At 42.0% G+C, this 121,896-nt stretch overlaps 2 protein-coding genes across 4 annotated transcripts; one reads left to right on the top strand and one right to left on the bottom strand.

Annotated features, from left to right (window-relative positions):
* Window positions 1–2,970: 2,970 nt before the first annotated feature.
* Window positions 2,971–49,036, bottom strand: LOC115192454 (importin-13). Of its 3 annotated transcripts, none has more exons than XM_029750963.1 (23): window positions 48,465–49,033; window positions 27,775–27,900; window positions 27,557–27,700; window positions 24,627–24,839; window positions 24,242–24,495; window positions 14,874–15,014; window positions 14,316–14,457; window positions 14,014–14,180; window positions 13,513–13,633; window positions 13,247–13,394; window positions 12,846–13,027; window positions 12,701–12,727; window positions 12,038–12,172; window positions 10,559–10,711; window positions 10,336–10,416; window positions 10,037–10,174; window positions 9,817–9,913; window positions 8,352–8,404; window positions 6,950–7,016; window positions 6,668–6,726; window positions 5,679–5,768; window positions 5,387–5,568; window positions 2,971–5,268 (listed from the first exon to the last, which is right to left on the bottom strand). In XM_029750963.1, exons 1-23 carry the CDS (start codon window positions 48,531–48,533, stop codon window positions 5,166–5,168), a joined length of 2,892 nt encoding a protein of 963 aa, XP_029606823.1. In that variant the 5' UTR covers window positions 48,534–49,033; the 3' UTR covers window positions 2,971–5,165. The 3 variants fall into 3 exon arrangements, 2 of the variants coding, with proteins under 2 accessions (XP_029606823.1, XP_029606824.1); XM_029750964.1 differs by lacking the exon at window positions 48,465–49,033 and adding an exon at window positions 45,430–45,560; XR_003877934.1 differs by lacking the exons at window positions 2,971–5,268; window positions 5,387–5,568; window positions 8,352–8,404 and having other exon boundaries at window positions 5,688–5,768; window positions 48,465–49,036.
* Window positions 49,037–88,546: 39,510 nt separating this feature from the next.
* On the top strand, window positions 88,547–96,846 carry rpf1 (ribosome production factor 1 homolog). Its single transcript, XM_029750962.1, has 9 exons — window positions 88,547–88,879; window positions 92,027–92,083; window positions 92,266–92,346; window positions 92,442–92,537; window positions 93,717–93,870; window positions 94,163–94,245; window positions 94,751–94,932; window positions 95,898–96,024; window positions 96,487–96,846. The coding sequence occupies exons 1-9, from the start codon at window positions 88,637–88,639 to the stop codon at window positions 96,526–96,528; spliced, it is 1,065 nt and encodes a 354-aa protein (XP_029606822.1). The 5' UTR covers window positions 88,547–88,636; the 3' UTR covers window positions 96,529–96,846.
* The last annotated feature ends 25,050 nt before the right edge of the window (window positions 96,847–121,896 follow it).

Raw genomic sequence — 121,896 nt, 5'->3', positions numbered from 1 at the left:
ATTTTCCCTGACACCCAAAATTGTCCAATTCACAGACTTATCACAAGAACATCCCTGGTCATCCCTACTGCCTCTGATCTGGCAGGCTAACTTAACACAAATGCTTCGTTTGTAAATGATGTCCGAGTGTTGGAGTGTGCCCCTTGCAATCCATCAATGTAAAAAAAAAAAAAAAAAAAAAAAAAAATTGTGCTGTCTGGTTTGTTTAATATAAGGAATTTGAAATGGTTTATACTTTGACTTTTGATACTTAATATATTTTAGCAATTCCGTTTACTTTTGATACTAAAGTATACTCAAGTAGTATTTTACTAGGTGACTTACACTTTTGAGTTATTTTCTATTAAGCCATCTTTACTTTTACTCAAGTATGACAATTGAGTACTTTTTCCACCACTGCACTGGATGTTCATAATGTCAAGCTAGGACTGATGGTTTGGTTTACCACTGCAAGTATTGTAGATATCTAGTAAACTTGTTAGCGTCTAAAGTGAATGTTAAATTATAGCCATGGTATAAAAAGGATAATCAACTCGGGGCTCTATATGTTCTCTGGAAAATGATGCAACTCCGTGGAAGGTCAGAACACCTTTCAAGTAGCTTGTTATTTTCCATAGAACACCCTCACGTTGATTATCCCTTACTTAACATTGTGAATACTTGTAAAACACATATAATTCTATAAATGTTGTATTTATTGTTCTGAAAGTTTGTTCCTTGTCCTTGAGTGTCAATTATTGCATCTCCACATGTTGAAATTTATTTATTTAGTTCTCAATTTGAACATAATCATAAACCATTTGTCAATAAATTACACAATAACTAATCTTCCAATATAATTGAACAGTACCATTGACAGACAGCAGACCAATCAAACTCTGTGTTAGTAGTAGCGTGAACATTGGAACGTTAAAGGCAGCTCAAGTGATCTCCCGGGATACGCATGTTTACTAACGCTACTGCCTGGTGTAGTCATCAACAGTGAGAGAGTTAGCTAGACAATACAGCTCTCTCACACTGGAGTCCAACTTCGGTTTGGATGTCTTTTTCACTTCTGAAATGGTAAGAAACATTCATATTACTACCCTGCCCCACACTACATGTTACACTACTGTAGAATAATAGTGAAGACATCAAAACGATGAAACAACAGATATGGAACAAATCAAAATATATTTTTGATTTTTCAAAGCAGCCACCCTTTGCCTTGATAACAGCTTTGCACACTCTTGGCATTCTCTCAACCAGCTTCACCTGGAATGCTTTTCCAAAAGTCTTAAGAGTCCCCACATATGCTGAGCATTTGTTGGCTGCCTTTTCCTTCACTCTGCGGTCCAACTCATCCCAAACCATCTTAATTGGGTTGAGGTCATCTGATGCAGCACTCCATCACTCTCCTTCTTGGTCAAATAGCCCTTACACAGCCTGGAGGTGTGTTGGGTCATTGTCCTGTTGAAAAACAAATGATATTGCCACTAAGCGCAAACCAGAAGGGATGGCGTATCGATGCAGAATGCTGTGGTAGCCATGCTGGTTAATTGTGCCTTGAATTCAAAATAAATCACTGACAGTGTCGACAGCAAAGCACCCCCACACCATCACATCTCCTCATCCATGCTTCACGGTGGGAAATCACAAGTCGAGATCATCCGTTCACCTACTCTGTGTCTCACAGAGACACGGCAGTTGGAGCCAAACATTTCAAATTTGGACTCATAAGACCAAAGGACAGATTTCCACTGATCTAATGTCCATTGCTCCTGTTTCTTGGCCCAAGCAAGTCTCTTCTTATTGGTGTCCTCTAGTAGTGGTTTCTTTGCAGGAATTCAACCATGAAGGCCTGATTCACGCAGTCTCCTCTGAACAGTTGATGTTGAGATGTGTCTGTTAATTGAACTCTGAAGCATTTATTTGGGCTGCAATCTGAGGTGCAGTTAACTCTAAGGAACTTATCCTCTGCAGCAGAGGTAACTCTGGGTCTTCCTTTCCTGTGGCGGTCCTCAGAGCCAGTTTCATCATAGCTCGTGATCGTTTTTGCGACTGCACTTCAAGAAACTTTCAAAGTTCTTGACATTTTCCGCATTGACTGACCATGTCTTAAAGTAATGATGGAACTGTCGTTTCTCTCTGCTTATTTTAGCTGTTCTTGCCATAATATGGATTCAGTCTTTTACCAAATAGGGCTATCTTCTGTATACCACCCCTACCTTGTCACAACACAGCTGACTGGCTCATACACATTGAGGAAAGAAATTCCACAAATTAACTTTGAACAATGCACACCTGTTAATTGAAATGCATTCCAGGTGACTACCTCATGAAGCTGGTTGAGAGAATGCCAAGCGTGTGCAAAGCTGACATCAAGGCAAAGGGTGGCTACCTTGAAGAATCTCAAATCTCAAATTGTTTTGTTTAACGCTTTTTTGGTTACTACACGATTCCATATGTTTTATTTCATAATTTTGATGTCCAATATTATTCTACAATGTAGAAATCAGTAAAATAAAGAAACACCCTGGAATGAGTAGGTATATACAAACGTTTGACTGGTACTGAATCTTAAAATATATAAAGTTCCACCATGGGCTCCATGGCATTAGAAGTATCCCAAAAACCCACAACCAATACATTTTCACCTGCGGCATTGTTTAAGCAGCCAAAATATTCTGGGAAACTGGGGACATGGCAACTCTGCACGTGAGGACGCTGGCACAAAACTCGCCATCAAACTGACACTAGGAAGACTGCGCATGCATTACTTGTACTGTAACCATTGCTGGTATGACATTTTTTTTTTTTTGACAAATTGTGTACGATTATTCAGTGATGTAAATAAGATGACATAGCTCACAAACCCATCCATTTCAAGGTTTTCTAAACGCCCGAATCAGAACCTTTAATTGTGATCTTGAAAATGTTATTCTCTTCTTCGCTTTGGAAAATGAGAAAGATGACCATGAACATGTTGAATTAATACAGATTGGTGCCCTATAACTGTAACAAATGTTTAATTTAACATTTTTTATTTACATTACATTAAACACAGACCTAACATAGTGGCCAGTAGGAAGTGCCTGAAAGTGTTTAATGGACACATTCGCACACCAGACGTGACGTCTTAAGATATATTTAATAAATTAAAACAAAGTACAAAAAAGAAACAATGTACATTTTATCCCCCCCTTCCCTCACCCTCCTCTCTCAGTGACAAACATATTCCCAGACTGTACCCTTCGGTGCTGGATGAAGTCAACCCTAGACACTGATCTAAAGTCAGTCTTGCATCTTCAGTCAGTAATGGTTAAGAGGATCCACTGAGGTTAAGCTGATCCAAGATCTGTGTGTCTAAGGCCAACTTCTACCCAGAGAATTTTCAGTGTCACTCACAGTATTTCATAATCTCCCACCCCCTTACCACAAAAACACACACATGCTACATGTCTGCAGGCACCTAGAGTGACAGAAAGAGGGAATGGACCCAGTTGATGTAATAAGGAACCAGGAAATACACATGGGAGCCGGCTGCACCAATCGTTTCATCCGTCCTAAATGGTACCCTATTCTCTGATCTCCATCTATTCTCATAAAGTAGTGCACGTTGGTTTCATTTTAGACAGTCTCAATTCCATTCACTGAGAGGAGTTCCATTTCATCTGACGCCCAGTGCAAATATACTTCCTGAATAATCTTTCTGACATCAGTGACTACCCCCCTCTCCCCTGGTTTCAGTCTAGGCAGGCAACCGGTTGGTTGATAAGACACTGGTTGACAGGCACCGGTTAAGAGCAGTATGGTGTGCAGTTTGTTCTACTGGTTTATAGATCATATGGATGAGTTCATCTAGTCGTTGGTTAGGACTGGTCAGTCAATCCAGGCCATGTGGAGGTTAGTGGACTATTATTATTTTGTTCTGTGTGGCAAGCGGAGAACATTGAAGTGGAGTACTCAGGACATGTGCTGTATGTATGGGAGGACTAAGAGTGTCAAATGGGAGGGTGGGGTCCGTTTCTAAAGGGGGCGGGGCCATGGGGGGGTGTTTGGTAAGTGAAAGTGATGTAGGTCCGATAAGTGCACTCAATAAGTGGGGAGGCAGACATTTGCACCCTCGCGCAAAAACATGCGCCCATAAACACGCGCGCGCACGCACGGAAATGTTCAGTAATATGACTGTTAATACGCACAACATGATTAATAGATTTGCACGATTACAGTGACTGTAGTCCACAGCTAGGACAACGTACCCTTCTCCTACACACCCCCATCTATCCCCTCCCAACATTCATCATCTCTCCTACCTCTATCACTCTCTCCTGAACAAAATACATTCTAGATTCATGAGGAGACTACAGTTTTGTGACCGTGTGTGGGTGACTAGGTGTGTGTGTGTGTGTGTATGGCAGGTGCCGGAGAGCAGAGTGTATAATCTTCTACTTTTAGTCTCCTTCGTCAGTGGTTCAATCTTCAAACAATCACCTCATAATTTCCCATCAAGGCAACGATCAAATACACAAAATGAAAGACTAGTTCACATGACGTTCCACGATTATTTTGGCAAACATAAGAGCATGGGGGTGCGGGAGTCAGTGTTGTACGATATACATTATGCTGAAAATATGTGTCTATCCACAGAATGCTGTCCTGTCATTGGTCCCTCTTTCTTCCTGTTTAGCAGCAGCAGGACTGGCTGTGTTTCGTTACATAGGTGTTTGTGTGTGTGTGTGTATATATATTTATATATATGTTTAGATATATTTATTTTGGTTCTCTTTCCAAAGATACAAAGGACAACTAGCTAGCTACGTACGGTAGGTACAGTACCACTATCGTCTCAGATGCTAAACAACCAGGAAACAGCAGAGAAACAGCCTTGGAGCCATGGAAGATCGTAACCAAAAGTCAAAGCGAGACAAACAGAGGGCATGCTTGTAGTTGAAGTCACAGAAATAGAAATGTGGGGGGGGGGGGGGGGGGGGGTTGAGCAACCTTCCTCAGACCGCTGTGGGGTGTGACATAGCTCCATCAATGGCAGACCTTTATGGGGAGCTGTTTTCTGTTCTAGGGGGAGGGTCTTGTTTCTATCATCCAATGGAAACTCCAGTTTTGAGGGGTTTATGGGTACTGTAGTAATGTGGCGTCCGGCCTGGGGGCCGTGGCAAGGTCAGGGGTCAGAGGCAGTATTCAGCAGCATACTCGGTCCCGTGAAGACCTCTACAGACTAGTGTAAACTCCTTCACTATGTCCTTCACCCTCCGCTTATTCACTCGCTCTCTAGAGTAGGGAGAAAGGGAGGAGAGAGAGAAAGACAGAGGGTCAGACAGAGAGACAGAAAACCAATGTGTGAGTGCATGTCTGTCGGTCTATACTTGTGTGTGCGTGCGTGTAGTACCTGAGTATCTGTTGGGTGAAGGTGTCTTTCTGTTCTGTGGTGACTCTAGTAGAGGGGAAGCCTTGTGCCTGCAGTGCCTCTTTCAGCCACACGGTGAGCAAAGGGAAACAGTGCTTATTGAGACTGAACAGCACCTCAGCAAACTGTTCCATCAGACTACGAGATGAACCTCCACCAATTGCCTGGGGGGGGGGGGGGGGGGGGGGCAAAGACCAGTCAGTAAGGTGACGTGTTTGAATATACAGTAGGACAGGTAAAAGACATTAGCGAGGATGTGAGTATGTAGGTTTACCTCTAGTACGGCTTGCAGCAGTAGTTTTCCGTTCTCCTGCACCACTCTGGCCACTGGGGGCATATCTGAGCAGCGGGGCAACAACTCCGTCTATGGCACACACAGGGACTATCAGAACAAACCACAACACTAATATCACATCTCAACAACAAGACTCACCTCTAAACCAAAAATGTGTGTGTGTGTACTAGGGATGTGACGTTTAAACGATTACATTTATTTTATTTTTAAATTAAAAAAAAAACAGTGCAGTTATCACAAAACTACCATTAACAGGTCCCGATCATTATCATCATCATAAAGGCAAAAATAAAAATGAAACAAATACCTAATGCAACAACGCTGTAAGTAGGAGATATAAACAAAAATATAAAACAAGATTTAAAGTGTTGGTCCCATGTTTCATGAGCTGAAATAAAAGATCCCAGAAATATTCCATTCACACAAAAAGTGGGACATGAAGTACGTACTAACAACTAAGGACATGGAGGAGAGGCACACAACAGGGAACCTAAAATGGCATTAATACCATCGTTGCTGAGTGGGTGGGGGACAGCAGTAAGGTGAGCGCCGTCTGGTGGGTTTCCACTAGTTACCACAGCCACAAAGTCAAAATTGGATATATTGTAAAAATGTATGAAAACAAAAATGATCTTTTGGTCTTAATTTAAGGTTAGGCATAAGGTTAGCAGTGTGGTTAGGGTTTAGGTTAGGATTAAAAATCACATTTTAAGAAGATAAATTGTAGAAATAGGCAGGCTTTAGGACTTTGTGGGTGTGGTAACTAGTGACGACCAGTAGGTAGTTAGCCAGGTTTGTGGTAGATTTAACTCCACTGCCCCCTAGCGGTCAAACGCAGAACCATATCTGGATTCTAATTTCAGGTCATTTTATGAAGAAAAAAATATATATTTAAACGCTAAAGAAAATAGCATTTTAAACGTTAAGAATATTTGTACATTTTTCACATCCCTAGTGTGTACACTCACAAAGAACAAGCAGGTAGACTTGACTGTTGGAGCCTCTGGGAATTTCAGTGACAGTAGTCCTACAGAGGAGAGAGAGAGAGGGGAGGGTATTAGAAACATCCAAATACACATTTCTATTTAACCTCTTTTAAACACTAACACTTCTGCTCTTCAGATGTTTCCAGCACAATCTCTGTGGATCTCAGAGGCATGACGATTGACAAAGTATGTGTGTGTTAAGAGAAACGCGGCAACACATACAATGAGCAGTGTGTGTGCGGGAGCAAAGCAACACACACTTACCACAATGGAACACAGCTTTCACGTCAAGACTCTCAGACAAGAAGAGATCTGGCTTCCGTTTGAGGGCCTACAGTAGGAGGCAGACAGAGGCATGACACAGGGCAGGAGTCGATTCCCCTACTCCAGGGGTACACCCCAACTCCTACCTCCCACCCCGGAAAATACTGAACCCCCCACTCTCCTAGCCTCATAGACAGAACTGTGTCTGCATTAGATAACTCCTTTGTCATTGTCATGTACAACTGTTTGCCCACAAGGTCAGGAAAAAAATTCTGGACATAGATATGACAACAAAAGCCAAATTCTGATTGTCCCCCTTCTCCCTGATGTGTGATCTCGTTCACTCCCCCTTTGGGATTTAACAGTATTGGATTGGTATAGACAAAGTGTTTCTTACACCAATCCCAATGCTTTTAAATTCTTGAGGAGTGAATGAGAACTGGGCTAAAGGAGTCATCTCCAGCAGATAAACAGTGGAGGCTACCAGGCTAGTCTAACTCACTCCCTCTCTCTACGATAAACTATCACTCATACAGTACAGAACTCTGCTCCAATGAAAACTCAGCAAGCAAACTGGAGGAAATCAAACAAATATTATTTAAAACTTAAGTCAAACTAAAGGCAATGATGGATCTGTAGCTGCTGTTTGTATCAATTTCATTCTGATACACAATGTTTTCTCCCTTTTTTTGGCCTGGTTGGATTGAATATGCAACATAAGTAAGTAAGTAAGGTACATGAACGGATAAATACAACTGATACTGTAATGAACTCATTCAGGACGGAGGAAAAGAGAGGGAGCGAGGGAAGAGGAGGAGAGATGGAGATCAGCTCTATCCAAAGATAGAAATTAAAGGAAGAATGTAGAAGACAAAAAAACAAAAAACAGAGGGCACCCAATTCGCCTGAATTTATTAATTAATGGAATATTAATTAATTGTGGCTTTGATTGGCTATGGGTTGGAATGACATCAGAAAAGGGGCGTGGCTAGGGGATTCTAACCAGTGAGGTCACAGGGAACTACATCCCAGGGTCATGTTCAGAAGACAACCAAACATGAACATGTTTATTATTGGACACATTCTGGTAGTCCCTCCTCGTTACAAAGCATTTTGTCATGTTTTGTGCCTACTGGACAAGACCTTGGTGAACGCTGACCCTTACTCCCTCATCAGAATGGATAGAGCCCTGAGTATTGAAGGAGACAGAGTCCATCCTTCAATACCACCACCTACTGTCTATTCTCTGCCATGCCATTATGATGGGTCGCCCTCAGACCCTTTAACAAAGAACAGAAAGAGAAAGAGAGAGCTTGAGAGAGTGTGTGTGAGCGAGAGAGAGAGAGAGAGAGAGAACGAGAGAGAAACCCAAAGTGAATGAAATAAGAAACCAAAAACACACCTGAGCTTGGAGTTGCATAAATGAATCAACAATATCAGGATGATCCCTGGGTCCTAAAATATAATAAAGATGAAACTTAACAAATCATAAAGAATAAAGAGAATAATAATATACAAACAGCAACTCAACCGATTCAACAGTCATGTGGAAAGAAAAGAGAACAGAAAATATCTCATTGAAATAATTGTCACACGTGAGTAAAGAACAAACAAAGGGGGAGAGAGAGGGAGGAGGGGCATGTGAAGCTTTGGAAGAGTCTTGGGGAAAACAGTGAGCGGTTGAACGAACAGAAAACAGGCAGAGAAAGAGGAGACATGGGTTCCATTTGGAGATTAAAAAAAAGGAAAGAATAACGAGAGAAAAATAAACCTAAAAATAACAAAAGTTGTTTTGGAGTGGGGAACCCAGGAGGCAACTGTTACTGTAACGCTTCAGAGAAAAGGGGCGTCAAGTCTCAAATCAATCCCTCGCCCCTTGGACTAGCCACCCAAAGCCCTAGGCATCTCCCCTAGACCCTACACCCTAGGGGCTTGCTAATAGCTCCACCATGTAATACGATAGGCAAGATCATTTTTCTCTGTGTGGCTTACAACCACCATGTGCCTAGGGGATAGTACCCCTGACCATTAACCACCCCCAAAAAAGGTGAACACTTAGGAGGCAACCCTTCCCTTCGCTGTTCCTAGACTCCAAACAAGACCCCATCCCCCAACTCCCCATACACGCCCCCACCTTACAGGCTTATTCAGTGGGGCGCAACCCTGACAAAAATGCAACGAATAGAGTCCACACAATTCCCCGTTCTGTAAAAGACGGATGTCTGTTCTACACAATACATTTCTATATGAATGTTGTTCTGCAACCACATTCTCTTATGTTTTGTAACATTGCACCATATTGTATAAGATACTGGCCACAGAGCAACATTGAAGGACACCTGCTCAGAAAGAAAGTAAAAAAAGAAAGAAAAAAAGAGAGGCAGCCATTATCAATCAAACACAGACAAAGCAGAAGAAGAGGGAGAAGGGTATGAGAGGAGAACTGAAAGGGGAGAAGAGAGGCAGACAGTATTCAGGTAAGACCCACTGGATATTATCAGCTTCAAAAACTTGTGTAATTCTCCATAGCAGCACAGGAGGACAGAGGATGCATTTCAACAGTCTAACGTGGCTTCCTCCCCTTCATCTGCCCTCATCCAAAAACACAAGGCAGGTGAAAGCAATATGAGAAGACGAGGACTTTAGACTATTGAGATGCAGCCATCCTGGTTTCCCCTTGTACTATGCAGGTATTAGTTGACACACACACACACAAAGCATTTCTCATGGAAGCCATGTTCATTCTCCATGTTCCTTGTTCTCCTGTGAAAGCAGGAGTGTGTGCAGGTTTGTCTGTCAATCAAAATCACCCAAAACAAAAACAGGCAGAGATTACCCCCCTCCCCCTCCCCTGCAGGACCCCCTACCTTGCTGGAAGATGGAGAGTGTTACTGAGGTGACCAGCTCAAATAGAGCCTTGATGGGAGGGAAGTGGTCCGTCTCTCTGGCAAATATATGGACCATCTGTCAAACACAACCACAGACGGTTTCACATCGGTGCGCCTCAATGTATGCATGTGAGTGTGTATCGTGTATGCATGTGAATCATGTATGCGAGTGTTCTCAAGCGCGTGTGTGTGTATGTACCTGTCGTGTGAGGTCCAGTGCTGAGGCCTGTGGTATGGTACTGTACATCTGTCCTAGCATCTCACTGAGCTGAGACACCATGGGGGCAAAGTCATGGAGGAGAGTCTTCACCGACTTCTCAAAGATAGCACACACAGCCTGGGAGGAAGGCGGGAGAGAGATGGGAGGGGGGAGTGAAATGAGAGTTTCATTTCAGCTGGTTCAGGTTGGATTTTTTTATGTTTCATGAACGTGCAGATCATTTTATTGAAACTGTTGCGTCAACGCATCACTTTTCTTGTTGTGTGTTCGTGTCTCACCTCCACCACCTGAGAGTCGTTGAGCCACTTGCTAAGGACCGTCTGAATGAGAGCAAAGACCTGCTGTAGGACCACCACCACCTAGAAGATACAGGTTCATTTGACAACACTAGCTAAATGAGGAACGAATTATGAAAACTGGATGAACGTTCCCGTTAAAAGAGCTTGCGTGTGGCTGAGCACTGCTGATGATAATAATGATGATGATGAAGATGCATCTCACCGGGTTAGGTCCTGGTGGGGGCGGGGCAGTTTTGACAGGGGGAGCGGTGCTCTCCCCTGATTCGTCCTCCTGTTTGCTAATGTCCAGCGTAGTGAAGAGATTGGACAGCAGACCTAGAATGTGGATTATCGCTAGTTTATTGGACGGGTTGGGCTGGAGAGAGGGAAAGAGGGAGCGAGAGAGTAAGTCAATAGCTTTACGAAGAAAGGCTGAAACAAGATTTGCCATCACTCATTTTCTATCTGTTGGTTTTTGTGAACGAGTTAACGAGTGAAGCAAAAAGAAAGACAGTGAAAGACCATGAAGAGAGGGATGAAGTGAAAAGGACAGAAGGGAAAGAGAGATCAGTGAAAGACAGGTTTGGGTGCATCAGTCAGTTAATGGCTTCATTTTTCTGCAGATTTCACACACACTCTCTCTCTAGGGTGACAACACTAATTAAAGCTTCATTAGCAACCATTTAATCACCGCTCGGTATCCATGACAACAGAGCTGTGGAGTACAAGGGAGGAGTCATGTGGCTGGGCTGACGACCCTTCTCTTAACGAGCAACGGGTCATGTTGCAACTGAACACACACGCTCATTTGAGATGGGTATGTTCAACTTGGATTTATGCCTTAAACATTCAGACATCAATGGGTGAACATTTTAGTTAAGAGCACAGTATTTAAGTCAGAATACCACCCTAAACGCATTAAAACAGACATTGCTTGTAGCTAATTATATAGTGGCGGTGCAGTTTCCTCTCTTGCCTTAGGGTGCCAGTGTTTGTTAGGCTGACAGACAACCTGATTCCATAGTCTGATGTTATGGCTATACATCAGACAGAGTGAGCGAGACGTAGAGACAAGGAGAAAGTGAGCACAAGAGAGAAAAAGAGATGAAACTCTTCATTTGAACTGACATCTCTGTTGACCCAGGTCTCTGCTGACTCCAGAACAGTAGATCAGGGGAGAAAGACTAATTCAACACTGATAATGTCACATCCCTATTTGTAGTTAATGTCAGCTTCTTTTTTTGAGAAAATGTCAAATCCTTATTTTTAGCTCCGATAAGGCTTGGATTTATTAGACCTGACATTTAATAAAGAATGTGGTGTGTGTGTGTGTGTGATGGCCCTGTGATTCAGTAACCAATGGCGTAGTGATGAAGCCAATCTGGTCCCACAGAGAAATGTTCAACTGCAGTGGAGTCACACAGACACAACGCCTGTTCATATGGACACATTCCAACAGTGAGAGGGGGAAGAAACAAAAGAAAGAAAGAAGAGAAGAGTGTGTGTGTGTGTGTGTGTGTGTGTGTCTGTGTGTGTGTGCAAGCGTGTGTGTTAGTGTGTGGTGCATCCATGCAGACACAGTCTGTTCATATGGCCGCAGTCCAACAGAGAGAGGAAAATATGTCACTGTAATAACACGGTTACCACAGTGTGTGTGTGTGTGTGTGTGTGTGTGTGTGTGTGTGTGTGTGTGTGTGTGTACCGTCTCATCAGCTAGTTTCTCAAGTTGTTGGATGTAGGGAGTGATGAGAGAGTGCAGGTTCCTCAGTATCTCCTCCACATGCAGAGCAGACAGCAGGAAGCCCAAGGCCTGCATCAGCCACATACACTGACTGGTCTGGAGAGGGAGATGAAGGGAAGAGGAGGGAGATGAAGGGAAGAGGAGGGAGGGAGGGAGGGAGGGAGGGAGGGAGGGAGGGAGGAGGAAGAACAGCGAGAGGAAAAGGAGAGAACATTGTTACACATTTCCAGGATTTTTGAAAGGTTGACTCCTTGTGTTGACTCCTCACAAGCATTCCGCTACACTCCCAATAACATCTGCTAACCATGTGTATGTGACCAATAAAATGTGACTTGATAAGTGGTCTTTGCTAGCTACCATCCAGTCTTGTCACCTTGTTTTCATGACTGAATAGAGTGACAGATTCTATGGTCTGATGTACTCCCTGTGGTTCATTTGAATGTATTGAATGTGCTCATTGCTGCATGTACCAAATGCACAGGCAATAAAGTCTTTGAAAGTTTGACTCTGTCCCTGAATTTGACTATAAATGATTCTCCAGGATGTTGTATACAGTAGTGGGTCCAGTGAGTCGGGACATTGGGGTTTTGGCTTGCATCATCTCCAGACAGGACTGGGACTGACCTTGTGAATCTGTTTGCTCAGCACCTCCTGTGGAGAAGAGAGAGGATAGCAAAAGGAGAAGAATATTATTGACTAAATGTAATCATTTTATTAAAAAAAACACTAATTTAGACATAAAACATATACGGTACAAACACACACGTACACGTGATACAGCCACTATATTGGAGGCATAGGGTGGCAGGTCATATTTGCACTCTCGGCAGATCTTCTTGAGTGTGGAGACCGAGGAGACGGAGAGGTCTGGGTTCCCCAAGGCCTGGAGTACCAGAGGTAAAACACTACTCAACATCACCGGGTGGTCGGCTAACCACTCTGCTAGAGCTCCTACAGGGAGGAGGGAGGAGAAGAACACACTGGATGAAAAGACTGAACACTTTATGCTACAGCAGACAAAGGAGACGGGTGCATTTCCTGTTCTCCTGTCCAATTTGTTTTTCTTCTTTTCCCACTTGTTATTTCCCTGGATGAACACCGCACAACAAAATGACAGCCATCACTGTATTAATACCTATCGTGAACACGTATGAGCGTATCAGTGCCTACCGATAGTGAACATGACGGTGTCGGCCAGTTGGACGTTGTTGATGTTGATTCTGAGGAGGAGTCCGATCAGGCCTGGGATGACGTCAGAGTAGTTGACATCTATCGTCTCCGCTATCGACTGGAACCCATACAGCAACGCTTCTGTATGCTGGAGGAGACAATAAAAGGCTTCAGACAGTGTGTTCAGTGTGTGTGTGTGTGTGTGTGTGTGTGTGTGTGTGTGTGTGTGTGTGTGTGTGTGTGTGTGGAATCTGTGTGTACCGTACCTGCCATGACGAGGCTTGTTCTGTGTTGGTCAGTATTCGTCCTAGTTTCTCATACAGGTTACTGAGCAGCTCAGCTCCTAGCATCTCATACACATACATCAGAGTGTCTGAGATATCCACCCTGGAACACACAAATGTGTTAAGTCTTAGAATATAGAAGTGCAATGCATACCGCCAACAGAAGGCAAGGTTTTGTTATAGAGGTGGAACAATCAATGGTGTGTCACAAGGCTCAGTTTTGGGTCCACTGCTGTTGTCTACTGCCGTAAATGTAGTACCAAAAAATCTTGTGTTTACACCTCAAATCAAGTGAAATTGTGGCGCCATTTAACTGTGCAGGGACTAACAGCAGGGCATCACTTTATAATGTGCTGTTAGTAATGTGCTTCTGAGCATCTGATGATCTGTGACTCAAACATTATCATCCAAAATTTGTGCCCATACTGCGTTTCCCTCCCTCGCTCGCTCACCCACACAACCCCAACCACACTCCTCTTGTACCTGTAGATCCTGAACTGTTCCTTCTCATCCGAGGACCATGATGCATACTCCTGGTCAGAGGGGAACTGGGCTTTATGCAGCAGAACATCCACCAGCTGGAAATACACTGGTCTATAAACCTGCAGATACACCGCCTGTCTCTCAGAGTCAAACGACATGATGTCATCCTGGAGAGAGAGCGAGAGTGTACTGTTAAGTGCTGTTATTCTAAAACAGGGTAGTTGGGTTTAGGGTGTAACGTTAAGTGTCCTGAGTTACAGTGTAGGGGTCTGGGTTACAGTGTTAGGGTGTAGAGTGCATACCTGTAGTGTGTACCAGAAGGTGAGTGTGAGGGAGCTGGTCGTCTCATTGACTGGGTAGTGTCCTGGTATCCCAGTGCAGAACATGATCATGTTGACCAATGCGAGAAAGCCCTGCCAGTGCTCTACCTGCTCCAACAGAGCCCTGGGGGGGTTGAGATCAAGAGATGGAAAAGGAGAGAAGAGAAAAGAGAGAGAGTAAGTGAGAGAAACGGACACAGAGCCAGGAAAACTAGGTCAGTGCGCAGGAAGAGTGAAGCGAGGTGGGACAGGCAGGGCTGGTTCTCTAGATAGAGTGTGACAGGTGAAGGGTTCAGACTGGAGCCATCGACATACACAGTGAGACATGACGCCTCCGGAGACAGAAACACACAATAACAAACAGCTTGTTTACCAGGGTGGGCCTGAGCATGAAACAGAACACGTCATCTGATTATTTGTTGATTGGTTTGTGAGAATGAACCCAGAAGCATCAATGTTGTCACCAAGCAGTGTGAGGAGGGGAAGTGAAAGGATTGATTGATTGATGTGGGGACATCACGCACACACACACACACGCACCTGGAGTGGTTTTCGCCCAGCGCGACAGCGATGCGACAGATTCCGTGTGACGTCTCCATGTCTCCGTTCTGGACGGCCTCTCTTAGCTGTTCCTGCAGGGACAAGACCTGGGGCACCAGCTTCAGTAGCGTGTTCACATATCTACACACACACACACACACACACACACGGAGACATAAATGAGATGGGTTAGTTCACATACCAGGGGGAAAATCTCTACTCAAACCCCCCTGCACGAACACACAGAAATCTTTCACTTTTCACCAGCTTCATCGCTCGGTTTCTTTGTTTCATTTCTCCAGTTCTCTTAAAGGTTTAAATTACTCTGGTCTGTTCTTCCTGCCGTCTCAGTCCTTTCTAATAAATCTATTGGCTTTTTCTCCGGAAGCACCAACACACCATCTCTCGTTTAGACACACAGACCCATTTAATATCGCCCCACATCTATCCGTCTATCTGCATTATGCATGTTCACACACGCTGTGGGTTTATCACTCTCTCCACCTCCATCTCTCCATCCCTCTGAGGTATTTTAGGGTCGTTCATTGTGAAACTGGAACAGTAATGTCCATAAAATTTTTATTTTTATTTTACCCACTAAGAGGGAAATAGAGATTGGCTGGAGGTCAGACACAATGTGAACAGAGTACAGAAGCAACACCCCTACGCATGTACACACACCCCTGTCCTCCTGTTCTGATTAAGCTCAAACTGCCTTTCTGTCATCTTACCCTACAATTGACACTGTGTATGATGCAGGTGTGTGTGTGTGTGTGTGTGTGTGTGTGTGTGTGTTCACAGATCCGGACAACCTTCCAGTATCGTTGGTTCTGGCTTCTGAATATTTACAGTGCCTTCATAAAGTATTCACACCCCTTGACTTTTTCCACAGATTTTGTGTCACTGATCTACACACAATACCCCATAATGTCAAAGTGGAATTTTGTTGGTAAAACATTTAAATTAAACATTAAAAGGTGAAATGTCGTGAGTCAATGAGGATTCAACCCTTTTGTTATGGAAAGCCTAAATAAGTTCAGGAGTAAAAATATGCATAGTAAGTTGCATGGACTCATTCAGTGTTCAATAGTGGTTAACATGATTTTTGAATGACTACCCAATCTCTGTACCCCACACATTCAATTATCTGTACGGTCCCTCAGTCGAGCAATGAATTTCAAGCACAGATCTAACCACAAAGACCAGAGAGGTTTTCCAATGCCTCGCAAAGAAGGGCACCGATTGGTAGATGAGTAACAATAAAAAAGGACACTTAACATCCCTTTGAGCGTGGTGAAGTTATTCATTACACTTTGGATGTTGTATCAATACACCCAGTCACTACAAAGATACAGGCGTTCTTCCTAACTCAGTTGCTGGAGACAAACAAACCTGCTCAGGGATTCCACCTTGTCACGATACCAAAATTCTAAAAACGATACCAGGCCAAGTATCACGATACCGAGTAGTATCGAGATACCACAGTGGGAAAAAAAATGTATCATTGGCCTAGCATCCTGTTCGCCCCATCCCCCGGACGCTTGTTCACGTTTTCTAAATGTTCTCCAAAAACCTGTCATTGAAATTCACACTTCTACTCAATAAAACACATTGAATTTAACTTCACACTGTTCAGTGTTTGATAGAATACTGCACAGAACGGATGATTAGCCCATATTTGCAAAGGCCTACCTGTGATTTGACTGGAGGAAGGGGAGGAAGTAATACACATCAAAAGGAGAGTGCTGAAGGGAGGACGGCTCATAATAATGGCTGGAACGGCGCAAATGGAATGGCATCAAACACAGAACCCAAGCGTTTGATACCATTCCAATCTTCTGCTCCAGACATTACCATGTGCATGTCCTCCCCAAATAGGGTGGAACCAACCTCATGTGATATACATACATAATGACCTGCATGTCAGTGTGTCAGGACTACAGGAAAAGGAGGACCGAGCATGCCCCCATTCTCATCAACGGGGCTGTAGTGGAGCAGGTTGATAGCTTCAAGTTCCTTGGTGTCCACATTACTAACAAACTATCATGGTCCAAACACACCAACACAGTCGTGAAGAGGGCACGACAAATTCTATTCCCCTCAGGAGACCAAAAAGATATTGCATGGGTCCTCAGATCCTGGTGGCATCACCACCTCGTATGGCAACTGCTTGGCCTCCGACCTGAAGGCTCTACAGAGGGTAGTGCGTACGGCCAAGCTTCCTGCCACCCGGGACCTCTGTACCAGGCGGTGTCAGAGGAAGGCCCAAAAAACTGCCAAGAACTCCAGCCACCCTAGTCATAAACTGTTCCCTCTGCTACCGCACGGCAAGTGGTAACGGAGCGCCAAGTCTAGGTCAAAGAGGCTTCTAAACAGCTTCTACCACCAAGCCATAAGACTCCTGAACATCTAATCAAATGGCTACCCCCCCCCCCCCGTATATAGTCTCGCTATTGTTATTTTACTGATGCTCTTTAATTACTTGTTACTTAGATTTCTTATTTTTTTTAACCGCATTGTTGGTTAGGGGCTCGTAAGTTAGTAATTCACTGTAAGGTCTACACCTGTTGTATTCGGCGCATGTGACTAATAAAATTTGATTTGAAATACAGCAGTTATGTAATTTTGTGCCACCAGGCTGCTGATGTCATGCAGCCTGTCGTTTTTGAGTATATGCTCTTTCATAATGACAAGTTTGACGTCGGACGACAATAGAATGTTCATGAAGTCACTGTGCCAACTATCGACAGACATGTCGATAGACAAAGTATAAACCAGCCTTAACTCATGGGTACACTCACAATGGCTGCCTGGCATTGTGACAAAAATCACATCCATGGTAATGTAGAATGTTCATTCAAATTATGTTAACTGATGTGGCGAATGCAACGGGATGTATTTTTTGTAATGTCAGTTGAGTTGAATCATCAAATCATAGCACATATTTAAAAAAAGGTACATTTCCTGCTTTTACTTCCAGCTTTGCTCCTATGGGTACACTAGCAATGGACGCCAGTCCAACCATTATGCCATCATTTACTTGAACGGGGACGCTCATTCTATTTCTATGGCAGCACATGCAGTCATGAGCCGAGGAAAGGAGAAAATAAATAAAAATGTATTGCTATTCAAACAGTTATTACAGAGACCGTGGTCATTTGGCTGGCCAATTACTGTTATCTAAAATTCCATGACCACCACAGCCCTGTGAGTGTGTGTACGCATGTTATTCAGAGGGTAATGGGTTGGGTATTTGAGTGCCTGTGCATTTAGGAGTGCGAGTGTCTATCAATGTTCCCTATAATGTTATGGGGTACTAAGCAAATTTTAGGTCTTGTGAGTGGAAATTGAACATGGTGAGAATTTTGGGCGAGCGTTTACAGTGAACACAGACTGTACCTTTACAGTTTTAGACAGTAGCCAATAGGCTATTGTGGCTATTTGAGCATAATGTAGACCTACCAACAAAACCACTGGAGCAAATTCCATAACATTTTCACATAGAAATCAAAAAGCCATTTCCATGATATATCCTAAAGTAGCCTATACAGTGTATTTGGAAAGTATTCAAACCCCTTCCCCTGTTCTACATTTTGTTACATTACAGCCTCTTTCTAAAATGGATTAAATACATTTTCCCCCTTATCTACTTAGATAAGATAAAGGTTAAGAATGTTTGCAAATTTGATAAAAATAAATAAGAGAAATACCTTATTACATACAGTTGAAGTCGGAAGTTTACATGCACTTAGGTTGGAGTCATTAAATCTCGTTTTTCAACCACTCCACAAATTTCTTGTTAACAAACTATAGTTTTGGCAAGTCGGTTAGGACATCTACTTTGTGCATGACACAAGTCATTTTTCCAACAATTGTTTACAGACCGATTATTTCACTGTATCACAATTCCAGTGGGTCAGAAGTTTACATGCATTAAGTTGACTGTGCCTTTAAACAGCTTGGAAAATTCCAGAAAATGATGTCATGACTTTAGAAGCTTCTGATAGGCTAATTGACATCATTTGAGTCAATTGGAGGTGTACCTGTGGATGTATTTCAAGGCCCACCATCAAACTCAGTGCCTCTTTGCTTGACATCATGGGAAAATCAAAAGAAATAAGCCAAGACCTCAGAAACAAAAGAAAATGGTGGACCTCCACAAGTCTGGTTCAAACGCCTGAAGGTACCACGTTCATCTGTACAAACAATAGTACGCCAGTATAAACACCATGGGACCGTGCAGCCTTCACACCGCTCAGGAAGGAGACGCGTTCTGTCTCTTAGAGATGAACGTACTTTGGTGCGAAAAGTGCAAATCAATCCCAGAACAGCAGCAAAGGACCCTGTGAAGATGCTGGAGGAAACAGGTACAAAAGTATCTATATCCACAGTAAAACGAGTCCTATATCAACATAACCTGAAAGGCCACTCAGCAAGGAAGAAGCCACTACTCAAAAACTGCCATAAAAAAAGCCAGACTACGATTTGCAACTGCACATGGGGACAAAGATCGTACTTTTTGGAGAATTGTCCTTTGGTCCGATGAAACAAAAATAGAACTGTTTGGCCATAATGATCATCGTTATGTTTGGAGGAAAAAGGGGGATGCTTGCAAGCTGAAGAACACCATCCAATCTGTGAAGCACGGGGGTGGCAGCATCATGTTGTGGGGGTGCTTTGCTGCAAGAGGGACTGGTGCACTTCACAAAATAGATGGCATCATGAGGGAGGAAAATTATGTGGATATATTGAAGCAATATCTCAAGACATCAGTCAGAAAGTTAAAGCTTGGTCGCAAATGGGTCTTCCAACTGGACAATGACCCTCAAGCATACAAGGACAACAAAGTCAAGTTATTGGAGTGACCATCACAAAGCCCTGACCTCAATCCTATAGAAAACTTGTGGGAAGAACTGAAAAAGCATGTGCGAGCAAGGAGACCTACAAACCTCACTCAGTTACTCTGTCAGGAGGAATGGGCCAAAATTCACCCAACTTATTGTGGGAAGCTTGTGGAAGGCTACCCAAAACGTTTGACCCAAGTTAAACAACTTAAAGGCAATGCTGCCAAATACTAATTCAGTGTATGTAAACTTCTGACCCACAGGGAATGTGATGAAAGAAAAGGTTGAAATAAATAATTATTCTGACACTTCACATTCTTAAAATAAAGTGGGGATCCTAACTGACCTAAAACAGGGAATTTTTACTAGAATTAAATGTCAGGAATTGTGAAAAACTGAGTTTAAATGTATTTGGCTAAGGTGTATGTAAACTTCAGACTTCAACTGTAAGTATTCAGGCCCCTTGCTATGAGCTCAGGTGCAACCTGTTTCCATTGATCATCCTTCAGATGTTTCTACAACTTGATTGGAGTCCACCTGTGGTAAACTCAATTGATTGGACATTATTTAGAAAAGGCACACACGTCTATGTAAGGTCCCATCGTTGACCGTGCATGTCAGAGCAAAAACCAAGCCATGAGGTCAAAGGAATTGTCCGTAGAGCTCCGAGACAGGATTGTGTTAAGGCACAGATCTGGGGAAGGGTACCAAAACATTTCTTCAGCATTGAAGGTCCCCAAAAACACAGTAGCCGCCTTCATTCCTAAATGGGAGAAGTTTGGAACCACCAAAACTCTTACTAAAGCTGACCACATGGCCAAAATGAGCAATCGGGGGAGAAGGGCCTTGGTCAGGGAGGTGACCAAGATCCCGATGGTCATTGACAGAGCTCCAGAGTTCCTCTGTAGAGATGGGAGAACCTTCCAGAATGACAACCATCTCTGCAGCACTCTACCAAATCAGGCCTTTATGGTAGAGTCACCAGACGGAAGCCACTCCTCAGTAAAAGGCACATGACAGCCCACTTTGAGTTTGCCAAAAGGCACCTAAAGGACTCAGACCATGAGAAACAACATTCTCTGGTCTGATGAAACCAACATTGAACTCTTTAGCCTGAATGCCAAGCGTCACGTCTGGTTGAAGCCTGGGACTATCCTTATGGTGAAGCCTGGTGGTGGCAACATCATGCTGTGGGGATGTTTTCAGCGGCAGGGACTGGGAGACTAGTCAGGATCGAGGGAAAGATGAATGGAGCAAAGTACAGAGAGATCCTTAATGAAAACCTGCTCCAGAGTGCTCAGGACCTCAGACTGGGGGCGAAGGTTCACCTTCCAACATAATGACCCTAAGCACACAGCCCAGACAATGCAGGAGTGGCTTCGGGACAAGTCTCTGAATGTCCTTGAGTGGGACAGCCAGAGTCCGGACTTGAACCCGATCGAACATCTCTGGAGAGACCTGAAAATAGCTGTGCAGCGATGCTCCCCATCCAACCTGACAGAGCTTGAGAGAATCTGCAGAGAAGAATGGGAGAAATTCCCCAAATCCAGGTGTGCTAAGCTTGTAGCGTCATACCCAAGAAGGCTCAAGGCTGTAATCGCAGTGTAGATTGATGAGGGGAAAAACAATTTAATCCATTTTAGAATAAGGCTGTAACATAACAAAATGTGGTAAAAGTCAAGGTCTGAATTTTTTCTGAATGCACTTTGTCAAGAAATGTGCCTATTTTCCTCGAAAGTACGTAGTGTCACGATTCCAAACCTATACGATATATTACAGATCGCCACTTAACTACCTCACATAATCGGGAAAAGATTTGTAATGTTTTACTTCTCATTGATGAAATTCGTGCTAAATGTTGGATTTTTGAGCTAGCGCCCAATAGACTCCCTTTCATCCCTTGAAGGAGAGCGCTCCTTGTCCCAAAATCACCCAGAATGCACCGTGCAGCCCATTGACATAGGAAACGTTGCCCATGCTCTACCCTATCAGCCGTTGTGAATGTCAGACTCTACTCTGTGAGGCACATTGATCTGCAGGTTGAACATGTTGAGATTGTAGACTCCTAAATTGATAGTGCAGTTTGTTTAGGCGATTTTACAGCCAACTAGCTACTTTACATGCTGATAATGTCTTTGGTATTATTGTATGTAGCTATGTTTGCTTGCTAGCTAGCTACCTAGCCCAACGAGAGAGAATTGCACTGTGGATTTTGTAGTCGACTTCCCATGTTGCTACCAACCTTATTATAATGCTAAAATGAAAAATATTGTTCCCACATAGTGTTATTTAACAATGTAAATTAAAAGGAACGAGTGGTTTGGAGTGGAATTTTCTTTTAAAAGCACCTAATTTCACCTCCCTTTTCCTCTGTTTAAACACATTACAGTGAAGTCATTTGGGAGGATGCTATTGGTCCAACGGTCTTGTTGCCAGGCAACTAATTTCCCCTGTCCAGTAATTAAGTAGGAGGGAAATGGGTGAAAAGGGGGAATAACAGAAAAGGGAGAGAAAGAGAAACATTGTAAGTGAAGGAAAGAGGAAGGAAGGACGCACACAAACATCAAATGTTGAGTGTTTCTGCCCCAGGTTGGATGACACTACGATTGAGAAATATGAGGTTCATATTCATTCCTCCAACAGTCATACTGGCCTTACTTATAGATCAATAAAAACAACATGCATGATGAGGAGACTTGAGAAGTTGAACAGAGCAGTAATGTGTGCTGTGCGTGTGAGAACAGGCCTGTCAGCAGAGTAATCATAGCTCCAACCTGCCGGGTGGATGTGACACCTCTTCCTCCCTTGCTCATCTTTCTTTCCCTCCCTGTCTCTCGGGAGGGGGTACTGGGTGCCTGCCATCGGAGCATGATGACGTCACTCCCCAGCCTTGTAACCATGGCAACGCCAGCCAGCCGAGAAATGCCCCCCTCCCTCCTCTCCTTCCCTTCTCCCTTCCTGGCAGTCAACTTTCCATGTACTCCCTCTATTCTCTCCCTCAGTAAACCTATTTTCTTCCATCCTCCCCTCGGCTGTCAACTCTCCCTGTATTTCTCTCTGCATCCCTCTTTTCCCCCCCTCTCTCAGATGCCCTTCCCATACCCGCACTGTCCTCTTGGCTGTCATCTCTCCCTGGATGTCTTTCTTGCTCCCTTCCCATCTCTCTCTCTCTCTCTCTTTGGTTGGAAATCCCGCTCAATCGCTCACGGAGCGGAGCTTGCGCATCGCTCCGGTACTCCATGTCCTTTCCAACCACTCCACTAAAAACCACTCCACGCTCACAATGGGAAAAAAACTGCTGCTCCAAATTCACTCCATTCATTAAAATCACAATTTAACCAAAACAATTATTTTTGTGACTTCCTGGACCTACCATTTGGTTTTGAAGTACCAAACATATGGATTTGAATGAAAAGTATTTGAATAAACATTAAAAGGTGAATGTAAGAAGCCCAGATCATTTCAAATAGGCTACATGACATATTAAAACATAAACACTAAATAGGTCAGGAGCCTAAGAATGAACAAAAATTAAGGCTATATTGTTTTAATTATTTCAAGGCTATAGCCTACAAACAAATACATTGTGAAGCATTTGTGAGTGACATAATAGGCTGGTAGGAACATAAAGCACTCAGCATTTAAACAACATTTCGTTGTATTAAAATCATTATAGTCTATAAAATGCATATATCTGCTGTGAATTACTTCGAATTAAATACAAATTAAACAAAATATTACTTCAGTGCCTTTCAAACAGGAGTTTGGCCAGTCTGTGGCTTCAGGCTCATGTGATGGTGCCTGGAGAGCAGGCCAGCAGCAGAGAATATCCTCTCTACACTCGCAGAGCAACTAGGGATTCTAAACACCCTTTTGGCCACTTTTGCCAGGCTGGGGAGATGCAGAGTTGTTTTTTCTCTCTCTTGTATTAGGTAGACCTAAACGTTTTTAGGCAAAATAACCCAATAAAAACGTAAAGCTCCTTGGACGTGGGAAAATGCCAGGTCTATTGGGCCAAAATCAATTATGGCCTATTGTACAGATGATTGTAAAAAAAACGAGACAGTTATCTACCCATCTCGTTCCTTTATTTTAGCATGTGCACATAGTAAGTACACCTTCATGCATTCGGGATACATGTCTTTTCAGATTCAACAATGATTCTTTAGTTGTGGACACTACATTACCACACTCCCTCTCTTGCTCTTGGTCCTCATCTTTGTAAGTCACCTTGATTTTGCACCTGTGTGTTTAATCAATTTCTTTATGGAAATATTTAGTTAACTCCATAACAGTAGCTAAAGCAAAGGGCTATAGCAGCTCACCAGTAGACTACAAATGCATGCTGGGCCGGGCATGCCCTGAGCTCGTGAAGTGAGCGCTACTGGAGTGAAATTGGAGCAGGCGAGAAGGCCGACGCTCCAGCCTATTGACTGGAGTGCGGGGTGAGATTACCATTGGGCGCAATCCGCTCACATACTCTGGTTGACACACCCACTCAATCTCCCCCTGGCCCGGACGCACCTCTGGGAGTCGGGTTGTGATATGGCGTTGACAATAGCCTCCACGGCGGTATCAAACAGCTCAGGGTCTGGTAGAGCAGTGAAACAGTCCTCCACCAGTCCTTCACTCTCACTGAGAGGGACATCCAGCAGCACCCAGGAGGACAGACAGCGCAGGACACGAGCCTTCACTGCCCCGGGACTGTCCCCTTGACGCAGCAGCTGCTGGAGCAGTGGACACACTGACCCCCACTCACGACCCAGAGCACCTCGCACCTACAGACAGAGACACAAGGTTACAGGAAATACTAACCCGACCCCACTTGTCCTTTTGTGTGTGCATCGGTGTGCCCGTATGCCTTTTTGTTGTCCCCATTGGCACCCTTCAGTGTCTAGCTCCCCCTCACCTGTCCCTTGCGGTACTGCGGCAGGCGGCTGGTCTGGAACTCTTCAGGCAGGACGGTCAGAAGCTCCAGCAGGGCCAGACATCTGGCCCGGCCATCCACCCCACCTCCCTCCTCTTGGAACACACGCACCATTTCTGGCACGGCGCCCGGCCACACCTCTGGCATGGTGTTCAGGGCCAGGGAGGCCAGCGCCACACACAGACGCGTCAGCACCTTGGAAACAGGACCACAACGTCTTGTAAGTCAACGACTTTAAAATTGTGTTTATGCTTGATGGTTTTTAAGGCACGTAGCTACCGCCAGTTATATGCATTTTTTAGGGATGCACGATATATCAGTGAACATATTGGAATCGGCTGATATTAGCTAAAAATGCCAACGCTGATATCGGCCCGATGTCTAGTTTAACGCCGATGTGAAAAACCGATGTCAAAGTTGACATGCATACCTATATAACTTAGGTACATGACGTAATGACGCCACGTAAAATGTTGCGCTAAACGTGCACCACAGCATTCCTAACTTAGCCCACAATGTCTGCTGTGTGGATCGAGCAGTCAACAAGTGGAGCAGTCATTTGAAAGAGTACAACTCAAAGGCGAAAACGATTGCCCTTGACAATCAACCGTTCCCTGTCGTGGGTGATGTTGGCTTTCGTTACTGGTCGAGCACCGGTATACACTAACGTTACGAAGTGTGCTGTTGTTCAGATGTTGCCCTACCGGAGTTACAGTAATAGCGTCACTGCTATTAGCTTCACGACATACTATTGAACGCCGTTTGGGTCTTTGCGTGTCAAAAAAGATACTTCAATTAACACTATTTGACAATAACACTATTTGACGCGTTAAATAAGCTTTTAATTTGACACGTCAAATAACGCAGTTCTATTATAGAACTATTTGTTCAACCACAACTTCTGGGGTAGCTAGCTAGCTTTAGCTTGGTACGTAGCTAGTACCAATACAACCAGCCTGAAAATGAAAAGTAGAAACTGCAGTCATTTTCACTATTCTTAGCAATGATTTAGGAATCCTTGTGAGTAAGTATTAGCTAGGTAGCCACTTGTTGTTCGCCTTTTAAAATTTTACTTCAGTTCATGAAAATAAATTGCTAGCTTCATCTGGCTAGTGAGGCTCGACCTGACCGGGTTATGTGTTGTGAAGCTAGCCACGATTAGGCTAGGCACAATAGTGGAATTTGCGGTTTGCCTTCAAAATAAAAGTACCTCTTTGAAAGTGACGCAGAAGGTTACAATTTGTGGAACCATGCCATATTTAGACTAGATAATGTTAAACAAGGTTGGAATGTGAAGCAATGAAATGGGGTATCAGTCTACTCGGTGACACCCACAGAACACAACTGTGAAGAGTTGACGCAAATATTAGCGTTGTAGCTCTTAACGCGGGACTGTAACTGTGTGAAATCACCTCCCCAGTCAGCTATTGTGTGTATTGACCTTCATATTGCACTGTACAGCTTTACCTAAGGATTGGGAATCAATGAAATGGGGTAAGTCTACTCAATACATTTTCCCCAACGTCCTCCTCAAAGTTATCAGACTCCAAAACATCCTCACAGTATTGTTTTTCCTCGGGAATAGTGTTCAATACACATAGGTTGACAATAAATGTGGCTCAATTCAGTTGTTTCAGAGTCCCGCAATAAGAGCAATGACGCTAACGTTCTCTGGGTGTCACTGAGTAGACTGATACCTCATCATTGATCCACAATCCATAGGTAAGGCTGTACAGTGAAATAAGTATGCCCCCAATGCAATTCTAAAGTATATATAAATCCAGTGTGATTTCAACAGATTTGTCAAATTAGTCTTTTGTTGATTCTATATAACATTCCAACCTCGTTTAGCATGGTCTATTAAATTATGACGTAACTATGAGTTGTATTCATTTGCATCACTGTCAATTACATTATTCTGAAGGCTAACTGCAAAGTCCACTATTGTGGCTAATCCTTATTGTGGCTAGCTTCAACATAGATGGGTTGACCATCATTAATCAAATAACAACTCTTGTAAATTAGGGTTATTTTGGATGACGCCTAGCTATATAGTTAGCTAGCTAACGATAGCTACTGAAACAGATTGTTTGCATCCATGAGCTATCTAGCTTTTTTTAATGACCAGAACTGTATAGGTGCTCGAGACAACTTTACCAGCATCATAGCATACGTATCCATGAATCGTTGTGACATATGAAATACGAGTGATAATGTAATAACTACATAAAACATTTATGAACACATTAAATTATTATGTGACGTGCAGTCATATTCAGGACCTGACTGGTCAACAAGCTTATTTGACGTGTATCTTTTTTGACACGCAAAGGCACAAACTGTGTTCCATAGAAATCCTGGTTGAGAATGAAATGACTGAACAACGAAACAACACAGCAAGTAAGTGAAAGAAATTGATTTTGATTATGTTTTAATGTTAATGGGGACATATACGTAAATGCCAACAAAATAACTTTTTGGTCAGTGTGGTGTAACCTTTATTTAACTAGGCAAGTCAGTTAAGAACAAATTCTTATTTACAATGACGGCCTACCCCAGCCAAACCCGGACGACGCTGGGCCAATTGTGAGCACCCCTATGGGACTCCCAATCACGGCCGGATGTGATACAGCCTGGATTCGAACCAGGGACTGTAATGACACCTCTTGCACTGAGATGCAGTGCCTTAGATCACTGCGTCCATGTGTCCATGTGTCCATGTGTGTGTAACTATTTAACTGCACTATAATGCTTAAAAAGCTGCTAAACTGTTCAATATCGGTATCGGGTTATTTGGCAAGGAAAATATCAGAGGTCGGTATCGGCCAAAAATATAATATCGGTGCATCACTAGTATTTTTATTGATCTAATAAATCCAACAGTCCAGCCAACTGTCCATCCATTTACCCACCATCTTAGACCCAGAGGAGAAGCAGGCGATCTGGGAGAAGAGTTGAGTCTTCAGGGTCTCATACTGGTCAGAAGGGATATCAGACCAGTAGCGGGATATCTTAGTGTGGAGGGCACTAGCCCCAAAGTACTGGATTTCAGGAACCTAGGAAGAGAGAGACGGTTATGTATTAGGTGTGTGCATTTGCGTGTGTGCGAACGCATGTGGGCATTTCATACCTTGTCAGGGCTGAGCAGAGCCCAACAGAACTGCCAGGCCTGAGGGGAGACCTGAGCCTGCATCAACCACTTCTGGGCCAGGTTCTTATTCTCAATGTTAGGGTCATAGTACAACTGGTGGAGCCCCTAGAGAGAGAGAGATGGGAGGGAGAGTCAGTATAATTCTTGCAATGTAATTACATGTCATTTAGAACAGGAACGTTAAGTGTTTCTAGACTCTTGTATGACCGACTGCTGTTAAAGATAGCCATCAACAGAGACAGTCAGTATCAAGAGGCTCTCCAGTGCTGGTGTGTAGATTAACCCTAGCGCCCTGACCAAGAGGTAGTGTGGTGGGTGGCTGGTTGACACATTGTCTAATGGAAGGAACATGTCTGTGCAGGGTCCCTTTGTTTCCTTTGAAATCCCCTCCTAGCGTGGAAACACACAGTATGAAGAGGTTCGGGTTGTGTGTGTCATACGGTAGAGATCACAGCCTGAATCATATTCCAGTCATCTGCTGTTTCCGTATTGAAACACTGCTATAACCGTCTCTCTCTCTCACACACACACCACACAAAGAAACCAATGCTTTTCATTATTAAAGTCTAAACAGTGAATCTGCCCAGCTCAGGCAAAACCTCTTTACAGAAGCGGCAGGTACCCTATGAGTTAGAGGTGTTGCTAGTTCAAATCCCGGGTCCGACAGGAAAAATCTGTCAGCAAGTGAGCTGGCAACCGGAGGGTTTGCTGGTATAAAATCCTAGATACCATTGCCTGCTGTTATGCCATTGAGCAAGACACTTAACCCCATACAACAGCAGCTCCCTGGGCACCCAGTGTGGAGGCCACCACACACCTCCCCATAATATCTATATATGTTTGTGTATATGTATGCGTGCCTGTCTTTCGAAGGGTGCAATTGACCAATAAAGTGATTTTTACTGAGGAGCGGTGTCTTTACTGAAATCTCTCATCATCATCTCTGTCACTGTGTGACCCAACTTACTTTACTCCCTTGTTCTCGCACTCTCATCTCCTTCCTTTTTCGCTCGCTCTCTAAAACACGGATATGATTTCCCAGAGTTCAAAGCAGAGTTCAAAGCAGGTCATTACCGCTGTCCACCGTGTGATCTAAGGAGACGTCTCTTCCCCGACACACACTCCAGACTGAGCAAAATCTTGGGTGAGAGACCCATCTCACTACAGCCAGCCAAATGCAAATCAACTAACAGCGCAATTGTTTCATTAGCCACCAGAGATCAGATATGCTTTCTGTTCAGGGTAACTGGTGAAACTGCTGTGGCTGTAAATGTGTCAGCCTACTGCTCAGCTGAACCACTTCCCTACCTGCAGCTGTGGACCAGATTGGAGCACCTGGTATTGTATTTATTAAGGATCCCCATAAGCAGATCCTCTTCCTGGGGTCTAGTCACATTAAGGCACATCACCCAAAAATACACCCAAAGTTGTGTCAAGTTGGCTGGGTGTCCTTTGGGTGGTGGACCATTTTTGATACACATGGGAAACTGTTGAGTGAGACAAGTTTTAAAAGCACAACACTGTTATGATAAGTGTGATGTGAGTCGAGTTTCGATTTAATTTGCATTGACGTCAGAGTGGTTAGAGCAGGCCTGGGCAATTATTTTCCATGGAGGGCCACATTAGAATATATTTTTGCCATCGCGGGCCAGAATCATATTACAGGATTATACATCAGATATATCTACTGTAAATCACATCCATATGTGCTACTTATTTTACTTGAACATGCACAGAAATAAAATCACATTTAAGTTCTCCTTTTGGTAGGTATTTTCATTATTAAAACATGCAATGAACTACACGGAGGGAAAAGTACAGAACTCTTTGTAATGGGTACACACAAAAAAAAAACGAGAGAGAGAGAGCTCAACATTACATTTAAACTACTCAATCAGTGTGAGGAGTGAAGTCTTTGATGGGCCTTGACTAGAGCAATGAAGTCAGGTATAGTTTCTGATGTCGCTATGCGCAGGATTGCTGAGAGGTGAGTCAGTAAGAGATGATCTGTGCCTTGACTTGTTATATTTCATCACTGAAAATGTCTGTTCACATACATAGGTTGACCCAAACAGTACAAACATCTGCTGAGCATGACTCTTAATCTTTGGAAAGTTTTGTTCATCAAGAGATGCATCGAACCTCGTCAGTGACATTGGAGAACTATTCAAAACAATCACTGCATCAGACTGAAGATTGATAAGTTCAAGTTGCAGGTCAGTGGGAGCGTTATCCACATTGAAGGTGAAAGCATGCAGCAGCGATGTATAGTTCTCCCGCTGGTCATTTGATAGGGAACAGGCTAGTAGTGTTAGAAGGTGTGTGAGATTGTTGGCTTCTACTTGGCAGGTCAAGAGGAGTAATTTTCCCTTGAAGGCTGTACATCTGATGTGCAAAAAGGCCCTTCCCTTGCAGTTTGTAATTCAGTTAATTCATTAGGACCATGATGTCCACAGTGAAGGCAAAATCAGACGACCATTCTTTATCTTGCAGTTGAGGGAAATCCACATATTTCCTTTGATTTGCAAAAACTCAGCCATCTCCAACTTCAGGTCCCATACCCTTTTAAGCACCTTTCCCAAACTCAGCCATCTCACATTTGTGGGGTAGGGGAGATCTGCATGACCTGAACGTCTCTTCCAACAGTATGGACAAACTGCCTGTGGTTAAAAGATTTTGCTCTTATGAAGTTTACCACTTTAATGACTGTATCCACAACATGGCTCATTTTCAGAACACTTCCTGATGAATAATGCAATGCAGTTTAATTTTGTGGTATCCAATTGCTAGTTACAGTCTTGTCTCTTCGCTGCAACTCCCGTACGGCCTCGAGAGAGGCTAAGGTCGAGTGCTGGGCGTCCTCCGAAACAACCCAACCAAGCCGCACTGCTTCTTGACACAATGCCCGCTTAACCCGGAAGCCAGCCACACCGTGTCGGAGGAAACACCGTACACCTGGCGAACATCCACTCTTGCTGCAGCACCCTACAATCAGTCTACTTTCCTTTTCTTTTTAATATTTGAAAAACACATTTTTGCGCAATTTCTAGCTAGCTACTATTTGTAACTGACGTGTGTGTCTGCCTGTCAGTCACGGTCTGTCCTCTTGCAGTTGCTATTTATACGTGCCTTCAAAATAAATCTCCCACAAGCAGTGGGAGTTAAATCATTACACAAAGGTGAGTATTCATTGGGCTTTTAAATTTGAATAACAAATACATTTTTCATAACTTTACTATGGCAAATTCTTTGTGATCTGAGCCTGATTCCGCAGGCCATATTTAATCAGGTCACAGGCCGCATACGGCTCCCAGGCCGGCCTTTGCCCAGGCCTGCGTTAGAGGGACAAAAGAGCGCTGAGCACCAGGCCATTAGAGACCTGATGGTTGTTCGATAGTTGGGTTTTACTGACTCATGCCCAGACTACATAAAAGGAGATTACCATGACTCAATGGTCACGTGGACTTTTACTGCTGCCATGACTCATGACTGCTGTTTTGGCATTAATGCGGTCACCGCAATAGCCCTAGATGTGATTCCATTGCGGGATCGGAGACTGTGGCATCTGCACGGTCCTCTAGAAGAGTCGGTCCTGTCCCATTTTCCACACGCAGGGGAGACTTCCCTGGTAAGAGGTCCCGGTGAAGCACTGGCCAGTCAGTCAAAGAGTGCTGACAGGGTGGTGATACTCTCACCATATCGAAATGACGTCCAGCCTGAGGTGTAGAAAAGGAGAGGGTAGGTGGACGTACTGGTTTCCCCAGCAAATTGTGCAACACTGAGATTTGTTTGCTTAGGGTAGACCGCTCGGTCCAATTGTCTTCCGTAAGTAGGCAGTTGGTGCATTGAATAGCCGGTCGTCCACAGTGTCCCAGAAAATAGTATAGTAAGAGACAGCACCCGCTATTTTCTGAGTAACAAAATAGACAGATTCATGTTTATCAGCCCCATCACATGCAGGTTGTCTGTTGACCACGGTTTTGTCCTGGTAGCTTGCCTTCCATTGGGTACTCCCTCTGGGAAGTAGTATGCAGATATTGCACAGGTGTAACCAGCCACATAGTAAATCTAATCCTAACTCTGGTACTGTGAGGGCGCAGATGAACATATAGGCTATGTAGGAGGTTCAGTAAACTGTGTTGAGTAACCTTGACTGAGACCTGAAGACTCGTTGTAGCTCCCATATCTAGCGACTAAGCTTTAGCTCAGCAGGCTAATATGCTTGAGTCACACAGCAGACCTGGGTTTGGTATCCATTGAAGCTACTATAATGTACCGTCTGTGTTCTGTTTTCACTTCTGTACTTGTGGGGGACAGAGGCGTGCTCAGAGTAGAGGTCGACCGATTAATCGGAATGGCCGATTTCAAGTTTTCATAACAAAATCGGTATTTTTGGACACCGATTTAAAAAAAAAAAAAAATTAAATTACACCTTTATTTAACTAGGCAAGTCAGTTAAAACTTCTTATGGCTTGAATCCCATTAGCAGGATCAATATGACAACAGCCAGTGAAAGTACAGGGCGCCAAATTCAAAACAACAAAAATCTTAAAATTAAAATTCCTCAAAAATACAAGTATTATACACCATTTTAAAGCTTTACTTCTTGATAATCTAGCCATCGTGTCAGATTTCATAAGGGCTTTACAGTGAAAGCACACCATACGATTATGTTAGGTCAGCGCCTAGTCACAAAAAAAACATACAGCCATTTTCCAGCCAAAGAGAGGAGTCACAAAAAGCAGAAATAGAGATAAAATGAATCACTAACCTTCGATGATCTTCATCAGATGACACTCATATGACTTCATGTTACACAATACATGTATGTTTTGTTCGATAAAGTTCATATTTATATCCAAAAATCTCAGTTTACATTGGCGCGTTGTTCAGTAATGTTTTGCCTCAAACATCCGGTGATTTTGCAGAGAGCCACATCAATTTACAGAAATACTCATAAATGTTGATGAAAATACAGTTGTTATACATGGAACTTTAGATAAACTTAATGCAACCGCGGTGTCAGATTTCAAAAAAGCTTTACCGAAAAAGAAATAATTTGAATACGGCGCTCAGACACAAAAACATGCCATACAATATATCTGCCATGTTGGAGTCAACAATAGTCAAAAATAGCATTATAAATATTCACTTACCTTTGATGATCATCAGAATGCACTCCCAGGAATCCCAGTTCAACAATAAATGTTTGTTTTGTTCGATAAAGTCCATCCTTTATGTCCAAATACCTCCTTTTTGTTCGCGCCTTCAGTTCACAAATGCAAATTCACGACACGCAGGTCAGTCAAACTCAAAAAATCAGATTACAGTTCGTAGAAACATGTCAAACGAAGTATAGAATCAATCTTTAGGATGTTATCGTAAATCTGCAATAAAGTTTCAACCGGAAAAATCCTTTGTCTTCAGAAATGCAATGGAACTGAGCTACCGCTCACGCGAGCACGCATGGCTGAGCCTCATGCCCTGCTGGCAGTTTTGACTCCAGGAGCTCTTATTCATCCTCACTTCACAGTAGAAGCCTCAAACAAGGTTCTAAAGACTGTTGACATCTAGTGGAAGCCTTAGGAAGTGCAAAATGACCCCACAGACACTGTAGTTTGGATAGGCAATCACTTGAAAAACTACAAACCACTTCCTGTTTGGATTTTTTCTCAGGTTTTTGCCTGCCATATGAGTTCTGTTATACACAGACATCATTCAAACAGTTTTAGAAACTTCAGAGTGTTTTCTATCCACATCTACTAATAATATGCATATCTTAGTTTCTGGGAGTAAGTAGCAGGCAGTTTACTCTGGGCACGTCAGTCATCCAAGCTACTCAATACTGCCACCATCCATAAGAAGTTAAGAACACATTCTTATTTTCAATGACGGCCTAGGAATGGTGGGTTAACTGCCTTGTTCAGGGGCAGAACGACAGATTTTTACCTTGTCACCTCGGGGATTCAATCTTGCAACCTTACGGTTAACTAGTCCAACGCTCTAACCACCTGCTTTACATTGCACTCCACGAGGAGCCTGCCTGTTACGCGAATGCAGTAAGAAGCCAAGGTAAGTTGCTAGCTAGCATTAAACTTATCTTATAAAAAACAATCAATCATAATCACTAGTTAAAAACTAGTAATATCATCAACCATGTGTAGTTATCTAGCCTGTCCTGTGTTGCAGTGAGGTGCGCATTCGTGAAAAAAGACTGTCATTGCTCCAACATGTACCTAACCATAAATATCAATGTCTTTCTGAAAATCAATACACAAGTATATATTTTTAAACCTGCATATTTTGTTAATATTGCCTGCTAACATGAATTTATTTTAACTAGGAAAAATGTGTCACCTCTTGCAACAGAGTCAGGGTATATGCAGCAGTTTGGGCCGCCTGGCTCGTTGCGAACTGTGTGAAGACTATTTCTTCCTAACAAGGAGAGCTAACTTCGCCAAACGGGGGATGATTTAACAAAAGCGCATTTGCGAAAAAAGCACAATCGTTGCACGACTGTACCTAACCATAAACATCAATGCCTTTCTTAAAATCAATACACAGAAATATATATTTTTAAACCTACATATTTAGCTAAAAGAAATCCAGGTTAGCAGGCAATATTAACCAGGTGAAATTGTGTCACTTCTCTTGCGTTCATTGCATGCAGAGTCAGGGTATATGCAACAGTTTGGGCCGCCTGGCTCGTTGCGAACTAATTTGCCAGGATTTTACGTAATTATGACATAACATTGAAGGTTGTGCAATGTAACAGGAATATTTTGACTTAGGGATGCTACCCATTAGATAAAATACAGAATGGTTCCATATTTCACTGAAAGAAAAAACTTTTGTTTTCGAGATGATAGTTTCCGGATTCGACCATATTAATGACCTAAGGCTCGTATTTCTGTGTGTTTATTATATTATAATGATTTGATAGAGCAGTCTGACTGAGCAGTGGTAGGCACCAGCAGACTCGTAAGCATTCATTCAAACAGCACTTTCATGCGTTTTGCCAGCAGCTCTTCGCAGTGCTTCAAGCATTGCGCTGTTTATGACTTCAAGCCTATCACAAGGTTAGGATGGTGTAACCGATGTGAAATGGCTAGCTAGTTAGCCGGGTGCGCACTAATAGCGTTTCAAACGTCACTCGCTCTGAGACTTGGAGTAGTTTTTCCCCTTGCTCTACATGGGTAACGCTGCTTCGAGGGTGGCTGTTGTTGATGTGTTCCTGGTTTGAGCCCAGGTAGGAGCGAGGAGAGGGACGGAAGCTATACTGTTACACTGGCAATACTAAAGTGCCTATAAGAACATCCAATAGTCAAAGGTATATGAAATACAAATTGTATAGAGAGAAATAGTCCTATAATTCCTACAACCTAAAACTTCTTATCTGGGAATATTGAAGACTCATGTTAAAAGGACCCACCAGCTTTCATATGTTCTCATGTTCTGAGCAAGGAACTTAAACGTTAGCTTTCTTACATGGCACATATTGCACTTTTACTTTCTTCTCCAACACTTTGTTTTTGCATTATTTAAACCAAATTGAACATGTTTCATTATTTATTTGAGGATAAATTGATTTTATTGATGTATTATATTAAGTTAAAATAAGTGTTCATTCAATTGTCATTACAAATAAATAAAAAATAATTAAAAAAATATAAAATAAATAAAAGTTTATAAAAAAATTAAAAAAAGTTAAATCATAATTGTTCGACCTCTAGCTCAGAGACTCTTCTTGAAGGACAGGATACTGACTGAACATCATTACTGATTAGATCCATGTCCTCTTACATCATAACTGTTCATATTAATATTCATGATGTGAAATGTAGATGAAAAAACATGCAGAGAAAGTAGGAAATTTGATGAATGAAGCGAGGACAGTGTGTGTGATTGTGTGTGCTCGCATGTGTGTGTAGGGTTGTTTGTAGGGGCGTGGGTGGTTGTTGACTGTCTGCAGTCTGCTCAGAGATATAAAAACCAAATACTAATCCCATGTTACCAATTTAGACGGAAAACGATGACAGTTCATACTCGCGTCAGCAACAGTAAGACAACCTGACATCACACACACACTGAATGATCATTATGTGGTTGCCATTGAGAAGACTGATGACATCCAACCCCTGAACAGGAAAGCAGATATAAGGTACTAGCCCCAGGCACTAAAATAAGAAACAAATCGATAAGGGAAAGAGAACTGACGCCATGCCTTATTCTGTCAACTGGAAGTGATCTACCTCTCATATCAGTCACGTCTGAAATAGCCCCTAGTCTCTCCAGTGTTTCCCACAAGTACATAGAGCAGCCAACCAAATAGAAAAAGCAGTGGTGGAAAAAGTACTCAATTTTTATACTTGAGTAGAGGTCGACCGATTAATCGGAATGGCCGGTTAATTAGGGCCGATTTCAAGTTTTATAACAACCAGCATTTTTGGCCACCGATTTGCCGAACATTTTTTACACCTTTATTTAACTAGGCAAGTCAGATTAAGAACACATTCTTATTTTCAATGACGGCCTAGGAACGGGGGTTAACTGCCTTGTTCAGGGGGGATTCGGGGATTTGTTTTTGCAACCTTCCGGTTACTAGTCCAACGCTCTAACCACCTGCCTTACATTACACTCCACGAGGAGCCTGCATGGCAGGCTGACTACATGTTACGCGAGGGCAGCAAGAAGCCAAGGTAAGTTGCTAGCTAGCATTAAACTTATCTTATAAAAAAACAATCAATCTTAACATAATCACTAGTTAACTACACATGGTTGATGATATTACTAGTTTATCTAACATGTCCTGCGTTGCATATAATCGATGCGGAGCCTGTTAATTTATCATCGAATCACAGCCTACTTCGACAAACGGGTGATGATTTAACAAGCGCATTTGCGAAAAAAAGCACTGCCGTTGCACCAATGTACCTAACCATAAACATCAATGACTTTCTTTAAAATCAATACACAAGTATATATTTTTAAACCTGCATATTTAGTTAACATTGCCTGCTAACATGAATTTGTGTCACTTCTTTTGCATTCCGTGTAAGCAGTCAGGGTATATACAGCAGTTTGGGCCGCCTGGCTCATTGCGAACTGTGTGAAGTCCATTTATTCCTAACAAAGGCCGTAATTAATTTGCCAGAATTGTACATAATTATGACATAACATTGAAGGTTGTGCAATGTAACAGGAATATTTAGACTTAGGGATGCCACCCGTTAGATAAAATACAGAACGGTTCCGTATTTCACTGAAATAATAAACACTTCGTTTTCGAGATGATAGTTTCCGGATTCGACCATATTAATGACCAAAGGCTCGTATTTCTGTGTGTTATTATGTTATAATTAAGTCTATGATTTGATATAGCATTCTGACTGAGCGATGGTAGGCAGCAGCAGACTCGTAAGCATTCATTCAAACAGCACCTTTGTGCGTTTTGCCAGCCGCTCTTCGCAGTGCTTCAAGCATTGCGCTGTTTATGACTTCAAGACTATCAACCCCCAAGATTAGGCTGGTGTAACTCATGTGAAATGGCTAGCTAGTTAGCAGGTGCGCGCTAATAGAGTTTCAAACGTCACTCGCTCTGAGACTTGGGAGTGGTTGTTCCCCTTGCTCTACATGGGTAACGCTGCTTCGAGGGTGGCTGTTGTTGATGTGTTCCTGGTTCGAGCCCAGGTAGGAGCGAGGAGAGGGACGGAAGCTATACTGTTACACTGGCAATACTAAAGTGCCTATAAGAACATCCAATAGTCAAAGGTATATGAAATACAAATTGTATAGAGAGAAATAGTCCTATAATTCCTACAACCTAAAACTTCTTATCTGGGAATATTGAAGACTCATGTTAAAAGGACCCACAAGCTTTCATATGTTCTCATGTTCTGAGCAAGGAACTTAAACGTTAGCTTTCTTACATGGCACATATTGCACTTTTACTTTCTTCTCCAACACTTTGTTTTTGCATTATTTAAACCAAATTGAACATGTTTCATTATTTATTTGAGGCTAAATTGATAGTATTGATGTATTATATTAAGTTAAAATAAGTGTTCATTCAGTATTGTTGTAATTGTCATTATTACAAATAAATAATAATAATAATAATAATAATAATAATAATAATAATAATAATAATAATAATAATAATAATAATAATAATAATAAGGCTGATTAAACGATAGGCTTTTTTTTGTCCTCCAATAATCGTTATCGGCGTTAAAATCATAATCGGTCGACCTCTATTCTTGAGTAAAAGTAAAGATACCTTAATAGAAAATGACTCAAGTAAAAGTAAGTCACCTAGTAAAATGCTATTTGAGTAAAAGTCTAAAAGCATTTGGTTTTAAATGTTAAGTATCAAAAGTAAAAATCATTTAAAATGTCTTATATTAAGCAAACCAGACAACTTTTTTAAATTTACGGATAGCCAGGGGCACAGTTCAACACTCAGACTTAATTTACAAATGTTTAGTGAGTCTGCCAGATCAGAGGCAGTAGAGATGACAAGGGATGTTCTCTTGATAATTGTGTGAATTAGACCATTTTCCTGTCCTAATTAGCATTCAAAATGTAATGAGTACTTTTGGGTGTCAGGGAAAATGTAAGGAGTAAAAAGTACATTGTCGTCTTTAGGAATGTAGTGGAGTAAAAGTTGTCAAAAATATAAAAAGTACAGATAATCCGAAAAACAACTTAAGTAGTACTTTAAAGTATTTTTAATTAAGTACTTTACGCCACTGAGAAAAAGTAGCCAGATCCCAAGGCTTCAACATTTTTGGCTGAAGAGCTCAATTTTGGTGGGGGTGGTCAGTACAGTTACATTTAGTGTTGTCAAGATACCAACATTATTATATACTAAAATTGATGATGTCGTTTTCTTTACTGCCTATGGTAAATGTTTATCTTTTTTCTTTTAAAACATTAGGCACCAAACAGAACATAAGCACCAGAAAGAGATAGATTTCTGATATAGTTTAGGCTTACATTAGGCCTATATGAATCCTACCTTTAAAAGAACATCAGAAGACACTTTTCCTTTCTTCCAGTGCCAATCAAATTTGCCTAGTCTTACTGTCAAGTTACTAGATTGTTAGCTAGCTAGGTAACAAACTAGGTCGCTCAGTGATATCAAACCATAATTATCGGCCCGGGATTAGTTTAAAAATGGCCAGCGACATGGTTTGTGAAATTATTTCAAATCCACAGGAAGAAAAAAAGGTAGCTTGTATAGTTAAGATTTTTTTTAACCATTTGAGGTAGAGACAAACCGTTTTATTTGCTGTAAAGGTGCATGCATGCCTGCCTGTCGTGAAGCCGTCTTTCCTCTCGGGCACTGCTGCGTGACAGTGAACTTGCAAAGCCTACTGGCCTGTGCACTGGTTATACCAGGGATGAAATTATATTAAGGCTAACCCCATTTAGTCGACTGTTTGGTCAAAAGGCTGTTGGTCGACCGAGATTTATTTAGTCGAGCAGTAGCAAAACAGAATAATAATTATGGTGTACAAGACAACTGTCTAAAACGTGTCTGTCCGAGTGGACTAATCCATTGTGGAGGCTGTGGGGGTGGCACAGTCCATCAGTCTAAGACATGAAGTTGTACACAGTTATATTATGTAGGAACAATAGTGCAACACCAATAAAAACGATATTATATAACAGATGCGCTTTCTCCCGTGTTGGATAGTGGTCGCTGCCCTGAAACACATCAGTGCGCTGTTGAATTGATGCCTTTTCCTAGACCATGCTATGTGCATAATAGCAAAGTTTACCAACATATTGGTGTTGAGAACAATGCGATGGAGGCAGCAGCAGAGTTTGAATTTGAAAACAGCCCTTGCCTTAATTGTCTAAGAAAAGTGAGGACAGAGGAAACCAACTTAATTAGGTCTATAATCAATAGCCTAACTGTTAAATGTGCCTGGCTTTATAAACCCTCAAATATATCTACAGAAATAAGAAAGCTCCTGTTGCCTGTTTGACTGTTTAATAAGCCTACTGATTCCGTGAGCGCCAAGCCTCACGCGATAAACAATGTCAGATAAACAATTCAACAAATGTGTCACTTGTAATAAAGGCTTTACACTTAATTTGGTATTATTTAGAGTTTATTTACAGTTTTCCAAAGAATAACCCTTCGTTTTCTAGATCTCCCTATTGTTATTATTATTACTATGATCATCATCACTATAAGAAGTAATGTCATTATCATTAGTGGGCTTAGTATAGAAGCCTTGTATAACCACCATCAACCTGTAGGCCTAAGAGCACATGCAATTTAGTTTTAATACCGTAACTTATTTAGGCCTATATTTCAAAACTTACAATCGGAAAGTATTCAGACCACCTCACTTTTCCATATGTAGTTACGTTACAGCCTTATTTCTAAAATGGATTAAATACAATTATTTCCTCAATCTACACACAATACCCCATAAAGACAAAGCAAAAACAGGTTTAGACATTTTAGCAAATGTATTAAAAATAAAAACAGAATTACCTTATTTACATACATTTTCAGACCCTTTTACTATGAGACTCGAAATTGAGCTCAGGTGCATCCTGTTTCCAATGATCATCCTTGAAATGTTCCTACACCTTGATTGGGGTAAATTCAAGCCTTTATGGTAGAGTGGCCACACGGAAGCCACTCCTCAGTAAAAGGCACATAAGAGCCCACTTGGAGTTTGTCAAAAAGCACCTAAAGGACTCACAGACCATGAGAAGCAAGATTCTTTGGTCTGATGAAACCAAAATGTAACTCTTTGGCCTTAATGCCAAGCATCACGTCTAGAGGAAGCCAGGCACCGCTCATCACCTGGCCAATACCATCCCTACGGTGAAGCATGGTGGTGGAAGCATCATGCTGTGGGGATGTTTTTCAGCAGCAGGGACTGGGAGACTAGTCAGGATCAAGTCAGGAAAGATGAATGTAACAAAGTACAGAGAGATCCTTGATGAAAACCTGCTCCAGAGCGCTCAGGACCTCAGACTGGGGGGCGAAGGTTCACAACGCAAGCATGGCTTCTGGTCAAGTCTCTGAATGTCCTTGAGTGACCCCGCCAGAGCTGCAAATTCACAATCATCATGGTCTCTCCCTCCACCACGTAAAGAAATAAGACTGCAACCAACCACAGCGCACACAAGTTGTACCAGGAGGCGGGACAGACAGCAGACTATGTTTCCCAGTCATCACTCATTTTGTGACTGACAGGACCCTGTCCTATCAATAGATCACTAGAAGATGCATATTGTTCATTCCTCTCCTCAACGACTCCTTTTAGTTTCATATTCCACCACCCTCCTCGCATGTCGCCGGCAAGAGTGCTCTTATGTATAAAAAAATATAGATTTTACAATCACACAGGTGCTCAGATGTACACACAGTCAGGAGGACAAAGGGATTGTGCTAGGCACATACACAGTTAGGAAAAAGGATATTGTACTGCTGGAACCAAGACAGAGCCAGGAACCAACCTCTCCATGACACGCACACTCCTTATCCACTTATGGGAAGCACAATTTAGCTTTAGGACACTAACGAGATGTTTGCATGTGCGTTGAACTCGGCTAATAGAGTCATGTACTGGGGACAAGGTATATATCTGAGCAGCCTACAGAGAGAGTCCCTCTCTCGCTCTCCGGCCAACGGCTTCGTTTTCACCTTTCTATGTATCCCTATTCAGAGCAGATAAAGGAGAGGAGACAATGAGAGGATGGTGAGGAGACAAATAGAGGATACTACAACACAATTATTGACACTAGCTTTAAAATTGTGTGAAACAGACAAAACCAATGATAAGGTGCCACCAGCATCTATTTAGACACACCTTTCTTCCTCTCCCTCCCTCACCCCCGTCATCTGTGTTCTATCAGGGAAAAGCCATTTCCCCTGCACCTCCCATCCTCCCTACTTTACCGTCAGTGTCACAGACACTATCCTACCACCCCCCCCTCTGTCCTCCAGCTCATCACCTCATCTCTGCAGCAACAGCTTTTTCTCTCCGTCTCACCCTTCCCCCCTCTCCTCTGGTGCTGGTCACTGGCTAAGCTTGGGCGGTATTCAGAATGTCATACCTTCATACTAACCTTGAAACATGTGGTAATACCAGCACAGAACAAAAGGGGAGCTATTTTCCATCCCCACTGAGCATCTGAGATCCGAAGGTTAGCAATTCTAACAAGTAAAAGTTAGGTCTCTCACCTAAACAGTATTTGCAGGACAGACATCCCAGCTCATAGTTATACAAGTAACTCAAAATGCTGCTCACAGTTTCCTGCACAAACAAAACAAATATTACACAGCAAGGCTCTTGATCCAGGAGGGGATCCTCTCCTGTTACCAAGCGAAGCTTGATTTTGCAAGAATCTAAGCACTGAGCTAGATTAGGGCTGAGCGATATGGACTACATATCATATCACGGTATAAAAATAAGTTCTACATTTGCTTTATGAGTAGTGCGTGACCCTAGGGTGGCAACACATACATCCCAAGTGATTTCAATGGCTCTTTCTCCATTCTGATTGAAGTTTAATTAAACAGTATAAAACAAACAAAAATAATTTCCAGCAATTTTTGCACTCATTTGAGATCATTTCCACACTGCCACATAGGACTGCACGATATAGGAAACCAATCTAGTCTTTTTTTTTTTTTTACCCAATGTGACTGACTGGCTCAAAATCGGTCTTAAGTAGCAAAATTTGAAATTGTGTTTTTTTTTGTTTTTTTTTTTTACATTGAATAAAAGTAGAGGTTCAGAACTACAAAATGGTATAGCATACACTACTACAGTTGAGGAACAATGGGAAAGTAATTTTGCTTAGAAAGTTAATAATCTCACTTTTGAGAAAATGGCCTTTGAATGTTTTGGTACTACTATTGGAGAGCCCTTCTTTGTCTACACCCATTCAGCATCGTTCACACCCTCTTAAGCTTTAGCCCCAACCATCTCTTTAAGGGTTGATCTGAAATGTACTAACAGCAGTCAAGCACCCAAGCTAACTTGCTAGCTACTTCCAGACATCTAAGTGAGAGAGAACAGCTCACTGATTATTACTCATCCTAGCAGAGCCGTTTAGGCTGTTATGTTAACCAGAGCGTTGGTGACTGCAACTGTGCTGTCAGATCGTCTGTTCGTAAATTCAGAGCGTTTCGCATTCAGAGCGCACAGCGGACGCTCTGGCCGATGAGTTTACTGACAATGGCCATATTCAACAGGTGTTGAGCGTTCATAAATTCATCAGTTATTCTGAGCTCTGTGGCACACTCAGACGAGAGTGCTCTAAAATCGGAGGAGACGGCCAGACTGAATTTACGAACGCACCCGAAATGGTTCCTTGCATAGTAGTCTTTTGTTAAGACATGTAGGTAGCTAGATAAACAATGAACCATAATCACAACTCATGACGTTACTACCCTGCATAAATCTGCAGGTAGCTAACCAACTAGATTCAATGTTAGCTAACTAACATTAGGCTATAGCTAGCCAAGTAAATGGCTCTTTGTCAAAAATAGAAACATGTAATATCTGATAATGTAGCTAGCCTGATTATCTTACCCGTACACATCATTCATGGTTGCCCTTAGTTTGAAGACGTAATCCAAAAGCTATCATACTCGAATTCCACTGATTTCAAAACTCAGTCCTCCAGAAAGTGGAAAGCAACACTTATGCAGTTTTAATACACAATAACTTAAAAAAAGCTACATTAGACAGGATTACCTAGACATACTGACCAGCTCAAATAGACAGAAGCATGCTATATGGCAGACCAATCCAAACTCATATGTCCAGCCCACTCACTATCTCAGCCAACCATGGCTAGCGGGAAGGTTGCTGGCTTTTTCTGTGGCTAACCCAACTAGGCTCGTAATTTAACAATTGTATTTGTATTTACAGATGGCATACACGTTTGTTATTCGAGAAGGCATTTCTCCTCAAAAAACGCATTTCGATAAAAACATTTTTTACGTTCAAACGGCTCTCCTGTGAAATCGTGACCCGCGACATACGCCTAGTTTCGTGAAAAGGGGCACCATTGTTGCAATTGCGATTTGACTTCTGATTTAGCTCAAAATACTTGGAATAATAGAAATAGAATGATTATTCTAATTCATAGTTAGAATATAAAAGTGGGCACTTTGAATACAGTTTTGTTTGACATGACAATGGAAGAAAATGCCAGGGAGGAGTTATTGTAACAGGGTAGGAACCAGTGTTGTCTTTCCTGTGGGACACTATAATCTTTGGCTACATTGAATGTTCTCTCTTAGCTACATCATGTAGCTAACATATTCATAATTTGCGTATTCCTCTTTGATTTAGAAGATACTGTTGCACAAACATGCTGATTTAGCGCTACACCATCACTGGTAGCCAGCTAACTAGCGATTAGCATTAGAGGTAACAAGATTTAGGACCAACTTGTAAAGAATAGACTCTCTGTTTGCAGATGTAAGAAACAAACTAACAGTGTAATTACAGAACACTAGTGGATTTATATTAAGAAGCAAAGTGAAAACAGGATCATTGTCATCAACATTGTTGCATGTGCTGCATTGACAATGCAGACTGAACGCAAGTGTCTTGTGGTCAGGGAACAACAAATGCGCTCCTTAAGTGACAGGGCTAGGTCTGTGTGGAAAGCGGCATGGAGAGAGAGAGAGAGAGAGAGCGATGACTGAAGTAGCATAATAAACAATAAAAATGGACGTTACACACGGTGTATTACATTTAACAAACCAAACATTAAAATACCGTTATAGAAGGTAAAGTAAAAACCCAAACTGGTCAATGCAACAATACCGGTATATCGTAAAATATGGTATACCCCCAGCCCTAAGCTAGATAGCTAACTAGCTACTAAATTAGCAAACCAAATGCACAACAGCAGAGCATTGAGCCGAGTGGCGCAGCGGTCTAAGGCACTGCATCTCAGTGCAAGAGGCGTCACTGCAGTCCCTGGTTTGAATCCAGGCTGCATCACATCCGGCTGTGATTGGGAGTCCCATAGGGCGGCACACACTTGGCCCAGCGTCGTCCGGGTTTGGCCGGGGTAGGCCGTCATTGTAAATAAGAAACATCGCAACTGACTTGCCTAGTTAAATAACGGTTAAATAAAAATAAAATAGCACACTTTAGACCGTTAACGTAATAGTTGTAAGACATCTAGCTGGCAAACATTAAGTTGTGAATTCCATACTGTAACTAGATCACCTGGCGTGTGCTGCACAACAGTGAGTGACTCAAGTCTCCAGTCTCTCGTTGTTGTACGCTTTTAAACAAATCACCACGTGATGGGACTACTAGAAAGCTTCATTAGGACAAATTGTGTGACAGGTAAAATGAAGAACAATCTTTTCTTTTCATCTAACATATTGCACAAGTTGACAGGTATTTACTTAAAAAGTAGTTAGAAATATTCCATTTTTTATTTAAATACCCCGATAGACAGTATAATGCCCAAGCCTATCCCTGGCCACCCAGCAACATGGAGATTCATTAGAGAAACCTGTCAGCCACAGCCTGCTAACACACACACACACACACACGTTAGTGCAGAATTCTGCATTTCTCACACAGAAAAAAAAGATAAAGTGCATAACAAATATCTTACCGCTTTTTGTAAACGCAGATCTAAGATGCCTCATTGTCATTTCTGCTCGGCATGAGACTAATTTTGTGCTTCAGTTGCACTTCTTTACTCAGATGAGAATTCACGAACGGGCATTCTATCAGCAGACAGCGCTCTGACGGTGTAGCTACATTTCTCCTGTACTTTTCTCGGTGGAACCAACTCTTCTCTGGTAACAAGATTATCTCCCAGCAAAAAAAATTGAAATTGCTACATTCTTTCTATGATAAACATTAGAAATATGATGGCCATGCATCATTTTTGCAAGAAATACCTCATGTTTTCATTGTAAGCTCATTTACTTGTGTTGCTGCTAGCCAAATAGTGTTTGGGTTTTCCCCTCATCAATCTACACACAATGCCGAATAAGGAAAAAGCAAAAACTGGTTTTTAGAAATTAAAAATGAAAAATGTATTCAGACCCTTTACTCAGTACTTTGAGTTCAATCCAAAGAGTTCAAAATTGGTTTCATCAGACCTGATAATCTTGTTTCTCATGGTCTGAGAGTCCTTTGGGTGCCTTTTGGCAAACTCCAAGTGGGCTGTCATGTGCCATTTACTGAGGAGTGGCTTCCGTATGGCCATTCTACCATAAAGGCCTAATTGGTGGAGTGCTGCAGAGATGGTTATCCTTCTGGAAGGTTCTCACATCTCCACAGAGGAACTCTGGAGCTCTGTCGGAGTGACCATCAGGTTTCTTGGTCACCTCCCTGACCAAGCTCTAGGAAGAGTCTTGGTGGTTCCAAACTTCTTCCATTTAAGAATGATGGAGACCACTGTGTTCTTGGGGACCTTCAATGCTGCAGACATTTTTTGGTAGCCTCCCCAGACCTGTGCCTCGACACAATCCTGTCCCGGAGTTCTACAGACAATTCCTTCAACCTCATTGCTTGGAATTTGCTCTGACATGCACCGTCAACTGCGGAACCTTATATGGACACGTGTGTGCCTTTCAAAATCATGTCCAATCAGTTGAATTTACCCCAGGTGGACTCCAATCAAGTTGTAGATACATCTCAAAAATTATCAATGGAAACCGGATGCACATGAGCTCAATTTCAAGTCTCATAGCAAAGGGTCTGAATACTTATGTAAATAAGGCATCTGTATTTATTTTTAATACATTTGACAAAATGTATAGAAACCTGTTTTCACTTTGTCATTATGGGGTATTGTGTGTAGATTGATGAGGATTTTTTGTTTTTATCCATTTTAGAGTAAAGCTGTAACGTAACCAAATGTGGAAAAAGTCGAGGGGTCTGAATACTTTCCAAATGCACTAACAGCAAAAAACATGCAGGTGAAATGGTGCAAAAAGCATATTTTTTTATGGTCTGCTTTTTCTAAATGCAGATTCCTCAACTCTAACGTGACCCTTGCGCACACACGAACACCTTAGATGACAGATGGAGAGAGTTGGCTGGTGGCTATAATGACCTCCAGTATCAGAAAAGTCTGCATATTTCTCTCTCCCCTTCCGCCACCCTCTGACAACTCTTAGACCAGCCGGCTAGTCATTAGCTGAGACTTTCACTGCACCGAAGTTAGCCAGTAATGGACTGGAACACACACACACATTTTATCTTTCTCATTAGGACAGAGTTTAGACACAGGCAGAGGGACACAGACAGGTGGCTGGTGGTATAATATTGTGTGAAAATCACAGTAGCAGGTCTGTGTACACTTAAAATGACAGAAATAATCACACAAAAATAACAACTGAGTGAAGGAGGGAGATAATGGTACAATTCCGAGTACAACACATTTGTCATCCCTGGATTAATGGTACGTTTTCCAAGCCATTATCTTTTGCCAGCCCCGCGGTGTCCTAATCTACACAGGAAGCCTGTCCGACGCTAGTGCAGCTGTAAGCAAGCGAGTCGGACCTGCCAGCTACTGTTAATCATGCCTATCAAACCGGGTGTTCCCTGTGGCGGTATATACGGTCGGACCACACACACAAGCCTCTGTGCATTCATTAAAACCGCTTTTAGATTTTCAAAATAGGCTACTGATGATGAATCCTACCACTTGTCAGTCAGTGAAAGATGAAAAGGAATGGATAGTGTGTGTGTGTGTGTGTGTGTGTGAGAGAGACGTTAGGAAGATGTAATACTACATAGGCTACTAGAAATGACAGAGAAATGACATTTCATTGATTTAAAACATTGTGATGGTTTCCCATGTCTCATTCACTGACAAAGACCACACTGAAACACCTCATGTCAGAAATAAAGGCATTTCAAACACTATGAAGAGTGCCTTGCTTCTCCTTCTGATTCCCATTCTAGACCTCTAAACCAAAGACCACATAGTTTCAAATCTACTGTTGTTTTGATATTCTGCAGTATATTCACAAAACACTCCACCCTTCTCTTCTAGCCTACATTCGGTCACAACAACTTTATTAAGACTCAAGAGTGGTTTGGATGATGTAGTGTCTCACACAGACGGGTGAGAGGAGGACAGAGGATGGATGTATTGTCCTGACAGTCAACTACACAGAGAGAGACAATAATGGTCCCGTGTGGCTCAGTTGGTAGAGCATGGTGTTTGCAACACCAAGGTTGTGGGTTCGATTCCCATGGGGGACCCGTACGAAAAAAATGTATTAAATGTATGCATTCACTACTGTAAGTCGCTCTGGATAAGAGCGTCTGCTAAATGACTAAAATGTAAATGTAAATTAAGCCCTCCAGTCACATTGGTTTAGATTAGTCAGGGTAATAACAGGCAAGGACAGAACGCAGACTTGCTAATTGTGGAATTTTCAGCTGCAGGGACAAAATACAACGCGTTTGTGGCACCACTGTTAAGTAGCTTTCTATCTAGTAGCTGTTAATTCACGTCATGATACAGTATGTTGTAGCTAGACCCGCCAACATCATAGCTAACGTTACCCCATAGAAAATACATCACAGAGACGCACATAGGCTACAAACACATTTGATATTGTGATTATTAGTGTGATTCTCCATGCTTGATTGGAGAATGTGTCCATACACTAAGATTCTTACCTTCTCCACGTTTTCCACTGTGAAGTCGAGGGCGTCTGGCGTGGTTGCTATTCTCCCCGATGTCTCCATGTTAGCCCAACCGGCCGGTCTGTCAATAAATGACAGAGCCGCTTCTTTAGCTAGCTAGCTAGCTGTCTGTATGCTTGTTTGTCTCTCAAGCTAGCTAGCTACAGAATGCGGTACTAGTCAACTGTCCACGACTTGGATGGCTGGCTATTCTGTGTTAGCTTCCGTAGCAAAACCCTGTTAGCAAGCTGACTGACCGGCCTCAGTGAGCCCCGATTCTTCTGTATGTCTGGGGTCACAATTTATGACTTGATGACATTAGCTAGTTAGCATCTCGCTACCCGATTGGAAATGTATCTGTAAAAACAACCTAGCTAGCTAAACCTGTCCTTAGCTGACGATATAAGTCATTAACATCCAAACATGCGTTGGCATAAGAAATTGGTGGTAGCTATTTGTTGCTAAATATCCAGTATATAGTCGCTGTGTCTTTGCTGCGACGCCGGTATAAATTATATTCTTCTTCTTCTATAGTTATGGCGGTCCGCAAAAAAATGTGAAAGGTGCATGCCGCCACCTACTGTGCAATCCATTATACGTGGTGATGGTTTAAAAAAATCTTTGGTGATTCAAAATTGGGAAAAAGGAAAAATTACCCTGGCAACTACTAGCCCTCATTAAAAAACACTACCCCCATTCCACTATTTAATCCTACACCAGGCCAACGGCCTGGGAGGACAGAATACTACCCCTCAACAGTCTTTGGAACTCTTCTGCAGTAAAACCTCAAAATCCCAAGTACCTCTCTGCCACTGCCACCACAACCTCTATTTTCTGTGACTTATGTTCCATTTCAGGAGTACAGTTGACAACCATAGCTATGAATGCGAAGCAACCCACCTTACTGAATCCCATATTATTCCGATCATTCACTATTGGCCCACGTGCCTACTCACAGGGATCCTCTCAGGATCCCTCACCCTCTAACGATCTTCCTCTACTACTCTCTTCACTGTCTCAGCATACGACACCTTCTGTACTACTCTGACTCTGGCAACCTCAACCTGCCTTTCTCTCACCGGAGACCTCTGATCTCCAGCACCATGGGCACTTCCACAGCTAACACACCAGTAGCTGTGCGTCGGTAAAAATCACTGGGGAAGCCAAGTCAGGGGGGGAAAGGCCATATTACAACCTATGTGGTGTGATAATTGCATTGTTTGTTCCTTAACCTGTTAGTTCATATGCCTTGCCACCGTGATATATAGGCTTAAGGCTGAGACAATAAGAAGACACAATGGCAGCATAAATTCAACCACACCTTTGTTTCATCACAAAACCGGAGAGCAACATCTGTCCGGTGGATTCCACAAAGCATATTGCATGTAACAAACAGTTACTTGACCTACAGAATAGTCAATCAAGTTAATGTTTCCGACATTTTCGGACTACTAAACAACTATTGATTTAGAGCACCGAGGGTTACCACAAGTTGCAAAAACAACAGGAGCTGACTCCACTATTCTAGCACCATTTCAACTTCAATATTTCATCATCATCAAATCACCTATGCTTAGTCTAATACAGTGACAACTAAAAAGTTCCTAAAACAATTTAGTCCAATCCATGTAAGTTAAATATCACGTGACTGTCCATGGTACTCATTTCTGTGTGTGTGTGTGTGTGCGTGCGTAAGTAGAAAAAACATGTTGAATCACCCTACTTGTAGAGAAACGCCAATGCCATCCTCCTCTCATTCATGTTGCCGAAACGGTCTATGACTCTGTCATACAAAACACGCTTTTATTTTTTGTTGTCCTAGGTTACCTGGCTAAAATGCTTACTCGCTAGCCTAACTTCCTTTCATGGGCAAGGATTAGCCAGCTAGTTAACATTAGCCTTCTACATCTAGCTACATATTGAACTTCCATCCTCTCAGGCCAGGGGCACAACAATGTATGAATTTATGGTTGGATCAGAATCGCCGTTATAATCATTGGCCAGTACAGAGAATTAAGTTAAACCACATGTCCAAAGCCCCATCTCCATCCATGGCTAATTTAGGAAAGGAACCATTTTAGCTAGCTAGCTAGCCACCGGAGGACAAAAACACAACGAAAACCCAAAAACACAATGTACTGTTGCAGGTTACAATAGTAGAATACCGAAGGTGCAATTTGAAAATGTTATTGTGCATCAGCAGTTAGCCGATGTCAGCTAACATTTAGATTGCTAAGTTATTTTAGCGACCAGCTATCTAAACTTGTTATCATGGTCGAATTACTGGCCGGGGGTCCCCATTGATTTTATTAGTCAGTCCCACTCAGATATCATATTAAAAACTGCAAACATGTCTCCCCTTTCCCTTCCCTTTCACCCTATGGCAAAATGTGTAGAATTAAAGAAAATGTGCTGTAAAACGTTTTTAAAAAATCCTTGTACTGGCACATCGCCTTTTTATCTCTTTGTTAACCTCTCTCTGTACGTCTTTTCTTTCGATTAGATTCCTAGAGGCAAACACTTGTTTCTTCTTCTTAAGCACCACTTAAAATTCTTTGGTCACCCATGGTTTGTTGTTAGGAAATACTTTTGGTCATGTAGTGTATGTGGACACCGGTATGGACCTCGCTTTGTGCACGGGGGCATTGTCATGCTGAAACAGGAAAGGGCCTTCCCCAAACTGTTTCCACTAAGTTGGAAGCACAGAATTGTCTAGAATGTCATTGTATGCTGTCATGTTAAGATTTCCCTTCACTGGAACTAAGGGGCCTAGCCCGAATCATGAAAAAACAGCCCTAGACCATTATTCCTCCCCCACCAAACTTTACAGTTAGCACTATGCATTGGGGCAGGTAGCGTTCTCCTGGCATCCGCTAATCCCAGATTTGTCCATTGGCCTGCCAGATGATGAAGCGTGATTCATCACTCCAGCCAACTCTTGGCATTGTGCATGGTGATCTTAAGCTTGTATGCGGCTGCTCGGCCATTGAAACCCATTTCATGAAGCTCCCGACGAACAGTTCTAGGCTGGGCCGTTGTTGCTCCTAGATGTTTTCAATTCACAATAACAACACTTACAGTTGACTTGGTCAGCTCTAGCAGGGTAGAAATGTTATGAACTGACTTGTTGGAAAGATGACTTCATCCAGAGAATGCCAGACTTTGATGACAAAGTAATTGAGAAGTTTGCCCACAAGAAGGACTGCCGTGCGAACTTCGTGTTCAAGTGAGCATAGAACAACTATGTTGAGTCCTTAAATATGTCTAGTATGCTGCTGCATAAGTGATTTAATATGACAGGGAGATATGTATACTGTAGCTAAGAAAGTAATACTAAGTGTATGTTGTGTAGAAAGCAGTTAGTAGCCCATGTGCCTCACCCTAAGAATATGGTCCCTTTCCCCCTTTAGAGCTTAGCCTAGTGTTTTGACTTGGTGGTGCACATGTGGCCTATAGCCTGTTTTAGAGAAATCTGATCTTTGAATATTGTAAAAGCTTTCATTGTCTGCTTACGTGCCCCTGTTAATTTAGCATACTGTTCAGACTTGGATGTGCACATCTAGTCTATAGCCAGTTTTAGATAAACGTTATCTTTGAATATTGTAACAGATTTCATTGCCTGCTTACCTGCCCACATTGTAAGTGCTTTCATTGTCTGCTTATGTTCCCCTGTTAATTTAGCCTACTGTTCGGACTTGGTGTACAGGGAGAATACTGTAAGAACGGCCCATGTTCTGAATTATGTCACTGTCCATTTCAAAACTGCTGAATGAATAGGCATATAGCTTACTGTTCGGACTTGGTTGTGCACATCTAGCCTATAGCAAGTTTTAGAGAAATGTAATAATCAAATATTGTAACAGCTTTAATTGCCTGCTTACCTGCCCCCATTTTAAGAGCTTTCATTGTCTGCTTATGTTCCCCTGTTAATTGAGCCTACTGTTCGGACTTTGTTGTGCACATCTAGCCTATAGCCAGTTTTAGAGAAATGTAATCATCGAATATTGTAACAGTTTTCATTGCCTGCTTACCTGCCCACATTCTTTATCCTACAGTTCTGACTTGGTGTACAGGGAGAATACTGTAAGAACGGCCCATGTTCTGAATTCTGTCGCTGTCGATATCAAAAGTGCTGAACAAATAGGCGGGATTTAGGCTACATCCGTCTCAGCTCGCTCATGTCTTAATCAAACCGCTTATCGTCAAATACATGCCATAGTTTGTACATCTGCATTGTTATATTGCTTATATAAGTCTCTCATTAGTGTCTTATTCATAATTTTAGGCAATGTTAGAATGATGCATTTAATTGTTTTTCTTACTTTGTGTGTTATAATTAGCTCTGGTTTCTCCACAAGGAGGGTTGTAAGTTACCGACCCAACAACATGATATTATAGTATCCCCTCCTCGTAACCATGTTTGCCAGTGACAGTCAATTCCAATTCAAATATTTTTATTCAACAAAAAGTTCAGTAATAGACCCATGTAATTCCAGTTCATATTGTGGGGGTTGTGTTGTTTGCGCAATGCGCTGTCAGTGCATCTGTATATTATCTATAAAAGTGGATCTTCGTGATTTGTATTGTTCTTCCTTTTTAGACCACATAGGCCTAATAAAATACTTCACATGGTAGAGAGCCAAACAACAGTCATGAAGGTCAGACAATTCGGAAAATTTCAAGAACTTTGAAAGTTTCTTCAAATGCAGTCGCAAAAACCATCAAGCGCTATGATTAAACTGGCTCTCATGAGGACCGCCACAGGAAAGGAAGACGCAAAGTTAGCTCTGCTGCAAAGGATAAGTTCATTAGAGTTAACTGCACCTCTGATTGCAGCCCAAATAAATGCTTCAAAGTTCAAGTAACAGACACATCTCAACATCAGCTGTTCAGAGACTGCGTGAATCAGGCCTTCTTGGTCGAATTGCTGCAAAGAAACCACTACTTAAGGACACCAATAAGAAGAAGAGACTTGCTTGGGCCAAGAAACATGAGCAATGGACATTAGACCAGTCTTGTCCTTTGGTCTGATGAATCCCAATTTGAGATGTTTTGGTCTTTGTGAGAAGCAGAGTAGGTGAACGGATGATCTCTGCATGTGTGGTTCCCACAGTGAAGCATGGAGGAGAAGGTGTGTTTGTGTGGGGGTGCTTTGCTTTTGACACTATCTGATTTATTTAGAATTCAAGGCACACAACCAGCATGGTCACCACAGCATTCTGCAGCGATACGCCATCCCATCTGGTTTACGCTTAGTGGGACTATCATTTGTTTTTCCAAGAGGACAATGACCCAACACCTCCAGGCGGTGTAAGGGCTATTAGACCAAGAAGGAGACTGATGGCGTGCTGCATCAGATGACCTGTTCTCCACAATCACCCGACCTCAACCCAATTGAGATGGTTTGGGATGAGTTGGACTGCTGAGTGAAGAAAAGGCAGCCAACAAGTGCTCCGCATTTGTGGGAACTCCTTCAAGACTGTTAGAAAAGCATTCCAGGTGAAGCTGGTTGAGAGAATGCCAAGAGTGTGCAAAGCTGTCAAGGCAAAAGGTGGCTACTTTAAAGAATATAAGATATAAAATATTTTTTGGTTACTACATGATTCCACATGTGTTATTTCATAGTTTTGATGTCTTCTATTATTCTACAATGTAGAAAATAGTAAAAATAAAGAAAAACCCTTGAATGAGTAGGTGTGTCCAAACTTTTGACTGGTACTGTATGTAAATGTGAAATTAGTAAAACCCTGTTTTTGCTTTGTCATTAGGGAGTATTGTGTGTAGATTGATGAGAAAAAAAATGAATTAATCAAGTTTAGAAAAAGGCTGTAACTTAACAATATGTGGAAAGGTCAAGGGGTCTGAATACTTTCCGAATGCACTGTATAGACACTTAGCTTTCATTTGATGCCAAATGTGATATGCTGGATATACTCACTCCTATAAACTTCACATGTTGGTGCTCATGGTTCCTTTTACATGGAAATTACAATATGCATATTGCATATTTTCCATGATGGCAGTCTTTCTTTAAAATTCAACTGAATCTGATTATCAGCAGGTCCCCCATGTCTAATTTTTAGCAGACATAGACTTGTGTTGAATAATACATGTTGCATCTATTCTCCCTTACCATCTATTTCAGTAGACCATCAATTGTCTGTCTGCACTTCTTTAAAAATAGAGGAGTCAGAGGAAATTATCCCAACTGGTCCTGAAGGGATTTAATGGATCTGTCAGTCTTCTGGAAAACGAGGACCAACTGACATCAGAAATGCATAACTCACAGATGGGCTTATTTCAGAGATTGTGAATATATTGTATGTCTTCACTTATACTGCTTCAGCAAGAACACTCCTATTCTCTTGTTATAACTAAAAGTCAAAATTCCTTCCCTGATTCTCTCTCCTCCAGGCCAGGACCTCCCTGTTACTTCCTCCTTCCCATCAGACTAGCCTCTGACCCTGGGTATGTCCGGGGCTGCTCAAATACTTTTTATGTGAAGGTGGGTGCTATATATAACAACTATTATGTTTAGATCTCAGTCTCTATTTTACGAAATTTACTTGTACAAAGATTTCAGATTGAGAAGGCCTTGATTTATTTTCTTACACCTTTCTGGAGTTGGAGCTCGCCGTGTCAGGAGCGTCTGTCTGCGCACAAAGCCTGCTACGCGAGCGCAGGTGCGCACTGAAGGCTAGGAGCGGAGAAGCGGTTATCGAATTGGAAAACCTGATGCACCGTGGGCGGTGGGGAAATCCACCTTGTTCTACACAACGTCTATTGGTCGTTTCACACCTGTGCTGAAATACCTCTAAAACCGGCATCATGTATCTGTTACTGTGCCTGATCTTTACTCCATGCCATCCTGGATTAAATAGGCTGAATGAATTATCTTCGCTTTATGCCCTACATTTTGCAAACACGCCGACGAGACCATCATGTCAATATCACCGCGAACTTGGTCTCTCTCTGCAATTACATTTGTACCACTCTCAAACGCAACTGGACCTACACTTGATGGCATACTTCCAACATCTCAAACTATTGAATTACTTTCTTTCTGTGTCGAAAGACTCGTTTTATTCACAATGGTCCTGGTCCAACCAAGTCCTCATGCATTGGGCAACTGAGATATATTGTTATGCTTTTGTTGTTCATCTCTGGTAATGTGCGACCAAATCCTGGGCCAGTAGATACCACGTAATCTCTACCGACTCTCTATGATTTTTAAAACAGAGCAGGTTTTGGCCTCATGCATGTAAATGTCAGAAGTCTATTTCCAAAAATAGACATGATTAAAATATGGGCCAAAACGACAAATGCGAACGTAATGGTTTTATTAGAAACTTGGCTAAAGAAATCTGTGTCAAATAACCCGATTTCTATTGATGGGTACACGTTTTTTTAGAATGGATCGGATGAGTAAAGGAGGGGTTGCAATTTATGTGAAATCTGAGTTTAACACCTCTGAAATTCTCTCGATTACCAAAGCCAAATATTTGGAATTGCTTGTGGTTAAAGTGAACATGTATAAGGACTCCCACATCACTGTAGTCGCTGCTATAGACTGCCCTCGGCTTCGGGAGACGCACTTAACTCTTTGATGTCCTACACAAGCTAAATGACTCTGAATTCATTGTTTTAGGAGATTTGAACTGGGAAAAGCTTACATCTGTATCGGACTCTTTTAAAGAACTGTGTGACTCTGAATCTCGCTAGGTTAATTAATGCGCCTACAAGACCGAATCCTAGAGCACCTAACAAATCAACGCCACTGGACATTATTCTAACGAATACCCCTCACAAATACACATCGACTGGGATATTCTGTAATGATGTCAGTGATCACTGTGCAATTGCTTGTGTTAGAAATACAAAAATGACTAAAGCCAAACCTGCTACGGAGTCTAGTTGATAGGTAATCGACTAGCCGGACTGTTCCCTGGACTCCGCGTGTAGGGATTTTTACAATGCTTGAACAAGGCTATTGAACTTGACATTGGTGTCTCTTTATTACTTTATCCAACATATGGCACTGAAACAAAACCTTCTTATATTTTAAAGACATTTTAGACAGTTTGAGCAAGCGTTCTTACATGATCTGTACCATAATATTGACAGAGTAAATCTGATTCCCAATGTTGACACTGCCTGGGACTATTTTTATATTAAATTTGTGTCGATATGTGATAAGCATGCCCCTGTGAAGAAATTTCAAATCAGCGAAAGGGACAATCCCTGGTTTTCAGATAACTTGGCAGAATTTATTTGAAAAATAAATATCTCTTGGGCTCAAGCTAGACATACAAATGCTCCTGTTGACTGGGCCTCTTTCAGAGCGCTAAGAAACTAAATGAACAGGATTGATCAGGTAGTCCAAATCAGATTACTATTTAAATGCAGTCACAGAGAACCTAAACAACCCTACCAAGTTCTGGAAGCTAATCAAATCAGTGTCAGGTTCTAGTATATCCTCTGGCCTTCCTGACCATTTAATTCTAATGAAGTGAAGGATAAAGCCGATATTGTAGGGGTTTTTAACAAGCACTTCATATCTGCTGGTTCAGTTTTTGATAATGGTGGTGCCTAGGCCTCTAATGTAAGCTCTGTTACAGTCAACTATGATATAGGCCCTCATGTGAACCATTTTAACTTTGAGCCTGTTTCTTATCCTGAGGTCTATAAAGCACTAAAGGCAATAGACACTAAAAATTCTGCAGTTCCAGTCAACCTGGACCCCTACCTCTTAAAGATAGCAGCTGGTATTATTACTGAACCTGTGGCTCACATTTTCAACTTGAGTCTCTTTACCAATTCCATACCCAGCATTTGGAAATCAGCTTATGTCCTCCCACTGCTCAAGGGTGGAGATCCCTCAGATGCTAATAACTATCGTCCTATCCTGGCCAAAGTCTATGAATCCCTAGTGAACTCAGTTTAAAAAACTCTTAATTGAAAAGAACATACTGAGTGGGGTTCAGTCTGGCTTTAGATTGGGGCACAGCACCACAACTGCAGCTATGGCAGTGGCAAATGACATCATTAATGCACTTGATAAAAAGCAACATTGTGCTGCACTGTTTGTGGATTTATCAAAGGCCTTTGACTCAGTTGACCGTGAATTGTTGCTAGCTAGATTCAGACACATTGTTCTCAGTGAAGGGGCAGTAAATTGGTTTAGGAACTATCTTTCTGACAGAACACAATGTGTATATACTGACAATCACAAGTCTATCTTTCTTGAGATTAATAGAGGTGTGCACGAGGGTTCCATTTTAGCTCCTGTGTTCTCAATTTTTATTAAGGATTTGGAAAATGGAATGCAACCAGCAAAGTTACATCTATATGCAGATGATAGTCATATATTCATGTGCTCCTTCTCTGGTTCAGGCTATTGAAGAGCTCCAGACTGCTTTTCAGTTACTGCAGGCCTCACTTTATGGTCTCAAACTGGTCTTGAATATACAAAAAACTGGTAGCTTATCCATTGAAAAAGTGTCATCCTACAAATACCTAGGTATTTGGTTGGATTACAAGTTGTCCTTTAAAGTTCATGTGGATAATCTTGTGACAAATCTTAACTTGAAATTGGGTTTTATTTTTGTAATAAGGCTTGCTTCCCGCTTATGGCTAGAAAGAAGCTTGTTCAATCCACTTTTCTCTCTGTAATTGATAATTGTGACTTGTTGTATATTCATGCAACCTCCTCTGTCTTACAGAGACTGGACTCTGTTTATCATGCATCCTTGTGCTTTATTACAAATGCCAAGTCACTCACCCACCATTGCGCATTGTACCAAATGGTAGGTTGGACCTCACTTTATATGCACAGAAAGATACATTTGTATGTGTTCATCTACAAAGCTCTTTTGGGTAAACTCCCTCTTTACCTCTGTAGTCTGGTCTCCTTCACCAGAAGCAGTTACCATACCCGGTCTGCTAGGTGGTTGCTACTTAAAGTCCCCAGGACATTCACAGTATTAGGCAAGACTGCCTTCTGTTCTTGTGCACCAGACGCATGGAATAGTCTACAGTCCATGCTTCATCCAGATATGTTAGTGCCACTGAATGAATTTAAAATATTGATGGGAGACTCCATTACAGAGGAGTGTAAATGCTTTTTTAGGCTGGATCATGTTGTTCTATTGTATGTTTTAATTATGTAATATATTGATTGTTGCTGGCTTCTTGACCAGGTCTCCCTTGAAAAAGAGACTCTGGGTCTCAATGGGCTTTTCCTGGTTAAATAAAAGTTAAATACATTTTCTCTTGTCTCCCTCTCTCGCCTGTACATCTCATTTGAATTCCATGCTGTCACTGTCACTTGTCCACTCAAGCTTAACGTTGTTGTCATCTATCACCCACCAGGTGACCTTAGAGTTCCTCAATGACCTTGACACCTTGATAATCTAATTTCCTGACGATGGCTCACCACTCTTCGTACTTGGTGACTTCAACCTCCTGACATCTGCCTTTGATTAATTTCTTTCTAACTCTTTTTCCCCTCCTTGCCTTTTGACCTTTCCCAGTCCCCTCTCATCTTTAATAGAGGCTGTTCACCTACTAAGCTCACTGCAATCCCCCTCCAGGACTCTGATCACTAGTTTCCTTTTCTGTCTCCCTTTCTGCCAGCCCTAGCCACTTAGCCCCTACCCAGATGGTAATGTGCTGTCGCAATCTTCGCTCTCTCTCTCTCTCTCTCTCTCTCCCACTACTCTCTCCTCTTCTATCCTATCATCTCTCCCTTCTGCTAAATTCTTCTCCCTTCTGTCTCCGGATTCTGCCTCTTCAACCCTACTCTCCTCCCTTTCCGCATCCTATGACTCTCACTGTCCCCTTTCCACTCGGCCCTCCTCTCCTGCTCCGAGGCTGAGTAACTCATTGCGAGCTTACAGAACAGGGCTGCGGGCAGCAGAGCTAATATGGAGGAAGACGAAACTTTCGGAGGACCTATCATTCTTCCACTCCCTCCTCTCTGACTTCTCTTCCTCTGTATCCAGTGCGAAAGCCACTTTCTATCACTCAAAATGTCACGCTTCTGCCTCTAACCCCATCTTCTCCTCCCTCATTAATCCTCCACCCCCTCCTCCTCCCGCTCTACAGAAGACTTTGTCAACCACTTTAAAAAGAAGGTTGACGACATTGCTCCTCATTCACTCAGCCTATTGAGTCCACTGATCCCACTCACACAGACCTACCCTACGCCTTGACCTCTTTCTCCCCTCTCTCTCCAGATGAAATCCTGCGACTAGTCGGCCGCCCGACAACCTGTCTGCTCAACCCCATCCCCTCCTCCCGACTATCTCTGGAGACCTTAGGCCATTCCTCACTTCCCTCAACTCATCTCTGACCCCTGGTTGCATTCCCTCTGACTTCAAAATGTCCCAAGTTGCTCCCCTCCTCAAGAAACCAACACTTGACTTCTTTGATGTCAAACTACACACTTGAGTGTGCTGTCTCTGACCAACTAACTATCTTGTTGTTTTCCTCAAAATGATCTTCTTGACCCTTTCCAGTCAGGCTTCAAGACAGGTTACTCAACCGAGACTGCTCTTCTCTGTGTCACGGAGGCTCTCCTCACTGCCAAAGCTAAATCTCATCCTCCTAGATCTACAGTACAAAATGAGATGAGCAAAGCAGTATGTAAACATTATTAAAGGTAATGAAATATAGCACGTTCTATGTATGGTCTTAAACGGCAGTAATTTATGTCTGAGATTATATGAACATGACTTGGCATTCAAACATATCTGTATCCATTCATCATCAATAGTGTCTCTCAGGACTTCCTCACATTTTTTTCATGTTTTGTGTAATTGGGAAAATTCTCAGCCCTTGATACAGTTTGGAAATCATCTTTAGAGGTTTTGTCATTCTGCCTTAAAATAGTTTAAATCCTTGACACTTCTGGCTTGTCCAGTGTTTGCTGCACAGAGAGAATAAAGTGTTGTTCCCCTCAGCTCTCACAGACTAGTTCATCATGGCTTCCTGACCCTGCTGAGACCCCTGTCACCATCTGATCCTGCTAAGATGAGGCATGACAAAGAATTACCTTGGTGTACATTTATATATTATATTATCCAAGAGTAGAATCAATGGTTCAATAATTGAAATTACCATTATTCCCAGATCCCAGACCCATCAACTCAAGATGGAACTTTGTATCCATTCATTGATTGTTATAATATACTGCAAAATTCCCCTGAGCTCCCAAGACTGGTCTTCCCTGGATGTCTGACCCTGCTGGGACACCTGTCACCATCTTATCCTGCTAAGACATGATGAGCATAGTGTTGTGTACCGAATGTGCACCATGACAGTGAAGCTTGTAGAGCTGTTTTATACCAAGCCAGTGTAAAAAGTAGGGAATTAGCTAGAGAAGCTGACAGATCAATAACTTTACATTGCAATACTGACTCTAATAAAAAACTCACATTGCAATGTCAAAAAATTTCAGAATATCGGTCTTCAATTGTTTGGCCGCTGGTTTCGTCATTTGATTCAGGTCTAGTGTGATAGAGGCAAAAATTATATCTAAGGTTAGTGAGCTAGCTAGCTAACCTTAGGTCTCTCTGTTGATCAGAAGCAAGGATTGTTCTGTGCTTTGTACCAGATTGTAACCAGTATTCTGATAAGCACACATGCATTTTATCATTTTCTGACCTCTGTAAGCAAGAGGCATTGCTGGAGCTGTGTCATAAAGTAAGCCATGTTTGCTAGCTGCTAACAAGCTATTTTGGTAAGACCAAAGATCTGTGGTTAGCTTGGTGCTTATGAAAATTAGCTAGTTAACCACTGACTGTCGTTACGTGTACAACACATGTCACCTTACAAGGAAAAAGAAAACGAGCATAGGCTAGCATAATGGCTGTTGTGACATTTTTATTGACACGTTTTTTGTGAGCTAGCCAAATAATTAACTTAAGCTCCTGGTTTGTGTAGTCATACTTTTTCATGTGGTTGACATGCTAGCTAGCATTATCTCAACATTTACTCACCATTCGTGTATTCAGACCTTCTAGCTAACGTTAGGCCGGCACCATGGCAAGGATAATTGGTTAACTAGCATGTCACCACTTTGAAAAGTCTGACTACATGAACAGTGAGCTAATGTTAACTAGTTAGCTAGTTAAATATCACCTGGTGGACTAGCTAGTTAGGTACCTTGGTTGGCTAGTTAGCTACATTGGTAAACATCTGTCATTTTGCCCCTGAACAAGGCAGTTATCCCACTGTTCCCCAGTAGGCCGTCATTGTAAATAAGAATTTGTTCTTAACTGACCTGCCTAGTTAAATAAATGTTACATTTAAAAAAAATGTAGTCCCTTTCAGACGATCCCGCTTCCACTGTTGGACCTCCTCAGTGACCTCAGGCTGAGGGTTTTAACTTTCCTCTTGAGAATTAGAATCTTAAGTACAGTCATATAGCTCATCACAATACTTCACCTCTTCAGCACCCTAGACTGACCTGATCATCTAGTTGAGCATTCCAGATAATTCCTCCATTCCAGCAGAAATGGCATGCAGATAGACTAAAGCTCAGTCTATTTTACAGTTACTATAGTCAAGTCTGTGGTTTCTGGTATTTAAATATAGATGTTACCATTTTAGTAATCAACCTAGCTAAATAGTAAAAGTAACTTTCAGACGGGTGGACAAGAAACCCAGTGACAACGCTCGGGTCATTTTCGTTGGGAAAAATAAATGGCTCTGTATTTACCAGAAAAGGTAGCTCATCCACCATGGCAAAAGAGGAAGATCCAGACTCATCCACCTTGGTAGAAGAGGAAGATCCAGACGTATCCACATGGCAGACAATGACGTTCCAGGCCCCTCGGCCGCAGAAGAATGTAGGAGGCTGCTGTCTGCACTGTTGCATAATGTTCTCACTGAGGTGTATCTTGAGGAAACAGTGTAGTTGAAGGTTCTACAGGAGAATCAGCTGTATTCAGCATCACAGCTGTCTGAGTTTAGGATAGGGGGCAGTATTTTCATGGCCGGATAAAAAACTAACCGATTTTAAACTGGTTACTACTCTTGCCCAGAAACGAGAACATGCATATTATTAGTAGATTTGGATAGAAAACACTCTGAAGTTTCTAAAACTGTTTGATTGGTGTCTGAGTATAACAGAACCCATATGGCAGGCAAAACCCTGAAAATTCCAAGCAGGAAGTGGCCTGTCTGAGAATTTGTAATTCTTCTTTTGATTCTCTATCAAAACTACAGTATCTGTGGGGTTAGGTTGCACTTTAAGGCTTCCATTGGCTGTCTAAAGCCTTCAGAAAGCGGATTGAGCCGTCTCCTGTCTCTGGGCAGAGTATAGTAGCTCAGTTTCTCAGTGGTCTGCCTGGGGACAAAGAAATTGGATATGCGCGTTCCCGCGTGCACGCTGTTTTTTCTTTTCCTCGTTGAATGAATACACTATTGTCCGGTTGGAATATTATCGCTATTTTACGAGACCATAAAATACCATAAAAATTGATTTTAAACAGCGTTTGACATGCTTCTAAGTACGGTAATGGAACATTTTGATTTTTTTTGTCTCGAAATGCGCTCACGCGTTACCCTTTGGATAGTGACCTGAACGCACAAACAAAACGGAGGTATTTGGACATAACTATGGATTATTTGGAACAAAAACAACATTTCTTGTGGAAGTAGCAGTCCTGGGAGTACATTCTGTCGAAGATCAGCAAAGGTAATACAATATTTCTAATACTAATTCTGAGTTTAGTGTGCCCCGAACTTGGCGGGTGTCAAAATAGCTAGCCGTGATGGCTGAGCTATGTACTCAGAATATTGAAAAATGTGCTTTCGCCGAAAAGCTATTTTAAAATCTGACATAGCGATTGCATAAAGGAGTTCTGTATCTATAATTCTTAAAATAATTGTTATGTATTTTGTCAACGTTTATGATGAGTAATTTTGTAAATTCACCGGAAGTTTTTGGTGGGAATACATGTTCTGAACATCACACGCCAATGTAAAAAAGCTGTTTTTGGATATAAATATGAACTTGATTGAACAAAACATGCATGTATTGTATAACATAATGTCCTAGGAGTGTCATCTGATGAAGATCAAAGGTCAGTGCTTCATTTAGCTGTGTTTTTGTGACATATATGCTTGCTTGGAAAATGGCTGTGTGATTATTTTTGTCTATGTACTCTAACATAATCTAATGTTTTGCTTTCGCTGTAAAGTCTTTTTGAAAATCGGACAATGTGGTTACATCAAGAAGTGTATGTTTGAGAAAGTTGAATTATGACATTTTGTTGTTTTGGAATTTGCCGCCCTGATATTTCACTGGCTGTGTCCCGCAGGTGGGACGCTAGCGTCCCACGTAGCCCATAGAAGTTAAGGTGCTCCAAAGCTTTTTACTATAATTTTTTTGTAATTTCTTTGTTTCATTGTGTAGTTTTTTTATTCAGTTTATTCATTAATTTCTCAATTTGCAATATGTTTGCCAATCTGTTGTGCAGCCAGACTTATTTGCCATTCCTTTTCCTTTTGCCTCATCCCTCTCAACCATACAACTTTTCTATTCCTCATCAATCCACGGGGGTTTAACACTTTTTACAGTCATTTTCTTAATAGGTGCATGCTTATTAGTAACTGTAATAAGACATTTCATAAATGTGTGAAGCGCAGTGTGTTTGCTTGTCACGTCCTGACCATAGAAAGCTGTTATTTTCTATGGTAGAGTAGGTCAGGGTGTGACGGGGGGGTTTTCTAGTTTAGTTTTCTATGTTGTTATGTTCTAGTTTTGTATTTCTATGTTGGGATGATCTCCAATTAGAGGCAGCTGGTTATCATTGTCTCTAATTGGAGATCATACTTAAGTAGGTGTTTTCCCACCTGGGTTTGTCTTTGAGTTAGTGTATGTTTCACCTCTGCGTCACGGTTTGTTGTTTTTGTTATTCAGTTTATTTGTATGTATGGTATTGTTTCACAGTTTAATAAAGAAAATGTGGAACGATACACACGCTGCGCTTTGGTCCGCTCCTTCATTGTACGACAACCATGACAGAATCTCCCACCACCAAAGGACCAAGCAGCGTGGAATGGACCAGTGGACTTGGGAGGAGATACTGGACGGGAAAGGACCCTGGAGGCAGTCCTAAAGAGGAGATTGAGGCAGCGAAAGCGGAGCGGCGATATTGAGGCACTATACCAACCACAAGACATGTGCGAGAGGCAGCCCCCCCCCAAAAAATGGGGGGGGGGGGGCACACGGGGAGATTGGCAGAGTCAGGGTGGAGACCTGAGCCAACTCCCGTGCTTACCGTGGGGAGCGAGTAACTAAGCAAGCACCGTGTTATGCGGTGAGGCACACTGTGTCGCCAGTGCGCATTCACAGCCCGGTGCGATCTGTGCCCGCGCCCCGCATTTGTCGAGCATTCAGACAGGAAGGGTGGTGCCAGCTCAGCGCTCCTGTTCTCCAATTCGCCTTCTCGGTCCAGGATATCCTGCGCCGTCTCTGCGCACTGTGGCGCCAATGCGTATTCACAGCCCAGTGCGTCCTGTGCCAGCGCCCCGCGTTTGCCGGGCGAAAGTAAGCATCCAGCCAGGACGTGTTGTGCCAGCTCTATGCTCGAGACCTCCAGTGCGCCTCCACGGCCCAGTATATCCTGTGCGTGCCCCACGTACCCGGCCTCCAGTGAGTCTATCCAGCCTGGTACGGCCTGTGCCTGCTCCTCGCACTTGCCCTGAGGTGCGTGTCACCAGTCTGGCGCCACCTGTGCCAGCCCCACGCATCAGGCCTCCAGTGCGCCTGCCCAGTCCGGGGTGTCCTGTTCCTGCTCCCCGCACTCACCCTGAGGTGCGTGTTACCAGTCTGGCGCCATCTGTGCCAGCCCCACGCATCAGGCCTCCAGTGCGCGTTCCCAGTCCAGCGCTTCCGGCGACAGTTCCCAGTCCAGCGCTTCCGGCGACGGCTTACAGTCCGGACCCTCCAGCGACATTCCCCAGTCCAGAGCCTCCAGCGACAATCTATGGTCCGGTTCCTCCGACGATCCACGGTCCGGTGGCACAAAAGCAGAGGGATCAGCGGGCGGAGCAGGTGTTATGCCCTGGAGCCGCCTCCTCTGCTGGAGAATCCGCGGGATGAGAAGGTTCTGCGTACTGCACCAGAGCCGCCATAGACATTTGTCACCCTCCCTAACCCTCGGTTTTTGTTGTTGTTTAGGTGCGTTCGGCGTCCGCACCTTTGGGGGGGGGGGGGGGGTGGTACTGTCACATCCTGACGATAGAAAGCTGTTATTTTCTATGGTAGAGTAGGTCAGGGCGTGACGGGGGTTTTCTAGTTTAGTGTTATGTTCTAGTTTTGTATTTCTATGTTGGGTTTTGTTTGGGATGATCTCCAGCTGGTCATCTTTGTCTCTCTAATTGGAGATCATACATAAGTAGGTGTTTTCCCACCTGGGTTTGTGGGAGATTGTCTTTGAGTTAGTGTGTTTCACCTCTGCGTCACGGTTTGTTGTTTTTGTTATTCAGTTTATTTGTATGTATTGCATAGTTTAACAGTTTAATAAAGAAAATGTGAAACGATACACACGCTGCGCTTTGGTCCGCTCCATCATACGACAACCGTGACATTGCTCCTCATTACACACCATCAACAAACAAATATTCTTTACATCAACAACATAGGAATCACTACCAAACTAATTGTATAACCCACTATATTAGACCCAGCCTTTGGAACTTTGGTTTTCCTAGATATGGCTACTATATTTTGATCACTACATCCGATGGATGTGGACACTGTTTTAAAGCAAGTTTCTGCAGCATTAGTAAAGATGTCATCATTACATGTTGTCTAATTTATTCTGTGGTGGTTAATTTCTGTATTATCAAATGAGGAGAGACAAACTTATCACACAATTCAGTGTTATACTTATTAGTGAGAGCTTTGCAATAGCGATGGCTGGTCGACGAATCACGCTAAGATGATTCGTTGAGAGCCACGAGACAAAAGTACAAAGGTCTTTTATAGCCAAGATACACCCCTTTCAACCTACATGAGGAACAACAGACATATAGAATGGAGAGATTTATATAGACCAGTGTCTGGTCTATACTCCAAACTGGAACCATCTCTCCCTGGTACGGTATAGAACAGAAACATTAACTCATGCTCTGGATTGCGCTTTATGTTTTATCACCCAAACGACATAGTAAATCTCCTGTCAGTGTTATCTCCCAGAGGCCCATCCCCAGTAGAACACACACAATAGTTAAGAATACTCTATTCCATTGAATAAAACAACCATTTGATGCAATAAAAGTATTATAACATAATCTTGCAATTTTGCTCTCACAATTCCTAGGCTGTTTATTCCTGTGCTGTTTAACTACCCTGGTAGGTTGACTGATAACCTGAACCAGGTTGCAGCCTTTGAAGCTTTTCCTTGAGTGGGCAGCTTGATGAAAGCCAGTCAATATTTAAAATCACCCATAAAATATATCTCTGTTGATATCAAATATATTATCAAGCATTTCACACATGTTATCCAGATACTGACTGTTAGCACTTGGTCTATAGCAGCTTCCCGCCAGAATGTGCTTTAGGTGAGGCACATGAACCTGTAGCCATATTACTTCAACAGTATTTAACATGAGATCCTCTCTAATCTTTACAGAAATATAGTTATAAATATAAACAGCAACACCTCCAACATTGGCATTTCGATATTTTCTGTACATGTTATAACCTTGCATTGCTACCACTGTATCATCAAAGGTATTATCTAAGTGAGTTTCAGAGAACAGAATAGGAATGCCATTGGTTACTAGCAGAAGTAGATATGCTCATGTTATTTATGTTAGTGCAGGGTGAGGCATTCAGGACAGTTAGAGGGACATACGTTGTGTCTACCAACGCCCCTGGTGTAATGTACATTTGCTGAAGCATTATGACAACAATATGTCACAATGGTAGGTATTAACTGAGCTGGGCTTGGGTCATTGATAAGTCATTGTCTCAACACAGCCTTATAATGCTGTGAAAGGATCCAGGAATCCAAATGATTTGGGTGGATCCCACCCTCCTTATAAAACGTGTTTTGTTTCCAGAAGGTATCAAAATTGTCAACAAAAGTTACACCCATTGAGCTGCAATAATCACGTAGCCAGTTGTGAAGAGAAAGAATCTTGCTAATGCATTCAATACCACAATTCAGAGAGGGCACAGGGACTTATAGTGGTCTTCTCTCCTTTTAACGCTCTTATGCTCATCCTTGACAAATGTCATAAGGTTTGAACTAGACACCAAAGTTGACATACTTTACAAACAATTATCTAGGCTAAGTATAACAAAATAATTTTTTGATCTACTGCTCTGCTAACTAGCTAGCTAAAGTGTAGTCAGTGGCGAGCTAAAATAGAGAAAGGGAACGTAAGAAGTTCAAAACTTTATTCAATTACTTTCAGTACAGCTCATGGAGTCATCATGGAGTGGGCACAAAAGGTCTCTGATAGCGTGCTGGTGAACGGTAGCTGACAGTGTCGGCTGGAGATGACATGCAGGAGCTGTCTGCCGGATTTGGAGTCTTGCTGAGGTCTTCTCTGTTGCTAATTAGTATTTGGAATTTTTGAGAGCAAATCGAGGCGAATAGAGTGATTAACTCACCTTGTCCGAGAGAGAATTTCACAGTTATCAAAACTTCACGCCAAGGTAAGCTTAAACGAAACATACTTAATTTGAAGTGTTTGTAAAATCCACAATGTGAAAAATGAATAGTGGAAAGAAGATTGGAACCATTTCCATGTTTGACCGCTAGGTTTTACGGGTATTATGACACGTCTCCTGTGGGGGACTATAAGCCAGCCTCTCAGAAGCTTTGCCTTCCTTCACACAGCCTTCTTGACCACTCTGAGGCATCCGCATGGTCCCAAAGCACACTGATGCAACTTTTTGTACTCAGTACAATAAATTCTTGGAGGGACAAAAATGGAATTTCAGAATTTTTGGGGGTCATGTCCCTCTCCTCCCCAGTGAAAGTTTCGCCCCCTGGGTCTATATTATCTCAACACTTCTTATTTTCTCTCCTCACATTATGAGCTGTATCCTCACCGAACAGACCGTACAGCCCCGTCACCTGCTTTGACAACCAAACTAACCATTCTCACACACTCAACCTCTGCCCCTACACACACACCCAATACTGCGGCCCTCATACACAAAGCTCCTCCCACCCACCCACACACACCTGTCCACCCCACCACTCCGTCGAGCCATTACCCGCATCCCTCCACACATCATCCCAAAATCCACACACCCACCACCACCACTTCCCAATCTAAACCAGCCCCTACTAGGCCTGAGACCACCACTAACACCACCTCTGCCCCCCAGCCCAACTCATCCCCCCAGCCCTAACCCAGAGACGTCTACCCTTACCCAGCTTAAACAGCCACTCAGTCCCCATCCTACAACCACTACTTCTCCCCCAGCTGAACCTACATCTGAGCCCCAGTCCCAGACCTCCAGCACCACACAGCTTCCTCCGGCCTCCACCCCAGCCAACAGCCCTCCAGCCCAGGTTAAAATACATGCCAACACCCCCTCTCAGCTCAATGTGGTGAATGGTGAGATCTTTGTGCGTGATTGTGTGTTAAGTTGCTATGGGAGAGTGTTTTGTTATTTGTTATCAAAAAGCAGCAGCCAGTATTATATACTCTGGCCTCTCTGGCAGATAAAGCAGGCAGACATCCAACCCTAGTCTTATAAAACCACACATACACAGTTGAGGAAAAGGGGAGGGGGGGGGGGCTTGTGCAGGAAAACAGAAAAACAGCTTTTTTTGGAATGCCAATTCAGTGCTGGCTGGTGTGTCAGTCTACTCCTGTGCCTAGAAAGCCCGGGGCCTGCTCGCTCTCTGTCACTATCCTACAATCAATCCTGTCGGAACTCTTTCTTCTTGTTGTCTTTGTAGTAGAACTTGTTAATAGCTTGTGTTTATATGAAAGAATATGGTATATTTAATGTTAATATAGTACACTGAGCGTAGAAAACAATAGGAACACCTTCCTAATATTGAGTTGCACCCCCTTTTGCCCTCAGAACAACCTCAATTCGTCGGGGCATGGACTACAAGGTGTCGAATGCGTTCCACAGGGATCCTGACCCATGTTGACTTGGCTGGATGTCCTTTGGGTGGTGGACCATTCTTGATACACACGGGAAATAGTTGAGTGTGAAAAACCCAGCAACGTTGCAGTTCTTGACACACTCAAACGAGTGCAGCTGGCACCTACTACCATACCCTGTTCAAAGGCACTTAAATATTTTGTCTTGCCCATTCACTCTCTGAATGGCACACATACACACAATCCATGTCTCAATTGTCTCAAGGCTTAAAAATCATTCACCTCGTCAGTCTGTCATGAAAAGAGCAGGTGTTCCTAATGTTTTATACACTCAATGTATGTTATACTGTATATGTGTGTGAATATATAGTATATGTTCCTCTAACCTCAGCAGGGGAGCCAATGTTTCATAATGGCGCTCCTGCCCTGGACCCTTTCCTAGCTGGACTAGTGTCAGCCTTCATCGTCACTGCAGCCATCATCACCCTGCTCCTTTTCATTAAACTGCAATGACGGGACCAGCAGCCTGAGTTCCACACGCTCCAGGACCTGCCTATGGTGAGACAGTAGAACACAAGTGGTTAGGTGAAGAGCTAGTGTAACGCTTAACAGTAATGAGACCTGAAGACTTGATAGCGTTAGTCTTGTTTTGTGAGCTATTACACCAAGTAGGCATTGTTAGCATTTACTTCACTCACCGCCTGTCATCTGGATCAGTGCTAACCGTTCAGCGTTTACTCGTGTTCCTGCTGATATCCTGTTGTGTTTCCCCCTGTTTAGGATGATATGATGGAGGATACTCCCCTGTCCATGTGCAGCCTCTGATGGAGACGGAGAGGACACAGTCTAACCTGTTGGAACAGCCAAACGGAACCCCCCAGACCCTCTGTCTCTGACCAGGTGGAACAGCTAGAACCTCACAGACCCTCTCTTTCTGAACTGGGGCTGCGTATCTATAGTCCAACCTGATCTATTCTCCTTGTCCCCTGTCCTCGTCTCCTTTCCTTTATCTGCACTGACATGAGAGAAATAGACTGGTGAAAGCCAGTCCCTGGTGGGCATCCTCCATATTGCTTATATTGAGCCTGTGATTTCAGATCAGTGCAGATGGAGAATGGGGTAGAGGGAGGCGCCATTTTAGACCATTGAGATGCAACCTTGGCGTTCCTTCTCGACCTTTGTGTCCGTGCGCAACAGTAGGGTTTTGAGTGTGAACAGCTCTCCTCTTGATCTGTGTGGATCCCAGGTTCCATCAGCAGCACTCCCACTTCTACATTCTAGGGTGCACTTTCAGTCAGCTGTGGTTTGGTTGAGTGGTTAGTAACAAAGGATCACCTCTCAACACCAGTTAGAGCCTGGTAGGCTCCTTGTGCCTGGCTATAGTGTCGTACAGTACGGTTGCACTTTAATAGTTGAAAATGAGTTCCTCTCTAAAGGTCCTGCTTGTTATTGTTCATTTTTTAAATCTTCTCTTGTTTATTTATTGGGAGACTTGTCTCTGGTGCTTTTAGCTCAGTGGGCTAACACAGCCTTGTGGCGTGCAGACAGCCTGGGTTCAAACCTGGTCAGTCACACTTGTAAAAGGGGGAGGGGTCTTTGTCTGAGTATCTTTAGTACCTTTTACAGAGCTTTAATGGACTCTCTTCATTGCCACCAGAGATATAGACAGAGTGCAAGTCAATACAGAGGAAACTCCTCCATGTCACCTCAAAACATTTCATGCTAGTTAAAATTCTACATTTCAAAGCAAGCGTTTTTAACTCTGAGACCGGGTTGTCCATCACTGTAGTTCTCACAGCCAGGCCCAGATCTATGCTCTTACATGTCTGAGTCTTAGTCAGGAAGAGCCTTGGGAAGATTCAACAGAATAGATTTCACTGGTGACATGACTGTTTCCAGCTGAATTTGAGCAGTTGTCTTTCAATACAATTCACTCCTTGTTATAATCATGTAACTACATCACATGAGGGTAACTTGTTGCCCAATATGTTAAGTCAGTCACTGCTAGCCACTACCATTAGTAGTCCATTTACTGTCTCAAGGGAAGGGAACTCCATGAACACAGACATGGTAAATGTATCACACAAGTTCAGAGAGAAACTCTTATGTAAAGCTTTTATGAGGATAATGCTCTATTAATGTGAGGTGTGTGTGTGTGTGTGATAGACACAAAGGAAAGAAGAACACCCCTACACGTTTCTTCCTTCCCTACCCTGACCTTATTGGGGAGACTAGCTGTGTGTGTCACAATGCAGGATCAAAGAGAGCCAGAAAACTCTCCTAAATATTCTGAAATAACTTCATATTTCGGACTTCATAAAGACACTGGTAGATAGACTGTGGATACTGATAGATAGAAATAGTCATGGTTTAACTGACTCAACACTCACAACAGCACATACAAGTTGACCTTTTTTTAACTAATTAGCAATAGTTATTTCTATTTCTGAATGTCTATCAAAGTTAGCTAACTTAAAGTTCCTGCTTGGGACACCGCCATGTAGTTTACAGATTTGTTGGTGGCAGACCAGCAAGTCAAGGGGTTTGTTGTCATGCCTCTCATCTGTATCAATGGGACTAAAGTCATAGTGAAACCAAGTGGTTCTATTTGAGTTGAATGGTAGTTAATTTGCACCCCTGTATTAGTAGCTCCATATATGAATTGCCAAAAAGCAGGTTAAAGAGAAACAGAGGGTTAAACCACTCAGGTGAGTATGTGTGTTTGTGTGTTTGTATTTTGCCTGCTGTGCGTGTTGTAAAAGTAGGTGTTGTCTCTCCTTGAGAATCAGACTCCTGATCTCGTCCTTCAGCACTGATACAGGTGCCCTGCAGCACACACAGAGATGGCATTATTACACACGCACACACACCTGATCTGCTCAGTGTGTGTGTATTGAAAGACAGTTGGTCAGGTCAAAGCTGTGGTTTCTGTAGCTCTGTCAGTTCCTCTAGTGTCTGGGGAAAGATAATTTTTAGGGGTCGGGAGTCACTCAAATTACCTTCATCCATTCTTTTATTCATACCTTGCAGCTGCGTTCATACTGGCCCCTCATCTCTTTGGCCTCTGAAGAAACATGTCCTCCTCATGCCTCCCTGTCACACGCATACTGTAAGATGAAAGAGAAGGAGTAGGAGTAAGCAAGACTGTGCTTGCCCTCCATACAGAGACCAGCTCTGAGTCTGAGATGTGTAGTCCTGCAGAAACAACCTGAGAGCAGAGTTTGAGTGGGTCCATCTCTCTCCTCAGATGATCCAACTCCTCCCTTTGCAGTTTAGATGTGGTGTTGGAGGGCCAGTAGGAGGCACCCTTACCTTTGGTCGATTTATTTATTATTATTTAAAAAAAAAATGTTTTTATTATTATTATTATTTTTTATCCCAATGCCCCAGGGCAGTGATTGGGGACATTGCCCTGTGTAGGGTGCTGTCTTTCGGATGGGACGTTAAACGGGTGTCCTGACTCTCTGTGGTCACTAAAGATCCCATGGCACTTATCGTAAGAGTAGGGGTGTTAATCCCAGGGTCCTGGCTAAATTCCCAATCTGGTCTTCATACGGTACCATCATGGCCACCTAATCATCCCAGCTTACAATTGGCTGATTCATCCCCCCTCCTCTCCGCTGTAACTATTCCCCAGGTCGTTGCTGTAAATGAGAACGTGTTCTCAGTCAACTTACCTGGTAAAATAAGGGTAAAATAAAAAAAGAGCTGAAACTGTAAATGACAACGATCAACGAAAAGGACAGCTTTCACCAAACTGGTAGGTTCCACACTAAGGGCTAATGGTTGATTTAGGATTGGGTTGGGGTACATATCACTTCTCTTCCAGGTTACCTAGTGGGCTCTGGTGATGTGCCTTCTTAAAGTGCTGAGCTCACGGCCCTCCTCTCTCCTCCATTGCTCTCTCCTCCTCTCCACTCCCGGACTCACTGTCCCTGACCTTCTCCTCTCTCCATCCCGCTCTCGTTCCTGCTCTTTCTCCATCGCCTGCTCTCACAGCCAGCGAATCTCATCTGTGAGAGATAAAAGAATAACACATCTGTAATATTCAATCAATAAATCTATTAATATTGCTTGCTATATTCCTGTGAGCAATAATTGTTAGTGTTGTCATTTATAGGTACCTTGTAGTGCCTGTATGTGGCATTGCTGCATGTCTCCCTTTGTCCATGTCATGAAGACTGAGTCGGAGACTCTAGGGCCTGGAAACCATTACAACAGGAAGAAGAGGAAGAAGAAATTACTTAAAATGTATTCCTATTTAGGCACCTCTTAAGTATGTAATACAAATTATTATTTTATATAAACATACACTCGCATGCACACACAGAACTGGATCTGCAGTTGTGATTGGACGGCTGCCAGGTCTGCCCACTGCATCACGGAGGGGGAGAACAGCGGTGGTGGGCTGGGGGAGACGAGAGACATATAATGCCAAGTTCAGTATGTATAATTATGTTATAGTGCCATCTACTGGTTACTCACCCTCATCTTGGCCACGCTGCCATCAGCTGCTGAGAAGATGGAGCTCAGCTGGTTGTCCCAGTTCATCTCAGGGCTGCTCTACACAAACCATAGGACAATGGTGCCAAGAGGTCTGAGCTTTTATGGCACAGGAGTTAGTGCACTTATCCTCTAGCTCCAGGCTCTCTGGTAGCCTGGCTCACGAGACTCACAGCGCAGGGAGAGCTGTGAACACACTGGTCTAGAAAGGATGATGTTTGTCATGCAATATTCGCTCAGAAATTGTGCGCCGGGTTTGATTGGCTCTCTCATATTTTTTTCCCTTGGGTGTTGAGACCTCTCGCTGTTTGGATTTGAAAATCCAACCATTTTAATGGAAGGGGGCAGCGCTCTGAGACTGTGTGGCTGTGCTTGTGGGTGTTTGAATGAGAAAGACAGAGGAGACAACCAGTAAAAGGATAGCCTCCTACAGTAGCAACGCATTCACATCATCAAAGAGCCATTCCAGACTCTGAAGTCAGGAGGACTTCAAGAGTTAGGTGTTAGCCAGACTAGGCTCTCTGGTTCATGCTCTGCTCAAACTGTCCCTCTAAATCACTGCACTCTCATGTGTTGCGATATATGTGCCCACATTTTCACTGACAACATTTTCTTATTCAATTCAACCAAATGAATATGGTACACACATGAGACTGGCCAATGGCCTGCAATCTATAACTAATGCTAGCTAGTCAGTGATGCTGTATCTCTAGATTGGTTGGTGGTTGGCTGGCTGATGAAATGGCTAAAGGTGCCCGCATACTAGACTAGGAGAACGTCTGTGCCTTGCATACTCCCTTAAAAAACATTTGCTAAATGATTTAAAAAAAGCATCAATAATACTGTTAATTCCTCTTGAGAAGCTGTAGCAACAACACCCTCAAAATAGTCCAAATTAATCTAAGATACAGTACATTCGGAAAGTATTCAGACCCCTTCACTTTTTCCACATTTTGTTACGTTATAGCCTTCTAAAATTGATTATTCTATAGTACACACAACACCCCAAAATGACAAAACGTAAACAGGATTTAAAAAAATAGAAATACCTTATTTGTAAAGAGACTTGAAATTGAGCTCCGGTGCATCCTGTTTCCATTGATCATCCTTGAGATGTTTCTACAACTTGATTGGAGTCCACCTGTGGTAAATTCAATTGATTGGACATGATTTTGAAAGGCACTCACCTGTCTATATAAGGTCCCACAGTTGACAGTGCATGTCAGATAAAAAAACCAAGCCATGGGGTCGAAGGAATTGTCCGTAGAGCTCTGAGACAGGATTGTGTCGAGGCACAGATCTGGGGAAGGGTACCAAAAAATGTTGGCGGCATTGAAGGTCCAAGAACACAGTGGCATTCATCATTCTTAAATGGAAGAAGTTTGTAACCACCAAGACCCTTCTTATAGCTGGCCGCCTGGCCAAACTGAGCAATCGTGGGACCCTAAGCACACAGCCAAGACAATGCAGAAGTGGCTTCGGGACAAGTCTCTGAATGTCCTTGAGCGGGACAGCCAGAGCCCGGTATTGAACCCGATCGAACATCGAGAGCATCCTGACCGGTTGCATCACCGCCTGGTATGGCAACTGCTCGGCGTCTGACAGTAAGGCGCTACAGAGGGTAGTGCGTACAGCACAGTACATCACTGGGGCCAAGCTTCCTGCTATTCAGGACCTATATACTAGGCGGTGTCATAGGAAGGCCCAAAAAATGGTCAGACTCCAGTCACCCAAGTCATCGACTGTTCTCTCTGCTACCGCATAGCAAGTGGTACTGGAGCGCCAAGTGTAGGTCCAAAAGGTTCCTTAACAGCTTCTACCCCGATGCCATAAGACTGCTGAACAATTAAATGGCCACCCAGACTATTTGCATTGACCCCCCCCCGCCCCATTTTTTTTACCTTAATTTAGTAAATATTTTCTTAACTCTATTTTTTTTAAACTGCACATTGCTGGTTAAGGGCTTGTAAGTAAGCATTTCACTGTAAGGTCTACACCTGTTGTATTCGGCGCATGTGACAAATACAATTTAATTTGATCTCTGGAGAGACCTCCCCATCCAACCTGACAGAGCTTGAGAGGATCTGCAGAGAAGAATGGGAGAAACTCCCCAAATACAGGTGTGCTAAGCTTGTAGCGTCATACCCAAGAAGACTCGAGGCTGTAATCACTGCCAAAGGTGCTTCAGCAAAGTACTGAGTAAAGGGTCGGAATACCTGTTTTTGCTCTGTCATTATGGAGTATTGTGTGTAGATTGACACAGCAGGGGTTCAAACTGTAGAACCCAGTTCCTACATTTGAATATAAAAATGAATTTTATCAAACACTATCCTACATTTTATCTCTAGGACCCTCAGAATGACAAATCAGAGCAAGATTACTGAATGTACGTACATTATTTACCTTCAGAGGTGAATGTATCAAACCAGTTGCCGTGATAAGTGTTTTGTTGTTGTGCACTCTCCTCAAACAATAGCATGGTATTTTTTAACTGTAATAGCTACGGTACATTGGACAGTACATTGTTAGATTAACAAGAATGTAAGCTTCCTACCCATGTAAGACATGTCTATGTCCTGAGAAATGTTCTTGTTACTTACAACATTATGCTAATCACATTAGCGAACGTTAGCTCAACCGTTCCACGGTGGGGATACCGATCCCTTAGAGGTTAACTTAACAAAATATGAAAAAAATCAAGGGGTCTAAATACTTTCCGAATGCGCTGTAAATCAAGAAATCTGTATTTCATTTTGAAGTTTTTCTCAATGGAAAACATTTGCATGAAAACTAGTCGCCTCTTGTTGAATGACGACAAACACTTAATTGAAGAATCCCTTCCATAATTCCCACTCCTACTAGGAGTAGTTATGTTGACCAATCACTGACGAAGGGGCGTATACTTCAGCTACTGACTTTCATCAATAAAAAAATGGTGTAGTGATTGAATAGCTGAACCAAAACGTCACAAAATGTCATAATATATGCATGAACTGTTAACTGGAAAGCATGTGACAGGCTTAAAGGTGTCCGCATACAAGGCTCGGTTTGCTCCTAGCAGAACTCAGCTAGGTGACACAAATGTCTGGGCTTACATGTAGCATACTCCCTGAAAACACCTTGGCTCGAAAAATGAGAAAAAAGCTGCAATATTACCGTTTGTCCCTCTTGAGACGCCATAGCAACAACATAGCCAGTATACACTTCCTCAAAATAGTCCGAATTAATCTCAGATAAATCAAGAAATCTGTCATTAATTTAGATGTTTTTGCAGAGGAGGTCTTAGTCGTGCAATATAACTAAGATGTTTGGTGCGATACGGCTAATAATAATAATAATAATTCATTACAGATTTCTTGATGTATCTTTTTTAATTCTGACTATTTTGAGGACGTGTATACTGGCTATGTTGTTGCTACGGCATCTCGAGGGGCAAACAGGTATTATTTCCAGCAACTTCGCACAGCCATTGAAGAGGAGTGGGACAAAATTCCACGGGCCACAATCAACAGCCTGGTCAACTCTATGCGAAGGAGATGTGTCACGCTGCATGAAGAAAATGGTGGTTACACCAGATACTGACTGGTTTTCTGATCCACACTCCTAACTTTTTTTTGTGACCAACAGATGCATATCTAAATTCCTAGTCATGTGAAATCCATAGATTAGGGCCTAATGATTTCATTTCAAATGACTGATTTCCTTATATGAACTGTAACTGTCAAATCATTAAAATTGTTACATGTTGCATAAAAAACAAATCAGTGTATTTCCACACTTTGTGGTTGGAATGATACTATGAAATTGTGAAAATGATAATGCCCTTTTAGTGTAAGAGCTGTTTGAAAAGACTGCCTGAAATTTCAACCTGTTTTGGTGAGATGGAGTGACATCACCAGGCAGTTAATTAGTTAATAGACCAAGAAGAAAGAGTTCCAAACCTCTCTGCCAATAACAGAAAGTTTTCAGTTTTCCCCTCCCAACTCAGACCACTCCCTGTCACCACTTCCACCGAGGATGGTTCCTCTCCCTGTTCGGGCGGTGCTCGGCGTCGCCGGCCTACTAGCCGTCACCGATCCATTTTTCTTTTTCCGTTTGTTTTGTCTTTTAGTTTTTTCACACCTGGTTTTGATTTGCTTTATTTCTGTGTGTATATTTTACCCCTGTTGCCTGCTTAGTGTTGTGCGGGATTATTTGTCTCAGGTTGCTCGTTGAGGTTGTGCCTCAGTTTATTTCACGTATATACCGATTGTGTATAAGTTTGAGGAGCGTTGTTTTTTCCTCCCGTGAGTAACTGTATTCTCTTTTTGTTGTGGGCGTTGTTATTGGTATTGTACCCGTCTTTTTGTTGTGGACTTGCCTATTAAAAGACGCTCATTGGACATCTCTGCTCTCCTGCGCTTGACTCCTTCACCTACCTCATTATCAAAACCTAACACTCCCAGACATTCCTAGAAAACAAAATATTGCTCTTTGCTAAGAAGCTATTTGTTTATTTTGTACCCTTTTAATTTAGAAAATAGAAAATACATGTATTTCCATGAATGCTTTAAAAAGCAAGTTTGGGTTGACCAATACAGAGATTTTAAAATTCATTCAACTTAAAAGTTGTATATCACAAATTTTGATTTGAAATCTTTTGGACATCAGAACAATCTTGAGGGAATTCTATTTGAGTCAGAAAATTATATTCATGTGATAGGCAAGCTATACAAAACCTTAGAGAGCCTATCCAACTAATAATCTCTTAGAAAATAATATAAACTATTGGAACCAAGATTTACAAATACCTGATATTGGCACAAGATGGAACATAATAACATTGCAGTTAACGGAAATGTACTCTTAATTCAGTATACATTTATGTATAGAATTTATTATACAAAAATTCACAAATTCTACAGCACAATGGCAGAGTCATGTCTGAAGTGTGAAACTACTAATGACTCAATAATTCATGCATTCTGGGAATGTTACAAAATTCTAAAGTTATGGGCTCTTTGCCTATGTAACATACATATTTGGGGAACTGAATGCAAGCATGTAGGGGATATACAAAAACATTATACAGATGAGTGACCAAATCAGTAGATTCAGAGGAAAGAATTCTTATTGGAGAGAGAGTCTATCAAAAGCGAACCATGCCCCGTTCCCTCAGCTGCTGTGCATGTTTCTAACAGAACACAGAATCAATTAAGTGTCCCACATGAGTGATGACTGCTCACCTCCAACGCTTGGAAGAGCACTTTGGGGCCTACTTCCCAATCCGTTTGACTGTGATCCTGGCTCAGTTGGTAAGCCGGTAAGTGAAATCGAACAGCATATCAAGCTGTCGTGACCGAACGCATTCACGGGTCACTATGGAGGATTTTTGGTTCCTGACTCAAAGGGAATATCCTGTCTTCTCCCTCCGAGCATTAATGCCATGTTCAAAACAACTGGGAACAACTGAGAAATCTCCTACTTCAGACTTCAGTGCGTCCAAGACAACTGGGAATACTGACGTCATGATTTGACCTCATATATTTTGGAGTTCGCAGTTGTCTTGAAAGCATCATGATAATGACGTCATAATGCCAAGAGTGTGCAAAACTGTCATCAAGGCAAAGGGTGGCTATTTTGAAGAATCTCAAATATAAAATATATTTTGATTTGTTTACACTTTTTTGGTTACTACATGATTCCATGTGTTATTTCATAGTTTTGATGTCTTCACTATTATTCTATTATGTAGAAAATTGTAAAAAAAAAAAAAAAGCAATGATTAGGTGTGTCCAAACTTTTGACTGGGTTGGAGTCATTAAAAACTTGTTTTTCAATCACTCCACAAATTTCTTGTTAAAAACTTATTTGGGATAGGTGGGACATTAGCGTCCCACCTGGCCAACAGCCAGTGAAATTGCAGAGCGTGAAATTCAAATTAAATTACTATAAATATTAAACTTTCATGAAATCACAAGAGCAATACATCAAAATACAGCTTAACTTGTTGTTAATCCAGCCAAGGTGTCAGATTTCAAAAAGGCTTTACGGCGAAAGCAAACCATGCGACAGCGTCCAGCACACAAATGCATAACAAATCATTTTCAACCAGGGAGTTGCGACACAAAAGTCAGAAATAGCAATAATATATGCCTTACCTTTTGAAGATCTTCTCTTGCAACTCCAAAATGTCCCAGTTACATAACAAATGGTCCTTTTGTTCAATAAATTCCTTCTTTATATCCATAAAAACTCAGTTTAGCTGGCGCGCTTCAGTCAATAATACTCGGTTTCCTTCCTTCAAAATCCATACAATATGAATCCCAAGCGTTACCAACAAACTTATCCAAACAAGTCAATCAACGTTTACTATCAATCCTTAGGTACCCTAATACACAAATAAACAATACAATTTAAGAAGGAGAATTGTTATTGTCTTTACCGGAGATAAACAAAAAGAACGTGCTCTCTGGGCCATGCGCTTGGAAACACTACAGCCAAAATGGGAGCCACTAGATAAACTACAACTTCTCCCTCATTTTTACAAAAAACCAGCCCGAAACTCTTTCTGAAGACTGTTGTCATCTAGTGGAAGCCCTAGGAACTGCAATCGGGGACGATTTCGCCCTATTATAAAAGTGCCAGCCATTGAAATCAGTGGTATGCTGAATTTTTTTTTTTAATGCTTTGTCCTCGGGGTTTCACCTGCCATTTCACTTCTGTTATACTCAGACATTATTTTAACCGTTTTTGAAACTTTAGAGTGTTTTCTATCCAAATCTACCAATTATATGCATATCCTAGCTTCTGGGCCTGAGTAGCAGGCAGTTTACTTTGGGCACGCTTTTCATCCGGATGTCATAATACCGCCCCCTAACCCAAAGAAATTTTAACAAACTATAGTTTTGGCAAGTTGGTTAGGACATATACTTTACACAAGTCATTTTTCCAACAATTGTTTACAGACAGATTATTTCACTTATAACTCACTGTATCACAATTCCAGTGGGTCAGAAGTTTACATACATTAAGTTGACTGTGCCTTTAAACAGCTTGGAAAATTCCAGAAAATGATGTCATGGCTGTAGAAGCTTCTGATAGGCTAATTGACATCATTTGAGTCAATTGGAGGAGTACCTATGGATGTATTTCAAGGCCTACCTTCAAACTCAGTGCCTCTTTGCTTGACATCATGGGAAAATAAAAAGAAAATCAGCCAAGACCTCAAAAACAAAAATTGTAGACCTCCACAAGTCTGGTTCATCCTTGGGAGCAATTTCCAAACGCCTGAAGGTACCCCGTTCATCTGTACAAACAATAGTACGCAAGTATAAACACCATGGGACCACGCAGCCGTCATACCACTCAGGAAGGAGACGCGTTCTGTCTCCTAGAGATTAACATTCTTTGCTGCGAAAAGTGCAAATCAATCCTAGAACAGCAAAGCACCTTGTGAAGATGCTGGAAGAAACAGGTACAAACGTATCTAAATCCACAGTAAAACGAGTCCTATTTCGACATAACCTGAAAGGCCGCTCAGCAAGGAAGAAGCCACTGCTCCAAAACCGCCATAAAAAAGCCAGACTACGGTTTGCAACTGCACATGGGGACAAAAATAGTACTTTTTGGAGAAATGTCCTCCGGTCTTATGAAACAAAAATAGAACTATTTGGCCATAATGACCATCGTTATTTTTGGAGGAAAAAAGAGGGAGGCTTGCAAGCCGAAGAACACCATCCTTACCGTGAAGCACAGGGGTGGCAGCATCATGTTGTGGGAGTGCTTTGCTGGAGGAGGGACTGGTGCACTTCACAAAATAGATGGCATCATGAGGCAGGAAAATTACGTGGATATATTGAAGCAACACCTCAAGACATCAGTCAGGAAGCTAAAGCTTGGTCGCAAATGGGTCTTCCAAATGGACAATGACCCCAAGCATACTTCCAAAGTTGTGGCAAAATGGCTTAAGGACAACAAAGTCAAAGTATTGGAGTGGCCATCACAAAGCCCTGACCTCAATCTTATAGAAAAGTTGTGGGAAGAACTGAAAAAGCGTGTGCGAACAAGGAGGCCTACAAACCTGACTCAGTTACACCGGCTCTGTCAGGAGGAATGGGCCAAAATTCACCCAACTTATTGTGGGAAGCTTGTGGAAGGCTACCCAAAATGTTTGACCCAAGTTAAACAATTTAAAAGGCAATGCTACAAAATACTAATTGAGTGTATGTAAACTTCTGACCCACTTGGAATGTGATGAAAGAAATAAAAGCTGAAATAAATCACTCTACTATTATTCTGACATTTCACATTCTTAAAATAAAGTAGGGATCCTAACTGACCTAAGACAGGGAATATTTACTAGGATTAAATGTCAGGAATTGTGAAAAACTGAGTTTTAATTGGCTTATACGAATGCGAGTTAGCATTTAGCAGTCACTTCTTTTAAACCTTAAATGGGGCTACGTCTAAATGTTGTGCAGCGAAAACAGCCAATACTGCATAATCAAGTCAGACTTTAGTAACCACATTGTGGGCCTGTTACATTACATCAGGGGTTGACAACCCTTTTCCTAGAGTGCCGCAGGTACTGCAGGGTTCTGTTCCAACTAGACACCATACCTGACCAACTGATCTAATTGATCAGTTCTATGATTCCCTAAATTCAACACACCTGGTCTTCCAGCTTGGTTAAATGAAAAACATTAAGTGCCTGCGGCACTCCAGGACCAGGGTTGCCTATCCCTGCAATACATGACGGATTTGATAAATATCCACTTTGTCAGATCAGATTTGTTGAATGTGCGCCAATCCGTCATCTTTCTTCTATCCCCCATGGTCTGTGTTCCATTGACCTCTTTACTGCAGCTATGGTTTGATGAGCATGGAAACAATTTACTGTAAACCATATGCCATGAGTAAATCAAACTTGACCAAAACAATAGAAATGCCATGGAAATGCTTGGGGGGGGAGGATCCTGAATCTCCTCATTGCCCCCCAGTAAAATTTGCAGACATTTAGTCTATTGTTTTATATGTGTATTTCACACTATTTTGAGGTAAAAATCTGAGTATAATGCTTGTACAGAAGTCAACTCCATTGTTGGCCTGTTACAATACATCAATCATGACGTATTTGACATACACTACCATTCAAAAGTTTGGGGTCACTTAGAAATGCCCTTGTATTTGAAAGAAAAGCACATTTTGTCCATTTTCATAACATCAAAATGATCAGAAATACAGTGTAGACATTGTTAATGTTGTAAATGACTATTGTAGCTGGAAACGGCTGATTTTTAATGGAACATCTACATAGGCGTACAGAGGCCCATTATCAGCAATCATCAATCCTGTGTTCCAATGGCATGTTGTGTTAGCTAATCCAAGTTGATCATTTTAAAAGGCTAATTGATCATTAGAAAACCCTTTTGTAATTATGTAAGCACAGCTGAAAACTGTTGTCCTGATTAAAGAAGCAATAAAACTAGCCTTCTTTAGACTAGTTGAGTATCTGGGGCATCATCATTTGTGGGTTCGATTATATGCTTAAAATGGCCAGAAATTAAGAACTTTCTTCTGAGACTCGTCAGTCTATTCTTGTTCTGAGAAATGAAGGCTATTCCATGCGAGAAATTGCCAAGAAACTGAATATCTCGTACAATGCTGTGTACTACTCCCTTCACAGAACAGCGCAAACTGGCTCTAGTCGTACATTCATCTGTGTGACGTACAAATACAGCGAATTCAGAAATATTGGTATTGTTTCCAAATGCATAACCAATATTGAGTAGGTGATTGAAACAGCATAATCTACATTTGACAAGTTTGACTCCTGACAATGTTATTTGAACACCACTGCCTATATGGTTCCTTCAAATATTTATATCAACATCTGTTTTGGTTCCAGGTTAAATATAATTTATTTTACAGCATGGTGACAGTGTGCTACATTGGAGGAAGAAATATAGGATCTTTACCCACTATTTTCTGTATTCACAGCTATTCAGCTCCAGTACATCCATGTATACTCATACAGTATGACTTCAACATCCCCAACTCATTTTACCCCAAGCTCCAGTGTGTGGCCCACCGAGGCTGCTATCCCAAGAAAGGGCACTGGTACCGACAGCTGAATATGACATTGGCTAGAAACAAGTTTGTCAGCTACGTAAAGTACAGCAAATTTGATTACGGTGTCAAGATTACCAGGATCAGTAGAGAGGCAGAGTCAGGTGCAGGATACAGAGGACCGGAGTGATAGTGGTTTTTAATAGGAAATCCGGGAACAACACAAGAAGCCGAAAGGCACAGGGCGCACATAAACTCAACTAGGGAAAACACGTTCCCAAAACAAAAGACGCACGGGGCGCAGCCCGGTAAATATATATAACAAAGAAAGCAGCACTCACTAACAACTGTCCAGAGTTGACATAAAACAATCCCGCACGAAATCCTGAACTGAAAAGACACACTAAATAACCTAACTAATGACAGACAAGAAACAGGTGCGGATCAGACAGACAAAACCAAAAGACAGAAACATAGATCGGTGGCAGCTAGTAGGCCGGCGACGACGACCGCCGAGCGCCGCCCGACCGAGGAGGGGCGCCACCTTCTGTGGATACTGTGACATACGGTAAGACATTTTTGGGGGATATGAGCCTAATAAGACTACCTTGGTATTTGTTCTTCGTCCAGATTAATGTAAAATTCTGAAGGAATTGTTTTCTGACATCTTGTGCTAGTCCAATTATGTCTATCTTTTTTAGTGCCTCTTGTTCCTGTAGATCTCTGGTCTTCTGTATAAACATGTGGTGAGTGCCCTCTAGGCCAAGAGCTGGGGCAGGATGTACCATTGCCCACAATGTGTACGTTGTGATAATGCTGCAGCTCCCCTCGGTTAATAGCATCACCGTGGATCACTGCAAGTGGTGTGTGTGTGTGTGACAACGGCGGGCGCCAAGTATCACTGGACCTGTATTGCTGACATGAACAGAGAGGTTAGCCAGGAGAGCAGAGGTGGAGGGGCCATATGCACAGAGAACCAAGCTGTGTGGAAGACTTTCAACAATGTTGTTGGTAGTCATGAGTCATGCCTCCTGTATTGTGTCATTAAATAAGAAACGGCAGCTGCTGAAAAATATTATACCCTTAGCAGTCTCTATGTATAGCTGCTTAGTTGGTTAGGTCTAGAAGCACAGTACTAATGCACTCAGGAAATCAGAACGTGAAATATTATCAATGAAAAAAGCTCCCATCTGAATGTCTCCATCATATGCCCAAATATAAGGTTTTATTTCTCAATTGTTTATAAACATCAATTATCTAAACAACCAATGTCATGTGGTTAACTATCTGTTGGATGTCAGGGATTGTTATTCCTTGCATGTACAGTACACTGAGTGTACAAAAGAGCCCCACCTGTTTTGAGCCCAACACTTTTAGTCTGATTAGGATGTTTATTTGGGAAACCCTTGTGAAGTCACAAGGATGGAGAAGAAAGCTTTGGAAAAGGTGGATGCAGTCAACGTAAACAGGAGCGGTATGACCTTGATATCGTGTGTGTCTAAAGAGCAACAGGAGCATGCATTGTGGCTCGCGGAATTGTCGACGCATGACGTGGACAGCTTTGATTTTCGGAACAGGGCACCGGTAAAAGGTGTTATCTCTGGACAGTGATAATCAATATCTTAGGCAAAAAATTCCAGGAGTAGTTAATGCACGTCGCTTGACCCGTATGGAGAATTGGGAAAAGGAGCTACGTTTATCTGTATTATTGACGTTTGGGTATTTACCACCCTATGTAAAGTTGGGATATACAGTGGGGCAAAAACGTATTTAGTCAGCCACCAATTGTGCAAAATCTCCCACTTAAAAAGATGAGAGAGGCCTGTCATCATAGGTACACGTCAACTATGACAGACAAAATGAGAAAAAAAATCCAGAAAATCACATTGTAGGATTTTTAATGAATTTATTTGCAAATTATGGTGGAAAATAACCTACAAACAAGCAAGAATTCTGGCTCTCACAGACCTGTAACTTCTTCTTTAAGAGGCTCCTCTGTCCTCCACTCGTTACCTGTATTAATGGCACCTGTTTGAACTTGTTATCAGTATAAAAGACACCTGTCCACAACCTCAAACAGTCACACTCCAAACTCCACTATGGCCAAGACCAAAGAGCTGTCAAAGGACACCAGAAACAAAATTGTAGACTTGCACCAGGCTGGGAAGACTGAATCTGCAGTAGGTAAGCAGCTTGGTTTGAAGAAATCAACTGTGGGAGCAATTATTAGGAAATGGAAGACATACAAGACCACTGATAATCTCCCTCGATCTGGGGCTCCACGCAAGATCTCACCCCGTGGGGTCAAAATGATCACAAGAACGGTGAGCAAAAATCCCAGAACCACACGGGGGGACCTAGTAGAGAGCTGGGACCAAAGTAACAAAGTCTACCATCAGTAACACACTACGCCGCCAGGGACTCAAATCCTGCAGTGCCAGACGTGTCCCCCTGCTGAAGCCAGTACATGTCCAGGCCCGTCTGAAGTTTGCTAGAGAGCATTTGGATGATCCAGAAGAGGATTGGGAGAATGTCATATGGTCAGATGAAACCAAAATATAACTTTTTGGTAAAAACTCAGCTCGTCGTGTTTGGAGGACAAAGAATGCTGAGTTGCGTCCAAAGAACACCATACTTACTGTGAAGCATGGGGGTGGAAACATCATCCTTTGGGGCTGTTTTTCTGCAAAGGGACCAGGACGACTGATCCGTGTAAAGGAAAGAATGAATGGGGCCATGTATCGTGAGATTTTGAGTGAAAACCTCCTTCCATCAGCAAGGGCATTGAAGATGAAACGTGGCTGGGTCTTTCAGCATGACAATGATCCCAAACACACCGCCTGGGCAACGAAGGAGTGGCTTCGTAAGAAGCATTTCAAGGTCCTGGAGTGGCCTAGCCAGTCTCCAGATCTCAACCCCATAGAAAATCTTTGGAGGGAGTTGAAAGTCCATGTTGCCCAGCGACAGCCCCAAAACATCACTGCTCTAGAGGAGATCTGCATGGAGGAATGTGCCAAAATACCAGCAACAGTGTGTGAAAACCTTGTGAAGACTTACAGAAAATGTTTGACCTGTGTCATTGCCAACAAAGGGTATATAACAAAGTATTGAGATAAACTTTTGTTATTGACCAAATACTCATTTTCCACCATAATTTGCAAATAAATTCATAAAAAATCCTACAATGTGATTTTCTGGATTTTTTTCCCTCATTTTGTCTGTCATAGTTGAAGTGTACCTATGATGAAAATTACAGGCCTCTCTCATCTCATTACAGGCCTCTCTCATTTTAAGTGGGAGAACTTGCACAATTGGTGGCTGACTAAATACTTTTTTGCCCCACTGTATAAGATACTGTAAGAGCGTTCGTGCAAAACCCGATGCAATGCAAGAAGTGTAAAAGCTTTGTCCGTGTGTCAAGTGTTTGCAGACGGAAGGAATATGTTATTGAAGAGTCTGAATGTAAAATGTTGCAACTGTGGTGGGGATTATATTTCCGAATTCCCTAAATGTCCTGTTAGGGTGAAAGAGGTTGAGGTGTCAAGGATCAGGGCTGTACAGCAAATCTCCTATGTGGAGGTGGTGAAGAGAGTTAAAGGGGCAAGAGGCCACAGTTCTGAAGAAGATATGGTGGTGGATGCGCCACAACCAGTTGCCAGTGTTATACGCCAATCAAGTGATCTGGATACACTTATTGTTAAGAAGGTGGATTTTGTAGCATTTATAGCCACAGTTACTAATTGTACTGCACAAGTGTCCAAGAAGCTGGATATCATCTCTGCAGCCGAGAAGTTTTTGGCCCTCCAAGACTAACGGCAGAAGCACTGCAAGAACTGTCGTCAGGAGATGTCCCGTCATCACAGGATCCTTCTGAGCCTGTGTAGGTGTAACCGATGTGAAATGGCTAGTTAGTTAGCGGTGGTGTGCGCTAATAGCGTTTCAATCGGTGACATCACTCGCTCTGCGACCTTAAGTAGTTGTTCCCCTTGCGCTGCAAGGGCCGTGGCTTTTGTGGTGCGATGGGTAACGATGCTTCGTGGGGTGTCAGTTGTTGATGTGCGCAGAGGGTCCCTGGTTCGAGCCCAGGTTGGGGCGAGGAGAGGGACGGAAGCTATACTGTTACATAGGGACATGAATAAAACAGAAAAGGAGGCTGATTTTGTTTAATTAACATTTTGTTACTGATAGTTTGTATGATATTTTTTATTCATTTTTTTTTACCACAAATGTTTTCGTTTTTGGATCCTTATCATCCAGGTCGCAGTTGTAAATGACAACTTGTTCTCAACTGGCCTACCTGGTTAAATAAAGGTGAAATAAAAAAAATACAAATTATCCACCTGTTCAGTAGGTGGCGGAATGCACATATATTTGTTGCGAACCCCGTTATACAAAAGAAGAAGAAAGGGCAGGGCGTTTCGTTTTTTCTACTGAACGTAACTTCCTTTTACATGAGGACGCAAGGCGGAAGTGCTGGACAGAACACGTGAAAGAATATATATTCAGCTGACAACATGGACGTCGTAGAAGAGCATGATATACAGGATAAACCCACGAAAAAGAAGACTAAGAAGCCAAAGAAACAGCCAAAGCCTCCACATGAAAATGGTAACGAAAGCATGATTGAGAAAACAGAGCCAGAACATGTGGATGCGCCAGCAGAATTGTCGTTTCCCCCCACATTCAGTGTGTCTGAAATAAAAAATAAACAACGCAGACACCTCATGTTCATGAAGCTGAAGCAGGAGAAACGGAAGGTAATGAACGTTTAGCATGCATGTGTTCCCACTTCATAATTCTTTAAAGTTCTCTATTTACTTCTTTAGTCGGGTCATCTACGAAAATAGTGTCTTTCCAGGCCCCGCCGTAACCACCACTAAGAACACTTAAATGTCTGATCAACTTTACAATGTTTCTTTTTATAAAATATATGTAAGACCGTTAGATGGCAACAAAAATGTGTAATATATTGTACAATCCGGTCAGTAGCATGAAATGTGCTTGTCCCTCTGGTCATGAGTCAAGGTTTAACGTTACTGACATGTTTAATAAAAATATTTTTTCCCACTTTAAATATCATAATGCAAAATAAAGTATTAGCTTTATTTCGTGGACTACTTAAAAAAACGAATACCTGTCCCTCAATTACATGTAACTATTTTTATTAAACATGTCACTAACGTTAAACCTTGACTCATGACCAGAGGGACAAGCACATTTCATGCTACTGACCGGATTGTACAATATATTACACATTTTTGTTGCCATCTAACATGGTGGGTTACCCTTTTATAAAAATATAAACCCCTGTTTTGAAAAACACATGGTGTGTCTGCACTCTCCCTTCATATCTTAGCAATTTTATGATTAATTTGGTTATTTCATGCGAAGCCTTTTAAGATGTCACTGGTGTTAGACAGTTTATAGTAGGGGAAATGTTATTGCAATAATTGATCAAATCACATGATTAAGTGATTTTATTTACAATTTAAGAAGTGTAGTTTGAGCTACCCTGGCCGCCATATTAGCTATGCCATCTTGCCTGCAGATTTGTCGCTGGTGTTACCGTCGCTGGTGTTTTTTTTATTTTTATTTTACCATTTATTTAACTAGGCAAGTCAGTTAAGAACAAATTCTTATTTTCAATGACGGCCTAGCAACAGTGGGTTAACTGCCTTGTTCAGGGGCAGAACGACAGCTCGGGGATTCAATATTGCAACCTTTCGGTTACTAGTCCAACGCTCTAACCACTAGGCTACGCTGCCGCCGTGTTACCGTCGCTGGTGTTACCGTCGCTGGTGTTACCGTCGCTGGTGTTACCGTCGCTGGTGTTACCGTCGCTGGTGTTACCGTCGCTGGTGTTACCGTCGCTGGTGTTACCGTCGCTGGTGTTACCGTCGCTGGTGTTACCGTCGCTGGTGTTACCGTCGCTGGTGTTGTTAATAGAATATTCTTAATAGTGTTATTGGTCACTGGTGTTACTGTCATTTTGTTACCGTCCCTGGTGTTACACAATATAACTTTACACATACCTATTTTAAAGTAAATATTACTAATAAAAACATTTCTTAATATTATCATTAATATTTTCTCTGATTAAATATGAAAATTAAATGGTCAAATACTATTTTGGAAGGCCTAAATTGTCATCTAAAATCTAGGTAACACCAGTGACAAAATAATGCAAGCATATAAAAAAATGTAATGTAGTAAAAATATCAAAGTACATAGAGTAGTAGTCATTTACTACTAGTAGTACATTTTTGCAGAACACGCTCTATTTTGGTGGCCTCTGGAACATTCTAATGCCTTGATTCCATCTGAAATAAACAGCGAAATTATTGAATACTTTATAGCGTTTACCTCCCAGATTGGTAAAATGTATTGTGTAGAAATGCATGACTGAAAATGTATGAATTCAATGTATTGTTAGTTCTTTTGGATATCGTCTAGGCCTATATGATCAGGACTATTTTCAAGTCAAATTTTCTAAGTGGAGAACATTAAACCTTTTTTTAACATTAAATCTGTCTTATTTACAGTTTTACCGCAAGATATGAATTGCCACAGTGATGTTTGTTCTTCAAATTATGTATATTATTAAAACAGAAATGAAGTAGGGCACATTATCTTGAAGAAAAACAACCTATTGTTCCTGCAATGAGGATTCACAATCTTCCAAACAAAGGGTTTTCATAATTTAATTGACGAAAATGAAAACACGAACCAGACCTCACTCATTGGTCTTTTTAAAACCTGCTGTATGTAAAATATTGTGTGCTTTAGGTTGGAAAATAAATAAATGTGACTCTGGGTTATGACATAATGATGTGTGTTTCAAACATTAGGGCGATTTTCCTAAAGAAGTTAAATCCGCTTCGTGTTTTGTTTCCTTGCCACAATACTAACGTGTCTCACGATACTTGTATCATCCCGGCCCTAATAACCACGTCGTATGGCTTATGAATGGCAAAGGGATATAGGAGATTGACTTTATTCAGTCAGTTCGACACCTTGTATAAAATAGTTATTATTTGCTTTTCGATTGTCAATTAAAGCACAGTAAATAGCCTATGCACCATGATTCTGTGGCTGATCTTACGAAAACACTCGAAAGAAATGCATTTGCCAGAAAACAATCATTAGGATTTCAACTCATTGTTACCACTTACACTACACAGGATGTGCAAATTCACTCACAAAGACGATGGAGCACCATGCTCTCTCCCTCCTCCAGCTAAGGAAATTAGACTGCAACCAACCACAGAGCACACACATCACACTGGTACTGGGAGGTGGGGCAGACAGCAGTTTCCCTGTCATCGCTCGCTTTGTGACTGACCGGCACATGTCCTATCCATAGATCGATAGAAGATGCATATCCTTCATTCTAGCGGGAGGTGGCTCAGCTGACTTTTCTGACTAGTGAATTGAAACTCTTAAATGAGAAGTAGCCAACTGAAAATAAGTCTGTTAACGGCAGTTTGGATGATAGCCGGTGCTTAGGGAAAATACTTGAACAACCCAGTCCTCAAAATAATATCAATTAGGTGCGTCCTTATTTATCTTGTTTATACAAGTGTGTAATGGAAATGTGCATTTTGCATATTCCAACTCCCCCTGAGACACCCGCAGGGAATGGGATCACGGCCAGGGTCACCATTGTCCAGCGCCCCTGGAGCATTTGGGGTTAAGATCCTTGCTCAAGGGCACAATGACAGGTTTTCGCCTTGTCGGCTCCGGGATTCAAACCAGCGACCTTTCGGTAACTGGCCCAACACTCTAACCTCGACGCTATACCTGCCGCCCCGGTGGAAAGTCTTACCAGTGGGAACTGGACGAGAGTATCTATTCCGGTCTTGTAGTGTAACCATGTAACATGGTGTTTTTTCATTTAATTTCAGCTAAAGGTGGCATTGAAGAAGAAAAAGAAAAAAGAGAGGGACGCTCTAGGTGACAAGGTAAGTAGGTTGGATGCTGCAACACTTATGACATCACTTTCTCAATTAATAGAGACAACTGTTAGAGCCCTCTGTGAGCAGAAAGACTATGAGTAGCCCGTATTTGACAGACCAAGGAATTCCAAGATGTAGGCCTAAACATAATTGATATTAAGATGACTCTTCTTACTTTTCCAATGTAGGCTCCCCCAAAGGAAGTTCCAAAGACAATAGAAAACCAGAGGGTATATGACGAAACTACTGTTAACCCTGAAGATGAAGAGGTACTGTCTTTCTGCAGAGCTGTTTGATGTCATCTCATGCCTTTACAAGTATAGTGTTTTGATGTTGCATATTACTCAGATACTCTCCATTGCAGGTTGCCTTTGATGAGGGAACTGATGAGTTTTCGGCCTATTTCAACCGGCTGACCAACCCCAAAGTCCTCATCACCACATGTGACAGACCTAGAGGGGTGAGTGGACTAGAACAGCACCTGGAGACGGTGCTGTTCTTTATTTCAGTCCCGCTGTGAATCTCAGAAGATTGATATCACGGGGGTGATACCTTCTGCAAGCTTTCGCTCTAAAGGTGCTTACACTCCAGAAAATGAAATGCAGCCGCCTCCATTGATTTCTATATAAAGCCGGCGTCAAATTTGCCTCACACCCCTGCAGCAGCGGCAACGGGAGGGACAGCAGTTGTCAACCACATGCGCAAGCGGGGAATCTTTCACTGCCAGTCCAGTTAAACACATTTGAACTTTTTCCCCTTGCCGCTGGACCGCTTTCTTTAAAAATATTTTTTTATCAACTGTAGGGGGCTTGGCTGGTGTTTTCCGCTTTCTTGCTGTAGGCTCCTTAATGCTGATCTAGCATACCTGCTGGTTCAGGTGTCAAAACATGGGGGGGAAGCCTGTGTACCTGGTAGCTCTCCAGGAAGAGGGTTGGCCACTCCTGCTTTATCATATTAAAGTAACTACCCAGTGAAAATCTCACTTTTAAATTCATATTCTGTTAACGTTGTTGACTCATATTTGTGGCCAAAGTATACATTGGAGAGAGAGAACCTGTATATCAAACAGATCTTTTAAAAAATGCTCATAGAATATGACCTCATGTTGCCTCATTGGCTGATCTGGCCAATAAACAATCTACTCACTTTAATATTTTAATGACCAGTATATGCCCATACCATTCAAACACATAAAAGCTGCTTTTTAGCATAGTTTTCCTTCCAAAATGTTTTAATTAAATATCTAACTCTCGAAACACTGGTAAGTTTAACATTAGTCATGAAATGTTCTTCTCCAGGCATCTGCAAACCAATTTATCAATATGACCTGGAACGTGCCCGACTTGTGTGTTCATGAGGCTGTCTGAGCCGGGCGCTGCACAGCTGAGCTGTAAATCACCTAAAATTCCAAACAAAGGGAAGAAGTCCTAAAGATTAAACCTACCGAATCTAGCTCATGCTGATATCTGTAGACGAGAAGGTTGACGGGTATTGACGCACTGGAATGTAGGAGACTAGTACTGTATGTAGGGCTGGGCGATCATTCGTTACTTAATATTCTCTAACAAATAATCAGATATACAGTAACATTTTATGGTAGTTATTACAAAACTGTCTGCATTTCTGCTTTGTCTTTCAGAGGACAGTGAGGTTCTGCAACCAGCTGGCCACAGTCATCCCCGACGCACACGTGTACTACAGAAGAGGCTTGGCACTAAAGAAGGTCATTCCCCAGTGTATAGCCAGAGGTTTCACATACCTCATGGTCATCAATGAAGATCGTAAGGTGCCCAGTATCCTTTGGTTGACTGACTGAAAGAGGGACATTGCGACTGTTAATATGTTGACTGTTAATGAAGCAGGATGCTTATGATACTCTAATGCTGTTGTTGGTCTGCGTTTGTATTACGTGCACTCGCTTTTAAGTCACAGACCAGGCTTCAGTATCACAATCCTAACAACCTGGCACACAGTTGAGTCCTGTTTCAAGTTGGACCACCCACCTCGAGGTGGAGAGTTGCAGTTGGTCAGTAATAATGCAAAGTCCCTTGTAGATGTCTTTGTTTCCTTCACCACAACACTAAGATGGTATGGTTCTCTGCCACCTCCCCGATGGGCCTACTGCACACTTCAAAGTCAGCAGTGTCCGTCTGCGGAAGGAGATGAAGGCAAGACATTTCAAAACTGTTCAAACAGACATGTCAATGTCTCACTTAGAGCTACAGTATGTCATTTGAAAAACAACAAACCTGATGCTCTGCCACTTATTTTGGTATATAGCTGAGGGATAATAATAACATTCTCTGGGGGATGGGGCTGGGTAAATGTAACCTCTTAATTTTATAAACGGCACACTAGATACGATAGATACAAGAACTGACACTCCATGTGTGTTTTTTACAATGACATTGTTCTGATAGGGTAAGACAGTTGTACTAAGCTCATGAGGTATTTCCAGGTTTTATTCTTTTAAGAATGAATAGCTATAATTCGTTTAAAATTCCCAAAATGTATCAATCCCAGACTGAATGTTTTAGTGTTGTATCTATGTGCTTTAAAATGATTGAAATGAGTCTGGCATTCTTCAAGCAGAAATTCAGCTCACTTAGGGGATGGATCTGGAAAATGTATACATTGTGAGAATATAAATACTGAAAGAAAAACCTTTTACAGAGGCGAGGGAAGGACCCGACAGAACACTCCCCAGAGGTGATCCTCAACAATTTCACCACCCGCCTGGGCCACAGCATGGGACGTCTCTTTGCTGCCCTTTTCCCTCACGACCCCCAGTTTGTGGGACGCCAAGTCGCCACTTTCCACAACCAGAGAGACTTCATCTTTTTCAGATTCCACAGGTGAATGTTCATTAGAATGCCTAGAAATCATTCGCATAAGGATAGCACACATACTTCTGCCCAATGTTTTGCACGATGTATGAAGGATACATCGGGAAAATGCAGTTTAGATATCGTTTGCTAATTGGCAAGACGTCTTGCAGATGTATTTACAATATCTGCATTGTAAATTCGCCACTTGCATAATTTATACATCTCGGCGAGGTCTTCCCAATGTTCAAATACTCTCCAAACTACGTATGTGACGCGCTAGTTCATAAGCATAAACAAAATGCACATTTTGTCAAATGATTGGCATGGTGTGTTTTTGGATTAAAACAGAATTCACAAAAACATGTTTTCTAGCCAACCCTAATCGTTTAAATGTCTCCGATGACAAGATCCACCTTTCAAAACGAGTCATTGGCTAGCTAACAATCAACTGACAAGCTTGCTAGCACACACAAACTCATTTGTAAACATGTTAACTAGCTAGCGCACAATCTTGTCAAACTGTTAACTTGTAGCTTCATGCTAATAATTTATGCCAAATAAGACAATGTCTTCTACAGTGACACTTGCGTTACGACGTCCAGCATGCAAACGGCGCTGCGCTAAAACTAACAGGCTTCAGGGGTGTATTTCTCTGAACAGCTGATCAGGCATACCTCTGTTGTAATTAGCTCTGCTGTGCAAAATTTTAAGTATTGAAACACAAGTTATGCATCATTTTAATGCTAATAGTCTTCTCTTTTCAACAATGTATAGAGCTAAAATGTATGTCCGGGCCAATGCGACTGGAGCAAGTCACATATTCCCTACACAATTTGATACGTCATCCAAAGGTGTGCGTGTTTGCTGAGTTTGCTGCTTTCTTCGCATAGAGTATTGTTGTCAGGCCATCGTTGTTTCCCATTCTAATGGGATCTGAATGATGGGGTTATAGAGTGGTCCGCAACATGTCAATGCCCTTGTACTCTCCAAAGGTACATCTTTAAGAACGAGAAGCGAGTCGGCATTCAAGAGCTGGGACCACGCTTCACTCTGAAACTCCGATCATTACAGAAGGGGACCTTTGACTCCAAGTTTGGGGAATATGAGTGGGTTCTCAAGGTGAGTTGTTCAGTTCAGTTTTTTTCTTTGATTGTGGAACAATTGAAAGTGATGGTGACTGCTCCTTTAGCAAAAGCAGTTGAACAGTATACCTTTTACAATAGTACTGTGGGAATAAAGGTGTGCAGCTCAATTTTGAATAATTCCTCATCTCTGCAACCCATAACCAAATCTTGTGTGATTTGGTTTTGGGGGAGAAGTTGAGATCAGTGGTGTAGTGGAAGGTAAATGCCTTTTGCGCACCTTTTGTGTTGACCCACTTTTTGCAGGAAAAAAATACATAGAAAATAGCCAAAGGTAGTGTTACTTTACTCCCTGCGAAGGGTGATCAATGTTTACCCACTTTTTTTTTTGAACCACTACATCACTGATTTGCGATATTGGACTAGTGTGAATGGCAGAATCAGGGCAGATCTCCTTTGGTAGCTAAATAATTCCTAAATTTGCTTTTACACTTTTCAGCGACATGAAAATGACGTCTGCAGAAGGAGGTTCAACCTTTGAGTGAAACGACATCATCTACATGAGACATTTTCTACGATGCATACCAGTTTGTGTCAGATTGTGTCCAGGCAAAAATTGCAGTCGTGCCTTTGGCCATGCAAGTCTCTTAAAATGTGACAACTTGTCGTAGGTTGTTATTTTAATTTGATGGCATCTTGTTCACATTTGGTAAACAGTCATTGTGAAAGAGCAAAGCAGTCTGATTGATAGATTCTGTCTTTGTTAACACTTGTTACCTTTGTGCTTTAGACAAAACATTAATCTGTACCTGTAAATGGTATTTCATATTTTCAAGTAAAACATGTACGTACTCTGAAATGTTAGTGATTTATTATCAAAGACATGTAAAATGTTGTACAAGCACGTGGTATGCAATTTCCCCTTGACTTTATTGTCTAACCTGTTGAGGATCTTATCCCGATCTTATCCCGGTATTGGGATTCATTGTCATGTGACCATGGCGGGGAATTCAAAACTGCAAGAGTAATCATTTCAAAAAATCAAATAATCAACTATTTTCCTCCATTTGAAAGATATATCTCCTAAATCTAACCACGCTGTCCGATTTTCAGAGGCATTACGGAGAATGCATAAAGTTAGGTTATGTGAGGAGAGTACATTGACAATAGCTGCGTGTAATGTTTAGCCAATTCAAAGAAGGGCATCAACAGACAGAAAACTAGCTAGAATTATGCACTTACCTTTGACAATCTGCATCAGATGACACTCATAGGACATTATGTTATACAATACATGCATTTTTAGTTCCATCAAGTTCATATTTATATCCAAAAACAGCATTTACAGTCGCGGTGAAATTCAGAATTTTTTTCGGCTCGAATGCACCCAGTGAATCCAGCATTACAAATCACGGAATTACTATTCGAAAACATTGGTAAATTATAATATTGTCATTCAAAGAATAATATATTATCATCTCGTAATTGCTACCGAATGGCCAGATCTCAAAATAACTTTACTGGGAAATCACATTTTGCATAAACTGGGTACTATGCTAACAACAATAAGCTATATGCTAAGCTAAGCTAAGCTATACCGTTAGCATTAGCATCATCTAATATCGATAATAACATTCTAAATATCCCCTTACCTTTGATTATCTCCATCAGAAGGCGCTGCCAGAGATCCCAGGTCCAGAACAAATGTGGTTTCTTTTGACAAAGTTCATAATTTATGTCCAAATAGTTAGCGTTCAGTAGGCTCCCACAAAATGAGGTGGGCAGTGTAAAGTCACGTCGAAAAGCTAAAGAAAACCTAGTAAATAATCTATTTACGTTTGTTTAAACATGTCAAACGTTGTTTAGCACTAATCTTTTGTTCCATTTTTAACGTGAAACATCAGTAAACATCAGTAATATTTTCACACAACCTATCAAGTGTCTAGAATAAACGATAATGACAAAGGCACTCTTCTCAGATTCATGCGCAGGCGCAAAAAATGAAGTGATGACGTGTCAACTTGTAAGCTTTCTAATTCGGTCTGTATTCATGACAGATGCTTCCAACAACTTTCTAAAGATCGTTGACATCTAGTGGAAGCAGTAGGAGTTGCGAACTGAATCCTTTCTCACTGTGGTATCTTTAAAACAATGACACTAAATAGTACAGTCACAAAATTCTCATTTTTTTAAATCTATTTTTCACAGGTTTTTGCCTGCAATATGAGTTTTGTTATACTTACAGACACCATTCAAACTGTTTTAGAAAATTCAGAGTGTTTTCTATCCGAATGTGTTAATAATATGCATATCCTAGCTTCTGAGTTGGTGTAGGAGGCAGTTAAAAATGGGCACATATTTCTTTCAAAATTCTCAATACTGCCCCCGTGGCCCGTAGAGGCTAAGGGGCAACACAAGATGCGTAGCATGTCTCGTTGAAGAACGAAGGAGCTGATTCACTGACAATGCCATTCCAAAATGGCTGCGGTGTCTACTGCTTGCTAGCATGAGGACAAAAAAGGGCACTTTTCTGGAAAACGAGCAGTATTTCAATCTTTTCGATGGAGCAGTATGAATGAAGGTAAAATTTGGAGGACAATGGCATATGCCATCCCTGCATTGAGGTATGTTTTCCGACCCATATCTTGCTCCGGCTCCATGATGTCTTAATGTAACCATGATTGCGTTCTGACCTCAATACAGCTCAGTGTAAAAAAAAAAGCGTTACTGTAGAGTCTGTCTTCTGGCAACTCTTCTACTGCCTATGTTGGTTTGCAGTGCTTCAGTTTCATGAGCTCCTCTCAATCTACTTGGTGAAGGCCCGGCAGTAGAACAAATCATTTGGATGGGCCTTTGATTTCCATAGGCGGGCATGTTTTTTTTGTTTTTTTTCATGGGGTTTACAATTTATCCTACAATTTCTACCAACCTGCCTGCGAGTTTTGATTATTTTTATATGCACTTTCGTGGAACAGTTTAATTTTACTAACGTTTTTGTTTCTTCAAAATCATTGTCACGTGGTTAATCATAATCTGAATTAAAAAGTTTAATCTTTACTTTTAGATTTATCATAAGGTGAGAGCACCAGCCTCTGCCATATGGAGACATTGATGATCCCATTGGATCACAGTGTAGACCCACACAGTCTACACTGTGATCCCATTGGCGGCTAAAGAAATGAGCGCATGGAACTAAGCTATAAATAGGCCAGAGCAGCAGTAGGCCTATAGCGTCCGTCAACTAAGTAAAATACAGGCCTAAAGCCGACAAATAAAAACTGAAAATATCCTGATGAAAATTCCAGTTCTTTCAAATAACATTAATTCCTCTACTCCGTGTGTCTTCCTAGCGTTGTCAGACAGCTGTTTCCACTGGATATATGGGATCAACAGATCATGATAGGTTTGTCACCAAGGCTTGAGGCCGGGAGAGTGTTGGAAAGATTTTTCAAATACTGTGAAGATCTTTTCGCAAAGGATTAAAAAAAAAGAGAGAGACTTGACTTACTGTGAGGTGAAGAGAAAAAAAAGAAACTCTGCTTGCTAGTGGTGGAAGTAGTGAGTTAAGACAATCAGAAATCCGACATCCCAAATGGTTTCCTACATATGCACGCAGCAGGTCTGGTAGGCCTACTTCTATCCATGCTCAGGGGTGCAAGCTCCCTCTATGTTCCTAGAGAGAAACCAGACCCATGCTCGCATGGGGCACTCCAAACAAATGAAAATGACAACTCGTAAATGATTATGAAATAAACCTAAACTTGTTTCTCACAACTGTAGCAGGTTGTGATCTTCTGCAAACAAAGTTTCCACTCCGATAATGAGAACGGTAGGCTAAATAACTAATACATGCATTAACAGAAATTAATGTAACCAAATGACAGAGGAGTAACAGTACGTTTACTAGGCCTACAGGTGACATTGATAACAAGTATACAATCAAAGCGCAAGAATTTGCGGGCGACAGCTGAAGAGCTGAGTGCATGTATTCTGGAGAGAGGTGGCATATCTTCGCCACACCCTTGTCTTAACATTTTAAATTATACTAAAGACCCATTATCTTCACTCATTTTAGTTGCTTTTTACAGACAGCCGCAACTTAATCAGCTAGGCCTATTGCCACAATCTCTGCCCAAATTGCAGGCTTCCCAAATAGGCATAGGGCTATGCACTAGTGATTTGAAACAATCCACAGAAAAAATATATATAAGAAGCTAATGATCCTCTGTGGCTAAATCATGCTCTCTGGTGAAGTACATTGCTCAAAAAAATAAAGGGAACACTTAAACAACACAATGTAACTCCAAGTCAATCACACTTCTGTGAAATCAAACTGTCCACTTAGGAAGCAACACTGATTGACAGTACATTTCACATGCTGTTGTGCAAATGGAATAGACAATAGGTGGAAATTATAGGCAATAAGCAAGACACCCCCAATAAAGGAGTGGTTCTGCAGGTGGTGACCACAGACCACTTCTCAGTTCCTATGCTTCCTGGCTGATGTTTTGGTCACTTTTGAATGCTGGCGGTGCTTTCACTCTAGTGGTAGCATGAGACGTAGTCTACAACCCACACAAGTGGCTCAGGTAGTGCAGCTCATCCAGGATGGCACATCAATGCGAGCTGTGGCAAGAAGGTTTGCTGTGTCTGTCAGCGTAGTGTCCAGAGCATGGAGGCGCTACCAGGAGACAGGCCAGTACATCGGGAGATGTGGAGGAGGCCATAGGAGGGCAACAACCCAGCAGCAGGACCGCTACCTCCGCCTTTGTGCAAGGAGGAGCAGGAGGAGCACTGCCAGAGCCCTGCAAAATGACCTTAAACAGGCCAGAAATGTGCATCTGTCTGCTCAAACGGTCAGAAACAGACTCCATGAGGGTGGTATGAGGGCCCGACGTCCACAGGTGGGGGTTGTGCTTACAGCCCAACACCGTGCAGGACGTTTGGCATTTGCCAGAGAACACCAAGATTGGCACCAGATTGGCCACTGGCACCCTGTGCTCTTCACAGATGAAAGCAGGTTCACACTGAGCACATGTGACAGATGTGACAGAGTCTGGAGACGCCATGAAGAACGTTCTGCTGCCTGCAACATCCTCCAGCATGACCGGTTTGGCGGTGGGTCAGTCATGGTGTGGGGTGGCATTTCTTTGGGGGGCCGCACTGCCCTCCATGTGCTCGCCAGAGGTAGCCTGACTGCCATTAGGTACCGAGATGAGATCCTCAGACCTCTTGTGAGACCATATGCTGGTGCGGTTGGCCCTGGGTTCCTCCTAATGCAAGACAATGCTAGACCTCATGTGGCTGGAGTATGTCAGCAGTTCCTGCAAGAGGAAGGCATTGATGCTATGGACTGGCCCGCCCGTTCCGCAGACCTGAATCCAATTGAGCACATCTGGGATATCATGTCTCGCTCCATCCACCAACGCCACGTTGCACCACAGACTGTCCAGGAGTTGGCGGATGCTTTAGTCCAGGTCTGGGAGGAGATCCCTCAGGAGACCCCCGCCACCTCATCAGGAGCATGCCCAGGCATTGTAGGGAGGTCATACAGGCACGTGGAGGCCACACACACTACTGAGCCTCATTTTGACTTGTTTTAAGGACATTACATCAAAGTTGGATAAGCCTGTAGTGTGGTTTTCCACTTTAATTTTGAGTGTGACTCCAAATCCAGACCTCCATGGGTTGATAAATTGGATTTCCATTGATTATTTCTGTGTGATTTTGTTGTCAGCACATTCAACTATGTAAAGAAAAAAGTATTTAATAAGATTATTTCTTTCATTCAGATCTAGGACGTGTTGTTTAAGTGTTCCCTTTATTTTTTTGAGCAGTATATTTTGAAAGGAGTAATTATATCATTTTGGAAAAACATAAAATTACTTTAGGGGATGCCAGCACCCAAACTGCAATTGCCACCTGTCCATTCTAATTCGCATGAGGCTGAAACCAGAGATCGGTATATAATGACGAGATGCTCATGTCTCCGCCCTAACAATGGGAGTTGTTGTCCCAAAGGCAAGCTACAAGCTTAGGTCTGCATTATATGCCCATAAAAATGCATTAGGCGTATTCTGGACAGATTTTGGTGAGAGTGAGGCAATCTCTTTACCGGAGAAAGCATTCAAGCGAGCCAAACAGCGCCCCTCTGTTTTACTATATGTAGCACATGTATCTGATCCTGTTAAGCCAGAAACAATATTACATGCCATACTCTTTTTGTCCAGACAGCATCAGATACATGGTCTACACATACTGAGACAGAGGGATGCTGTTTCGCTTGATTGGATGCTTTATCTGAGATTGATGCGTCTTACTTTCTGTTGGCGCGCATCTCGGTCAAATAAATGATCACTATTTCAATATTTTTATTTGGAAGGGCAAGGAGGTACGGTAGGACGAGCCAGGCCGCCTAAGGCCCTGGTAAATGCCTTCATGGAAAGATTAGAAACCTACATCAAATCAATTGTTATTGGTCACATACACATGGTTAGCAGATGTTAATGCGAGTAGCGAAATGCTTGTTGATGCACAACAAATTATGTTGATGCACAACATCCGGGATTAGCATTTAACCACTCAAGGTGGTGGAAAATAGTGTTTGATAAGGAAAGTTACGAATATTTTAGCTAACTAGCTAGCTAAACCGTTAAAATCATTGCTTTCATAACAAGCTAGCTAGCTAGCTTAAGCCTTAATTCCTAACCTTGCTTGCCATGGCCAGCTAGACAAATGTTTCGCTTCCTGGCTAGCTAAATGGTTATTGTCGTTGCTAGCATAACAGGCTAGCTAGCTTAATTCCTAACCTTGCTTCCCATGGCATTGGCTAATAGCTAGCAGTCTAACCAAACACACCAGATGACAGTTTTGATAGGATGTAAGCCATAAAGACTGATAGAGGCCTCTAGTGGCCAAAAGACTGTATTAGCATGGGCAGCGCCATTGAGGGCTTCCACCATTTTAATATTGTCTACTGGGTGGGACTTCCAACTTCATTGGCTGATCCCTCCTGGTGACCCTGTTGGAGTCATTTTCATCTGGGTCATCAGGAGGGATCAGCCAATTGTGAAGAAGAAAATGTACTACTTCAAAATGGAGCTGGCTTCAATGGCGCTGGCCATGCTGTCATAAACATTATAATGGTACAGATATATAAGACTCATCTTTGTATCTCTAGGAATAAGGGTTTCCAGTTAAGAAAATGTGGTGCCGAAAAACATTACCGGCCATTTGAAAAATGTATCCGACCCATATGCATTGGTTCTACAACCCATTAAGATTAGTGCCTCCACCCACTGCTCAGAATAACAGGAATCACATTTAGATTATGGTAATATATCTAAACAGAACATGCAATTTGTGTAATGAAGCAGCCAATATAACGGCAATTTCAAACATTTGCCAAAATGCAATTTGTGGGAAAACCATTCTAAACCCAGCACCTGATAGTGGTTCATTTTTACATTTGACATTTTAGTCATTTAGCAGACGCTCTTATCCAGAGCGACTTACAGTAGTGAATGCATACATTTCTTTCTTTTTTTCATGCATTTTTTTTCCCCGTACTGGCCCCCTGTGGGAAACGAACCCAAAACCCTGGCGTTGCAAACACCATGCTCTACCAACTGAGCCACACGGGACCATATATGGTTCCATAAATGACAAAGATGAAAATGTCTATTATAAACTTAGAAAGAGGGTGAATCTAAAGATGTGACAACTAGGATGGGTTGCTAATATGACTAGGAATGTGCCTTTGGCATCTGGACAATGAAAGAAAGTTAATATGAAAACCAATAGAACAGAAGAGAAATGGCATAGCGGTGCGTCCAATAGGGAAGTAAATGGAAATAAAATTGCCAAAATTATATAATTACTCCTATCTATACAGAAATAAATAAAATACTTCACCAGAAAGCACGACTAAGCCACTTAGGAATCGAGGATAATTAGCTTATTTAAAAAAAATCACAAGCTCATAGGTAGTGATAGCTATTCCAGCTCTTTTCAGTGAGCTGGCTCGTTCGGCTCAGCTCACCAAAAAGAGCCAGCTCTTTTGGCTCCCAAACGGCTCTTTAAAAAAAATATGTTTTGTAATTTTTTCAAGTCAAACAGTTTGCAAAAGTTTGACTATGATTGGTGTTAAAACAATTCTAATTAAATTATTAAATGAAATCATACTCTACATTAACCACAATGTATTTAAAAATGCATTAGTTTGTTATGAAAAAGAATGCTATTAAACATTTCCATTTAAAGTATAACTTTTTAATGTATATAGACAAAGTGCATATAAATCAAACCATTCAAAATGAATACAATCTGAACAGCATAATAGAATATTGCACCATATCAAAGAAAAATACATAACAATTTGCAAAACTGCAGCATCCCACAAATTGAAATAAATGAAGGATGGTATTACACATGTGCATTTAAAATATTACTTTTTGAATGTACATTTGAAGTCAGAAGTTTACATACACCTTAGCCAAATACATTTAAACTCAGTTTTCACAATTCCTGACATTTAATCCTAGTAAAAATTCCCTGTTTTAGGTCAGTTAGGATCCCCACTTTATTTTAAGAATGTGAAATGTCAGAACAATAGTAGAGAGATTTATTTCAGCTTTTATTTCTTTCATCACATTCCCAGTGGGTCAGATGTTTACATACACTCAATTAGTATTTGGTAGCATTGCCTTTAAATTGTTTAACTTGGGTCAAACGTTTCGGGTAGCCTTCCACAAGCTTCCCACAATAAGTTGGGTCAATTTGGGCCCATTCCTCCTGACAAAGCTGGTGTAACTGAGTCAGGTTTGTAAGCCTCCTTGCTCACACACGCTTTTTCAGTTCTGCCCACAAATTTTCTATAGGATTGAGGTCAGAGCTTTGTGATGGCCACTACAATACCTTGACTTTGTTGTCCTTAAGCCATTTTGCCACAACTTTGGAAGTATGCTTGGGGTCATTGTCCATTTGGAAGACCCATTTGCGACCAAGCTTTAACTTCCTGACTGATGTCTTGAGATGTTGCTTCAATATATCCACATCATTTTCCTGCCTCAAGATGCCATCTATTTTGTGAAGTGCACCAGGCCCTCCTGTAGCAAAGCACCCCGACAACATGATGCTGCCAACCTCGTGCTTCCCGTTTGGGATGGAGTTCTTCAGCTTGTAAGCCTCCAAACATAACGATGGTCATTATGGCCAAACAGTTCTATTTTTGTTTCATCAGACCAGAGGACATTTCTCCAAAAAGGACAATCTTTGTCCCCATGTGCAGTTGCAAACCATAGTCTGACTTTTTTATGGCGGTTTTTGAGCAATGGCTTCTTCCTTGCTGAGCGACCTTTCAGGTTATGTCAAAATAGGACTCGTTTTGTTTCCTCCAGCATCTTCACAAGGTCCTTTGCTGTTGTTCTGGGATTGATTTGCACTTTTCGCACCAAAGTACGTACGTTCATCTCCAGGAGACAGAACGCGTCTCCTTCCTGAGCGGTATGACGGCTACGTGGTCCCATGGTGTTTATTACTTGCGTACTATTGTTTGTACCACTGAACGTGGTACCTTCAGGCGTTTGGAAATTGCTCCCAAGGATGAACCAGACTTGTGGAGGTCTACATTTTTTTCTGAGTTCTAGGCTGATTTCTTTTGATTTTCCCATGATGTCAAGCAAAGAGGCACTGAGTTTGAAGGTAGGCCTTGAATTACATGCACAGGTACACCTCCAATTGACTCAAATGATGTCAATTAGCCTATCAGAAGCTTCAAAAGCCATGACATCATTTTCTGGAATTTTCCAAGCTGTTTAAAGGCACAGTCAACTTAATGTATGTAAACTTCTGAACCACTGGAATTGTGATATAGTGGTCATTATAAGCGAAATAATCTGTCAAATTTTTTTTGTTGAAAAATTACTTGTGTAATGCACAAAGTAGATGTCCTAACCGTCTTGCCAAAACTATAGTTTGTTGACAAGAAATTTGTGGAGTGGTTGAAAAACTAGTTTTAATGACTCCAAACTAAGTGTATGTAAACTTCTGACTTCAACGGTATGCTGATTATTCAACCATATTCACATCAGCAACCACAGCTAATGAAGTCACTGAAACCCTTAAAACGTCTTACAGATAGGCGTCCCGTCAATGGGACAGTTGTAAATCCTGTGTCACAATCGCAGATTTTAGAGAAACAACAAATGTCGGTACGTATATGTGTCTTATTGGCTGAAAGCTTAAATTCTTGTTAATATAACTTCACTGTCCAATTTGCAGTAGCTATTACTGCGAAAAATGCCATGCTATTGTTTAAGGAGAGCTCCTAACAACAACACTTTTTTCACCGGGATGGGTTTGATAAATTCACCTCTGAAGGTGAAATGTGTACTTACATTCTGAAATCTTGCTCTGATTTATCATCCAAAGGGTCCCAGAAATAACATGAAGTGTCGTTTTCTTAGATAAAATCCTTTTTCATTTCCTAAAATGGTCAATATAGCATGCACGATCGATTTTGTATTTCCACTCATTCAATTTGCAAAGAAAGGAGTCTGTGAAAATCTAACCCTAAACGTTGTTTCAACCAGTCAAATCACGTTCATATGTATTCCTCAGACATCCTAGAACGTAACCAGACTTCACTATATCATTAGGGGCGTGGTATATCCTATAGGACACCAAATTTGGTCAGAGAGCGACGCCTTCATGGCACGCTGATGACGCGGGCGGTCTTCACTTGGTCAACTGTAACTTTGTCAAATAAGCCCCAATCGGGGTCAAACAAAGCTAGCTAGATAGCCAATGAGCTGGGCTTTACGGGAGTATCCGTAAATCCCATATCTGTCGCAAAATGTAGCTGCTAATGTTGTGCGACAGCCAGCCTTTTCATTTTGGACAAAAATTATAAGAATATGGAGAGTTATGAAGTTATGAAAACTGTTTTTTTGCAAATGTTGAACTTATAATATGGCTACTAATACTGGAAAATCAAAGTCCAAGTATACAGATTTGATGATATTCTTGCAGAAAAATTTAATATGAATGTAAATGTAAATGTCTTCTTCACAATTTGCCCAAATGTACCTGGGTGACTTCACACTCATTGTCATGTAGTTTGCTCATACTTCAAGTTATCCATCTGAAACGTTGCACATACACTGCTGCCATCTTGTGGACACCATCGGAATTCCAAAGAAGAGTGATGGCTAGAAGTGGGACCTTTCTGTTGCATTTCAAAGGTGGTGGTAGAAAAAATTAAAATGTTTTTTTATTTTAATTTTTTTATTTTCTTCTATCAGATCTATTGTGTTATATTCTCCTACATTCTATTCACATTTACAAACTTCAAAGTGTTTCCTTTCAAATGGTACCAAGAATATGCATATCCTTGCTACAGGCAATTAGATTTGGGTATGGCATTTTAGGCGAAAATTTAAAAAAAGGGGGGGGCTGTCCCTCAAAGAGTTGCAGTCTGTTTTGGAATGGGTGGCCAGTAATAAACTGGTCCTGAACATCTCTAAAACTAAGAGCATTGTATTTGGTACAAATCATTCCCTACTGTAAGTTCTAAACCTCAGCTGAATCTGGTAATGAATGGTGTGGCTGTTGATCAAGTTGATGAGACTAAATTACTTGGCGTTACCTTAGATTGTAAACTGTCATGATTGTAAACTGTCAAAACATGTAGATTCAATGGTTGTAAAGATGGCGAGAGGTCTGTCCGTAATATAGAGATGCTCTGCTTTTTTGACACCACACTCCAAAAAGCAAGTCCTGCAGGCTCTAGATTTGTCTTATCTTGATTATTGTCCAGTCGTGTGGTCGAGTGCTGCAAGGAAAGACCTAGTTAAGCTGCAGCTGGCCCAGAACAGAGTGGCACGTCTTGCTCTTCATTTTAATCAGAGGGCTGATATAAGTACTATGCTTGCTAGTCTCTCTTGATTAAGAGTTGTGCAGAGACAGACTGCATCACTTCTTCTTTTTATAAGAAACAATGTGTTGAAAAATCCAAGTTGTTTGCATAGTCAATTTACACACAGCTCTGAGGTGGGTCTTTTCACATTCTGCAAAAACATATTCAAGAAAGCATACGGTATTTCATTATTTCACATTCCCCAAATTCAAGAAAGCGTAAAGTATTAAATAGAGCCATTATTGCATGGAACTCCGTTCCATCTCATATTGCTCAAGTGAACTGCGAACATGGTTAAACAAATCTGATAAATCAACACCTGACAAAACCTCTCGCCAAATTGAGCTAGAAATGTTGTGTGTATGTATTTATTTGTAGGCTACGTGTGCCTTTTGTAAAAAAAAATAATAATAATGTAGTTCTGTCCTTGAGCTGTCTATTAATGTTCTATATTATGTCATGTTTTGTGTGGACCCCAGGAAGAGTAGCTGCTGCCTTTGTAACAGCTAATGGGGATCCTAATAAAATACCAAAATACCAAATACCAGGTCACTTGATATCCACCACAAGTGGGAGAGAAGAGAAAAGGGAGAGGGACAGAGAGGGAGAGAGGGATGGAGAGGGCGAGGAGATCCGACTTAACTCAAGCTAAACTGTCTATTTTACAGCAGAGCATATGTCCGACTCCAAACCCCCACAACTAAATAGAGAAGAGCATATCATGAGTGCACTGCGATCTCTCCATGCAGAATGGGCCCCATTTATAAATATCCCATGTTTGTTTCTCTCACCTACCCCAATCTCATTATAATTTAGATAAATAATGCAACAGAAAAATAGTTCAATCGTTTGTTATTGCGACACAAATTCTTAGGGGGATTCTGCAGCACCTTCAGCACCCGTACTTACAGCGGCTATGCAAAACCCTAGCCTTTTGGGGGCTAAGTGAAATATAAGTATATATATATATACTTTTAAATGTATTATTATAATTTTTTATTCACGGCCTGTGGGCCACCAGTTGCCTGTCCCTGATGTAAATTATTGTAAATGAATAAAATCTTAAGTGGCCAAATACACTTTGTTTTATTTGGAATTGTTTTGTTCTTTTCACTAATGAAGCATGTGTTTTAATATTTATTTTGGGATACTTGTATTTATTAATAACATGTCACATTTGCAAGACATTTTTTATTTCTGTCACTCAGGATATCCTGTGATAGTGGGCAGTTAAGCTGATAAATTGTTAACTTTTTTGATAAAAGCACCAAATTTGACAGAGATTTAGATATGGAGCCAACTCAGATTTGGCCCTTGGGGGGCATGGCAGCCATTGTTCCGGATGGCCCCAGACTGTAACACTATTCTACAATTCAGAAGGACTGCTTTGAGATAAAAGCACCATATTTGTCACATAGTTAGAATAATGGTCCCTGGAAAGATGTAGATATGGAGCCACCACAGATTTGGCCCCTGGAGGCCATGGCTGCCGACGGTAGTGATAGTTATCTGTTCAGATGGACTTTTTCGAGACAATCACACCAAGTTTGACACAGAGGTAGATATATGTAGCCTGAAAACATGTAGATACGGAGCCACCATACAGTTGGGCCGTGGCAGCCATCTTACAAAATGGCCACTGTCAGTAAATACAATGTTACTGTTCTGAAGGACATTTTTTAGATAAACACACCAAATTTGGCCCCGATGTAGTTTATGTACCCTGAAAAGATGTAGATATGGAGTCAACACAGATTTGGCCCTGGGAGCCATGGCAGCCATCTTACTAAATGGCTGCAGACTATACCACTATTTTACAAACATTTTATCTACAATAATCTACAAAAAGTCAAGGCCTACACTTCTTTGACTTTTAAAAGTCATGGCCTATACTTCTTGGCCTGGATGTCCTTTAAACCAAACGGTTTAACAGTTACACACAGTATATAGGTCCAGTCACAAACGGGTGGTCATTTTCAAAGATGGCTGCCATTGTCCCCAGCGGCCAAATCTGTGTTGGCTACTTTTCAAAATCTGTGTTGGCTCCTTATCATAAATAAATCTAACTCTGAAACCCCACCTCTTTAAGGAATACCTGGGATAGGATAAAGTAATCCTTCTAACCCCCCCCCCCCCCAAAAAAAGATTTAGATGCACTATTGTAAAGTGGTTGTTCCACTGGATATCATAAGGTGAATGCACCAATTTGTAAGTCGCTCTGGATAAGAGCGTCTGCTAAATGACTTAAATGTAAATGTAAATATTTGGTTAGTTTATCTAGAAAACTAAATCTAGCTCTACTGCAACTAATTTGGTGTCTTTACCTCAAAGCAGTTCTTCTGAATTGTAAAATAGTGTTTGTCGGGGGCCATTTTGAAAAATGCCTCCCACGCTCCCAAGGGGCCAAATCTGAGGTGACTCCTTTTCAGGGTTCAGAAATCTACCTTTGTACCAAATTGGTGCTTTTATCACAAAGTGAACATTTTAGTAAAATTTGGCAGCTTAGCCACTCTATTATGATGCTTCAAGCCTGTGGCATGAAGACCCTTCTGTTTTAGAATACAGAGTGGTTATTCTTGTCAACAAGTGCCATCTAAAGGTGACATCACAATATCACACGTCATTGCATCAACAATTGGAATGGCTATTTTGTGTTCTAAATGCATTTTGCATTCAGACTGCTATTTCCACCATTGGTGTTGCTTGCATTGGTTGATTATATAGCTCTTATTTCAGCTTTCTAGCTGATTTTATTTGTCCAGTTTTCTGTACAGAAAGTGTGGTGGTTAATTTCTTTACTATCAAATGAGGAGAGACAAACTTATCACACAAGTCAGAGTTATACTTAAACTAAATATTTTTTTACTTATTAATAAGGGAGCAGGTCAATACAACACACACATATGAAGTGAATCGATTGAGTGCTCTACGTTAATGATGGCTGGTCGACGAGTCACCCTCAGATAATTCGTTGAGAGCCCCGAGACAAAAGTACAAAGGTCTTTTATAGCCAAGATACACCCCCTTCAGTCTACATGACAAACAACAGATGTAATGAATGGGTCACAAGGTTAAGACTAGTATGAAAGATACTTATAAATCACAGCAGACAGTATCTCATTGTGTAGAGACCAAGGTCTGGCCTTAGGGTCATCTCTCCCTGGTACCTTATAGAACAGAAACATTAACTCATGCTCTGGAATGCGGTATCACCCAAAGACATCATTAATCTTCCAAAGGCCCATCCTCAGTAGAACACACACAGATGAGCGTTCTAACAACCCCTTATTCTGTTGCATAAAACAACCATTTGATGCAATAACAGCATTATAACATCATCTTGTAATTTACTGGTCTCCTGGTGATCCAAAGATCATTTTAGGTAGAGTGTTACGTTGATGAGCAGGTACATTTGTCATTATATAGTAACTCTCATGTTTCTAAGCATCTATTTTGGACCTCTTTAGTATTGAATTAATGTTGGGCCCTAAAGTAACCAACCACATCCATCTGTTTCAATAAATGGGCTGATAGGTCTCTTTTCCCTGGTTTCAGACCTAACGATGGCCTGTCTTACAGAGGAATAGATTAATAGATAAAGCTGTGATAGCCTGAAGCCTAATTACAATGTCGAATGGGCACAAAATGAGTTGTGAATTGTTGTATTTGTAAACCAAAACTCCTTCTGTGTGTACAGATGTTGAAGATGACGGGTAGCCATAGACTCCATGAGATTGAGCAGCGAGTTCATTGAGAGCTAAGAGTAACACAATGCCAATGTCACCAGTCCTCAGGAGAGCTATAATCATATTTTTCCACTTCCTAAAACACAGTACACCGCTGCTCCCGTCCACCAGTGGAGGCTGCTATGTGGAGTACTGCTTATAATAATGGCTGGAACAGAGCAAATGGAATGGCATCAAACACATAGAAGCCACGTGTTTGCTACCATTCAACCTATTTCGCTCCAGCCATTACCACAAGCCCGTCCTCCCCAATTAAGGTGCCACCAACCTCCTGTGCCATCCACATAGACTGTTTATTTATCTGTTATTACACCTTTAGTTCACAAAGAAACACCATGAACTAATGTCTTCTTCCTCTCTTCCATCTGAAGGTAACCATGGTGGGCCAGCCTGAGATCACATCAGAGGAGATGCTCCACGTGGAGCTCATCAGCCAAATCCAGGTGGAGATTTCACAGGAAGTCAGGGAGGACGTGGAGAGCCTGGTGGACAATGTAACTTCTAATTATTCAGGAAAACCCATTGAGACCAGGGTCTCATTTAAAATGGTGCCCTGAGGACAACAATACAACAAATTCAAAAGGATCAATACAAAATGTAATAAACTACACATTACAGAATCAACACTACAGCTTCAAAACCAAAAATACAAGTACTTACATTCAATCAGAAAGGTTGCAATTCTCATTAAATTCATTCAACATAAAAGTCTTCAACTGCCCTAGAGGCACCAGAGAGTCAAGCTGTAGGGAGTTTGGTAGGCTATTCCAAAAATGTGGGGCATTAAAACGGGATAGATTTACCAACATACCAGTGGAACCTCCATAGTTAATCATCCCTGTGAACGGGTTGGTTTCTCATATTTGTTTTATTTTAACAATGAAGTGAGGTAGGTCAGAAGCTTGTGTAGTAAAGCTTTGTAAACAAAAATGAATAATGAAGTGATCTACAGGACTTTAATGAGGACCAGCCAATCTTTTGATACAACCTTTTGAGACAAGGTGGTGGATGGAGAAGACCATGAGATGAAGGCTCAGGACCTTGTGGCAAACCTTATCCCCTCTCCCTACTTATCCGCAGCAGTGGAAATCATGGAGGTCCCGGAGAGAATGACTGGGTCTACTTGTGACTTTTTGCTGTTTAATAGAACTATACCTGTATATTTATTAAGATATACATTAAAATACATATGGACTGCTGCGTTAAACTGTAGTAAAGACACCACAGGTGTACATGGAGCTAACATTACAATGCCTCTCTTTCTCTTCCATGTGAAGGAAAAGAACATTGAGGTCCTTGACCTGAGCAGCTCTCCCACAATCCAAAAAGCCCTCACAGATATTGAGGCCATGGTGAAGTCCACGATGAAGATGAAGATCATGCCAAAACAGCACATGGTTTCAAAGTCAAGCATGGTTGCTTTCTCAAATAGATCACCAAGCCTTTCAGGAAGTCTATTTGGAGACACCTGCTATCGTCGACGACACCCAAAATCTTCTGTGGTCAATTCACTGGGTCCAAGTCACTGAGAAGGAGGGTCTGTCTAACACTCAGCAGTCCACTGATGCCTACAAGGTGGCCAAGGCTGTCATCAACAACCTTGAGCAGGTGCTAGGCCCAAAACCAGTGCTGGCGAGAGCACTGGGAACCGGGTCCCTGCTGGTCTGTGACTGTGGCAAACCAATTCACTTTTTGTTCAGAATACAAAGTGTTATGTCTGGGGCAAGTACAATACAGCACATTACTGAATACCACTCCCCATATTTTCAAGAATAGTGGTGCCTGCATCATGTTATGGGTATGCTTGTAATCGTCTAAGGACTGTTTTTCAGGATAAAAAATCAACAAAATGATGCTAAGCACAGTCAAAATCCTAGAGGAAAACCTGGTTCAGTCTGCTTTACACCAGACACTGGGAGAGGAATTTACCTTTCATCAGGACGATAACCTAAAACACAAGGCCAAATCTACACTGGAGTTGCTTACCAAGAAGACAGTGAATGTTCTTGAGTGGCCGTGTTACAGTTTTGACTTAAATCTGCTTGAAAATCTATGGCAAGACTTGAAAATGGTTTTCTAGCAATGATCAACAACCAATTTGACAGAGCTTGAAGAATTTAGAAAATAATAATAGGCAAATATTGTACAGTCCACGTGTGCAAAGCTCTTAATGACTTACCTAGAAAGAATCACAGCTGTAATCGCTGCCAAGGTGATTTTAACATGTATTGACTCATGGGTGTGAATACTTATGTAAATTAGATATTAAATGTCTAAAAACATGTTATCACTTTGTCATTATGGGGTATTGTGTGTTGATGAGGGAGAATGTTTTTTGATTTATTACATTTGGAATTCAGGCTGTAACACAACACAAATGTGGATTAAGTCAATGGGTATGAATACTTTCTGAAGGCAATGTATATCATTAATATACAGGGTAGTAAATTGGTGGTTTGAAGATATGCCTCTAGTGGTGTGGGGGCTGTGCTTTGGCAAAGTGGGTGGGGTTATATCCTGCCTGGTTGGCCCTGTCCTGGAGTATCGTCGGACGTGGCCACGGTGTTTCCCGACCCCTCCTGTCTCAGCCTCCAGTAATTATGCTGCAATAGTTTATGTGTCGGGCGGCTAGGGTCAGTCTGTTATATCTGGAGAATTCCTCCTGTCTTATCTGGTGTCCTGTGTGAATTTAAGTATGCTCCCTCTAATTCTCTCCTTCTCCCTCCCCTCCAGGAGGAACTGAGCCCTGGGACCATACCTTAGGACTACCTGGCCTGTTGACTCCTTGCTGTCCCCAGTCCGCCTGGTCGTGCTGTTGCTCCGGTTTCAACTGTTCTGCCTGCGTCTATTGAACCCTGACCTGTTCACCGGATGAGTTACCTTGTCCCGGACCTGCTGTTTTCGACTCTCTCTCTCTACCACACCTGCTGTCTCTAACGCGGAATGTTCGGCTATGAAAAGCCAACTGACATTTACTCCTGAGGTGCTGACCTGTTCCACCCTCTATAACCATTGTGATTATTATTATTTCACCCAGCTGGTCATCTATGAACGTTTGAACATCTTGGCCATGTAATGTTATAATCTCAACCCGGCACAGCTGGAAGAGGACTGGCCATCCCTCAGAGCCTGGTTCCTCTCTTGGTTTCTTCCTAGGTTCCTGCCTTTCTAGGGAGTTTTTCCTAGCCACCGTGCTTCTACATCTGCATTGCTTTCTGTTTGAGGTATTTGGCTGGGTTTCTGTATAGCACTTTGTGACATCGGCTGATGTAAAAATGGCTTTTTAAATACATTTGATTGATTGATACTATCAGAACATTTGGATGGTGTCTTTCCTGTCCTGTACTGATCTGCAGATTCAGTAATAAAAGGTTGCAAAAATAAATTTAAAAGATAGCTCCCTGCTGTTTTTTCCCCCTTAGCAGCTCTGTTTGGAGGGCAATGATGGAGGAGGAAAAGAGGAAAAAGGAGAAGGAGAAGAAAAAGTGCTGCTGCTGGTTCTGCAGACTGTTTGTCGGTAAGAAGAGAACTGTGAATGACTACTGGACGAAGGACATGCGCAAGTGCGGAATTGTGTCTGTTATAGTCTAGGATGGCGTTCAGACAAACCAAGCTTATTGACGCACACACAGTTACAGTACAACATAGCCTAACTCAGACCACAAACACAAGACATGTGTAACCTTCCTAATAACATGTCTTATTTTCCATTGAAGAAATGTACTTAAAGTGTAGTGCCTAGGCTATAACAGACTATGTTTTGTACTTTTTTCTCTGTTGACCTGCATTTTACTTATGTAAACATAAAAAAAATGTAAAAGTATGCACTGACAAAATCACAAAACCTACCTAAATACAGTGCACCTGACCTAGGTACCCATCTAACCAGGCCCTGTTTACACAGAACACGAATAAAAAAACAACTTCTAATAAATGGGCTTCCTTTGTCTTTGTTGCGCAGTCATAACATGCTTTATTGTTCTGTATAAATGCCTGAATAAAATAAGTCACACACAGTAAAGTGCGCCTCGCAAAGTGATTGATGTCCTCGCTATGAAATTATCAACTTTACCCTGTATATCTAAAAACGACCAAAACTTTTGCTAATGGTGAACCTGAACAATCAAAATACAATCTATTGTAAGCCCCGTTCAGTAGGTACAGTTGAAGTCGGAACTTTACATACACTTATGTTAGTCGTTAAAACTCGTTTTATACCCACTCAGCAAATTTCTTGTTAACAAACTATAGTTTTGGCAAGTCGGTTAGGACATCTACTTTGTGCATGACACAAGTCATTTTTCCAACAATTGTTTACAGACAGATTACTTCACTTATAATTCACTGTATCACAATTCCAGTGGCTCAGAAGATCACATACATTAAGTTGACTGTGCCTTTAAACAGCTTGGAAAATTACAGAAAATGATGTCATGGCTTTTGAAGCTTCTGATAGGCTAATTGACATAATTTGAGTCAATTGGAGGTGTACCCGTGGATGTATTTCAAGGTGTACCTTCAAACTCAGTGCCTCTTTGCTTGACATCATGGGGAAATCAAAAGAAATCAGCCAAGACCTAAAAAAAAAACAATTGTACACCTCCACAAGTCTGGTTCATCCTTGGGAGCAATTTCCAAACGCCTGAAGGTACCACGTTCATCTGTACAAACAATAATACGCAAGTATAAACACCATGGGACCACGCAGCCAACATAACTCTCAGGAAGGAGACTCGTTCTTTCTCCAAAGATGAACGTACTTTGGTGCGAAAAGTGCAAATCAGTCCCAGAACAACAGCAAAGGACCTTGTGAAGATGCTGGAGGAAACAGGTACAAAAGTATCTATATCCACAGTTAAACGAGTCCTTTATCAACATAACCTGAAAGGCTGCTCAGCAAGGAAGAAGCCACTGCTCCAAAACCGCCATAAAATAGCCAGACTACGGTTTGCAACTGCACATGGGGACAAAGATCGTCCTTTTTGGAGAAATGTCCTCTGGTCTGATGAAACAAAAATAGATCTTTTTGACCATAATGACCATCGTTATGTTTGGAGGAAAAAGGGGGATGCTTGCAAGCCGAAGAACTCCATCCCAACCGTGAAGCACGGGGGTGGCAGCATCATGTTGTGGGGGTGCTTTGCTGCAGGAGGGACTGGTGCACTTCACACAATAGATGGCATCATGAGGGAGGAAAATGATGTGGATAGATTGAAGCAACATCTCAAGACATCAGTCAGCAAGTTAAAGCTTGGTCGCAAATATGTCTTCCAAATAGACAATGACTCCAAGTATACTTCCAAAGTTGTGGCAAAATGGCTTAAGGACAACAAAGTCAAGGTCTTGGAGTGGCCATCACAAAGCCCTGATCTCAATCCTATAGAAAATTTGTGGGCAGAACTGAAAGGCTGTGGAAGTCTACCCGAAACATTTGACCCAAGTTAAACAATTTAAAGGCATTGCTACCAAATACTAATTGAGTGTATGTAAACTTCTGACCCACTGGGAATGTGATGAAAGAAATAAAAGCTGAAATAAATCATTCTCTCTACTATTATTCTGACATTTCACATTCTTAAAATATTGTGGTGATCCTAACTGACCGAAGACAGAGAATATTTACTGGGATTAAATGTCAGGAATTGTGAAAAACTGAGTTTAAATGTATTTGGCTAAGGTGTATGTAAACTTCTGACTTCAACTGTAGCCAATCGCCAGATGAGACCCACTGGGCACAGATGTCATTTCATTTTGTGAATTTGATGTTTTTTTTAATTATGTTTTAAGAATTTTGATTTAACCAGTTTTTGCCCAGTGGGGAGTTGTGTCTCCGGTAGTTTACTTTTTTTCCGGTAAAAAACTATTTTCAACAGAGCATAGACATAAATAACAATAACCTAGCAAATTACATAGGTTGTCACTGAACTAATAAAGCATAATCTTGCCCTGCAAGATCTGGAACAGGCCACCTACCTGCGTTGGTCAGCGCGCAAAGCAGTTTGACAAGGCTACTGATATTCCCTGAGGTTGTTCAGCATGCAAAATAACTATCAACACAGTTACATGCTTAGTTCGACACTGAAGGAGAGAGGACACATCAGCTGTCACAAAATATGAGGTATTTTTTGGAAGTAGAAACAAACTAACATGAGCAAAACATTTTAGTGAATCAGCAATTCAAAACGTTTGAATTGATTTTCTTACCGATGCATGCTACATTTGGATAATTTGGGGTCTGCAGGCAGATGTATCTTCGTTACTTCCCTACCTCACTTTCTTCATTATATTCATGACATTTCTTTTTTGTCATTATATTACTTTAAATTCACTCTATTACTTTTCTGTATGTCATTAATGTTATTTTTTGGTCATTCAGTCGTCATTATAATTGCTTTGTGTGTAATTTATGAAGTGTGTTGTGATGTGTGTTTAAAGCGCTGAGAGTCTTGGTCATGGTGGATGAGTGAAGTGGCTGTTTTTAGGAGTTGAAGCTGACTGTTGAATCTCACACCCTACTGGTCAATCCCAAGCCTCTGACCACACACACAGACACAAACCACTGTCTGTAGAGCTCTGGACTTGAGTGAGTACTGCAGAAAGTGTGTGATTGTACGCGCATGTGTACTTAACTCTCCCTGCAGGGTTACCCAGTGGAAATCTTCAGTGAATCTGAGGAGGATCATTGGTTTGGACTGGCGTTGGGTTCGGTGTGTATTTCTTCTCTTTTGTCCTAGTGAACTTGTGTGTGTGTGTGTGTGTGTGTGTGTGTGTGTGTAATGTGCGTCTGAATGGAAAACTGAGACTGACATTTGATGTGTGTGAGTACGTCTTTGAGCGCGTTTGTCGTGTTTGTGTCTGTGCGTGCGTGCGTACGTCTATGTGTGTGTGCGTTTACTCATTTGTGTGTGTCTGTGTGTGCGTACGTCTATGTGTGTGTGTGTGTGTGCGGTTACTTGTGTGTGTGTGTGTGTGTGTGTGTGTGGGTGTGTGTGTCTGTGTGTGTGTGTGTAATGTCTGTGTGCATCTACGTGTGTGTGTTTCTGTGACACTGATCTTAATGTCCTCTGTCTGACATAGCCAGGACACACCAGCCCTGCTGACAGACAGACAACACGCGGACAGACAACACGCTACACGTTAACAGGACACGGCGCACACAAGCCACAGGCGAGAAACCTGAGACAGCGTGACACACTGATCCTTGGTCAGTGACCTTAAGACAGAGACTGACCTACGGAGACACAGACAGGCTCTGAAAACTGACCTCTGACCAGCCCAAGGTGACAGGAATGATATCACACAGCAAAGACAAAATGCTATTATGTCAGAGAGAGGAAGAGGTAGAGAAAGAGGAAGAGGAAGAAGAGGAGGAAGACGATGAAGAGAAAGAGGAGGAAGAGGAGGTGTGTCCTGTGTGTTTCAGTGAGTTTGACAGTTGTCTCCACCCTCCCTCCATACTACCATGCGGTCACACCTTCTGCTGGCCCTGCCTGCTGCACCCTAGCCTGGCTACATCAGGACGGATACACTGCCCTCTCTGCCGAAAACCAGTCTGGGACACACACACTCATGGCAGGAACATACACGCGCACCGCAGAGACACACAAATCCCCCACACAAATACACATCTCTCCAGCAGGAACACACACATCTCCCATAGGAATCCACTCACACAACGGGTGGCACAAACAACCATCTCATCTCTTAGAAGCTCTCACCCTCGCTCACATACAAACCTCCACTCACACACACCGCATAGACCCCAGCCACTCACACACACACAACAGAGGAGTGTGGTTAGCTATCACCCAGTCTTGCTGTTCCCCTCCCATCCTGTAGGTGTCAGTGTAGTATCAGAGGGTTGGCTAGAAGGGCGCTGTACTCTGTGTTGTCAGCCTCTCTCTGATGAGTCATCATATCCTCTAGACTGTAGACACTTCCTGTGTCCACACTGTCTCGGCCTCCTATTGGCTGTGGCTTCCCCAGTTGGACAGGTCTATTTCCTCTATTGTCCCCAATGCCAGGGACAGACCGCAGTACTCAGAGGAGAGACAAACACAGCCTCACCCCTCTCTTCACCCATTTCTTATTATTTTTCTTCCTTTCCCTCATCTCCTTCCTCACCCATCTCTCCCTCCTCTCCCCCTCCCCCCTCTCCCCAGGTCCTAGCCCCCTGTAGGGGAGAGAGTTCCAGCCAGGGTAGCCAGGGCAGAGATTGTGCTTGTGGGGGAGGGACTCTCTGTATGCTGCTGTAGAGGGCCTCCAGTCAGCCAAAGCCTGGGGCTGGAGTAGGGAGTGAGGCCAAGTGAGAGGGCATGATGTTGGGTCTGAGTCAGATGGTGAATGGCCTGTCTGTCAGGGGGATGTCACTGCTCTGCTCAGGGCAACTCTCTCTCTCTCTCTCTCTACAGTATTACTGACCCTCATGCCTGACCTTTCATATGAGACACATGAGACTGTGACTCCACACGCACGCACTTAACACACACACACATACACGCATAGAATATCTACACGCATACACCTTCACACACATGGAGCCTTATGTTATGCTGTATGTTTAGTGTATGTATGTCATTGCTCATCTGGTTGTCCATAAATATATATAGAAAATGTCTTCAGGCAGAGATCTGATCTCTGGGCTGGTTCATCTGTTTGCTTACAACCTCAACCTTAGAGCAAACAAAACAACAATGGTGCCTGCCTGCCCTGTGTGTGTGTGTGTGTGTGTGTGTGTGTGTGTGTGTGTGTGTGTGTGTGTGTGTGTGTGTGTGTGTGTGTGTGTGTATCTATGTGAATGGGAGTAATTTTTACTCCTACCTTCAGGATGCAGGTGTGTTAGCGAGAGTGTGTGTGATAGAAAGGGGTTTAGTATGTGTGTGTTGATGTGTTTGTTAGTAAAGCCAAGTTAGCATTGCCAATATGCAAGCCTGTTGTGTGTGTGTGTGTGTGTGTGTGTGTGTGTGTGTGTATGTGTGTGTGTGTGTGTGTGTGGTGTGTGTGTGTATGTGTGTGTGTGTGTGTGTGTGTGTGTGTGTGTGTGTGTGTGTGTGTGTGTGTGTGTGTGTGTGTGTGTGTGTGTGTGTGTGTGTGTGTGTGTGTGTGTGTATGTGTGTGTGTGTGTGTGTGTGTGTGTGTGTGTGTGTGTGTGTAGGGCTGGGGGGGCTGGCGTTATGTGAGCACATTAACTCCACCAAACTGAACAGGGAGCACTAGATTAGCACGCTCTAATGACACGTGGAACACACACAAACACACTCATCTGGGCTAAGCTCCAGTGTGGCTCGGTTAGTAGAGCATGGCGCTTGCAACGCCAGGGTTGCTGGTTTGCTTTCCAAGGGAGGTCAGTGCAAAAAAGTATGAAAATGTAAGTCGCTCTGGATAAGACTGCCTGCTAAATGACTCGAATGTGAAATGTCTAAGGGACTGCCCTCCACATTATTATTAATATTTTTTACATAAAATTTAAGTATAGCTGAATTACAGTAAAATGTCCAAAGTTTTGATTCTATGTCTTCTATAGGGGCCTGCTCTGTGCATTGCTCTTCAGGTCTGAATCATTAATAAACCTTTTGGCAATGCCATAGGGGAACCATTTTAGAAATCTTTCTAACCTCCAGGACTGTAATTGAATAGCCCCGCTGTAGGGTTTTAAGCCGTATTTGCATATTTACCAGGGTGCCTTTCAAGTGAATTTGAAGCTGGTTAAAGCTGGTTGAGAGAAGGTCAAGAGTGAGCAAAGCTGTCATCAAAGCAAAGGGTGGCTACTTTGAAGAATCTCAAATATGAAATATATTTTGATTTGTTTAACACTTGTTTGGTTACTACATGATTCCATATGTGTTATTTCATAGTTTGATGTCTTCACTATTATTCTACTATGTAGAAAATAGCAAAAATAAAGAAAAACCCTGCAATGAGTAGGTGTGTTCAAACTTTTGACTGGTACTGTAGATACAAACAATTCTAAAAAACAACCTGCAATAGAGCATGCTGGGAAATATGATATTGATGATTGTGGTTTTGGTTCAACTCTGGTTATTAACACCAACACTGGGGTTATTTTACACCACTGAGGGCTAATTTAACTCTTTACAGTGTTTATTTAACTCTTGTATCAACACTAGAAATGTTAAACTGAAAAACCAACACTAGTTAACACTGGTCAATTTGCTGTGTGCTATGAAAGGGACACATCTGCAGGCTTCCATACATTTCAAAATCCTTTTAGAAATCTGAAGAACCT

Source organism: Salmo trutta, chromosome 4 (genome assembly GCF_901001165.1).
Source record: "Salmo trutta chromosome 4, fSalTru1.1, whole genome shotgun sequence".
NCBI classification, from domain to species: domain Eukaryota; kingdom Metazoa; phylum Chordata; class Actinopteri; order Salmoniformes; family Salmonidae; genus Salmo; species Salmo trutta.
This window is presented reverse-complemented; position numbering and strand designations above follow the sequence as displayed.

What these genes read in the sequence shown, in the direction of transcription:
- LOC115192454 (XM_029750963.1), bottom strand. Translation starts at nt 48,533, where the DNA reads ATGGAGACATCGGGGAGAATAGCAACCACGCCAGACGCCCTCGACTTC. An exon ending in CTGGGCGAAAACCACTCCAG is followed by an intron (nt 14,458 to 14,873) that starts GTGCGTGTGTGT and finishes CAACCCCCCCAG; the next exon opens with GGCTCTGTTGGAGCAGGTAG. An exon ending in CACCGTCATGTTCACTATCG is followed by an intron (nt 13,028 to 13,246) that starts GTAGGCACTGAT and finishes TCCTCCCTGTAG; the next exon opens with GAGCTCTAGCAGAGTGGTTA.
- rpf1 (XM_029750962.1), top strand. Translation starts at nt 88,637, where the DNA reads ATGGACGTCGTAGAAGAGCATGATATACAGGATAAACCCACGAAAAAG. An exon ending in TTAACCCTGAAGATGAAGAG is followed by an intron (nt 92,347 to 92,441) that starts GTACTGTCTTTC and finishes TCTCCATTGCAG; the next exon opens with GTTGCCTTTGATGAGGGAAC. An exon ending in CATGTGACAGACCTAGAGGG is followed by an intron (nt 92,538 to 93,716) that starts GTGAGTGGACTA and finishes TTTGTCTTTCAG; the next exon opens with AGGACAGTGAGGTTCTGCAA.